The 135,540-nt window shown below is 40.7% G+C and overlaps 1 protein-coding gene across 9 annotated transcripts; it reads right to left on the bottom strand.

Annotated features, from left to right (window-relative positions):
- Window positions 1–30,410: 30,410 nt before the first annotated feature.
- carmil3 (capping protein regulator and myosin 1 linker 3) lies at window positions 30,411–135,318 on the bottom strand. 9 transcript variants are annotated; one of them, XM_012923043.3, is made up of 40 exons: window positions 134,322–135,318; window positions 130,956–131,050; window positions 117,996–118,046; window positions 114,374–114,433; window positions 114,171–114,292; window positions 110,930–111,024; window positions 110,433–110,503; window positions 110,190–110,263; window positions 99,500–99,575; window positions 96,116–96,204; window positions 91,607–91,701; window positions 86,610–86,696; window positions 84,179–84,288; window positions 82,594–82,671; window positions 76,218–76,294; window positions 71,592–71,696; window positions 67,343–67,412; window positions 67,154–67,235; window positions 65,017–65,113; window positions 64,866–64,920; window positions 62,493–62,665; window positions 61,418–61,486; window positions 60,937–61,030; window positions 55,504–55,602; window positions 55,294–55,413; window positions 49,243–49,356; window positions 48,455–48,630; window positions 48,275–48,368; window positions 45,998–46,123; window positions 43,037–43,103; window positions 40,894–41,081; window positions 40,092–40,171; window positions 37,534–37,653; window positions 36,469–36,637; window positions 34,912–35,284; window positions 33,535–33,641; window positions 33,228–33,435; window positions 32,835–32,906; window positions 32,355–32,510; window positions 30,411–31,162 (listed from the first exon to the last, which is right to left on the bottom strand). In XM_012923043.3, exons 1-40 carry the CDS (start codon window positions 134,377–134,379, stop codon window positions 31,122–31,124), a joined length of 4,293 nt encoding a protein of 1,430 aa, XP_012778497.1. In that variant the 5' UTR covers window positions 134,380–135,318; the 3' UTR covers window positions 30,411–31,121. The 9 variants fall into 9 exon arrangements, with proteins under 9 accessions (XP_012778497.1, XP_012778498.1, XP_012778499.1 ...); XM_012923044.3 differs by having other exon boundaries at window positions 36,469–36,634; XM_012923045.3 differs by having other exon boundaries at window positions 32,391–32,510; window positions 134,322–135,317.
- Between the last annotated feature and the right edge of the window lie 222 nt (window positions 135,319–135,540).

The following is a 135,540-nucleotide window of genomic DNA, read 5'->3' as shown; positions in this document are numbered from 1 at the left end:
CTCTTTTTGGCCTAAAACAGCTTGATATCATTCACGGGAGATATGTTTGATATGTGTTTCACAGATTATAGGTCAACACGTAATTTAAAACCGTTTAAATACAGACAATCTTTTTTTCTATTCTTTTTCTTTTTCACACAACAAGTGCCAAAAAATGATTTCCAGTATTTGCCGAAAACTAGTTGTGGTAATTAAGCTGTATAAATGACTTGTTGGCCTATGATCTGGCAAAAATATTCCAAACATATCTCTCATTAATGATATCAAGTAATTTTATACCCAAAGGAATATTATCACAAGGTAGAAATTCCAATCAGCTTTAAAAAAAGTAATTTTCAAGCGAAACCTGGGCATGAAAAGTTATAACAAATATAACATAAGATTTCTATAAAAAATATTTTAAGGAACTACAATGAGTATAATGTGGTTACAATAATGTAAGGTCACAAAGAGACTTCTAAAACAGGTCATTTCTTTGTTTATATATAAGCTCTTTGTAAATCCTGTTCACTGCAATCTATTTGAAAATACAAGTGAAGATACTAGACATTAAAAACACATAGGAACTTCTGAAATCACTTTTGTGGAACAACACCGGCAGCATCACAGAGAAATAAATAGCAGTAGATGGCCTTCATACATAAAAAAAACAGAGCTCATTTCAGGAGGGGATTTCAATTCCAGCATAAGTAGAGTGTAACAAGCCCAATTCCACAAAAGCTGGGCTGCTGTCTGCTTTGAGGTCTGTTTTGATTTTATGGAGCTACTTGAGGTGAAAAACATGAACACTACTTTTGCATTACCTAGCAACACTTTTGCATCCTTCGACAATATGTTTTATAAACCAGTTCCTTCGGAACAGATGGTGTGCGAGGCCATTCCAGTTGTGGTGCCACTTAAGGAAAAGACTGTGGATATGGAAAGGAGAAATGGCACATTTAGTGCTCATAACTCACTTTAAATGGCTGATGTCTGACAGTATCTAACTGGTCGCTGTGACGACAGCTGTAGCTGCTCTTCCCACTTTTACTGGTGAAACACTGACTGGATGTATGAACATTGTTTGTCTTTTACTGGCTGCTGTGACCGATCTATAGTGCTGTGGCTATATATGTCCAGTTGTATTAAGCTTAAATTTTTAGCCTTGGGTGTGTCTACTACAAAGTACCTTCAATACAAGCTCAACCAGCTCACTGGTCACAGACACACACGCACACACACATATGCACTAGCGGTTCATGTCCAGTACATTGGGTTACACTCAAAAACAAACACACGTCGGCCATAATCGTAGCCAAGAGTCTGCAGTCAAGGTCTCAGAGACAGCAGCGATCGGTGAGAGATCTCCCTACATTCTTAATACAGCAGTACAGACTTTTGTGGTCAGTCATGCAGCTTTGGTTGCATTGATTCACACTGCAAACAAGACCAGTAGAAGACTAATTCAATACATGATGTTTCTGTTACACAACTCAGTCCTCTCCCATGCCAGGTGAAGACATTATTGTGAGGTAAAACAACCATTTTTGAGACGTATGGCAAACTTATGAAAGATGACACAAAAGCAGCCCTTAAAACTATTTCCTGTCACATTATTCTGTTGCTGAAATAAACAATAAAATGAAGGTTTCTGGGAAAACTTCACCTGCTTCCAAGGCACACGGATAAGCACAAGGGTCTAAAGAGGTCGCAGCTCCTGCAACACTTTTAGCAGAAAGAACAGATATTGTCACTTGACCAACGGGCTTTGGCATGAGGCCTTCATTAACAAGAATTATATCACGGACAGCACTTTAAAGAACTTACTTGTTTGAGTAGAGAGAGAAATAAATCCCAATTGGAAAATGTTTAAATGTATAGAGTGTACCTATCCACCAATCCAGTTAATAAATATTAAGCCAGCCCTGAAATTGAGGTAGTCTGGATGAAAACATACAGTCTCAGTCTCATGATCACAGGTGTCTAAAATCACACACTTTATAAACATTTGTGAAGGAATGAGTTTCTTTAAAGAGCTCACTGAGTTTGAGTGTGGTACTGTAACAGGATGTCTTCATTGCAAAGTTCTTCCCTCTTACATAAAGTGGAAATGTTTAGGAAGCGCAGCGACTCAGCAAAGATGTTGCAGACCACATTAAGATACACAGCAGGGTCTCCGTAAGTCTGTAACTTTTTAATACACTACGTGCTGAGGCATAAAGTGCATAAAACCAAATGCTCGGCTGCTGCTCTAAACCTCCTCTGCCTTTAACATCAGCACAAAAGCGATGTGCCAGCAGCTTCACAGCATGGGTTCCCACGGCTGAGCAGCTCCTGTGAGTGTAATGTGTAGGTGGCACAGTACTTTTGTCCATATAGTGCATATGATTCTAAAAACTACATACATACGTCAGCATTATTGATTCTTAAAGATGTGAATATTATCCATTCCACGTGAGCCCCACACTATCATGAATGCTGTATTTACACTACACCTTGATTTAAAAGAAAAAAGCAGATGGTCGCGGTCTTCCTGTGTTCTTTACCCACAGGATGTAGTGTGAATGATTTCGCCTCAGTCCATCTTAAATGAGTTTGGGCTCTGAGTGAATTGCAGGCATGCGATTTTTTTCTTTCCATGGTAGAGTTTTGAACTGTGTGTGTGAATGCAGCAATGAAGTGTGTTTCAGATTGTGCTTTTCAGAAGAAGCCAGAGTCAAAGAAACCATGTCCACTACTGAAGTGTGTCCGTTTTCAATGTGCCCAAAGGCCCTAATAATATGACCACAGCTCCTGCAGGTGTAATGTGTAGATTGCCCAGTACTGTTGTCCCTATAATGTGCATGCTTCTTAGCTCTGTCCCTTGCATACAGAAATATTATTTATCATAGATGATGAAATTACTAAATTCTTTGCAGTTTTTTTTATTAGAAAAATAACACATATCTGAGATTGTTGAACAAATGTACACTCATAATGTTGCAAACCCCTGTCTTACTGAATGACTCTCTTGGATGGTCTTTTTTTATTCCCAGTTATGTTACTGATTAATATAAACAGTTAGCTGAATACATAAATAGTAAAATAGTTGTGATACATTACACCAAGTTCTTATTTTTTTCTTCTTTTTTAGAGTAAGTTTTGTGGTCATTAAATTCAAAATCAAAGTGTATTTTTTAAAGTGTAATAAAATTCTCAGTTTCAACATTTCCTATGTTGTCTGAAGGTCTCTGTTCAATGCTTGGAGTGCTCTTTTGATTTCTGGTATAATTTCACATAAGCTGCAGGTTTGAGTGTTTGTAGAAGTACTCACAGCCAGAGGTAGAAGCATCCACAAAAATCAGTTACCGTCTACAATTTTAGACAATTATTTAAGCTATGGTGCTTTTATGTTGTAAAAGCGAAGCTCTCAATTTACTGGTTGATCTACGCCCCTACCCTCACCTATGGTCAAGAGCTGTGGGTAGTGACCGAAAGAACAAGATCGCGGATACAAGTGGCAGAAATGGGCTTCCTCCGAAGGGTGGCTGGCCTCTTTCTTAGAGATAGGGTGAGAAGTTCAACCATTCGGGAGGGGCTCAGAATAGAGCCGCTGCTCCTCCACATTGAAAGGAACCAGCTGAGGTGGTCAGATGCCCCCTGGGCGCCTCCTGGGTGAGGTTTTCCGGGCATGTCCCACCCAGGACACACTGGAGAGATTATATCTCTCAGCTGGCCTGGGAACACCTTGGTGTTCCCCCGGATAAGCTGGAGGAGGTGGCTGGGGAGAGGGAGGTCTGGGCTTCTCTGCTTGGGCTGCTTCCCCCGCGACTCGGCAGAAGAAAAGGCATGGATGGATGCTGATACATGAATTATTATTTTTATTTTTTTTAGCTGAAATCCTGTAATTGCTTAAATATTTGGGAATATTTGTTAAATACTTGTTAAATTTAACTGCAATACACTGAATCATTCACCTGTAAGCTGAAAGTGCAGAACAGTTGAAAGCTGAAGTTCACACGAAAGTAGTTAAATATCTTTATAATGTACATTAGAAAAATTTTAGTATTGACCAAAGAAAATTTAGAGTCAGCAAAAATCTGAATGAATATTGAAATCTAACATTCTTTAACTTCACTTGACTTTAATTAAATTACTTTAATTCCATTTTAAGAGTGGAATTACATATTTTAAAGGTCTAAACTCAAAACTCTAAAAAGAAAATCTGAATCTTTGCAAAACATCTGCTGTGTGTGAGTGTGAGCAGTCCTCCCACAATGGGAAGTGTGTTAATTATGAATATTTTTGTCGGTTCTGGTGGTAAGTTGAATTTTACAAAAATCTATTGAATCATATTTACTTTGGTGGACAGAAAAAAAACTTTTCATAATGTGGAACTTTAGTATTAAATTTTCAACAGTGACTTTTCTGCTCTTATTTGTATTCAGCAACCAAAAATATTGTGGCAACACTGAGAAGACAAATTATTAACGGTGTGTTGTCAGATAGAGGTGAAGGTGTGGCTGTCTTATAGCTTTCTGTAGCAGAACTTGAAAAAGCTGACTCAATTCTTATGACCAGTTCTCGTCTGAGGTTCAGACCAGAATAACATAACTATAATACTGAACCTAAAGTATGATCCTCGACCCACCGGGGAACCGCTCCCAGCTGAAGTCACAGAGTAGCAAACAACCAGTCCAGAGACAGACTCTAATATAGCATCACTTCATCGCTCACTCCTGTGAACCACAATGAGTGTGAAGAACCTGCTGAAAATTTGTCCATGTCTAATGTTCTTCCAAGTGAAGAACCTCTTTCTGAAAGTCTGCGAATGTCAAATGTTTTTTCCAGTGAGGAATTCCTGTTTGAAAGTCTGTCAGTGCTTGATGTTCCAGCAGTTGAAGAACCTCCTTAAAATCTGTCAATCCTGGATGTTCCTAACCCCTAAATCCAAAATCTTAACTCCTATCAAAATATTTTTTAAACCATGTGGGTCTGAAAGATTGTTCTACATAACAGTGTGTTTTTAATGTTCCTGGTGTAAAAATGTGGTCACAGGAGTTAAAAAACGTTCAGTCTTTCCTGCTGTTGAGGACATCTCATCCCAACACGTAACATGCAGACGCTATGTATGCAGACGCTATGTGGGGCCAGGTTTCACAATGAACACACCCGAAACTCTGGCTGATTGGGACCCACACCCAGTTTCACACCTTGGCTCAGGCGATTAGAGGATCATCAGGGGGTCCTTTTGTCCCTCTGTGGGGGGTTACTCCCACTAGGTTTATATCTGGGACTCTCCACCATTTGACCTTAGAACTGAAGAAGCTTCTCGGATGAGAGGTGAAACGTCTTCAAGCAACTTAAAGAAGTCCAGACGCTTTTCTTTGCAAACTCCTTTGACCAGACGCTATGTAACAAATCGTTGGTATGTTACGAGATCTGAGTGATGAGAGCAGGTTGGAATGAATCTATACATGTAAGGTTATGGTTAAGGTTAGGGGTAATGTTTGTCATGGTCCCGGGACTTGTACCCGATGTTTTGTGTTTTCCTGTAATCATTAGATATTATTATGTTTTAAGTCCGCTGTTTATTTGAAGGGTCCCCAGGTTATTCTGTTTAGATGTCGTTATTAGATTTCCCCTCGTGTCTTTACCCCTGTGTCTCCCTCAGTGTATCAGTTCTTATGCCTTGTTTCCCCTCCTTGTGTTTTATGCCTTCCCAGCCCATTATGTCTGTACTCTCCCGTGTTCTCCCCGGTCTGCGTCTCGGTGTACTTCCTGTTTTACTTCGATAGTCTCCCGTCAGTGTACGTCACGTTGTGTTTGCTCCTGCCCTGTCTCGATGTGATTATCAGTGTCAGCTGTGTTCCCCGTGTTCTCCCACGTCCCTCGTTATCCTTCTGTGTATTTATGTCCGCGTCTCCCTCAGTAACGTGTCGCGTCCTCTCTCTTGGCTGTGTTTCCTCGTGTGCCCCAATTCCTGCCTGCACACAGCACATGACAATGTTAGGGTTAAGGCTGCAATAGAAAGCCACGAAGTAAATAAAAAGTGCTTCAATTAACAATACGGAGCGTGTCATAGGGACGCAGAAAGGTACCTTTCGCTTTACTGTGACAAGGCTGGGGCTGTGGCAAATCGTCTGTATGTTACGCATTGGGAATGAGAACGCTCTGTGTTGAGACTCCTCACTGAAAATACAATGAATCTCTATGTGTCGGTTACAAGGTACTCCATTCACTTGCATCCACACAGTTCAAAAAGTTTACATCTCTTAGCTTTGAGAGACACATAGTTGGAAAGTGGACCACGGTGGCAACGTTTTGAGGGTAAAATGATGGCTGTAGAGCGAAAACTGTGGACACAGCAGCAATTGAGAGATACATTTTAAAAATGAATCTTTTGGTTTCTGCCACTGTGGCAGTTGGTCTTCTCAGTGAAACCGCCAACACTCTGTCCCATAGACACCCATTATAAACTCTGAAACACATGAAAAAAGCATTAAACCTAAACTGGAACTGAAGAAAAACTATAAAAGACAGTGGAAAGATAAATAGTTCAATGTCTTGGCTTTGTTTTAAAGTTTGAATGATGTGTGTAGGTCAACGTATGTGGAAGTAGATAGAGTTGAAAGAGGAGTAGGTTGAATCCTCTTTGCACATTCTCTCCACTGAAATACATTATAAGTTTTTTTTGAATAAAGTTGTTTATTTAAAAAAACATAAACGTTAGAAATGAAATAAAATAGAAGCACACACATCTAAAAGAAGAGGAATCTAATGGTCTAGAATGGTTTGGAGGTGTTGGAGGAGATAACCTGTGAAAGACATACAGAATAAAAATAGCATCTCAATACTGCGAGTGCTTAATCAGCATTCACACTAAAAATCAGCTTCCCATAATGGTGCGTTTCTCCTCGCCACAGTCTGTCCCTGAGTTCAGACTATTTTACAATTCAGTGCACTTTGCTGCTAACAGTGACTGGAATGAGCTGCAAGGCAAGCTTTAAGTTTGGGGAAACAGGTCTCTCACTGTGGAGTTATATAAGAATTTTATTTCACAGACTAAAACAGTTAGTCTGGTTTTTTTGGTTTGTCTGTTTTTAAATAAAGCAACAATGACTACAGCACTAACAGTGATGCTTGTTACTGTTGCTTTTTTTTGTTGGAGATCTTGTGGCAGAGGTTGGTAAATTGTATGCTGTTAGTATCCATGTCAGAATTTTCCCTCCACTACTATTAAACATGAGACATTTTAATGCCTTCTGTTGATCCATGCAAACCCAGTTTTTCCTGGTTTTTCATTTTCATTTTTATACCACTCTTTTAAACCTGTCATCAATTGGTATCTTCGTTCTTGCAGTCCGCACTGAAAATCCTTTTATGGCTCAGACTTCTACTATTGCAGATACAGAGATTTTTATTCCATTTTGGTTCCTTCTGAAAGTGCACCTGACTCATATCTACCGTCTTTAATATAAAAGGAATCAAGCCTCGCAAATGTACTCTGCTTCTTCCTCCGTGCAGACAGAGAAAGATTAGAGATCAAACTTACAAGCCAGGTAAAGCCAGTGAAAGGCAACTTGGCGGTAATGTTAAGATGTCATTTTCTCTTGATCTTTTTCCCCCTCAAAGCTTTCAAAGAGTTACAATGTCATAACTTAATGCCATAAATCTTGTCCATGGGCAGTGCCCATGCTCATTAATTAATAAGTTGAGCAATTCAGATTTATTGAAACACGTTCAAGCAATGGAAATAAAAAAAAACAGACTTTGTTATTTCTAATGAGCTTGAAAGTCAGTATTTGGTATGACAACATTTATTCTTCAACACAACCTGAACTCTCTCAGGCCGATTTCTTGTAATTTCTATAACTAGTCTTCAGAAATAGTTCTCTGGGCTTCTTGAAGGACATTCAAAGCTCTTCTTTGGATGTTGGCTCCTTTTGTTCTCTGTCACCGTGATCCAACACTGCTTCAGTAATGTTGACATGTGGGATCTGAGTAGGCCAATCCATGACTGATAGTGTTTCATTGTGTATTTTTCTATCCATGTATGTTTTTACTGCATTGGCAGTGTGTTTGGGATCATTGTCATGCAAATAAAACACTTTCCAGATGGCACTGCATGGAAAGTGCATGACTGAAATGCAGCTTTAAACCATCACAGAGCTTCCACTGTTTTACAGTGTTGTACATCTTTTGTGACCTCCTCCATCCATATTGACTTAAACCAACAATTTCACAATTAGATTCATCACTCCATGAGACCTGCTGCCACTGATTTGTAGACTAGTTTTTGTGTAATTTGGCAGCCCATGATTTTTCCTGTTTCTTTGAGACATTCAGATACTATTCACCTGCTGTAGTGTTTTAGGCCTGCCACTTCTTCTTTTGTCTTCCACCTGTCCAGTTTCCTTAACTTTTTTAAGGACACACTGCACACGTCGGTTATCGGAGCATCCTTTTCAGTTTTGGCTTGGTACTTTTGTCATAATCCTACTGATAAAAAGAGGCAAAGGCACTGATCAATATGTCTAAACTGTGTGATCTAATTATTATCATTTAAACACCTCAAACTCAGCTCTTGCTTCAGCAAGATGCAATCTTCTAAACCTTGTAGGATTTAGAGCTATGCTAATTAATATGCAAATTAATTACTACATCACATTGACCAAAGGACAGAGCAAAACTCTGTTAAACATGTGTTAAGCTAGTTGTCAAACAAACACAAATGCAGTGGCTAGTAGACTTGTAGTCAAGATCGCCTAAACCAAGACCAACACAAGACCAAGACCAGAGGGTATCGAGACCAAGACAAGACCAAGACCACTTAAAAGTGGTCTCGAGACTGGTCTGGCTAGCTTCTGAGCCCAGCAGCATTAAACAACTAAAATGTCAAAGTTAACTGTATTTTCAAGTTCTTGCATCATATTACATCATCCATCCATTCGCTTCCGCTTATCCTTTTCAGGGTCGCGGGGGGCGCTGGAGCCTATCCCAGCTGTCATAGGGCGAGAGGCGGGGTACACCCTGGACAGGTCGCCAGTCTGTCGCAGGGCCAACACACAGGGACAGACAACCATTTGCACTCACATTCACTCGCACATTCACACCTAATGGCAATTTGGATTTTCCAATTAACCTATCCCCACAAGCTGCATGTCTTTGGACGGTGGGAGGAAGCTGGAGTACCCGGAGGGAACCCACGCAAACACGGGTAGAACATGCAAACTCCACACAGAAAGACCCCGGCCTGATGGTGGAATTGAACTCAGGACCTTCTTGCTGTGCGGCAACAGTGCTAACCACCGTGCCACCGTGACTATTACATCAGTCACGCTTAATTATTCAAGGCATTACCAAATGATTTGCTTTTATCAAGTGGTCGGACACGGCTTGGCTCAGTGAGGGTGGCCGATTATCTTGACTGGTTATGCTGTGAGGAACTAAAGCAAAACTAAAAGCAGTGAAAATTAGACTTACATTCACCAGACACACAGAATAAAAGGTTAAGTTGCTCTGTACCCTCTGGAAATGTGCATCTGTAACTTCCAACTAACATAACTTTTAAAGTGCTAATCAACAGCGTGAGGTAAATAAGACTGATCATCTTGTTCCACTGCAATGTTCTACAGGGAAACCTTGGTCCTGGGTTCATGTGGTCGTTATTCTGGCACTTTCTACCCACGTAAACATCGCAAAAAAGGCTCAGTAAGCTCAAAACACAATAAAGAACACGTAGGTGTGATGCTGAGCCAGCCTCTAAACTCCCCATGCCCCAAATCTATTTGAGCATCTGTCATGCCCAATGCCTGCTGTATGGAGGTCCCACCCCACTCCTCACATGACCTGAATGATCAGCACTTGAGAGCCACAAGCCAGACATGCATAAACAATTTTAGGCAGGTGGTTTTAATGTTTTGGCTGATTAGTTTATGAGTTTTAAAGACAAAAACTGCATGCTTATTGCACTGCTCCAAACATAAATTTGTCAAGCAAAACTGAAGCTCCATCATTCATGTCTCAGCTTTAGAGAAAGTCCTACGTGAGTCATTTCAAAAACCAAGGATTTAAAATAGACAGACTTCAAGGTAACATTATGATGCAATGCACAGGTAAGCACATACAAATCATCAAATTATCTCACTTTGAATATAATTTAAAGTGAGAATGATTTTTGTGTGTAATGAAAGATTAAACATATTCCATGTACTTACAAATATAACTCTGAAAAAACAGAAAGTAATGATTTGCAAATGTCATCAAACCATATTTTATACATAATAGAACATGGAAAACACATGAACTGTTTTTAAGTGAGAAAATATTCATTTTGAATTTGATAGCAGCAAAAGAATTGGGAAAGGCCCGTGTTTATCACTGTGTGACATCCCCTCTTCTTTAAACAGCAATCAGTAAACATCTGGGAGCTGAGGAGAGCAGCTGCTGGACTCAAGAACATTTTTCCCATTCTTGTCTGACACGCGATTCTAGCTTGTCAATAGTTCTGGGTCATATTTGTTTTCATATTTTTGATTTTATGATGGGCCAAATGTTTTCAGTTTCTGAAAAAGTCTGGACTGCAGGCAGACCAGTTTAGCACAGAGACTCTCCTACTACAAATACCTGCAGTATGCAGTTTGGCATTGTCTTGCTGAAATGTGAAAGGTCTTCCCTGAAATTTTTTTTAAAAAAATGTCTGAATGGGAACATTTGTGGCTCTAAAATCTGTATATCATCATTCCAGATGTGCAAGCCACTGATGTACCTACATACCATCAGAGATACAGGCTTTTGAAATGAGTGCTATGGTCCTTCACCTCTTTAGCAGGGTCCATGTTTTCCCAAAATAATTTCAGGTCGTCTGACCCCAGAGCAGTTTTTAACTTGGCCTCAGTCCATTTTAAATGAGCTTTGACCGAGAGAAGGCAACAGCATTTCTGGATCACGTTCACATATGGTTTCTCTTTTGCATGACAAAGCTTTGACCTGCATTATGAATGCATGGTGAAATATGTTGACAGAGATTGGTGTCTGAAAGTGTTCCTGAGCCTGTGCAATGATTTCCTTAAGAGAATCATTCCTGTATTTAATGCAGTACCACCCGAGGGCCTAAAGAACAGGGACATCCACTATTCATTTTCAGTCTAGTGCCCAGATTCTCAAAACCTTTTGATGATATTTTGTACTGTAGATGATGAGATATTCAGTCATTAGAAGAAACACTATTCCAAAATTCTACCACAAATACATACAATACTTGCAGACTGGTGAACCTCTGCATTTTCATGATGATCTTTTTATACCCGGTCATGTTACCAGTTAATCTAGTTAGTCCCAAAATGTTGCTGCAGCTTTTTCTTTTTAGTGCGACTTACTTTTCCAGCCTTTTGTTCTCCCTGTTCCAGATTCACAATGAGCTAATATTTTTCATGAAACAGTGGAATGTCTTTTTGTGATGTTTTCTATGTTCTTTTGTGAATAAAATGTGGGTTTATTAGATTGTTTTTCTCGTGTTTTTATGAAATATTCTTATTTTACAGTGTCACAACGTTTTCGGAAAAGATCATTCAGACAGTTGTGTGTGTGTGTGTGTACAGGGTATCATTTTAGTCTCATTAAACACATCCTCTCTGTGGGATTTAAACAGTGCTCAGTGAGAGTGAATGACCTAACATAATTTTAAGGCTATTAAGTGGTAAGTGTCCAGTCCTGAACACAATCATACTTCGCCTAAATGTCCAAGCAGAAGTGAGATAAAAGGGCCTTCCTTTGTATCAACTGTCTCCTGAATCCCTTGGATATTAATATTTTGTCAGCTTCACTTTGCAGCCCATTCTGCTCAGTGTCTGAACTTGCAGCATTTTCAGTAATACAGCAGGTCCCTAGACATGCTGGGGCTTCAGTCAATACAGAGAATGGAAATGGGAAGGATTCTCTCAATGGGCCTGCTGAGCGTGACTTATATTTTAAGCTTTCTCTAATCTAGAGACTTAATTAAGTCTCATCAGGACATCAGAGCTTGTGAGTGCCTTGCACCGCATGAGAGGATCACAGCACATACAGATGACAGAGATAAGTGCTCTCATTAGCCACCAAGATAGCATTGACAAAAAAACCCCGCCTGCTCCCTGCTAATGGAAACACTGCAGTCTGTCATTTGAATATCCAGCTGTGCACTCTGAGTCAGGAGGTCAAGAGGTAACTAAGGCAGGATTTGTGGCTGTCAATGAGAAGGCCCCCACAAGGTTAGGGATCACTGTATTCATTTCATTCATTTATTCGTCATGGTCCTGTGCATCTAGCCACAGATCTAGATAACAAAACGGGTGGAACTGTATTACTTTTACCCATCCAAGGAAATGAATGACTATCACTTTGGATTTTATTTAAGAATTCATTATGCTCATGTGAACATTTAGCTGCTGAGGAACCACATGTTTAACTAGTTAGCGAGAAGAGTAGAAGACCTAAAACAGAGAGAACATTTTACACAAGTCGCCAGTGGCACTGGATTTATATTTAAAAAATTAAATACATGAAAGGCTGGGACCAGGAGCTGAATTTTTTATATTGATTAATGATACAGAAACAGAACAAGTGGACAATAATGCAAAGATTTAAAACTGTCCTCTCACATACAAACAGATGGCAAACAAACCTAAAAGATTCAGGATTCATTTTAGGAGAGAAAAACAAACAAACATATTCTTCCAATAAGTTTCATGTTTGCCTGATCATTTCAGATCATTTGCTGAAGTGGTTAATAATATTTCAATGGGAATATTACACCTTTAAAAGATTGTGGGACAGGAGTGACCCTGGTTAGAAACACCACACAAGGATTGCGGCTTTGTGGTTGCTGGATGTACAAATAGGCGACTAATTCCTCGTGTCCCCAAATGCCCCAAAAGATTAACAATAACAGATTAACAATATATGCTTGCAGTAAATAAGTGCTTTCATGCTGATACTTTCAGTAAATGTATGTGTTTGCTAAATATAAAGCTTCAGTTAGCCATCTGCTAGCTTAGCATAGCATATGTAAATATATGAAACAGGGAAGCTGCTAGCTTGTCTCTATCCATCACCAGAAATACAGAACTTAAAAAACCAGACCTCAGGTTGTTATGTCCAATATAGATAATACATTTAATGCTAAATTAAAAGAGGTGTGAGTTTAAACGTGTATTAGACAGAGCAAAGTTGACCCTTTGCAGCACCTACTCTGTATGCTAACCTTCCTGGTGCTTTACATCAAGCAGACACATTTGAGAGAATCTTCTTATCTAACTCTCAGCAAGAAAGCAAGTAGGCATGTACCCAAAGTGAACCCCTGCATCAAGCAAATATTAGTGATAAAAATTTAAGCAATCTTCACTTCAGCTGAAAAACAAACCCATTATGCAATATTTCAGGGCAAGTGATTGCAACTCAACTGCTTACTAGAAATCTTGAAATGAATAGGCTAACAACAAAAAAATCCAATTACCCGCCCTCTGCCAATTTGTCAAACAAAGCCCCCATACCCGCGCAAATACATGACATGCCCTTTACATTGTGATATTAAATCAGCGTGGATGTAGATAGGCTCCACTTGTTAAGAAGTCATTTTCCCATGCAGTCATCTTCTGATGTGAATTATTGTGTCAAATCCCGATTTAATAAGCACTTCTACGCATTACAGTTCAGAACAAAACAAGTCATCTTTTTAGTAATACTTCCCATAAGTCAAGGAGGCTTCTTTTCATAAGGTTATCAAATGACATTGAATTTAGACAATGTTGCTACTAAGCTGTACAGGGCGCTTTTCGGGGAAGCAGGCATAGCTGACTGTGTCTCCTGTGCTTTTACTCAGTCACAATGTGAAGTAAAGGGGCTGTGAGGTTACATTGCTGGATGTAATCTACTAGATGGAATGTAATGACATCCTATGGCAGGTTTCTGAAACATAGCAAACCTCTTTTCATACTATACACCTGCTATATGACATAATGATCAGATTTTTTTCCTTTAAGTTCAGAGATGTTTGTTTAAAAGTTCCACTGGTAGTTTGATTTCCATTTGCTTGGTTGGTTTAATGTCAGTCAGCAGACGTCCTTCAAAAAAAGCTGTTAAGGTCACAGGTTCAGGTCCCGTGTGGGAGCTCTAAAGAGGTTGTTTTAAGGTCAGTGACCTGGATTTGGAAACTGTGATGTGAGCTCTGGTATATGAAGAGAAACCTATTTTTAAATCATTTCAGATTTCCAGCTTTGTGTTTATGGAAAATTGCCACTGTTAAGACAGGAAGTTGCCGAGTGACACTGGTATTGTGCTGAGAAATATAAACCTTGTGTTTTTATGGCACCTAATGCATTCTGTTTATGAGACACTGTCATCTATTTGAGAGCTTCACACACACTGTTGCCAAGAGCCTTTTTAGAGGTGTTACAAAAGCAAGCAGAATGAGACTGACCACAAAAGGATCTAAACAAACGCATGTTCTGTACAAAGTGCATGAATCATGAATTTTGATTTACAGCGGTTGATATAACATCTAATATGACTATTGCCCCACGAGGGTATGTGAGTGAGCACAGCTGTGTAAACTTTATTAAGTCACCCCGTGTGTCTGGGTTTGATGAGTGAGAGAGTGTGCAGAATGCTGAGCTATTGGCAAACGTGGGGGAGGAGGAGCAGGAGCGATACGCCAGCGTTGTGCAGGTGGTTTTCCTCGTTGAACATGAAGAAAAGATGGCAAAAGGGCACGGAGCTGACGTACGGCAGGACGGAACAGCAGGAAGTACAGTGGCGGGTTCCAGCAAGGCACCAAGCACACCAAAAAAATGGCCGTCAGTGACGCCACTTCCCACAGCAGGGACACGCTCTGCGCTTCCTGCGTTGGCCCAGGTGTGGCGGCTGACAGATGAAGCAAAGTTGAAGATAGTTTAGCCCCAAGTCGGCTAATGGGAAAAGCAGCTAAATAACATGAGGGGACAACACATTGACAAACTCAATATGGCAACCAGCTAACTGCAAAAACCAGAGTGGAACCAATGAGCAGCGCAGTAGCTTTCTTGTTGCGTCTGTCGGCGGCCAGCGAGCCCCTGCAGCTATGGAGGTGAGAGATGATAAGGCCGCAGTTAACGGTGATGCAGAAGAGAGGGGCCACATAGTAAACCAGAAAGGCAGGAACCAGGAAGTAGAGCCACTTGTTTTGGCCAACGGACCACGTGCAACCACCACTGAAGTCAATGTAGGTGACCTTCGGTAATGCCATGGTCAACGAGACCAGCCAAATGGCTACCACAGCGCATGACCTGTGGAACAAGGAAACAAGGGATAAGTATATTTGTTTGCTACTGTATATACAGCACACCTGCCTAACTTCCAGTGGAGGACGTACACGGCTAAGTTCCCATATGTAATTAGAAGAAAAAGATGTCTTCAGAGAAAAAGTAGCATTCATTTGAAGTTATTTATCTGGTCGCTCTCCTTGAAGCTCTGTTTTGGTCTCCTCCAACTCGAGAGGGGATACATGTGATATCCTTTAGCAGTCAGTTGCTCCATTGTACTGAAATACATTTAAATACCTTTAATAAAGATTTATGCAGCTTTTTAAAGGTAATATTTTACAGGTGTGAACAACATGTTAAAGGAATCATTGTAAACATTATACAGTCAAACAACTGTACAAACACTGCCTCAAATGATTTTTACAAACCCACCTCCGCTTCACACTCACACTTTTGTCAGACTAGCAGGCGGTCTCATCCATGGTGCAACGATACGATACCTCAGCACAGACAATGCTGCCAGGCTGAAGATCTCCACTCTCACTGTGACTGAAGTTGTGAATCCCAGGAGGACACAGGTCCCACCGCCAAGCTGCCAGTTATAGAAACTGGCAGTCAGGAGCGCACAGGGCAGGGTGAGCAGAGCGCCAAGATCTGCCAGGCTGAGATTGAGGAGCATGATGGAGCTTGGCTTGGAACGACTGCGGGGGTTCCTCAACAGCACCAGCCAGAGCAGAAGATGACCAACACCCATCAGAAGAGAGACAAGGCTGACCATTGGCAGCACCACACCGAAGGAGATGGTGGTGTTGGTGGAAACCACATTAAAGAGGAGGTTTACGATAGCAGGCATGGCTCTGACAAATCTGACAGCAAAAAGATGCTGCTGTGAAATAAAGACAGATGGAGGATAGTCAGGCATAGGAAATAAAGGAAAATAAAGGGGAGCATGACGGCCAGGCTGGGGTGGTTGGACAAAAAGCTATTGTACGTGAGGTCGAAAAGGCTCAGCAAATGTCTACAATTACAAATATGAAGAAAAAGATGAAAAAATGCCAACAACTGTGAGAGCACAGCATTCCAAATCAGGAATTTAGAGAGACACATGATGACTTTGAGACCTAATTGTAGTTATTAATAGCCACCAATGTATTATTCATATTCCTAATAGGACTTGCTTCTTCCAAATCACTTGCAATTCGGAGCTCACCGGGCCCTTCCTCAGACTGACAAGCCTGATGATTCAGACTAGATGATCTGTCTCTCAAGTGATTTAAGTAACAAACAATCAGAGTGACATCAGCAAGTCCACTGCATCGTGACACAAACGAGACAACTCACCTCGGCGGGCACTAGCAGACAGACGAAGGAGGATTGTTCCCAGAGGGATAGACAACACACACAAACTAGTCGTTAAGAAGGAAAAACAACGTGCAGACTTTGGTGAAGAGAAAGATTTAACCAGAGTGGAGCCCCGAATGTAAACAAACCACTTATCCCCACAAGTAAACAAGACACTCACTTGATGTTTAAAGAGAGGACTTGGCTGCATGCGCACTGATGTTAGGGGATGTTTTCTGAATACTTGATTCTACATAAGTGTTTAAGCAGAAACTTCAGCATTGCCCAGATACTTTACCAAATGCATCAACAGGAATGCACCACTAAATGTCATTAGCATTACTAATGGCTTCATGGATTGATTCAGCTGCTCTCCAGTGTATCCCACTGGAACATCTTGAAGAAAACCACACTTTAAAGAGGGATCCAAATAAAGGCTCCTCAAAATATGCCAGGAGTTGTCTGGATGTGAGTCAATTAACTTAAATTACATAATTTAAATTGAGTCACTCATATCAATTGTTGAGTTACTTTGACCCAATTTTTTAAGCTTCATTAAAGTTAAAGTGAGTAAAATTCCACTGCTAGATATCAGTAGATTGCAATTTGCATGTAACTAAGCTTTAACTAGGTTAAAATCCTATCTACAACGGCTGCTGTTCATCTCATTGTCAATAGCCAGGTGTCCACATCTATGTACTTTGGAGGAAGCTGTAAAACTTTATGAAAGGAGGCTGATATGACTCGATAAGTCAGTGAAACTCACTTCTGTCTGATGACAGCAATAGTGAGGTGAGTTGTTGAGGATATCCTGGACTAATCTGTTGAGAAGTGCTCCTGTTTTGCTGCTGTTAGCCGGTGATAGTGGTTGATAGCTGCTGTTAGCCGATGTTAGCTGCTGTTAGCCGATGTTAGCTGCTGTTAGCCAAGGTTAGCTGCTGTTAGCCAGAATTAAATAGACCTATTTTGAAGTCGATCTAACACTGTTGGACTGTGACACTTAGCGTGTGGGAGTGTGATTTTTAGGACACGCAAGCCTAACCTTGGCCGGCATAATGTTAGCTTATAAGCAGCTGTTGTTGTTGTTTAGCTGGCTCGTCAGCTGTCCAGAGACAGGAGGATCGCATGTCTAATCTGCTGACACCTAGTAATTTTGACAATATAGGGAATAAATAAGCATATTTATGCAGATTATGTGCATAAATATCTTTAGTTCAGGAAATGAGGATTGAGGTGAGGAGGAAGAGCATGATGCTCTTTTTCCAAGATGCCAGTTGCCTTGTCTTTTTTCACATCTTTGCTTTTTTGGTGAAGAGGACCTCTTCTCAGATGATAAAACATGTGTATGATCCTTCACATCTTGAGTCTGAAAGTGCAGACACAATTTGAAATCAGCCCCTACAATACAACTTCTCTTTGGCTTTTGGCGTACAACGTCTCTAGCCACATAAAACACTATTAGGCAACTTACATCTCAACCACTGTAGTCAAGATGGCGGGTCAACACAACAGCTTCCACAAATGCCCACTCCTATGTATTTATAATGGATTAAGTTTATGAGAATGCATCACTTTGCTGGAAGATGTAATTACACACTAATCAATGTCTGTCTATTTTATTAAATAACCTTAAAAAGTGACGGGCTGTACTTCTGATTATTATATATGACCGTAGCTAGTTAATATTGTGTGGCAAAGGCTACAAATCAATAAAAGAACAGGTTCCCTTTGTGAAATGTCTGAATTTCCCTTTTTGTGAAGACATTGCTTCACTATAGCTTTTGGTATAGTGAAGTTAGGCCGGTGTGTATAGTTGTTGGTAGTTTTAATACCAATCTGTCTTTTTTCCCCCTTTTCTTAAACTTCAATTTCAAATTAAAAACAATAAATGTAATTCACTCAATCTTTTCCCATCATGTGTTTAGATTTCTCTACTGGATGATTTGCATGAAGAGAAATGGACAAGTGACCTCACTCACTGGTTCGTGGTCTTCGAGTCCTCAGGCTTGTACGTCACTATCTTGGTATATTTTAAAGCAGACAGCAGGGGTGAGGGATTGATGGAACAGTATCAGTAAGTTCATCAGGAAAGTGTTCACAAAGGTCCTACAAGTTAGCGGTCGGATAATTTTCCAATACATTTTTTGTTCCCTCTTAGTGATTAAAATAATGCATGTTTAAGGCACTTTGTGTTAATGGATCTTCTTTATAGGCTATTTGTTTACAATGCCTTTCAGTCTTTATGGCATTATTAGCCCATTAACTGAACCACTCCTTAGGACCAAATGGGTAGATGTAAAACTGATCTTCATATTTCATTCTCTAGAAGAAAGCAGAAACTTAAATCTTATACTGAAAAGGTTTCACAGTAAACGCTTACCTGTGTTTTACCAGGTAAGTGCTACAAATAGAGCAGTGGCAGAATGGGGCTGCATAGCATCAAAACTAATTTACAACCTAGTGTAAAGAAAGTAAACCGTTAACAGTGAGGTGTGGACAGTTACCCACAATTCTACAAATTTCCCCTCTTGTGTTTGCTAGGCAATTTGAATTCAGTGTGAGGGGGAAATATTGATCTCTGCAAAACACCGATAAAAGCTCCTGAGATGATAAAATAGAAATAAACAGTGTGGTTTGGTTCTTAGCTTTCAATAAATATTGCAGTTTTTGTTCAGTAGTTTTACTGTGTGTGAAGAGAAGGTAACTTCACAATAGAGAATATTGACTTACTAGTAGATGAATGGTGTGCTCCTGCCCTCCCTTCAGGATGGGGAACTTACTTTCAAAAAGAAAAAATTAGGATGTTATTAGGGGACACTTGTAGATTATCTGCTAGTGCAAAGTATGTTTATTAAGAAGTGCTTTATTATCAATGTGAAACTAGTACCCAAGCTTATAAGGAAGTGGATACCCACAAATTCTTTATGATAGCGACAACACAGAGATATGGCTGAAAATCTGAAAATCGCTTTCCACATTAAATGTAATAAATATGCAAATTTCAACATAAAGTGTTACCAAATATTCAACAAACTTTAAATATTAGAATTTCAAGCCTCACACTTACCCATATCTAATCAAATGCTGCCCACATAGGTTTAGTTTTTTTCTCGTCACACATTTCGAGAACAATAACACGGTAAAAAAAAAAGCAGGCATGACTCAAAGTACAGTTGTAGTTTATTTGTTTTTTATGATGACTATGTGTCATTTTGTCAACATCTCCAGAGATATGCTCTTTAACCATTAACTGTGACATTATCAATGGAATTTGAAAATGCCAGTGTGCGGTGGTGGGATGCATCATTACTCCCACTTTTGTCAAAATCAACGGCGTCCACAACATCGTGTGTGAAGGACAGATGGATGATCAACTGTACGAACATTTGTTCATTCTTTACCCCATCTGTCCTTTTTATGCAGTATCTGATGAAAAGCTTAACAAACCTGTCCAAATTCCATCTTTGGGGGTGGCTGACGCTGCGCGCTTTACACATAAACCAGGGGTCAGTGAGGCAGCATAGCTAGTGAAACTGTTTTGTTGCATACAGGCCTTAAATAAAAGTGATGGTTGGGGGCAACAAATTAGCAACCTGCTTCCAGTCATACTAAAATTTACTCCACACATTCTAGTATTGTTTATCTTTTTTTCTAACTCTCCAGTTTTATTAGTTCAACAGCAACCGGATGAGGAATGACGAGCCGAAATAGAGTAAAGGGGATAAGAAGGAAAGATGTAACATGACAGATGAGGAGAAGAACAGAAACGTGATGGGAAGTGAAGAGACATGAAATGCACAGCACAGGGCTAAACTAATTGCGTTTAATTTTAGACACACTGACCTCAAGTTGAGCTGATTTACTGATGTAGAAGTTGTGACTGGCTCCCGGCTATTTTCGGTTCAACCACTTTAACTCTTCAGTGGCAGGATAAATTTAATTACAACTGTAGCATGAAAATCAATCATTTCAGGCTCACGTAAGGCTGGATTTTATAGGAAAGCAAAACTTGCTGCAAATGTACATTTGAGCTGATTGCCTTTTGATCACTTGAACTATATGTGGAATGATCTGGCTTCCTTTTCATTCCATAAAACCACCTGAAATGAGCTGGGTTGAAAGTTGTAGGCAGCCTTCCAGCCTTTCTTTGAAGATGTCCAAGTCCAACACTGCCTCTTCCTCACTCAGCATCTCTGAGGCTGTTTTAGCTCTGGGTGAGGCAGCTGGTACACGTGAAGAAATTCACTCAGTAGAAGGTTTTAAATGACATGGACAGAGGATTCGCAAATAATTAGCTATAGCTATTCAGTTTCAGTAGCGACTAAACTACAAAGCTATTACCTTCTATCAATACCTTCTTCAAAATAACAGTAACATTAGACAGGAAGCTAAAAGCAGTGTTAAAGCATAATTGTATTCTGTTTCCAAAAGAAAGCCTCTGGCCATGAGCTGTCATAGGGCCAGAGGCAGGGTATACCCCGGAGAAGTCATCGGTCTGTTGCAGGACTCACATTCACATACAGTCAGTTTACAGTCGCCAATGAACCTAACCATGCTCGTCTTTGGAAGTCTTCACTAGCACCATATTTGATCCATTACTGATCTAGAACTGTTCTATTGCGCTTACACATCAAATACTTTGATGTATGGTTAGAGCAGCATTTGTGGAGGGTAGAGAACAGGGACATCCAGACTTACATGCATTCTTCACGAGTCACAAGAGGATGAACTGAAATGGAAATACTTCAGAGTGACACAACAAAGTCGAATCCCAAGTGGAGGAAAAATAGAAGCCAAGAATTTAGTGCAAACAGACCCAGGTGTGGATTGAAGTTGGAGTTTAAAAGGAAATCCAGAGGAATGAAATGCGGGGCAGAGCCAAAGGGAAATACAAAAAGGATGGTACATGTGTGCGACTCGCTTACTGTGAACAGGGACCTGCTCCCGGGAAAAAGCCCTTCCCTTACCATCAGCTGATGCAGTATGAAGAGGAGAACGAGCAGGCACGCACCTGTGTTACTCCTCTATCCACTCGTCTTTCTAACTTCCCACGTTGCCCATTGGCTATGCACACACAGACACACGCATACACAAATACAAACACACAACTTGAGCTTAAAGGAGACTCTTGTCATTTTTTCAGGTAAAAGTGTACAAGCTGGAAAAAAGGAAACTTTCAAACAAGCAGAATCAATTCTGTTCAATGTTTAAGACAGTTTTAATGGCAGTTAGAAAAGTCTTCTGGTGCTTCTTCCTGCAGCGAGGTTGTAAATACTACTGTGCTCTCCACAGTTTAGGGACTGTCTGTGTTGCACAAGCCTGACATCAACACCATCTGGCACATTTGGGAGTGACTGGAAAGCCAATCATGTCCAGCATCAGCGCTGAGCTCTACTGATGCTCCACTAGCTGAAAAATCAGTGTCGGAAGGTTGCAGCAAAACACCACTATGTCATTTTAATGGTGCCCAATGACGTTTTCTTTGTAATTGGATTGTCACTCATTCAATTAAATGTGATAGTAAACATAGCTTTTACGAGCAGATTGCTTTATATCACAGTGCATTATCCACAGGCCTAATATATTATGGAAGCTAGCTTCTTTTCTTCCACATCGTAAGGCACTGCTATAGACTTTACACTGGAATTAAATCACACAAACAGTTAATTTCTATGTTGAGCAACCAACTGATCAGTTTTATATCATTTGTTATGATGAATGAATGAAATTTTCCGCTGCAAATAATGTTTTTCTCACTGTTCCAGGTAAGAAGTGATCAACTTCTACGGGTATCCTTGCCTGGGTTCACCCATAGGACAAGAATGAACATTTTGCATCATGTTTTTCAAAAAAGCATAATAAATTGAAACAAGAAAAATGGGAGATTTTGTGGTAATATCTCAAAAAAAAAACAACATGTCTGAGACTAATCTGGATGTCCTTCCTAAATCCAGTGACTCATTTCATAAATGCTGTGCAGGGAGTTTCAGCCTCGGTGGAAGTTTATACTATGTTGATATTGAAGTGGTCTGAGAGGATACCAGGTCTCGGCACCACCCCCTTGGTCTATTTTCAGACTTTAAAATAAATAAATAAATCAGCCTGTGACTTTAGCTGATTCTGGGGCCATTCAGACCTGATCATCTGTCAGGTAATATGAAAACTAATGAAACTGGTCTTTAACAGAACTGGGCTTTCACCTGTGAGAACATGGTTTGACACCTGTTTTAATTCAAATTTAAAGTCACAAATAAATTGACTTTATAGCTTGTATGAAGTGCCTGCATATTCCAATGCTTGACTGGTGGAGGGGTTAGAGCAATTCAAAGATACAGATTAACAAAACAAGGAGACTGACATCTGCAAACTAAAGCAGCACACATAAAAATCCCATATGGTTTGTTATTTGAATGTGGCTGTGCAGTCCATCTTCACTCTGCGGCCTTCAGTGTCAGAATTCTCTTCCTCCCTTGGCTTGGTGACCTCAGCCGGCCACGCTGCCTCTAGCTACATGTATTTGTTGTCTACAAAATATCTCACTCCCACTAAAGGTAACACCGCCTCATCTTCTTCAGCTCTGACCTCACTATCACTTTGCTCTCTCACACGCAGACACACACACAGTGAAACAGAAGAGGGTACAAACACCCCCGCAAGTGCAAGCACACTGAAGCACGCACACACAGCTTTAATCTCCGCTAATTGCTGGCGGTGGGTATTATTATGCTTTAAGGGAAAACAAACAGGTATAGAGCGAGGGAGCAGGTGGGAGGAAGAGAGCACTGAGAGCAAGGCAGACGCAGGCATTAAGAAGAAGGGAGGGAGTATGAATGACTGCCTCCACCAAGAAAGTGTTGAAAGTGTCAAGCACGCCTCCTCAGATCGTAAAGATGGAGGCAACGTGAATAGAAGCCTTTTATGAACCTGAGAGGAAAAACACAGCGACAGCTGCGTCGGTGGGAGATGTTTGAGTCATTTCGAGTTCAGGATGGAGCCAGAGGAATCTGTTAAGTGTGTGGCGCTCAGTTGCGTCATGTTTATTCTTTGTAAGGAAGAATAAAGGTTTTAACCTGAGGAACAGAAGCAGCAGGGTTTGCAGCTGATTTTCAGTATAGTCAGATTGAAACCTCAACTCGTTTTACCTCATTTTACACTTTGTTTGCTTTTATCATAAATGTTCTTATTATACTGTTTCTTATAAAGTTTTGGAAATATGAAAAAAAACAACAGAACGAAGGTTAGTACAAACAAGCTACAGACTATTTCTGAATGAACGAGTGAGTGAGTGTTGATGTCTTCAGCAATGAAATGCAAAAACATAACAGTGAATCAGTTTATAGTTATAGTTTAACACAGAATACTAAGTTAAATTGAGTGCTGATCATTAACTATTAAAGTATTTTTAAAGTATCAAATCTTAAGAAAACCTTAAGGAATCTGATGTAAATTTGGCTGTAGCGGTGATATCACAGGCATCGCTTCCTTTTAGTACAAAAGGTATGTTGCCATGTTGCCTGTATCTAAACTGCTGAAACGATACAGGAAAATTATAGCAGACAGAATAGATTTACTATTTAAATTACTTGTAGTTAGGATCAAAATGATGTTTAGTCATGTTTTTTTTTTTTTACAGCTACAATTTAGGTCTCAACCAGCTCTCTGTCTAAAGAGTTCCTTGTCCCAAAGACTATTTCCTAGTTTGGAATAACTGGAAACCAGTTTAAGTTGAATACTGGTGTAAAGATAGAGTGTATAAAATCTCACCACTAGATGGCAGTAGATGGCGGAAAGCAGTCAGCTGAATGTGTTTTTCTTACATTTCAAGTGCACAATCATAGCTAGGGTGGCAACTGTGGGACAAACAACCCTGTCTTGCATTCATCCGTGGTAAGTTTAGACTGTCAGTATGCTGCTTTCCTCAGTTGTCAATATGCCGGATGTCCACTGCACAAAGTTTCACAGGAAGCTGTAAAACTACCCTGATATACCCTTGGTAAGTCGGGGAAGCTGTCTTCTGTCTGATGAGAGTGATGCTGACACTTGTTGAGGACATCCTGAACTGTTTTCTCAATAAGTGCGGCTTTTTTTTTGCTACTGATAGCTACTGTTGGTGAAATCGTTAGCTGCTGTTAGCTGGTGTTTCATTAGTGTGTATAATGAAAAATGTATATTAGATAAAAATTTTAATTGAAAAATAGAAAAGCGATAATGTTTAGCAACAGAACAGTTAACAGTCCTGCTCGTGATCAGATAAATTCTTTTAACTTAAGCAGCATTTTTGGTCACATTACAAGGCCAGCATATTCATGGCAGGTCTTGTAATGTGCCTGTGGTGATTATTGTACTTATGGAAAGGACCTGAGCAGATCTTCCATCACTGCTTTGGACAAAGTCTGATTTTGATTGTTTTGCCAGAATCTTGTCTGCCAAGTCTTGAATCAGTCATTGTAGGCTTTGTGACAGACTCCATAGTAATGTACAGAAATACGGGACCAGATAAAGTTTGGGCACACTTACTTTTTTAACCTTCTGAAAACGTGCTGCTTTCAGCTGCTCCCTTATTCACAAGGGGTTGCAATAGTGGGAAGTTCCAAGTGTTTGATTTGGCAGATTTTCCACATGAGATGACATCCTGACACGACTCCAAAGAAATTTGTACATCTCTTAGGACTGAACCAGGAATTTTTTGCTTTCTGGAAACTGTCTATTGCCACTAAACTGTAGTGTCACTACGACACTACATAGTGTATAATTTATAGTGTTTATAGTTTATAGTTTCAGTTCTTATGTTTTACATACTTTTGACATTTTAGGAATTGTGAAAAGTGTGCCACTGCAAACTTTTGGCAGATATTTAAATAAATAAACTTTATAAATTAGCACAGTTCTAGTTTCAGACAAAATGATCTCATTGAGACTTTAAAAATGATTAAAGTCAATGAGCCAGTGTAGTTATGATATATTTGAAATATGGTCAAAAGCTCCAGAAGTTATATCAGCCATAGCCAATTAGTTTAGCCTTGAAGGATACTGAAGCGAGACCCAGACCACAGTGTTCACTTCTCAATAGTTTTATTTTAGGCACACAGATCAACAGAGAGAGAGTTTGGAGCTGGGAGATACTCAGGTGTGTGTCTGGCAGGCTCATGATTCCAGGTGAGTAATCCTTCTGGGAAAGAAGCTTCAGCTGATCAAGGACAAGGTGGTTTTCTAAGAGGCGTAGCGAAGGCAACATTAGCAAGAAAATCTCCCTGGGAGCTTCAAAGTGCATCAGAGAGTCTGATTCCCATTTACCGTGATGTGTCAGGTTATTATATAACAACAACCTGACGAGGAGTGCAGACTTGAGCTTGTCCTTGTATAGAGAGAGGTAACACAAACAGGTATGTCAGCCAAAGAACAGTAAAAAGGCTGATTCTGCTGGCAGGGGGAGCTCAAGGAGGGGCAACCAAAACTATACTTTAGAGAAAAAGGAGTGGATTGGAAAGGGAGAGAGCGGGAGAGAGAAAACCCTGACCAGCCCTGGACTGTGATAGTGTCATCTGAGATGTCAGCTGTTGTTTTGTCCGCTGCACTGCACTGCACCTGGCAAACATTGAAAAATATTTAATTCTCGAGTCCCATCTTTCTCTTCTCCAGTTCAAGCAGCAGCCTGCTCTACTCACTTTCAGATTTCAGCATCCACTGCTGCAAGAAAAAGTGCAAAATTCAACTCTTAGTTGAGCTGGTATGCATCATCATTGGTGTTCCTGTCACCTGAATTTCAGGTTTTTCCATATCCCAACACCCAAGTGACCCAACTCAGGATAATCAGACTTCAACTTTCATCTGAGCAGCACCCCCGTGAGTCAGGCATTTTGACCCAGAGCAATCTCATTGAGCTGTTCGCTCATATTAGAGTTTTCCTCTATATCCCACTTTAGTTCACAGCCTCAAAGATATAGTATCCCTGGCACTTTCTTTGATTAGCATCCTCCACACAAGCTCTGCCCACGCCTCTGTGAGCTTTAACATGATCACCTGCTTAGTGGAATCAAAACAAATGATCGTGACAGGCCAGCAAATTGTTGATGTCACATGGTCAGGAAATCTCAATTATCTCGAAAGGTCTATTTTTAACTGCCAGTGTGCATATGTGGATGTGCTGGATGGCTTTGGTTGTCAGCTTGATCGGGTTTTATTCCAACAAGAAAATGGATTCTGGCTTACAGCAACATTTCAAGCAACAACCTTACGACTTGTTCATGTCAACACTGGTATTACATTTGACTTCAGGAAGCTGTTGAATTAATTTTTCGGGGATAATCTCCAAAGGTGCAGATGACAGAAAGGAGTTACTGTCTTCCCTCAGATGGAGACGTTTGTTGGGGCTGGTAAGACATCGTGGATATCTTAAACTCAGAGGAAGTTCTGGCTGGCAGGTGTTACATCAGATCTTGTGCTGCAGTTTTCACCATCTTTATCCATATTCCTAGTTGTGGCATTGGCTGCACACTGTCCTTCTCCTTTGTTCTTCCTGGATTAGGGTACTCCCCTTGATCCCAAGCCTTGTCATCTCTTGTCTTTAGGGACTGCCAGATCATCCTGTTGCACCTAGAGGCCAGAGATCCCTTGCTGTCGCCAATGCTTATTCTGCCATATTTCTAAGCCTGCTGAGGAAACTTTTGGGTCTTTTAACCTTTGGCTGAACTCCTCTAGTTAGCATTTTTATTAAAATGCTACTTCTTCCACACAGTGTTGTGCTGCTGAGGCAGGGGGCTCAGTGATGGTTGGTGAGACTGCATATGCATGCAATGACCACAGACCCCGTGGCATGATGGCATGTTAATCTTCAAAGAAAGGCTCAATTTTGCAGACTTGGTGAGTTGTAAGTGAGTTCAAGTTATCCTCACCGAGCATCACACTAACAGTCTCGGTTGTTTTATTCGAATGTCCACAACTAACTCAGGGAACTAAATATGGATGGTGCTGGGGTCTATAAAGAACAGGATGCTTAATTTGTTTACATTTTCTGTCATTAGCAATACAAATTTAAAGCACCGCCTGGCTGCAAGGAGATAAACAAGGGCTTAGAGTTTGTGAGGAGAAAATCAGCATAATGCTCTATATTTACGTAGAAAGTATCCCACTCCAAAGGCAACATATGGGCCTTGACACTAAGCTGAAATACTTATTTTTTTGCCACGTTTTATATTACTTTACACATAAGCCCACCAAGCCCAAAGTCTCTTCTTACACACCTGTTTTTGTTTTGCTCTGTCGGTAGCACACTGGCTCATATGCGTACACTCATTGCGGGGCTTCCACTGTTGATGCGGTGAATCAAATGGCCCGCTGCTGACCCATCTGCTGGTGCCTAACACTTGAGACACGCACTTCTCCACAGTCACCGAAGACACAGAAACGGTAAAGGTTAAAAACACGCAGATAAAAGAGCACAACCCTCACACCAGCTGATATTCAAATGATGATGATGAATGACCTGGAGTGCCCTAAGAAAATCACACCGTTTTGTTAATGTAACACTGGGTTTGTGAACACAATATACAGTGATAAAACATTCAGCTAGGCATATGGTGCGTGGGACTGTGTCTGGAAGGGAAGCCGGCGAGAGAATTAGCTGAGCTTATCTGGTGACCCCGTGAATGTGAACACCCCTGGCTGTGATCTGTCCTGGCAGTGTGGGAGATCAGGTGACTGCATGGAGGGAATTAAAAGCTTCTCACTGTCACAAGATAAACAGGCGTCTCGTCATTGTCTGGAATAAACGCTGACGAACCGTCTAAGCCTCGGCTCACAGAGAGAGAGAGAGAGTCTGAGGTCTAATCTGCGATTTACATGCCAGAGATGGGAGCATTTAATAGAGCATGTTAATAGTGTCAATTAAATGCTGATCTTGCTCTGTGGCAAGTCTCCTCCAGAGCTCCAAACGATCTCATCAGCAACCATCAGCGTCATAACTATATGATCGTGCATATTCTGCATTCATTACAGTAACTGGATGCTGCTAGGATCCATGATTATGGTAATGACAGTGCATCACGAGTTGGCAGCGACTTGTCACTGGCACTCAGAAGCCGCAGATGTGCTCAGTCTCTGCTGCCATCTGGTGCTGAGAAGCAGTAATGCTAAAAGGGCATCTGGAGTCAGCTTTGTACTGTGAGCATAGATGATAAATATCATAAAGCATCCTTCATGCCACTCCTGATTCTGAGCCTATTATTAGACAAAGCACTGAAAATGCATAGAGATATAAAATTTTGCGTCATAATTTTCACATATTTTACAAAAGCAGAGTTTGGCACCACTAATGTGGCTCTCTACAAAACTGGAGCACTCACAAGCGACAACGATAGTTAAAACCAGAGTGTGAAAGTGTCTCAGTTTAAAGCACTCGGTTTTAATAGTAAAGATATCAGATTTCCAATGGTCAGATAGTTTGGTAGATATGCACTTTTTCTTCATTGCAGAGAGTTAGAAGAGAGGACTGATGCCACTTTTGTATCCATCAAAAAAAAGTTGACAGCAGATGAATGGTGTCATGTTCTTAAGAAATAGAAAAACATTCAGCAAAGACCTCAAGCAGGACCTGATCTGCTGTTCGCTGAAGTCTCATCAGAAATGCTCGTAGTGGAAGAGTGGCTGTGAAGGAGCTGTTCTTAAAATTTAAAATTACACAAGAACTGGACAGAAAATCGGTGACAACAGGTCTTGCAGAGTGATGAATACAAAATTCGAAATCTGTATAAAGACACAGTGGAGGTTCTGTTAGGTTCAGTGCTGCATTTCATCTGTGTTGAGAATTTGATGAAATTGTAAACAACAAAAGAACCATTAGATTTTGATTCACCATGAAATAACATCTGACTGGCAACATCTTTGTTTTTCAGTACGACAATGATCCTAAACGTATTACCACTGCAGTAAAAATGTACCTGATTGAATCATGGATTGGCCTCCCCAGAGCCCGCACCTCAACATTAGTGAAGCAATGAGGGATCATCTTGACTACATCTGCTGTTTTCTAAACCTCAGCAAAGATAACTGGGAGAAAAAGAGTTATGGCAAATCATACAAGAACTGTGGATAATTTGTGGCAACAGTTCTTATGGAGAGATGAATCTGAAGAATGTCAGAAGAGAGCTCCAACAGTGAGCTGCCATTTGTAAAACAGGGTGTAGGCTCAGTCATGGTTTAGGGCTGCATTTCAGCCAGTGGTGTTGCAGATCTTGTCAAAATTGATGGAATTATAAATGTAGAAATGTATCATCAGATTATGGTCCACCACACAATACCATCTGCCAATCCAATAAAAGCATACCTGGATAGAAAAACACTATCTGTCATGGATTGGCCTCCTCAGAGCCCGGACATCAACATTACTGAAGCAGTGTGGTGTTGTATTAACAGAGAACAGAAGATAAGGTAGGAGCATCTAAAGATGAGCTTTGAATGTCCTTCAAGAAGCTGGAGAACTATTCCTGAAGACTACTTAAAGAAATTACAAGAAATCTGCCTGAGAGAGTTCAGGCTGTGTTAAAGAATAAAGTCGGTAACAAATAGTAACTTTCAAGCTCATTAGAAATGACAGCCTCTGTTTTTTCCTGATGCATTTCTGTGGATGTTTGCTTTGATAAATCACCCATTTCCCATTTTCCCAGCAAAATATAAAGAAATGACGGGTGGCTCAACACAAGCACAGCACTGTGTTACTTCAGCAACAACACAGCCTAAATGGTGACAACAGCTAAACTGTTCCCGTTTTAGGATGCCACTCTGACACATATTTACATTTAGCGTAATGTATTGTGAAAGTAACTTTCAGCAGTCCACTTCCTTCTGGAAAGTCACTTTTATTTATTCGGATTCATAGAAGCATTTTTAGAAAAAATACTCATTTTCAGGCCCGCAAAATCTGATTAAAATGATCTACTGTCTAGTTTAAATACTCTTGGAGAGACAGGAGTGCATGGTAACACGTTTCTCAGTCATCACCGGCAGCATACATCAAAAGCATACTTACAAACACGGTTATCAAATGATATGTTATCACAAATAAAATCATGATTGTTAACTGGCAGAGTTACCACAATGGTTAGTGCAGTTATATATTCAGTATATACATCCAATTAGAATAAATACACTACAAAACTCACTTTCAGAAGTCACAGATTGTCAGTTAAATACAGATAGGGCATGAAAAGACACACTTTCAATATTAAATGATTTTTGCACAAATGCATAAAACAGCTGTTTGTGAGCATACTGGAGACACACTGATCCACTGTGTTTGTATGAAAAGTAGAGCTTTGTTTATGCCTGAGAGTAAAATAGCGAGTGCAAGCAGTCAAAACCGGCATACAGTACATGCATTTTCAGCAACAAATGTTTGCAGGGATTAAAAATAAAAATATATTTTTAAAAAAAAGACATCCTGTTGAATCTTTGTCAGCCGAGTCCACAGTTTTAAAAGCTTGTCTCTCTCCAGTCCTCCGCGTCCAAGTCCTTTCTTCCCAGCAAACGTCTCCTGGTCCACAGGTAATGTCATAATGCATCTCTGTTACCAAGCTGGGGGCTTTCATAACCTACAGAAGCAAATGTACTGTGAGTGGTGGGAATAAAAAAAATGCTAGACAGCTACATTACACTTAATTCCACAGTTAGACTGGAACAGCACTCTGAATGAATGCTAATGTTGCTGCTTAGCTCAATCCGGAAATATGTAGGGCGATAAAATGTCAGTGTTGTGTTCACAGCAATGACTCTTCAACAGTCAGTGGTTCACAGCTTGTTTCTGCTGCCCCCAAGTGGCCAAAAAATAAAATAAAACTGAAAGCTGCACTTCTATGGAAACAGATGGCCGTCTTCTGCATTAGTTTTAGAAGGTGATATTTCAAACGTAACTTTTTAAGCTTGCATGAGTGGGTGGAGACAAAAAAAAGCTTTGAGCTTAAAAAAACCTGGAGCTAGGCTCAGATATTATCTGCCGCATGCAAAAAGAACCTCTCGGTGTGGACAAGAAACACAAACGTGACAATGCGGCGCTTAAACTTCCAATACACCTAAACTCATCCCGACAGGTCACAGAGGATCCCGCACGCTCTTTATGACCGGCTTTTATGCTTGTGACACGTGGAGCCTTTTATCATTCTCACAGTGATGATAATTGAGTCCCCTGCAGCAACTTGCTGATATATAGTTCTGTATTACTGGGATAATTGGCAGTAGTTTTTGGAATGTCATTAGAGCTGAATTCCACTGCCCCGGGGTTTTCACATTCGGCGTCAATCTGCTCAAAGCAGGAAGAGATGATGAATCAGCTAAACCGTACTGCCAATTAGCACAATAATGGAACATGATATCAAGGAAAGAATCTGCTCCAATTAAAGGAGGGGAGATAAAAGGTCCTCGTTTGAAAAAGGGAGAAGGTCTCATCTAACAGCACACTAATCCCAAGCAGTGTCAGATCCGGCTGCCAGCTGCAATGAGACATATCTGGAAAACAGCCAAATTCCATCTTTAAATTATGTTTTATGATCTCTTTCTTTGGCAATCCAATTGAGGCAAAGGAGGCTTGCATTCAATATGTAGGGTATGACTCATCTCTGTTAAGCGTGTACACGTTTAGGCTTCCGCAAATGCTAAAAACAAATTACTGAAGATTTTGGAATATGAATGAAAGATTTTATTGTTATAAAAACAAGATGGGGAGCAAAAGAAAAAAAATACATTGTGCAAAAATCCCAACACGCATGCACTTCATGCTGCTTGTCATACCGCACATATCTGCAGGAAAGAGAGACGGATACATACACCCGGTCCCAGCAGGGTAGTCCAGAGACCTGTTTCTGCACTGAGGGAAATAGGGTTTTTTCACAAGGAATCTGCGATCTGAAGACCTCTCCAGATCGTAGGGCACATCCCGTTCCATGCCTGGGAATAAATGGCATGAGACAGACACACACACACACATAGTGGGGTACAGGAACTCAGAATAAAGGATGCAGGATAAAGCAACAAGTTGATGCGCAGCCAGCACGCTCAACAGGGTTGGAAGCACATCAAATAGGAGAGTCACGCTGAGTTTGTTTGATAAAAAATAACAAAGGCGTTGCGCCATTGTTATGAATTATGAACAACAACAAAAAAAAAACCCAAGACGTGCATTTGTATCTTTACGTACTAGTGCGCAGTACTACAAAATGCATGCACAACAGCGGGGCTGCAGAAACAAACACAGCACCAGACACACAGTACCTATGTCAAACGAGCTGGACTTCCTGGTCTGATGTGATGCTGCTGGAAATCCATTATGGCCTCCCTCCTCATCTGTGTTTGTTGGTTATTGTTAATTGGGAAGATCACAGCAATTATTTGCATCTTATTATGCCAATCTGCCCTTTCTATCCACATCATTAAGAACACACTGCCTGCTAGAGATCTGGCCTTTTACTTTTGGGGGTGTTTACGGTTCCTGTGACTGAAAAGCAAAAGAAGACGGCCATGCATGGAACGTAAAGATCTAGAACGTTCGTGATGGTGATGTTAAAGTTCCAGGTTTATTACTTTATTTTTAAAAAAGAAGAAAAAACAAAGAGGAGACATTTTGGACTGCTATGACTGTGCATAGATATAAAATGACATGGTTACCGTGACTGATTACAGCAGGATCTGCTGCTTCCATCCCAGGCTTGACAGACGCCGGTGGGCTCATCCTCTCGGTGCTTCCCTCACCTTCAGCGATGGGTTGACCAGGAGGTAAACACCTCTGATCATTGATTTGTTCTTCTGCTGGGGTGACGGGGGAGGTCTTGGCCTTATCTGGAGAGGTCTTGTCTCTAGAAACATCCAAGCTGGGCTGATGGAGGAGCACAAAATTTGACTATGCAACAGAAAAATATGACAACAAGATGTGCTTTCTCTTATAGTACGTACAGCGCATACAGCATATAGTTACCTTATTGGGAATGAGAGGACGCTCTCCCTCTGGCCCTCGCCCTCTCTGTTTCTCCTCGCGCTTTCTTTCACTCTGGTCTCCCTCTGCCTCCAGCCTTCCTGCTTCTTCTGGGAAAACAAAAAGCAGCCGACACAAACAAAGCTCAATTTATTTCGGGATTTCTATAGTAGCCTTGCACGATTCACAAGTCAAAGTTATTCTTAGCTGTCTTCAGTTCATCCACTTCCTCTTTTCACTCTGACTTTAGGCCAGTTTCCTTCTGATTGGCTGCCCCTCACTAATGTGGGTGGTGCTGCTGCTAGTTCTCCTGAAACAACTACATCCATTCTTTGATGTCACACAGAGCAAAAAGTAACCTACAAAGAAAAAAAAGACAGCCCGTCTTTCTGAAGCCTGAAGAGGTTTTTGGCTCACGGTTTTTATTTATTCATAGACTAAACTCATTTTCTGAAACTTGTCTAATATGAGCATACCCCACTATAACAGTACATATACACTATACATGACGTAAGATAAGAAAAGCAGAATAAGACCTGAAGCTGGAATATTGGCAAGCAGCACACATTTCACACGAACCTGGGAATGGGAGCCTTTGGCTGAAGGGGCTGAAAGCACAAACTGTGCAAATTAAAACCAACCAACCTGGATTGCTTTTCCATTTCTGTGTTAAGAGCTTGCTCCAGCTTTTAAGAGACAACTATTTATATGTGCTGCTGTCCACAGCTTGCATTAAGGATTTCAATCGGACGATAAAGATGCACATCCCTGCACCCTTTCTCCGTTTTAACGCCAAACTGCTGGCTTTAACATTGATTTTATGCCATGACCACTTCTGTTACAGTGATCTCTTAATTCCCTTTGAGTCAGACTGCAGTCTACAATACTCGGAGGTTTTACTCATTAAGAAGTCTAGACTTGAGACTTAACAATGGCTCTTTCGCCACAAAAGGCCTCTATAGCTATAGCCAATCATGTCATCGTCTGCTCTCGTACTGCATCTCTCATTAAACACACTTTGACATACTCGTCTACACGGTTTTTGCAGCTTTTGTGAGTTTTCTGCTTTTTTTCTTCTTTAAAAACATGGCATCTTCTGATTGTTTTCCCTTTGAACTTTTATCCAACAAGACAGTGATCTAAAAATATATCACGGTCAACCACATGCCACGTGTACAGTGTACAGTGAGTCTATTTTTAGAATTATCATTATTATCAGTCATTCTAATAAGAGTCACACCTGAGTCTTCATCATTTATTATTTTATCATCATATTCATACCATGTGATTATTATCATGTTGGATACTTATTCATCCAATAGGGACATTTTACAATATTATACTTTAACAGAACTTCAGTTGTTGTTTAAATTGCAATACCTAAACTCTCCTGCAGGTGTCTCTGCCTCATGACAGCCAAACTGGGCTTAGCACTCTGTGGAGGCGGCTCTGGCCTTGGCCCACCGGGGGCCACGATTCCACCTCCGCTGCTCTGCACATCATCTTCTATCTCAGTCCGCGAGTCTGTCAGGGGCACAATCCTCTCCTGCCTGGCTGTCTCCATCTGTCTGTCCGTCTGTTGTTTGGAGGACACCACGTGGCCGTTAGTTCGAGTATCTGTCGGGGCATCTGAGATGGTGACTGATCTGTCAGCATCCTGGTCTATCCCTTTGATGTCACAGTTGCTGCTGCCATCGGAGTCTTCGATTTCTGCCCCGATGCAGCTGTACACCATGCTGACCAGGTCTGTGGACTGGATGAGGACAGAAGTCATGGACACAGTTAGAACGAGTCAAATCGCTGATGATTTAATGAATAGCATAACTCATAATCTGGTGCTAACAATAGAGAAAGCGAAGGCCTTAATTAAAATGTATTCTGTTGAATTCAATTATAACAAAATTAAATTATCGTTCATTTTTTTGCAGTGGATGTCCTCAAATCCCCTTAATGATCACTAAGGATCCACGGGCTCTACTTAAGAGAGAACTGGAGTAATCCAAGCCGTCCCTCAGCACAGAGTTTAAATAGCCCTCCACACCTTAGGCAAGCTACTACAATAAGACACATAAAAAGGCTGGGAACAGCAGGTGGCTCGGACAGCACACGGCCATGCACTGTTACATGTCATGTAGAACTATAGAAAGAAGTAGCAGCTGCTCACTCATGAATTAAACTGGAAGCAGACTTGAAAAAAAAAATGGAAATAGAAATGCATTAGCATTTAATTTAAACTTTAAAATATTCTTTAACTATTAAACACTTTTATCAAGTCACTGTGTTTGGCAAAGCCCTGAGGAATGCAATTTCAAAAAAATTAAATGAACACTTTGAAAACACATCAGATTGCAATGGTGAGAAAAGGATATAGATGTAGCTGCAACATTGTTGTGCACCAGGAGGAACCCAGGACCCACTGCACCAGCGTAGGGTCCTCAGGCCACCCTAATAAAGTCTGTATCTGATTGTTTGGTTAGAGACATTCACACCAGTGTCCTACTTGTAGCTCTGACAGTGCTCATCCTTTTCTTCCTTGCACAAAGCAGCAGATACCTGTCCTGCTGATGGGTTAGGGACCTTCTACAGCCTTGTTCAGCTCTGCTAGAGCAACTGCCTGCCTCCTGAGATGGAGGAGACACAGCAAACTTTGTGGAAATAGCTGGACTGATGTGCCATCTTGGAAGAGTTGGACTACCTGTGCAACATCTGTAGGGTCCAGGTATCACCTCATGTTACCAGTTGTGACACTGACCCTAGCCTAGCTAAATGCAAGACTAGTGAAAAACAGCCAGAAAAGATGAGGAGGGAAAAATGTCAGTGTCCTCCACCTGTAAAAACATTCCTTGACTTGGGGGATGTGTCATTGTTGCCCCTGTTAGTTAGAGACATAAGTGAATCTACAAAAGCTCAAACAGCCAACTTTTCACAGCACGGTACCTGTCTTTGGATGAGGCAGGGGGGGCTGGCAGTTCTCATCCCATGCACCGGCATGCCCTGAGTTGGGTGAGGTAAAGGCATGCTCCCATTTGCTCCTGGGACAACGCTCTCCGGCCTCACGGCATCTTTAGGATGCTGAATCATGGAGTAGACATTCTCTGAGGCGCTGCTGGACAGAAAAAGGCAGACTTTTCAGCACTGGTCCCTCTAATTGACTTCAATCATAAACCATACACTACATTTTGGATACAATATTATTATGCTTATGAATTTACAGTAACACCATCAGTTTGAAACACTGCAGTTTTTCTGAAGCGCAACAGCTTACTTCCTACACAATGTGCTGCTGTTAAAAAAACAAAAGAAATGAACGTAGAGAGCAAGCCAAGTGAACGCAGCAACAAACAATCTCTTTGATTGCTTAGCAACATTCTGCAGGTGAAAGCTTACAAAACGCAGCATACTGTATTTAAGAAACTATTTCCATCTATGACTTCCCCTCAGATGAGTCATCTTTGCTTTTATGCTTCTCTTTCAGACTCCTGTAGACTCGGCCTACAGCATATGTGTGAAATTCCTGCACCGCAGCAAGGCTGTTAACCAGCAGAGGCAAAGGCATCACCGTTTTTTTTAAAGCACACCTCTGAGCTGAAAAACAAACTGCGGCTCTCGCTGAGAAACCCTTTCGTCCGTTTCGTGCAGCTGTGTAGTTTAAGTGAACAAAGTGCGCCTATTAAGTGCTATTCTCCCCACTCAGCTGTTAATCTGTGCAAATGATTTTTATTTTTTTTTAAAAAGTTTGCAAACTTTTTCCACCAACACTTTCTAACTCCAGCGCCATTATGTAACAGCAGCTCAAATGCATCCAGCGCCATAAATTCAAAGCAAAGGAAAACAGCTGGGGATGGGGAAATATTTTCTCCTATTCAAATATTCATGAAGTTTTGAAGTGGCGTTAATGCCCAGCGCTGGATTAATTTAACCACCATCTCATTCTCTGGGCGTGTGCTCTTAAATGTTACTTTCCTCCACTTCTTCCACTCGGCTCCTGTGCTGCATACTCACTCCGAGTCCTGATTAGAGATGGTGGAGTTGCGGTTCTTGCGGAATCCTGAGAAAATGGACAACACACTTCGTCTTTTCTTCCTCCTCAGAGACTGGGCCTGATGCAGGGACGACAACTGACTGAAAGTGAAAAGTAGAGAAAAAAACAGAATGAGTAAACTAAAGCATTGGGTAAGAGGGTAGGCACACACAGTGAGATTAAAGCTAGATTGCATCATTTGGACTGTTTTGTTTTGTTAATGCAATCAGCCAGCAGCCAGTATTTATCAGTATTCTGTGAAAGTCATAAGTGGCAGGCTAAACCCAGAATTAACATCCGACTACATTATTTGAATGAACCGTTTGACAAGAACAGGAAACATAATTAGTATGCCGAGTCCTGAACACATGGTTTAATACTCTGGACAGAAGCAGTGTTTCTGCTGCCTAAGCACAGTGCTGCTGAGCATGAAGCTTACACTGGCATGTAACTTTAAAACACTTGCAGGGTTAACCATCATTTACATAGTGCTGTCCAGCTTTGAGATGCAAAATCATGCCGATTTTACCAAACAGTTAATGTTACTATGCTATGACATCTAAAGGAATAATGCTTAAAATGAGCTTCACTTTGCATAAATATAAAACATCTTACACTACACCAAAACCTTAACCCAAACTTTGGAAATAATTTAAAACACATATAATTACTAATTAAAAAAAGCAGTTTTGTGTTAAATATGTTTAAAAATAGCTTGTGTAGCTTTTCAGCACTGGCCTAATACTAGAATACTTTGGTTATTTGGGATAGTAGCACGAATAAAGTTATGTAATAATTCACACTTTATTTTACACATACAGTATATTCATAAAGTTAAAAAAATGGTTTTAATTTCTTATACAACATTAACTAGATTATGGAAAATTGATTGTGACTTGTAAACAAAACTGTGAAATATAATAAAATAATAAATTGGCCTTATTTATTGATAGGGCTAACATGTCAGCAACTCAGCATCTATTTATCTTCAAATTTGGGACAATTCTGGCATCCATCTGCAGCTGTGTTGTGCTTGCCTGATCAATTTAAATTCAATACTTACACCACTTTAAACTTTGTTTTTGGTGTCCAGAGATTACTCAGATTTAAAGAAAATAGTTCAGCTGCTAAATAGTCCACTGGTATGCAAGTGGCTATATAGACTATTTATTTCAAGGTAGTTAGTAGTGTAGGAACATGTAGTTTTTAGTTACAAATTCCTAAGTACCCCAAAAAAACAGCTGAAATCCTGTAAAATTAAAAAAATAAAATTAAATATGTTCATTCTGTGCAGAGGTTAGGGGGACTGCAGAGTCAATCAGCTATCCTTAAGTTCATTCATTATTTATTATTTTCACTTAGTTCCATCTTCTTTGCCAACATTTCCTTCTGGGTTTGAGTCTTTGAGGATGCAGCTTCAGTCACTTATCCACATGGCACCACCAATATACCAACACTGCCCAGAAAAAATGGGAACATGGGAATTTTTCCAGTGAATAGCATACTGTAATTGACTTAAATGTGCATAACTGATTTTATTCCCACTTTTGTGGGGAGTAACATTGGAATTTTAATCACCTCATCTACTGACATGGTGAAAGACTTAACAAACAGTTACTCACTGACACATTGAGCACATACTGAATATCATTAGGATTGTTCTGCAGTGACAGTTGGTAACTCTGGTAATTACTCTCCTTTAAGCACTGCACTCGGTCTCTATCAACAAAATATGTGGTTTCTTAGCTGCTAAATGCTCCACTATGTCCAGCAGCAAGTCTCCAGCTTTGTGTTTTTACTCCTTAAAACGTATCACGGGTTCACAACTGCAGAGTTCTTGCAAAGATTTAAACAGCAAATTAAAATGCACCATTTGCATTCTTTAGACACAGCTACTGTTCTCTTCTTAACATTCAGAAATTGCCCTTCCTTCTTCTCCGTCATACTGTGTACAATGCTACAATCGTAGATGCCGATATTAAACAAAGTTGTAAATGCTGAAATATGAGTGAACATATATCTAAATGCTCACTTTCAGAATTTTTTTTTAACTTTTAGTGCTGTATGATATCAGTGACTTGACCGGCTCTCACACCGTCTGTTAAATCTTTTGTCAGTGAGGTAAAAAAAGTCACCAGAAAGCTGACTTAAAGGGAGGAGGAAGGAAGATACAACAGTTTGTTTCAAACAAAGGATGACTCGAGGACTGCACCAAGACCTAAGGTGATGCAAATGTGTCCAAAAGCATGCGTTTCAACAAAAAGTACAAGGTAAAATTAAACGTGTGGTTAAGAAATGCAGGGAAAAGAAACTACAATGGAAAATGGTACATTGTACTTTATTTGCATGTTGTTTTTTGTGTGTTTGTTTTTCATTTTACTGTTTAAATGACAAACAATAGAAAACAGGTTTTACTGATACACCAGATGTAAGACACAGTTCCCTCAATGTCTCGTCTTGTGTGTCGTCCTCGGGGCTCAGTGTAGTAAAGAATTTATCACATACTTAATGACTGCACAGAGACGATTCTGGCGTCTACCTGTCAGGTAAAACTCGTTTGCTGTAGAAATCAGGCAGTCCGTCCTCCAGCATGTTGACTCCTCCATTCTCAGAGCAATGCTGCACACACACACACACACACACACACACACACACACACACACACACAGTATGACAATGATCAGTCTTGCCATGCCGACAAAGGGGATGAAAGGCTGACAAAAGTTATTATCATTTCTAATGGCTGGCTGATAAACCTGAATCTGCTGCCAACAGAAATCTGTTTGTAAAACAGCTCTTCATCATGCTGCCCTAACTCAGTTTGTACTGATTTAGGGGGGAAAAGCTTTACAAAGTCTCGAAACAAACAAGCTGCTAAGTTAGCGGCTGCCCTGTGGCCCAGGGGAGATGGCTGCGCATGATTACCATTTGAATCACAGAGACACGTGCGACAGCTTCCTATTTTAAAGAGAGCTTATTTTTGGAAGGTGCCGCTGGCAATGAAAACAAGATGAATAACAAAAGTTCACATGCAGCAGCCAAGAGATTTAAAAAAGAAAAAAACACCTCAGAAAAGCCATGTTTGGTTTACTTTCTCTCGTTTGCCTCCCTCTGTGCACTTTTGTGGAAACACATGGACTGAAGTTCATGCTGTAGTATCAGATCAAAATAGGCCAGTTAAACACATACAGTGGTGCTACAGGCGCAATAAAAACTCACTTAAAAGTGAAACTGGTCAGTATACATCCTGTGGAAGCAGCTGCTAGTCTGGAGGGGACACTGATCCCTGCCCACTGAAGCTCATAACATGGTCAAATGTCACTGCAAAGTCACAAACTCACGGATTCAGGAGGTAGGTGTCCTGCTCTGTGTCGCCGTGGCGGGCGTGGCCTGGCGTGGGTCACGTGGCGTAAGGGGGATCCATTGGTGGGGAGAGTGGACAGACACTCCCATGATGCCGAGTGGGTAAGAGGGGCAGAGTGAGGTGGAGCTGAAGGTGTCGGAGAGGAACTGGGCTCCTCGCCTAAACCTATGACAGGAAGGGAAATGGATTGTGACAGAACTTCATTTATGCAATACCACTGATAAAATCCTCTTTGATTGGAATTAAATGTATGATTAGACTAAATTTGCAATCAGCTTGTGAATTTCACATTTTTATTGCTTTTGAAATGAGAAAAAATGCTTCCTGTTAGAAGACAAATCCCACTAGTGGGGAAAAGGCTCACCCATGGTTGGGTTGGTGTCAGAAAACAATGTTATTTTATAATAATGCTTCATTCTATCTACAGAAATATTACTATACTGATTACAGCCCAAATGAAACAACATTATCTCTTATGTCATTCTGCCATGTTGGACATTCATTACTGTAGACGAAAAACTACTTAATTGACTAAAAAAATGAAAGATCAAGTGACTCTTGCCCTGGTATTGGCTATCTATATAAAACAGTAATGTGCAAAAGTCTCAAGCCATACTTCATGACTCCATATTTTACTGTGAAATGGAAGTTTGTCCACCTTTATTCTTCAACACAGCCTGAACTCTGTCTCTAAACCTCTTTACATGGTCTTCAGGAACAGTTCTCCAGGCTTCTTCAAGGACAGTCAAAGTCTTTCGTTCTGTTCTCTATCAAGATGATCCCACACTGCTTTAACTCATTCACTGCCAGCCATTTTCAAATCAGGTAACTCCCCACTGCCAGGGTTTTTGAGCATTTTTACTCATTTTTGAAGAGCCACAGAAAACTGTGTGTTATGATCATATAAACGCTGAACCTACCAAAATGAAGAACAGACTCTCTTCTTTCATCCAAAAAAAAAAAGCTTGTTTCTACCATTTTCCATTCTTTAGTAATCAGCTGTAGAAGAGAGGTGGGTTCCACCAAAAATGCCTGTTTTGACCAAAAAAAGGGAGAAAACGAGCTTTTTGTGAAAAATATATTTCAAGCAGAAAAGTGCCTGTGACACCTCTAACATATAAAATAGTTTTTCACTTCTATAAAACAGAAATAACACTGAGAAAGGTTATGTTTTATCAAAACAATTTATTTACAAATATATGAAAAAATAAAATTCACTGACAAGCTGCCCGAGGTTGTATTCTGGCCCCTCCCATTGAAAAACGTAATTGACGTCTATAGACGTCAATGGCAGTGAATGAGTTAATAATGCTTAGGTCTGAGCTCTGGAGGCCAATCCATGACTAATAATGTTCCATTGTGTGTTTTTCTATCCAGGTATTCTTTTACTGCATTGGAGGATGGATGCATGTCAAGTCCTGTATCAGGTCTCCCAACGTCTCTATTTCTTAAAGACATGATTATTAGATACCTTTCATCTGCTGTAAATTGTTTTTTAGGCCTATCACTTTTGTGTTTTTGTCTTTTCCTTGTCAAGGTTCCTCAGGACACACAGTACACCACGCTGAGATTTGACAACTTGTGGTCTAATAGCTCTTTGAGAATCAACTTGTTGGTGCAAACATATTATTTTTTGCATGTCAATCAATATTTTTTTGTAGATCTAACAAAAAAAGGGGAAACAATTAGGCAGTTCTTTGGGGGACTGTAACACAGTGCCATAGACGCAATTAAAACTGGGTTCTTTGCTAAGTCGTCTGTCATGTGTAGACACAACACTGGTTCATCCCTCGAATGAGGTGTCTTCTTTTGCTTGCATGATTGATAGGTCAGTGATAAGTGGCTTCACAATAAATAAATAAATGAAATTAAATCAATTCTCTGAAAATGCTTAGATACAAGGACTGGACTGAAAATGAGTGAATAAAACATGTCCAAAGAAAAACTCTGAAAGGCCTTCTGAAAGCAGAAGGAGAACTAGTACACAAAAGCTTTTACAACAAATTCTGAAACAAAATATAAAGGAATGAGTGGTGACTTCAGACTTTTGCACAGTATTGTATTTCACGATACTTTAGCACGTGACAGCAATAATTTGCGACTACAGACTGAACACTCACTCAGTCTGGTGGAGACGGGTCGAATTCTTCTAGTTCTGGAGCTCCGCTTCTTAATGGCCATGGTGTCCTTTTGTAAGAGATCATTGTACATACACAAATGCCTTCACTACATTTATAACACAATTACAACGCACAAAAAAGTTAAATGGACAAAGTATCCCATCCTCGCTAAAATAAATGAATGAAATAAAGTAGATCAATGACATACACGTACAGTATTTCACAGAAAATCCAACTGGAGTAAAGCAAAGGCAATGAAAAGATGCAGAAACTGTTTACAAAATCTAAGTGTGAAGCTCAGAACAACAGCATGTTGGAGGGTACAGGAAGTGTGGGATTTGTCTTGATTTTGAGAAGAGTCACAATAAAAATACTCGTGTTGAAGGGGAGAAAAGATCTGAAGTTGAAAAAATTTAATTCTTGTTCAACACGATTTGTTTGTAACCAGCTCTGAGCGTCAGTATGGTGGAACGGATCAGAGTTTCAACAGCAAAACTGCACCAGTAAACAGAAGTGAATCAAGCATTGGGACACTGATGTTTTACCTGCTTTCCAATATTTACTAGAGAAAACTTACATTTTTAAGGCTAATATCTCCATGTGCCGTGTGTATCTGGTCAAATCATGTTATCCCATATGAAAGGCTTCCTTCTTCTTAGTTGGGATTTTTTAAATTTCTCATTCTGTGCCCAAAATGTTATAATATATTTTTAAAATAGCACTTTTTAATGTTTGAACCACCTTTAGTGCTATATATATATATATATATATATATATATATATATATATATATATATATATATATATATATCTCAAACAACTTTAGATTCAGTAGAAGTTCTTCAATATCCCTGCAATCTGAGCACGCAGAAGGGCCTGGATCACAGAGGGATTCTGGAACAAAGGATGCTCACTTAAAAAGCCAGGTGATGAGGACACTGTACTGAACACAGGTTTCACAGCAATCTTAGTGAGAAGTTTAGTTTCAAATTAGACAGTGACAAACCGAACAGGCAACAAAGCAACAAACTGCAAGGAGAGCATCCATTTGAAAATTTAATGTGGATACAGTGGGTGAAATAATTATTCGATCCCCTGCTGAACACAAAGAAATTAAAAGTCTCAAATTTTTATGGTAGTTTCATGGAGAGAAACAGAATACCAAAAATCCAGACAAAAACAATTTACACTGCATAAAAGTAATGATTTGCATGTCACTGAGTGAACTTTTATTCCCAAGATCCCACCCAGAATTCTGGCTCCCATAGACTGGCTGCGTGCCCATGCAAAACACAGATTACAATTGATTAAATCAATTACAGCCACTCCTGATCTCGACTTGTTATGTGTATAAAGCACACCTGTCCACAGGAACAGTTTCTTCCATTCCAACCCTTCCATCACCAAGACCAAAGAGCTGTCAATGGACATTAAGGACAAGCTTGTAGACCTGCACAAGTCTGCAGTGAGCAACAAGACCATCAACAAGAAGTTTGATTAGAAGGTGACGACTGTTGGTGTGAATATTTGGAAATGTAAGAAATATAAAATGAACCTCATTCTGGAGCTCAACGTAAGATCTTGTCGAATGTATCGGCCCAAAACTACACAGGAGGAGCTTTTTAATGATATGAAGGCAGTTGGGACCACAGTCACCAGGAACACCAGTGGTAACACACTACGCTGTAATGAGTTGAAATCTTGCAGTGCCCACAAGGCCCCCCTGCTCAAGTAGGCGCATGCACAGGCCCATCTTATGTCTCCAACATTTAGATGTTCACTGGCAGAGAAGACTTGGGGGAAAGTGCTGCAGTCAGATGAAACCAAACTCTTTGAAATCAACTCAACCCGCATAGTCAGAGAAATGCAGGGTATGATCTAAAGAACACCGTCACCACAGTCAAGCACGGTGGCGGAAACATGGTTTGGGGCTGTTTATTCGCTAATGGTATAGGACTTTTCACAGCAGTGACGAACAAATGGACAGGACCATGTGCTGTAAAGTATTGGACAAGAACCTCCCTTCCTCAGACAGAACACCGAAGATGGGTTAGTGACGCATCTTCCAGCATGACAATGAACCAAAGCATACCACCAAGCCAACAAAAGAGTGGTTAAAGAAGAAGATCATTAAGGTCATGGAGTGGCCTGGCCATTCTCAGATCGCATCCCTTTAGAAAAACTGTTGAGGGAGCTGAAGTGTCGAGTTGCCAGGCAGCAGCCAAGAAACCTACAGGATTTAGAGTTTCTGTTAAGAGTAGTGGGATAAAATCCCTCTGAGATATGTGCAAGCCTGGTGACCAACTACAAGAAGCACCTTAACGCTATGTTTGACAACAAGGGTTTCTACCCAAGTACTAAGCCATGTTTTGCGTTCAAATCATTATTTTTCTCAATGACATTAAAAATTTATTTAGAACTTTTTTGTGTTTTAATGAAACTACAAACTACCATTGAGCAAATGTACAAATTCAGCAGAGGATCTAATAAATATTTCTCCCACTTTTTTTCCGGGAGTCATGAAATTATGAGGGTGAATTAAAAAAAAAAAATCACACCTTACATTTATGCAGACTCCCCCAATTTGAGGGAGTCAGAGATGGATGAGAACCTTTCACCAGATTTGGTTGATTTTTATGTGGTATGAACCCAATTTTTGGGGTTGTGGAAAACAGTAGCACATCTGGAAGAATGAATGCTTTATTAATCTTTTAAAATACAGGTCAAAGGTGGACATCTTTCCATTGTTTGCTTTGGCTCTTCTAAACCATCAAATCAAATGTAACTTTTCTTCCTCTGTCTTTTGTCTCTGAAAACTGGTTTTGTTCTTAACACTTATTTTAGGTGCAGTCAGTTAAGTATTATATCCATGCCTTGAAATTAGACATGCTTCTTTTTAAATGAAGAAGCTCATTCTTGTTAAGTGTGCACATGAGGTCAGCGTGTGTCTCTCACACTTACTATTCCCAGGTTGACACCAAAGTCCTCATCGGGGAATTCCAGAGACTCGACTATTCTGGACTGTCTGACAGTGCGTCTGCCCGTCCCGACATCGTCCCAACGCTTTGCCTGGGACACCTGCCGCAGCTGATGCAACACACACATCAAAGGCACGTATCATTGCATAGACACAAACGCTCACACTCGCGCAGTGATGACATCTGGAAATATATCCTTAAATGCTATCTGGGAGGAGAGGCATGTCTGCCCTTGTACCTGAGAAGCTCACAAACAAAGTACTTTACCACCGTTCGTAAAGCCCATGAAGAATATGAATTAAATACAATATCTTGATTATCAAAGCAGAGTAAGGCAAGATAGAGGACAAACCGGCATTGCACCAAAAGAGAGAAAGGAGAATGAGATGTAACAGCAGACGTGGTGAACTGAATGCCAAGCAGAGCAGGGGAGGCCGTGTTATTACTAAGAGTCGATTTTTTTCCCTGCTTTTCCGCTGGTTTCATTTTAAACAATTTAATTTTATGGAGAGGAGAGCCCGGAGGATCTCATCATGTCCTTAACCAGCTTAAATAAAGTTGTTATCTGGCCTCTGAGCTCAATATTCTCTTTAAAGAACAAAGCTCTATACCTATATATCTTCATTGTATATGTTAATGACATGCGAACCAGGGTGTCTTCTTCAGATAACTGCACGCATTAGTATGCTACTGTTCACCTGGAATAACGAAGAAGAATTTATCCAAACTATGCTTGTACAGTTCAGAGTTTTTATTAACATGTCTGAACTAAATGTTTTCAGTTTCAATTTTAACTTCGCTGATATTTCAATATGATCTTGAGAAATTTCCTATCCTGTGCTTGTACACTGGTACGGCTGGAGGTAGGATTATTATTTTATCAACCATGTGTGCGATGTGCAATAAATATACCAGAGTTATAGCAGCACTGAAAGACAACATCCATAACAATATTAATGTTTGAAAGCATCATATGGAATATAATGAATGAATGTCCACAGCGTAGGAGGACTTTCTTAATTCGGTTAGACATCATTATGTATATATGCACATAATGGGTACTTTTCCAGGATGTATTTATTTGTTATTATAAATTTATTTTAAATGGGCTGCTATGGGAACACACGATAGAGAACATTTCACTGTTGTTCACTGGAGGTGCACAGGAGCTTTATAATTGCTTTGCATTGATAAACATATTGCAAAGTGGTGACACAAGTATTGTAGACCCTCTGCTCAATTACTCATAATCTACTGGATGATACTACAAAAGTGCTCTTATGCATAACTTGGTTATAACAAGGGGTTATTCGAGGTACGGTTGCCATCACATCAGCTCAAAGCACTCTGGCCATTTTCCTCTGAACTCTTATCAAACAGGCATTTTTGCCTAGAGAGCTGCTGCTCACTGGGTATTTTCTCTTTTTTGGACTATTCTCCATAAACCCTAGAGATGGTGATGAGGGGGAAAATCCCAGTAGATCCACAGTTTCTAAAACACCAACAAATGGGACAAGTTCAAAGTCCCTCTCTGATTCTGAAGCTTGGTTTGAACTTTAGTGGGTTATCACGACCATATCTAAGTACATAAACGCACTGAACTGCTGCTGACTGGTTGATTAGACATTTGCATTAAGGTGAAGTTAAACAGGTGTAGCTAATAAAGTGTAGAGTGTACACAAGTCATAAAAAATCATTTTGGGGTAACAAATTAGATTCATTTTATCTTTAATTTTTTGATTAAAGAGAAAAAACAAATGGATATTTGGGGATATAATATAAGTGGATGTTATTGCTTAAGGCTTGATGGAGACAAAAAGGCTTAATAGTCCAGCACATGACGTGTCCTGACTGTTATTTTACTTGAATAGAGCCAAGTTGGCAGTTTCGCCCTGTTTTCAATTTTTATGCTAATTCTACAAGATAACCATCTCCTTCCTTCAGTGACATATTTAATAGACTGCATTCCCAACACAGCAAACAATTTTCTTTATGAATATAACTTCAAATAACACAAACCTAAAGTGAAATCTGTAATGTTTTATGCATGTGTGGTAAAAAAAAAAAAAAAAGAAACTGAGGTGAGCTTTTCCTGTTATTTGCACAGTTCAGACAAACGCGGATCATTTTGGTTGGTTTTTTTTCATATAGTCATATTATAAATTTAACTATATCTTAGAACAAAACAGATTCCAGCTTTACATTCAAATAACATTTTTTTCTAGAATCTACAAGAAAGCATGCAGTAAAGTGATATTACCAGTACCAGGGTTTTATGGGTGGTGTAGAGCTCTTGTAGAATCTGATCAACTATGGAGTTGGTCAGATAGGAGACCACAGACAGCTTCACTTCTCTGGGATAGAGAAAGTAATAACAGTTCAATCAGTATCTCGAAGTTCTTTGCCTCTCTAGGACTTTTTAAACCACTCTCTTTCTTACTCCAGAGCTCTGTTGATGTCCTCTGCCGCCCTCTCCATCAGGGCGTTGCGGATGGCGGAGCGAGGGATAGAAACTTGTTCAGAGATGGACGACAAAGGTGGACTCAGTCTCTCAGCTGCTGAGCAGGACATGGGGCACAACTCACGGCAAAGGGACACCATGGAGTCCACAACCACCTAGAGTAGAAGTGTCCCAAGACATGTATCATATGTCGCCTACAGCTGATGGATTAGCTATAAAAACATATTTATATGCCCAAAACTTGTATTAATAATTCATATAATCCATTTGTCTCTTCAAGATGTTATGTTTATCAGACATTTGGGCAAAAACACACCTCAACTATCTAAACCTGCATTTTTGGCTCTTTTGTTGTTTTTTTAAATTGATCTTAACAAATGCAAATTACAAATGCAGCGTCTAGCATAATAACAAAATTAGGCAGCATAAACAGGGATGTAAATTATGCTCAAGTAAGTTGAAATTCAATACAAAGCATGCCATATTCCTCCTCGGGGTGCGTGCTGCTTTTTATCATTTGCCTATGCTGTGCTACTGAATCCCAATGAGACCAAAATGGAACAAAAAAAATGTCCGAGTGTTCCCTCCCTGAGAATTTCTTTTGAAGTCAGCATACCTGCACTGCACACACATTCACACGGCATTAATGGGCAATTTAAATGCAACTAGTACAGCGCTCCACTACTGTTTAAAATACCAATGCATCAGCGAAGGAATGTTTCAGCGATTACAACCAAGGCCACGGTTCAAACCCACCCCCAGCCTACCTGCAGTTCTTTGTCTGCAGCCTTGGCCAGCTCTCCTGCCAGAGTGTCCAGGCGCTGTTTAACAGGTCCATCCACTGACAACACGTGGGCCAGCTCACACAGAGATGGATAAAGCTGATGAACACACAACACACACACGTTCAGTGAAAGTAGCAATAATACAATGAAAAAACATCCACCTACATTAAAAACTGGTTAAAGGAAAAGCAAATACTAAAGAAAAATAACACATGGAATGAAAAGATTTGCTTTGTCACATTGGCTTTTTAATGTTAATGAACATGGTGCAAAACAAAGCATTTGTATTGGGAGTTGGCTTAATCCAGAATGAGTTTTGGTTTACTTGCACATTATTTTGATATAAAAGTCAATTCTGCAGCTCAAATAACGGAAGAAACAGTGGCCTCAATTTTTCTACTGATGATTACAACAAAGAAAAATCTGCAATCTTTACTTCAGTTGGTGAAATATTTGTGAACTGTCTTGCCGTGAGCTTTTCACAAACTGTTTTATTTGCCTTAGTTTTGAGATGGTTCAGTCACGTCAGATGAAAAAAGCATCCTCTTGCAACAAGGGTAAAAAAATCTCTGGTTGCCCAATGACTGAACAGAATTTTCTTGCTACTGAATGCACGTAGTTGTGGTGACCGACTTGTTGCTCAGAGACTGAGCGTGCACCTCGTTCTGTGAGTTACCATCGTTTAATGTCAGTTTCTGTGGACGGTAACAGATTTGCCACAAATGGCAACAGATTTAATTCCCAACTTAACCCTTTGATCACAAATTGATAGCAGACTGACTTTATCTTATTGCTGTTCCAGTCTCAACGCAATGAAGTTGTTTTGAAGATGGCAACTGACTATTTCAAAGGCAGTGAGATGGTACGTTCACTGCACACAGTGGCAATAATTTTGTTTGTGCCGCAGTCTCCATCCACTGTTTTCCTTTTTTCTGTGAGTGAAGCATTATCAGGCAACCCTTCACTTCAACTCCTCACTACAGCATCCAGAGAACAGTCTGTTTATTCAGCCTCATCTGTGGTGCTGGTGCCCACCTCTCAATTTTAAATTGCATGTAGACATTGAGGGTCTTGGGAGGGGCCGAGCTGTCACCAGCTGTTATCTTTCAGAGGGTTGTTGGTGCCATGCCCCTCCCCTATTTAAGTGCACTTTAGATCAGCACGCATCAACCCTGCAAGCGGAGTGAGGTATGGGGTCTTTTCACATCCCCATTCTCTGTTTGCTATCAATGGGCCAGGAGGAGGAGCTGGCCGCCTGGTCAGGCTCTGGACTGGTGGGCTTCCCTGCTGCTGCAGGTCAATGCGGTCTGCTTGTCTCCACCGCAGAGTAAAGGGAACCACCTCCTGGGTCTGGGTGTGTTGGTGCCTGGACCTGGGAGTATAGAGGGTGTATGGGGAGTGTGAGAGTGCGTACAGCGTTCATTTCTGTGTCTCCATGTTGGGCGAGTGCGGAGTATTTGTATATGTGTGCATGAGGGTGGGAATGGATGCTTGTGTCTGTGTGTGTCTGTTTGTCTTATGTCTGTGTGTCAGGTCAGGTCTCAGACTCCACCTCTCCCAGAGCATCTCAGGCCAACCCAGTATTTTCCCCCATCACATTCCCTGCTGGTGGCTGGTGTCCCCACCCGCCGATGTGTTGGTGGTTCTCTGTGACTGGGGCTGGGTGCTCGGGTGTGTACTGGCTCACTCAGGGCAGCTGCCGGGGGGCCTGGCTTCTCAGGCCACTGCTGGGGGCGGGGGACTCTCTGGTTTTTGGGCCCTTGGGCTTGGTCTGCTCTGGCACAGCTGGCTGCTGGTGGAGCCTTGTCGCTGCAGCCCCCTGTGGTTTCTACACTATGGCTGCTGAGTGACCGCCATCTGAGGCCCTCCTCACCTCTTTTCTAGATGGGTGCCATCATTGTCCCTGCGGTGGTCCTCCTGGGGCTCTCGTGCTCTGGGGGGGAGCCTCTAGATGTCTGGGGCCCAGGTCTCCTCCACGCCTGCTTCATGTCTTTGGGCGCAGGGCTGTGGCTTCCACACCCACTATTAATTCTGTTCAATTCAATTTTATTTATACAGCGCCAAATCACAACATCAGTCGCCTGAAGGTGCTTTATATTGTAAGGCAGATCCTATAATGACTGCTTTGAGTGCTCAGATAGAGTAGAAAAGCTCTATATAAGAATCAGTTCATTTACCATAATAATTATTATAATATAATAATAATTCTTAGATACTTAAATGGATAAACCTTATGAACGCAAGCGTCTTCTCACACACAAGTGTCCAAACAGGTACTCACAAATGCACGCTGTTTTCGTTTTCCTGTTTTTTTTTCAGCAGATGATCAAGCAGATTCTCAGGGTTTCTTCTCTCTCTCCATCTCTCTCTGTCCCTCTTCTTCTTCTTTTCTCTCCCTCACCTTCTGCTAACTTTCTCCACAACTTCTCTTTCTTTCTTTTTTCTATCCCCTGGTCTACACCGTTCTGATTGTAATGACTTAAGATCAAAAAAATCCTAAAGTATAACTATGAAGTAAACCAGTATAACAAAAGCCATAAAGGTCCACTTTGGAAAATCAATATGTTGGGCATGTTGTTTAGCCTTCAGACAAAAACTCTGATTCCTACACTGCCGGACAGGACAGACAAAAAAACCCCAAAAGAACTCACTGTGTCTCTTTGCCTCTCTGTAACAAAATCAGGAAATAAACAATAACCAAAACAAAATAATTAAAAATATTGGTTTAAAAAAAACAACAACATGAATGATGCATCATCTTTCTAGATGCACGATTTGTGACTCGACAACCATCTTTATCAGCCGTTTGATTAGTCTGAAGCATAAATGACTTTTTAGTTCACGTCACTAGGACATAAAAGCTGCACTTATAAACTTGTCAGTCACATCTGACAGAAAAATAAAACGGGTCTGCTTGCTTTAACCCTCCTGTTATGCTGCAGGTCAGATTGACCCAGAACAGAAGAGATGTCACATGTCATCTGCATCACTACAGAAAACAAAAAAAAAATCTAAATTATAAAAGAAAATTGTAAAATAATCAATGCCAGTGTTTCTGACACTTTTGGATGAGTAAATTTGCCCCGGGCCAAATTAACCCAGGAGCATAATTGGTGTTCCTGGAAACCAACATAGCAGGAAGGTTAAGACATAATAAGGTTTTAGAGAAGGATCTCAATATACCTTTCTTTGAGTGCCATCTCTTTCTTCTTATGCCTGCATTCATGCAACCTCTGAGCAGCTCTGGGTGTAGAATTTTAAGTGCATCCCTAACAAACACTATGAAATACAGCTCCATATAAATTGTAAAACTGTTGACAAGTGTTGTGTATAAATAAGCATGAAGAATGTACATTATGCTCGACAGTGTCCAGAACCATTTATTAAATGTTTGCGTACTGCTTTAGAGTAAAAAGCAGGGAGAACGTGCTTATTTACATCTTCTTCCTTCCTGTTAAATTGTATTTGGAATGCAACAATCCATTTATCACTTACAATCCTGTTCACGCCTTTTCTTTAGAAGAAAATAGAAAGCACTGCTCCCCCCGCGTGTCTCCAGTGTATGTGTTGGTGTAGGTGTTGAAGAGTGCAGGTCTACAACTGGTGATCGGTGAAGGATATTTGTGTATTTGAAGAAGTGAGCAGCACGAAACAAACTGTGCTGCAAAGCTGTGTTTTTCATCTTGTTCTTGCTCTGTTTGCAGGGCACATACATTAAGCTCAATGCAGAACATGCTATGTTTATTTGCTGCTGCAGCAGGATATGTGTATTGAAAATCAGGTTATTAATACTTGATTGGCGTTCAGCACAAACAGACTTCTCATTTGGATTCTAGCATTCAGTTTGGTCAAGTTACACTGCAGTGCTTGCAGTTGTGGCTGTTGAGAGCTCATGTGGCTAAAGCATTGTACGGATTTATGGATGCTGGATTATAATCTCCCACACTACAGAAGCCGTTATCGATTCAAAATGGCTGCACCAGCCTAGCGTCGGTCTGGGTCAAAAAAAAACAACCCTCATAATCTTTATTCTCTATGTGTTTGTTTGGCCAGGCTGTATTTTGCTGTGCAGGCTTGGGTTATAAAATACTGAGTGAACCCTAAAAAAAGGTTTTAAATAGCTGCATTTACAGCTGCATTAATGCACGTTTATATGGTCACAGAACATCTTACAGTTGGGTCTGACGTCGTGCTCCGGGTAATACTGTGTAATAAACATTTGCATAATTCCAGTTTTACTGGTTTTTGCAGCCCTTTCGTTTTACTTTTATTGGTGTTTTCCTGTTCCGACCATGAGCTTCAGCTCTTGTATTTTAATGCACGAATGACTATAAGGAGGCTGCTAAATATGTCTTTGCATCAGTGCACTGTGATGCAGTTAGGCTCTGTAAAGTTTCTCCAGGGAAAAGGGAATGCCTTCTTAGAAGTGGATAATCCTAAACTGCAAACTAATTGGTCACTACAGCAGTTAGGTAAATGTAGTGAAGGACAAAGTACAATATTTCCCACTGCAATAAACTGAACTGGCACACATTCATTAACTAGATGCTTGGCTTTGAACAGTTCTTACCATTGTGGGATTTTTATGATGTAAGGGGGTAATATCCCTAATATGGTCACAGCTCACCATGAAATTTCCAGCTACCGCTTGTCCTGCCTCCATTTTTCACCTGGTGTTCAAATCTTGTGTTTGAGAGGGGCAGCCAGTTAAAAGTAAGCTGTTGCAGTGGGAGACGGCTGAGCAAAAGTGTGGATGACCTGGGAGGTCCACCAATACCCAGAACTCTGAATCATACAATGCTGCAGCACTATGTGAAAGTTTTTAATCAACTCTCATTTTTAACATTTTGTTACTTATGGAAATACATCATATAAGGTAAAAACAGACTTTGTACAATTCTAACGAGCTTTAAAGTCGATAATGAAGTGGCGACCTTTAATCTTCAACAAACCCTGAACTCTCCAAGGCAGCTGTTTTTGTAATTTCTAGTCCTCAGAAATAGTTCTCCAGGCTTATTGAAGGACATTCAAAGCTCTTCTTTGGATGTTAGCTGCCTTCTGTTCTGTTCTCTGTCAATACAATACCACACTTCAGTAGTGTTGAGGTCTGGGCTCTGGGGAACAATCCAGTGTTTTTCCATCTAGGTATGCTTTTACTGGATTGGCAGATGGTATTGTGTGGTGGACCATAACCTGACAATACATTTCTACATTTATAATTCCATCAATTTTGACAAGATCTGCAACACCACTGGCTGAAATGCAGCCCTAAACCATGACTGAGCCTCCACCCTGTTTTACAAATGGCTGTAGACACTCACTGTTGGAGCTCTCTTCTGACATTCTTTGGATTCATCTCTCCATAAGAACTGTTGACAGAAATTATCAGTCCAGTTCTTGTATAATTTGCCTTAAGTCAGCCTTTTTCTCCCAGTTATCCTTCCTGAGATTTCGACTACAGCAGAAGGATCAGCTGAAGGACCAGATGCATCGCTTACGTTTTGTCAGATCTTTGCTGGATTTTATCCCTGTTACTTTAAGACGTGACTTTCAGATGGCATTCATCTGTTGTAGATCATTCTTTACGTCTTTTACTTTTTCTAAGAACATGCACACCATGCTGGGATATGCTACGTTTTGGACGAATACGGTACTTCTTTAGGGAATCACCTTGTTGGTGCAAAAAATATTAAATGTGTCATATTTGGCATTTTTCACAGACTTTACTAAAGAAATGGGAATAAATGATGTGTTCTTGTGAAAGGCTTTTAGCAACAAAATGTCTGAAGATATAGTTTAAAACATGTTTTTTGCTAAGTTGTGTGTTAAGTATAGACAGAACGATGGCTCATCCCTTGAGATAGATGTCTTTTTTATGCTTGAGTGATTTACAGGTGAGTGTTAAGTGGCTTCACCAACTATAAAGAAATGAATGCTGGTTCAAGACTCTAAAGTACATGTGGAAGAGTCAAAGATTAAAATACGTAGCCACACACACACGCACACACACACACACACTTATAACCCACTCACAGCTCTCGAGTTCCTTGCTTCTTTGAGGATCTGTCTAGCCGTCTGGACCTCCTCTCCTTCCTCGCAGCCTTTCAGGACACAAACCTGCTGCTGCACCCGTACACACAGACGCTCCATCACCTGCACACATACACATGTGCAAAAGTGGAGGCATACAATTAGACCCAAAACAGAAGTGACTTATTCCTCAGCATGAGCACAGCCACACACCTGTTCAGCAGTGCTGGTGACGAGGCCTTGGTGCAGCCTGAGAGCCTGTTTCTGAGAGAAACGCTGAGTCTGGTTGTTCCTTAGCAGGGCACGCTGGATCTGTCACACACACACACGCACACGCACACACACACACACACACACACACACACACAGAAAACAAACAGGGAGGAAGAGGAGTGGTGATGACAGGTGTTTACAAAGTGCGGTGTGCGGGAGACAGGAGACGAACCCATTTGCATGGTAATAAGGAGACTAGAGAGAGAGGTTTGATCCCTAGAAAAAAAAAATACGGGACGCCTTTAATCTGTTTTCTTGACTCAGCAGGTGGATGCGTTGACTGCATCATCATCTTAGCATATGTAAAGAAAGATTGAATAAAGAATTGCACAGGGACTCTGAAGGCTCACACGCATTGTCCAAGCTAATAAAGCCTCAAATTAAATTAAAAGCTCTCCTTAGGGAACCGTGTTTGATTAGAACCAGAAAGTCTGCAGGCAACTTAACAGTCAGAAATCCTACAGATATATACACATAGTAATGTGTTAGTAGGGTTGCCAACCGTCCCTTAAAATACGGAATCGTCCCGTATTTAGAAACAAAAGTACACGTCCCGTATTGAGCTAATAAGGGACGCACTTTGTCCCGTAATACAGTGAGAATCAAAAGTAGTCTATAACTTTTAATGGAATTAATGCTTTGTTTGAAAACATAATTCCCAGCCCCTCTCCTGCTTTGTGACCAATGAGCTGACAGCACACTTATGACAATTCGAGTATGACAATTCAGATTACCTTTCATCTCATTGGTCGAGGAAAGGTCGCTTGCGGAGAAAATACCGGAAGACAACAGATGACCACAACAACAAGCATGGCCAACAGGGAAACAAACGCCGTCACTGCGGTGCACGTCTCGGATGACAGTACACCTAAAGCTGGGCAGACACTGCGATTTTTTTCAGTCACGTTATTCAGCTCCTGCTCAAACTGCACGATTGACTCGCAGGGGTTAGAAGTTGGTAGGTCACGATGCAGGTCTCACACTATACGGCCCGATGCTCTGATGCGACCTGAGAGCTCACCCTGTGCGTCCATAAAATTAAAGTTATAACAGAAAATCTGTCGCTCGCTCTCTCTGTCTTTCACTCACACAGACACACCACCACCATCAACTTTGCTAAATTGCTAATGAAAAACATTGATCAGGCAGCTGTGATTGAGCAGCAGTGTAAATCCAACTATTTTCACGGTTGTTGTGGTCGTGATAATTTTGTGAGGCCACATCGAAAAGGCTCGGATGAGCTTTCCAAAGTTCTACAAGTTGTGCCTCCATCGCTTGTGTCCAGATCACACGCTGCACTGCCGTGCTGCTCCATCTTTTTCGCTGACATTTGTGTTTGCGCAGTGTGACAAACTGCGGTGAGGTTTGAAATCCTCGCGACCAAGCGATTGATGATCGGGAGCTCGTCGTGAGGCTTACACTGTGCGATTTTTGGCCCATTTTGAGCCGATTTTTGAGTCGTGCGACCGTTTTGGCGATCGGCCCGATTTTGGCCTTCATCGTGCGTCGTGCATCGTGTAGTATACGTGGGGTAACGAGACGCGATTAACACCTCACGACGAGCTCCCGATCATCAATCGCTTGGTCGCGAGGATTTCAAACCTGTCGTGAGGGTGTCACCGCAGTTTGTCACACTGCGCAAACACAAATGTCAGCGAAAAAGACGGCGCAGCACGGCAGTGCAGCGTGTGATCTGGACACAAGCGATGGAGGCACAACTTGTAGAACTTTGGAAAGCTCATCCGAGCCTTTTCGATGTGGCCTCACAAAATTATCACGACCACAACAACCGTGAAAATAGTTGGATTTACACTGCTGCTCAATCACAGCTGCCTGATCAATGTTTTTCATTAGCAATTTAGCAAAGTTGATGGTGGTGGTGTGTCTGTGTGAGTGAAAGACAGAGAGAGCGAGCGACAGAATTTCTGTTATAACCTTCATTTTTATGGACGCACAGTGTGAGCAATCAGGTCGCATCAGAGCATCGGGCCGTATAATAATAATAATAATAATAATGGATTGGATTTATATAGCGCTTTTCAAGGCACCCAAAGCGCTTTACAATGCCACTATTCATTCACTCTCACATTCACACACTGGTGGAGGCAAGCTATAGTGTGAGACCCTGCATCGTGACCTACGAACTTCTAACCCCTGCGAGTCAATCGTGCAGTTTGAGCAGGAGCTGAATAACGCGACTGAAAAAAATCGCACAGTGTAAGCCCAGCATAAGCCCAGCATTAGAGCAGCAATGTTTGTTCGCTCAGAGAAAGGGTAAGAATGGGAAAAGGAAAACACCTGGCTGGAAAAAGTTAATATGTGCAGTGAATATCAGCGCTATGTGGCCAGAAGTGTGATAATATAACTTATTTTGTGTAATAAACAACTGCAAGGATAGATGATTACAACAAATAGATGACTAATACATAAAAGTAATACATAGATGAATAATGATGATGAATTAAGGTGCGTAATCATGGCAACAAGCGGGTTTACAAACAGGAGCAGCTGATTAGCATTAGAAAAGCTGAAATAATACCTCAACTGAAGCCAATTGTACTAAATGCACTAAATGTGCACTGTTACAAGAATGTTTTTCTTTCTATTATTTTCTATTATTTTAAGTTAAGCGGGACAGAGTTCTTTTAAAGAAAGATTTACTTATATTCTCAAAAGTTAAGCATGACAGGCTTCTGTTTAAGAAAGAGACCTGTTTTACTGTGTTAATGTTGTCATTTTGAGCTAAAAATAAATGGCTAAATGATCATTTGTTTCACATGTGTTCATATCACAAAGAATAGAATATGCATCTACTTAAATCAACTTCAAGTCAAATGGTTAAAAAAAATAATTTCACACACAAAAAAAGAGCTAGAAAATTCACAACACTGGGAAGGGTGAAGACAACTGGGTTGCCCGGCCCTGGCCACGAGGTGTCCCTTATTTATTTTTCAGGGAGTTGGCAACCCTATGTGTTAGCTTTGTCGAGCCGTATCAGAAATGTACCTTCAGTCACAAGCCTCTGGGGAAGACGGATTTGCTATTGACTGAAAACTGAGCTGTCACGGAAATAGTGTTTGACATGCAATGTACACGGATTTGTTTTGCTACCTGCAGCTTACAAGCTAGCTGATGAGTAGCATTTTATTTAGCAGTGATACTAAGTAACCATTTCAGCAGCTACAATGATTAATGTTTAATTACAGCCAACTCTCCTGCTTAGCACCATTAGCAGCCACACTTTATGAGGATTTGTTTAATGGATTTTATTAGGATGAGCATCCACACAAAAAGACACAGCTGCTAAGAAAGGCCACATTTGCTGTATGTACACTGCCTGTCATTTTTTTTTGTGTTGCTGTCAGTTAGTTTCATTCTTTGATTGGCAACTTGAAAAAGTTCTCCGATTACAAATACAAGAAACTGAGTCTACAATCAAAATAAGAATCTTGACACGTATGCCTCGACGTGCCGGATTGACAGACAGCAGTCAATGCAAACTGACAACTGGTGCTCGGCTGATCAAAAAGTGAAAACTCTGAATGGGTGTTGATTTTCTTCGTAACATGGAACACAGGTGGACTTTAAATATGTCTTTGTTCCCTGGCAAGAAAAACCTCAACTACAATTCAAGTGGCCTTTACTTGAAGCAACCACATCATAATTGCAAAGACAACCATGCAACTCACTGCCCAGAAACTGTACGTCTGCGAAAAGAGATCTGTCACTTTTTGGCTTTTTTTTTCTCTTTTTCAAAGTAACAGGAAGTGCCAAGAGACTTAGAGAAATGCTGCAGAGCAGATACTCAGAATCAGAGAGAGGAAGAAAATAAATCATCAGAAGAGTTTTAAAAAATCTTGACATTTCGGCATATGGCATGAGTGACAGAGCAAGTTCAAACTCAAAGAACACTTCTGAATGTTGCTGGCAATGACCAGCGTAGAGCAGTATAATAAATTGCATAAATTAACAATTAACTGAATAATGTTGTTGGAATTTTTTAATGTGACCATTACACCCTGCAGCAAAGATGCCCGCCTGGGCTTTTTCTTGCGTTGTTTCTGCCTAAAGACCTCCTGGAGGAACCTCCAGGGCTGAAAAATGAAGCAAACACAAGTTCCAAAGACTGCACTTCCTCAAGCAGGCACTTGGCGTTGCCTCCAAATGAATGGATGTGACTACTGCTTTCTTTATATTTTAGTTAAACCACAGACTGTATATGTTTTTATCATGATAATACTAATTTTCATCTAAACAGACAAGGTGTTGCATTCCAAGACAAGTCTGATTTTAATTTGAGAGCATGAGAGCAAACCCTCATAGCACCCTATTACCCAAACAGAACACCCCACTCACTGACTGCAGGCTTACTTTTAGGTCCCAGGGTTTCTAAAAGTAGAAGCGGTAGACAGAGCTTTCAGCTATCAAGCTCCTCTCCTTTGGAGCTAGAACTCCCAGTTTGCATTCGGGAAAGATACACCTTCCCTACTTTTGAGCTTTTTTGACATAGCTTATAGCCAAAGTTAAATCAGGTGACCATGAACCTTTTTTTTCTTAATTATGCCGCTACCAGGCAGACTGCTGGAGGACTTCCCATGACAAACCAAGCATTGGTCACTCCCTTTTTTTTCTTTCCCTGTGTGTTTCTGTGCCACTATTGCCATTTTTGTACAGCGCTGTGTGACCGATTGTCTGTGAAAAGCGCTTAATAAATAAACCTTACTTACTTATTATGTTAAAAACTGTCTCCACTATCAATTAGGTTGCATTTTGTCCCCCCCAAAGGAAAACAAGTGGCAGCAGATGCCTGCCTCTCCCTGAGTCTGGCCTATTGGAAGTCTGTTCTTATCAAAAGGGAGTTCTTTCTCCCTCAAGTCGCCAAGTGCATGCTGTAAGGAATTGCCAGATCTTTTGTGATCTCACGCTATATTACCTCACAATATAAAGCACTGTAATATCACCTTTTTGGGGAACTATATAAATAAAAGTGAATTGAATTAAGTCTTTAAATCCTTTAAACTGAACCTGTAATACATGGATGCAATATGAATATGACACAGACAGAACTACGTTAGCAGTTACAGACATCTGGAATCTCTATCACAGATTGCAAACCTAACTCTCAGAAGGACTCTGGCAGTATTAGAAAAGTCATTCTCATGTCACAACATATCATACAGACATCAACATAATCATCTCTGGGAACATTCACATTTAATCATCACTTCTAACGCACGAGTAAATGAAAGCCATTCATCAGACCCACGCCTAAGTGTGACTCTTATTACCAGGCTCTTATTAACCATCTGTGTCTTGCAACATGGTGCAGCAAATTTAGCAAACCACAGGCTAAAGAAAAGAAGTCCTCCTCACCTTGGTCAGGGCTTGGTCGGTCTTCTCTGGGGCGCTGCGGTGCGCTTGAGTGACATCGCTGAGGGGCAGGGGCATGTATTGCAAGGTAAAGTTGCTGTTTGTTGCAGAGCGAAGGAAGACAAAGAGGGGCAGATAGAAAGACAACATTACCCTGGCAATAATAAACTGGAGAAACTGATGTTAACAAGAACAAACAGGAAATGCCCGGGGCACTTATAACAGCTGTCTGCAATTCCCTAATACGCAAATACACCCACACACCCTTGTACACACAGACAGAGATGCGCGGGTACAAACTTCACGCCCACACTTATTTGACTGGCACACACGTCAGGAGAATGATGAAACATTCTGTAATCGCTAACATCACGCAGAGATGGTTATCTGCCTTTCATATGGGTGTGTGAGTGATGCGTTTCATGTGTGTGTGCGTCCGCCCTCTTCAAAAGGATGTTGGTGTGCTGCGTTGCGTTCGTCTTACTGCTCCAACGCTCTCGCCACATCTTGGAAGCCTGTCGCCGTGGTGTTGTTGCGATCCCACGTCACACTCCTGAGAGGGATTAAAGCAGCGGGAAATGGGGTAAGACCAGCACCGAGAGGAGGGAAAAGGAGAAGAGGATCGGTTGCTTTCTAAAGTGCCTAATCCACATTAAAATCTCACACAGATACATCAAAGTGACAGTACTTCTTTGACCACGCAGGACAGACATAAATATTAAGATATTCGTCAGAGCTTTCTTTTAGCTAGGTGTATGGTATCCCAACATTAGAGATGCATGAACAACTGCCGTGCCGCTAATGAGCTTCTGTTATTTCGCAGAGCAGAATTTCCACCTACACCCGACACCGACGAGCTCCTGTTTTTAATACATCACTCATTTTCAGCTCATCTTTCCTTTCATCCATCCTCCTCCTCAATCCCCCCCACCCCCCCCGACTTGGTTTGCCCTAGAAATTCAATCAGCAAAAACCCAGATCTATCTCTTTAGGTGGTCTCCCTCTCCGATCTCTTCGTAACTTTCACATCCAACCTTTCCCAACACACACACAGTACTACTCCACCCCCACCCCACAACCCCAGTATTCAAGGAGGTTTCTGGCCTCCTTTGCCCTTTCTCAATATTTTATTGACTCCTGTTACAACTCTAAAGTCAAACATACCTCCGAACATGAAGTGTTATTCGCTGTGTTGTTAAGGGTGGTGCTGTAAAAGCTATGTCTGAAAGGCCCCCTCCCACTAATTCATCTCTCCAGTTTGTAACATCCCTCAGGCTACTCAGTATTAGGTCCGGTCCTAATACCCCCCACCCTTCTTATCTCCTACATGCCACTCCACCCCCTCCCATCTTTGAAGCGCCACCTTCAACTCACTGTTCATAGAAACTTCACTGTATCCCCTTCCTAAACCTAACATATTAATTTTCTTTCTTTAATCTGCTGTCTATAGCATCTTCTCCAGACATGCCCCTCCTACGTATGAGGGTTTCTGATCTGCACTGAAATCCCCTCTTTTCTTCATCTTAATCGTCTATTACTGCTGTAACGCACACACCCACCTAAGTGTTGTGTTAATCTGCAGAGCTTTGCTGAGCATCTTGGCCCCAGAGTCCTCCAGGAGGTTGCCGCTCAGGTCCACCTTCCGTAAACAAGCGTTGGAGCCCAGGGCGTTGACGAGCACTGTGCCCCGCTGCCGAAGCCTCGAGTCAGCCAGCGAGAGGGACTGCAGGGCCTGGAGGATGCCAGGGGAGCAGGGAGTAACCAATACGGAAGCATATTTGAAAATCAGATTTTTTTTTTTTTTATAGAGGGCAATTATATGTGAGAAGCACCACCTATGTTTAAATGATAAAAGAAACATCCACCTAAAGCAAGAAGTTATTACTTCCAATTTCGTCCATACTCTAAAAGAAATCTGTGTATTTATCAGGTTCATTAATTATTACAATTTCTGTTGAAATTTAATTAGGAAAAAAATCAATAATGAAAGAACATGGTTGAAAATCAGATCAGATTTCATTTCAAACCCTCATTCATTATTAATTGTTGTTTTGCTGTTTTACTCGTTAGGACTTTGAAATGCACGCTGAACTAATTTGATTGTTAACACTCCTTTAAATGATGTTGCTGATGTACAAATTGGACATATTTTCTGTTAAAAAAAGGTTTGAAAAGGGCTCTACTGAAGGTTTTTGCCTGTCTCTGCTTAAACGACTCTGTGAACACATTTTTGAATATTCCTTATGCACACAAAGATTTCCAGCCATGCACAGTCTCCTGTGGTTAACTCTCCTGGACCTGGCTAGGATTGTAAGAGCCATCTACAATATTTTGAAGAATACTCATTCGTTTTCTAGGAAAGATTTAGATGTGAAGGTCGATGCTTTTCTCATGTCTCTATGGTAAACATAAACCTGGAACAAGCAGTTTTTTGGGGGGGTTAAAAAAGAATTCAATACAGGAGAAAATGGATTACATTTTTACAGCTTAAAACAAACAAGAATGAGGTTCCAGTTAGTTTTATACGTTTTTGTAGAACTTGTAATATTGCCTCTGCACACCAGCACAGTGGATTTTAGATCGAACAATCAAGATGAATATTTCCTTGCTTTGAGTTTGGTTTGCTTTTGCAGTGTGCTTTTGTGCCAGTATCGTACTTTTGCAGTACGAATTACTGTCCAAGTTTTGCAGCATTTGAGTTTTTTGAACAGAGAGTTTAGCCCTGTACATTTGAGAATTCACCTGTGACCCAGTTCCACTTTATGCCCATACCATAACACTGCCTCCACCATGTTTGACAGACAATATCGTATGCTACAAATCAAGTTTTTTTTGGTCCTTCTTCATATTTTTCTCTTGCAATCTTTTAAGTTCAGGTTGATCTTAATTTCATCTATGCAAATACTTTTTTCCAGTAGTGTGCAGGCGCTCTTAGATGGTTTCTGGCAGAGTCTAGTGGGGTCTTCGTGCTCTTGAGCGTAACCAGTGGTTTGCACTTTTTGTAAACCCTCTGCATCTCCATTCTTGATGGCAGACCTTGACAGTGACACTCCTACCTCTGTGGGACTGTTCCTGACTTGATGTTGGGCAATTGTCCAGTTAGGTTTGAGCAAAAATGGAGGACTGTGTATAAAAATTGCTGCAGTTCCAAAACAGTTTATGCTACACTTTTGTTAAACCCCTTGAATTAAAGCTGAAAATCTGCACTTCAATCACATGTTGACCGATTCCTTTAAAATCCACACTCCTGGTGTACAGACTATGAAACAAACTGTTTCCTTATCCCTACTGATAGCAGTCTTATGCATTCAGAATCATCTTCATTTCATTTAGTCTGTTGAGAGTTTTCTTTTTTCTCACGTTTGAGGCTAGAAGCCTTTTATGACTCATACTAGAGCGTTAACATGGTACTAACACTAATGCCAACAGTCTGCAGGGGACACTCACAGATTGTTTTGATGCTTGTGTTTTCAACACTTAATGTGTGAGCTGACTATGGCTGACCTCTGATAAAGTGCCTGTGTAATTCCTTTAAATGTGCACATTTACAACCGCCTGTGCCAGTGTTGGTGCGCTTTCATACAAGCATCAGTCCATGTTCGCTTCTGGAGCATCGTTGTGAACTATCACCATCAACAGTGGTAAATAATTGAGTAAGCTACTTGTCATGCTGAATTTGCGCAGCAGAGAGAGCCTCGGGAGCCCCGCGTACAAACTGAGACCAAATGAATCATTCGTCTGGCTCGTAGACAGCGTGGCTCGTGTACATGTTTATACCTTGCGCGTGTGGCAGGTGGGAGATGGAGCTTAAGACTGCACGAATGAGGATACAAGAATTAAACTGTGACAAGCGAGGTCCGCGTGGGCGTGCATCTGAGCATGACACCACAGAGAATTTGTGCACGCACAATATGTTACATAATCAAACTCACACACTCTTCTTCTTGCACCAAATGAACTAGTTTCTGCAGAATTTCATCCAGCACCCTGAGGAGGCAGAAACAAGAGGGAAAGCATTCATCATCTGCATCATCTCCACAAACCATCTGCACACAGCTGCTTCCCCCCCCGCGCAGTCCATACCTGCCCTTGATGTTGAAGTTCTTCCCCAGCATCAGGTGTTTGAGGGAGGGATGCCGGGAGAACGCTGGGATGACAGCCAGCAAGTCAGCATCCAAACCTACACACACACACACACACACACACACACAAACAGAAGTCAACACACATCATTGGAGTACGAGCGCAACGCCAGCAGTGGTACGCTCAGTGGAGCTTATGTGAAAACTCATTCAAAGTAGACCTTTAATTACATCCTAGTACGTGCCAATAAAAAAGTAGAAACATGCCTGAAACTTCAAGTTATTCTGGACCATAAATAGGCAATCCATTAACTGGTATAAAGGACCGAACAAGTCGTATTTTATTACATAAAATTGAGTATTACTGGGCCGTTATACCAGTGACTCATGATTTGCTGAGCCAGGTGCTAACATTTCTGGCCCTCAAAGCTCCATTTTTCCCTCTCTCTCTCTCATAGTCCATTTTGGAACAAAATCTCACTGCCCACTGAAATTCCAAAATACTCCCAATTAAACAACCTCCTTCTCACACCCACTCACCTTTTCAAAAGCTCAAGGATAGAGGATGCTGCTAAATGGAAGCGGTTACCATGGCAAGATATTTCAGAGTAAAATGCCTCATTCAGGGATCAAAAATATCTGCGGGTTAAATAAACTCCAGCGCTCACAGTGAAGTGCATTCATTTTACGAAAGCTTGCTGTGACACATTCAAGGAGGGTGGGTGACGGAAGCTGCTTGCAGCTAATGTTTCAGGTATTATTAGCGTCTCTGTTATAATACTATAACTAGATTACTGGCTGTTTGGGAAACGAGCTGGTCAGCGGTCAGCAGGGTAGGTGGTAAAAACAGTCCAATATATATTTTTAGTTCTAGTTTTTACCCATTACAACATCACAGGATTCATTGGTTAAGTGTCAGATTTTTTACTGAAACTTCAAGGTGAAGAACAGTCCTGTAAAATTTGAAAATATATCAAACTAAATATGGACATGCATCATGAACAGAACTACACTTTGCAGTAGTTCTAGTCAACACAATCAATAGCAGATTTTTAGGCATCAAGTAGTTTATGGTATTTATTTAAAGACAATTTAATTGGACTGCATAAATAATGGTCTTTAAAAGAGATTTCGATAACTCCCACAAACAGGACTAAGATTAGGCAAGAATCAAAACATGCCTTTGTTGGTATGTTAACACAGTGATTCAAATTCACACATACATTTGCATCATCAGTGGTATGATGCAGCAGGTCTTTATTCACTATGCTCAGCTGGTAATCAGGTCTTGAATGTAAAGACAAAAATCTGGTGTCGCCATGAATGATTACATCATTGTTGAACTATGAAGAAATACATTAGTTCAGCCACTAAACTCACACAGATAAGGGGACTGGAATCAGCTTCTTTATTCATGCTTCAAAATATCATTCTCATTTTATCAGTCATGCTAGTAGACTAGTAAATTCTAATCGCATTCATGTGGGTGTGCACTGCCGTGTCTCTTTTATACATTTAACCTTTTCATATTTTCCCATAGTTTCATTTTTCTTTGTAAAAACAGCTACTTTGTTGCCAGAACACTTTTCCATCACTAGGATGGGTCAGAAGATGCCAACGCCAGCCTGTGAACATGCAGGGGTTTAGTTAGCGAGCCGATAACCAGCTCCGTGTGACCACTGATCGCCACAGGGAGGGTAAGTGAGTCCAGATAACAGTAAGACACCCTGGGTATGATGAACTCTCTTCATAGTGCAGGCCTCTGGTTGTTGTGTTTGTGGCATTTCAAGTACAAGTGCTGCCAACAGTGAAGCTGCAGATTCACCTCAAACTATCCGATGTCAACACTCACAGCTGAAGGGTGCTTCTCCCAGCTCTACTTACATTTTCATTTACTGGTTGTTATAAAATGCAGACAGATAGATCAGGAAATAACCAATATCAACCAACAGTACTGGCCCACCGATAAATCAGCCAGGCTCTAGGGACTGAGACTGGTTCACTAGTTTAGTTTAAAAGAAAGCCATTCAATTTAAAAGCTGATGGAGTCAAAACAATAATGGCGTAGTCTATACGATTTACAGCTACCCAACACACATACAACAACCCCTGTAAGTGCATCCCTTGTGGGTTCTTACCATTATCAGAGATATCTAAAGTCCCCACGCATGAAACTCGAGGAAACAGCTCCTGAATCACCCCGGCACCTGCTGACCTCAACTGTGGAAGGCAGACAGAGAGGAGCAGAGCATGATGGGATAGCCACAGGAGGTGATATATGAAGATGATGAGTGAATACACCCTGAGTACAGGCCGACAGAGCGTACCTCACAGCTGCTGATGTCCAGGTGTAAATCAGTGATATGAGGGTTATTGGACAAACCGAGGAACAGCGCCCTGAAGGAAAACAGAGGTAGGATGGGATGGGAAAGAGAGCGAGAGAGAGGAAATACAGATTAATCGTGAAGCAGATATAGAAAAAGGGGTACGAAAATGATAGTTAGATAAGAGGAAATGTTGAGAAACAGAGGTCAATTGAGGCACAAGGATGAGCAAAAACCACATTGGAAAAGAAAAATAAATAAAAATCAGTTCCACTTAAATCCAATCGCCTTTCTCCCTCTAACAACCCCCCCTCCTGCCCCACATTCTCCTCTGCACACCTAAAAGTTTAAGAACCATCTTAAAGGATTTAGAGAAAAGTAGCTTAAATATAAGATTCATAGCTCACTAAGTTGGCAACAGAAATTACCTCAAAAACCTTCAAGTTTTATTCAGAAGTGGCCGATTGTAGCGACTGTACATTTACACAAGCCCAGCTGGATGCGGGGGAAAAATACATTTGCACATCAAGGCTCCGCTGGAGGTTGTTCTTGTGCAATGAATACACATTTAAGAGTTATGCACCATGAGGAGGTAATGAGGAAAAGTGCTAAGTGGGGAGTCTGCTCCAACCATTTTGGCAGGGATCCATCACGCAGCGCGCAATCATCCCAATTGCTGGCATTTTGCTTTGTTTTCTCTGCTATTGATTGTGTTCAGCAGGCTATACGCCTAGCAGAGAAACTGTAATATTGCAAAACTCCATTTATCCCCGTTGGGAAACTCCTTTTTTTTTGTTGCTTGGCTGCTTTGTGAGCTGGTTTAGCTACAGATCTCCTGAAGCTGGTGGGCATAGAGTCCTCCACAAAGACACGTCAGCACAGTGGAAGCTGGCCAACACGGGGGCTTCAGTCTGTGTCAACTGATTGAAGGCCAGTCAACTAACGGAACAGTGAACTGGCTCCACTGTCAAGGAAAAGCATTTGAAGCCTAATGTGCACCTTGATGATTAACTCTCACTGGTGGTTTGGATGCAAACCACACTCCATATGGCATAAGCTATTTTTGTACTGAAACAATGATGACCGAAAAATGGCAACCTTGTTTGCTGGGCGGTTTTTGCTTTAAATTAGGACAGGTTAGGGTACTATCCTCCTCCTATCAAGGCCTCTGCATGCATTAAAGTTAGAGTACAGGAATAGGAATGCAGAAATAATGCATTGGGTGGGGGGGGGGTGGCTCTCCCATTTCTACGAGTCTCCTTTTGGATGGAAAACCGAAAAGCCTTCAGCGGTCTTCCTCCTTGAGTTCGGTTTATACAGTGTTTTGAAACTAAAGCAGCTTACAGCATCATGAGTGGATACATTTTTAGCTGGAGTGGCCCCAGTGGGAATTCATTCTTCAGCACTCGCAGTCAAAACTGCCAGTGACACCCTGAACAAGGTTAGGAGTTAAAAATAACAAGATGCGCGAGTTTGTCTTATAACCCACATATATCATCAACCTCCACTGAAGCTAAACAGAATATGAGTTCTGGCTGTACCCGCAAAGTTTCCATTCATCACTATTCTCCCGCAAAAGTAAAAAATGTACCTGATCGCACAGCTGCTCGGCAGGTAGTCTGAGGGGGAAATGCTGCGTCCAATATCATAACGAAAGAAACGTGTCTCCCTCAAGTCCGCGTTTGCTCACTTAAGGCGTTTCATCCCGTAATTGGATTATTTTGCAGATTTCATTACTCCTACTGTGCATGAAATTTGTAGTAGAAATGCTGGGAGACATCATCCAAAAAATTATTAAAGTGAAGTTTTTTAAAGCAACAGATTCGCTTAATTCATAATTCCAAGCCTACTGTAATATTTCTATTTTCAAAAAGGACTTTAAACTTATCTTGTAGGAGTAAGTGGCTTCTCCAAATTTCAGTCATAAAGTATGTAGGAGGCACAGGAACACACTTTCTCCAGCGTCTCCTTAGCAGGTAATTTATAGCTTTTTTTCCTCTAATAATACTAGCATAATATTTCAGTAGCTGCTTGATGTCTATATTAGCGCATCCTGTTGGCATCTTGGCATTTATTACAGGATATTTTGCCAAGTCAGTATATGCATCACGTCTAGAGATTTCCCAAATGAAGTGGAAGAGAATCAGATGCCAGTTGGCTGTCACAAATGATGATATACAGGTCAAAGCTAAACATATAGTCAGCAGAATATTTATACTGTAGCCACATCAAGAAGACCCAGTGTATCAATACATAATTAGAATACAAAACTAACAGTAGTTAGGTCGGGACCACAAGAGTCTAAAGATGATTGATATTTCTATCTGCAGTAATTTATATTTGACAGTGTGGGGTCTTTTGTGGGATAGCAGCAGCAAACCTAGCACATTACAGAGCAGACACCAATGACAGCAAGTATGAGACTGATCAAGTTAGACACAGCATGAAAGGCAAAGCAGGAATGGTGGGTTGCCAAGCTGCTTGCACCTCCACAGCAACTGTGGGCAGGCTAGAGCATTTTGAGTAGCACAACCTATATGAGCTCTAACAGGATGGCAGCAGAGTTCGACTGACAGTCTTATGAGCTAAAGCAAAGCCCAACCCAATTTTGTTTAGAACTCCATTTAGGGTGTGCGCTAATTTCATAACAATACTCCTTTGTATGACTCCCTGAATGAAACTGTAATTAAACCTGAAGACTGATGACAAAAAAGTCAATTTCTTGTGACTGGTTTTGTCATAATGTCACATCATAAAGACAGATTCTAATTTGGCTTATCAGACATATGCACCCCTAATTATCATGGGTTGGTCCTGATGACAGCATACAATTACCAGTTTACTGCCAGACACTGAGCTTGAGCATATTCTTTGACCCTCTTTATATGTAGACTTAACATGCCAGTTAGTAATATATAGTGCTTTGGTACCTTTATGGCAACTGTGCCCAGCGCTGACTTTGATCTATGTGTCATAAGAGAAAAGAGACCTCTCTCTTCACAGGTCACTTCTTCTGTCAGAACTATGAGCATCTTCACAGAGCAGCTTTTGAAAGGTTGTTTTGATGCATTTTTCTGACTGACTTGTTTATTTGGCATTTTTCTCCTTTATCTATATCTGGATACAGGTTTGTGACTCTTGGGGATTATATCTTGTTTTTTCCACCATCAAATAAACTTTAGTCTTTTGTGTCATATGGAAATACAATGTAATGAGCCAAGGTCCAGTAACACATAACAATACATACAAAAGATCCTGAAGTACTGTGCAAAAGCAACAGGGTTTTTTTCCTCCCGCCGGACGTTGCTTGATTTTAAGTCATTTTCAATCCTCGCCATTCACAGAGGAATGGGTTTTATTTTTGGGGTTTTTTTTTTATTTCTTAAGCAACTTAACGCTGACGTATGAATCATGATCAGAAACTGTGTCAGTGGAAGGGTGGCTGTCAAGAAGCCAAGGAAAGGAAATGAGGAGAAAAGGCTGAGGTATCCCAAATTGCACAAGACCTGGACTGAAAATCACTGGCAACCAGTCTTATAAAGTCATTAACGCAAATATGGTTCAAATCCTTGTCAATATATGGAGGGGTTCAGGTGAAGGTTACAACAGTGGATGTCTACAGCCGTCTGTAAAACACAGTGGAGGCTCTGTCACAGTTTTGCACTGCATTTTGGCCAGTGGTGTCAGCGACCTTGTTAAAATTTACTGAATAACAAACACAAAAAAGTACCATCAGATTTTGATACACCATGCAGCAACATCTGGAACATGTCTGACTGGCGACAGCTTCAGTTTTCAGCATGACAATGATCCTAAACAGCCAACGCAGTAAAAACATACATGGATAGAAAAACACCATCAGTCTTGGATTGGCCTCCAAAGAGTCTGGACCTCAACATTATTGAAGCAGTGTGGGATCATCTTGACAGAGATGAGAACAAAAGGCAGCCAACATCCAAAGAAGAGTATTGAATGTCCTTCAAGAAGCCTGGAGACTGTTTAAAGCAACTGAGTTAAGGAATAAAGGTGGTTATACCAAATATTGACTTTCAGGCTTGTTAGAATTGTACAAACTGTTTTTGCCTTATATACTTATGTCCATGTACGCCTCCACATGTTTAAATTAAATTGTTGTACTTCTTTCCCATTTTCCTCATATACATAAATGATGGGTGGCTCAAGACTTTTGCACAGCACTTCCAATTTCCAGTTTGATTTTCCCTGAAAATCCATGCGTTTCACAGCGACTCACCTCATCGAATCAGGGGGGACCTTCATAGAGGCCAGGCTGACATGTGTGAGGCTGAATGCTGAGCTGAAGAACTGACGGAAAGTTGGCAGAGAATCTCTGGCTTTTCTGGAAAAAGGACAGTACAGAAAAAACAGGAAGATTTTAAAACAGAGGGGGAGAGGAGCACCGAGGAGAGCATTTAAGTTAAATCTTAATCAGGCAGACCGAAAAATAGGATGACACTGATCTATAACAAGAGCGAGGATGACAGGAGGACTTGATACGCTCATAAAGAGTGACAGAGAATTTGCAGTAGACAAGCAGAGCAATGACAGGGGGGGAACAAGGGAGGGAAGAGAGCCAGAAGAAGGCTGAAGCAAAAAAGATGCTCGCTGCGACATTTGGGTCAGTATTATATCAACCCGACAGCATGAAAAGGTGAAGTCGGCATTAATTACTGCCATCACTTAAAAGGTAACATGGACCTATTATCTAACCATCTGCCTGACATATACAGCACATTAGCCCGTCATCATAGGAAGCATAGAGAATAAGTCTCCATGTATGAACAACATTCCTCTGAGTCAGAGCAGGCACTGTACTCGGCATTCATGGAATGAATATAGTGTACTGTTTCCGATCTGTTTAGCACTTGTCAAAGCTGTCAATCTGCCGTTCCAGCCCCCGCGCTGTACACATAATTCACCACAGGGGAGGATGAGGAAGGGAGGCTAGAGGAGGAACGATAAAGTCATGAGTGGCGAGGAGGAGGAGGAGGAGAGAGTGAGGGGAAGGATGAATTCATCTTGCAGAAAGATGAAGTTTGTTTTTCTTGGAAAGATTACCTGCTATTGCTTTTCAGGCGGCTGATATGTTGTTTACTTGTGCAGCACAAAACTCTTTTTTTTAGCTTCTACCTGATAAATGAGTATTGCTGTCACTGATGAGGCACTTTGAAAGCAAACTCATGAGAAGTAAAATTTACCTCATAGTTCACTAGTCAAAAAAACCCCCCTATATATAGAGAGATAGACAATCTTTTATACTTGACATGAAAAGCACAGCTGCGGCTGATTTCATTAACAATTCTATGAAAGCAGCCACCAGGGATTTGAACTATATTCAGTCCCTCCCACCTGAAACCCAGTGTATTTTATGAAGCACATAGGCACAGGCATGCATGTTGCATTTTGAAATGCTGAGGGTGAAGAACATTTTTTTTAACCAAAATCAATGTCATACCCACTCCCAGTACCACAGTTTAAAACCAAAGTTTTATCTCAGCATGATTTTTTTTTCTTTGACCAGCTTTGAACATCGATATGTCCTTGTCCACTAGAATAGGCCCTGAGCAACAGATCCACAGTTAGAAGTGCTCAGCCGTCTCTACAGACTGTGTAGAAATGCCATGGAGACTATCCAACACATAGTAGCAGGATGTAAGATTCAAGCTGGAAACGCATACATTTGGAAGCACAACCTAGTGACTGTGATAGGCTACAGGAACATCTGCGCCGCATATGGACTAGAAGTCCCCAAGTCCCGATGTGAAATCCCACCAAAGGTGGTTGAGAACAACAGGGCTGAGGTCCTGTGGGAGTTCCAGTTCCATACAGACAAGCAGCCAACCAACCAGACATAGAGGTGGTTGACACGAAAGATTAGAAAAAAGTTGTGACAGATGTGGCAATCCCAGCAGATAGCAACATCAGGAAGAAGAAGCATGAGAAAATAGAGTACTAGGAGTACAAGGAGCTAAAGAAACAACTGGAGCAGATTTGAAAAGTAAAATCCAAACAGGTCCCACTGGTAACAAGAGCAGTATGAACTATAACATCAGAGATCTCCATCCAGAAGAGCATAGTCCTAATTAGCAGAACCCCCAAACTCCAAGGACTCTGTTAGAGCACCCCAGCTTGAGAAGAACAGACAAACTACCACCCAGGGGTGATGGTGGAGTTATATATACCATATGTTCAGAGTCCCTGATCTATCCTGACTGCACAATTGATGATTCACCAAATTATTGTTGGTTTAATATGACAGCAAACTACAATAAACGGCTTATTCCTTACTTTAACAGTTTAATCATACATATCATAATCATTTAAGGTTCGTCTTTTCCAATGATGCTTTAGCACCTTATTGTAATGGCTTCCTTAAGCTCGATCAACACTTTGACTCAGTTATCTGAATTAAGCCATTTCAGAAACACAGTCACACTTTCAAACAAGTCCTTCAAACTTCATCAACACTTTGTCAACCTTACTTTCCAACATCCAGAAACACACAAATTACTTTTAGTGTTTCCTCTTCCACTGACACTTCAGCTTGAAAATATGTCAGGCCTAGGCAGCTGCTACGTCAGTCTCAGAGAGCAGGGCGTTAAAAGATTCATGTTAAAAAAAATTGTCTGGATAGCTGGGGAAGGAAGCGTTTTGTGGAAGTCCCCTCAAAGCATCTCCAACAGCAAGTGCAAACTTAGCCACGGTTATGAAAACTGCACAAACACGCCAGAACTAAAGAGAGACATCACCTGTCTTTAGAAATACACCCTGTAATGCTGCACCAGCACCCCAAAATAGCCTAAAAGGGAAAGCTGATCTGCACTCTCCTCTCCTCTGATTGCTGAGACAATTTTGTCATGTGTTTGGCACAGCTGCTTCACAGATATGAGCGCAGTAATTTGACTGGCTGGGAATATAATGAATAATCACTACACCCTTCCAATTTCTGTTCCACTTCAACAAATTCCTGTGTGCATATTGCAGCGTGAGCCCGAGCCCTTATTGTCCTTGTGCACACGACCCAGTGCTTCACACTGACTGTTATGACTGTCTATTAGAATATAATTTAGCAACTTGCCACGCTGGCCTTGAGAAATTTGACCGGGACACATTTAACTTTTAACGGGCTCTCATTTTAAAAGTGGCGTACGCACACGGGCGGAAGTAAACGTGCCGAACTGTGGCGTCTGAATTCCCATTAGGCAAATGCATGGTTGACAGAGTACAGTAACCTGTTTTAGAACATTCGCCCCATGCAGACAAAACCATGTTAGCTTGGCTATAAGATTAAACTGCATGGCGAGAGAGGAAATGAGAAAGGGAAAATGTGAGATAAAGAGGGGGAAAAAGTGGGAGAAAATGAAGTTGTGAGGGATTAAAAAAAAGAGGAAAAGGTCACAAGGAAAAAGAAAAAAGAAAAAAGAAGATAAAGACATTGAGGAAGACAGTAGTGAGAGAAACCCCGGCAGCTGCACTACAATCACAAGTCGCTCCTTTTCAGATAACCTCCCAGTGTGTGTAACAGCAGCTCTCCTTTGACCCATTTGTAACGATTAGCATATAGCCCGTCAAAGCTGCACGGATACAGAATGGCTTCTGTCACATAAGCAGATACGGTGTCACTGTCTCTCTCATGAAACACTCTCCAGAGAGCTCTATCAGCAACTTGTAACCGTGCCTGCACGTCTGTGTGGCAGCATCTTCCTAGACTCCTCATTGTTAGTCAAAAGTGACCACATTTGTATGTGTGCAAAGGGTAAAGGAGTGGTCTGAGGCATCCCGCTCCATATTCATGAGCAGCAGTCAGGTGGTCGGTTCTTATCAAGTCGGTTCAGTTTCGTGCCTTCGTGTCGTTACGGCAACACAGCAGCCATCCGACCGGCAGCACCGAGCCAGCGTGCATTTAATACCACAAGAGCAGCAGGAGGACTGCAACTAGGAACTACAAACACAGGAAGAATGTGATGAGAAAGAGCAAAGGTAAAGATGATAAAATGTGTAGAAGGAGGTAGAGCGATAAGGATACAGGGAAGGAAGAGTGGGGCGTATAAGTTGAGAATGATGAGGAAGGAAAGGAGAGAGGTATAAATGAGGGAAGAAGAGTTATGAAAAAGGGAACGATAAAAAGCAGAAAGAAAAGACTGATGGAGAATAGATGCCATAAGTAAAAGGAAGGGGAGAAATAGAGGTGCTGCTAGACAGGTGCAAAAAAAAAAGATGGATAGAGAGATAGAGTAGATAAAAGTAGACACGGATAGGGGAAAAGAAGGAGGCATGGTAGCCTGGGGATTGGAACAATAATTCCCGTCTAAAATTAGTCTCATTTTTCACCAACTTCTTTCTCTGTAATTCTGTAATGTAATATGCTGAGCAGGGAAGCTCCCAGGCTCCTGTGGGACATGACATGATGAGAGCCGGAACGGCTTCTGCCTGCTAGTGAAGATAACAAACACACACAGGGTTCAACCGCACACAACACGCACGCCAACAACAACAACAACAACCCAAGCACTGTTGGGCATGCATACAAGTGCTTGACAGACAGAAAACCTGTTAGCAAACAGAGACATGTGTACATTAAAGGAAGCTGGAAACATTTGGCACACACAGATGCAGCGAGGCAGAATAAATGAGGGATGCGATGTGAGCTTGTATGCTAATTCTATCAGCGAGGTCCAGGGCTAAACGCTAATCTACGGGAAATAAATGATGATGCTCGCTCTCCTCTGTGCCTCCTGACTGGAAAATTTCCAGAGCTGTTTGGCTGAGTCATATTAAGCAAACTGATATATATATTTATATATTTATATTCAAATAAAAATAGCCTAAACTGGGATTTACACTTGAGGTGAATGCCCACCTGTGAGAGAAGGAGTTCTTGGAGAGATTCAGGTAGGAGAGGTCAGCGCAGCAGCCTCGCAGCAAGGCCCCAAACAACTGGCAGAGAAACAGAGAGATAAATGGGAGGTGTCATGTTCACTATGGTGAACACGATTGTGTTGTATAACAGTTATTTTGGCTCTTGAGTATTGAAAAAACAGTTATAGCACAAATTAAAGCTGACACAAAAGCAATGTGAAGACTCTTGAGTAAATATATAGTTTGAAGTATAAAGACAGCCTTGCTTGAAATTGAAAAATAGAATTTAGCAGAAGCTCTGCATGTTGTAAAAAAGGACAAGTACAACGAGATACGACAGGCGGTCAAATCAGGACAAAAAGCAGTCTCGTTTCGGGATTTATTTGATCCTTTCTGTGCCATATGGCTTGACTTTCCACAGAATAATGCAGTGTTTGTCATTAACTTTCTACAACTGCAAACAGGCGCATTTAGCATCTGCTGCATGTGATTTTCCAAGAAATATGACATCGTCAGAAATCAGTGCTGGGAATTCTCCTCTACAGGGTGAAAACTAAACAAAGTGAAACTCTGAGGCTGAGAGGAGTACATGATAAAAGATGCTCACAGTCCTGCGTCATTCATTCATTCCACTTAGCATTGGACAATACTTACTCTAAATCCCTGCATCTGAGTATAAAAGGTAGTTACTTGAGCTTTTGTACTTGTCTTTTCAATACATTTGAAATACATTACATAAATATTCTACATAAAACATGGTGAGCTTATAAAAAATGGTTCAATTGTTAACAGTTCCACTGCATAGTCATTTTCCCCATATCAACATCTGGTTTCACTTAAAGTCAATTCTATATTTTTACTCCAGTGCACAAAACCTTTTACTAAACTTCTCATTCTGACTGTCAACAAGCACACTAATGTTTGGGCCTTGTGACCTTAAATAGAACAACCATATATTTTTCATGACAAATTCTGCATGATTCACAGTTTATCTAGTGCAACCCCTCACTGCATTTAGAGTCTAAAAACAAGGTGTTTTGTGATTCAATCTCTGTTTGCATCCACAGGACAAAAACAAAGAAAAGCATATAAACTGTAATCCTGTGACAGGCTTTTGTTTTCTTTCCTACTTTGGTAAATCTATTTTGTATTTTGCTCAAAACACTGAGCATTCACTAAGAGTAGTTTATTGGTATATAAACATCAGTCCAAATACCATTCACTGTGACGATGCCCATCTCCCTGAACCAGTGGACTAATTACTAAACTAGGGCTGCTCGATTATGGCAAAAATGATAATCACGATTATTTTCACTGAAATTGAGATCACGATTATTTGACGATATTTATTTAACCCTTTAAGGCCTACTATAGAACCAAGTCCACCAGAGCTTATATTATTTTTTTTACATGCTGTAGTGCCATTTGTGGGAGCATTTCAAGTTGCTATACATCAATACAACTGTTATAGCCCATATTTTAATAATATGTATGCATTAAGTACATAGTAATTACATAAATTGCAAAAAAGTGCAATAAACTACAAAAAAAATTGAAAATCGCTTTTGTTTTGTTTACATATATTTCTACTTGGAGAAATTTAAGAGGTTTATCCCTCAAAACTTTAAATACAATAAAGTTGCAAAAAATAGTTTCCCACCACAGGAAATTTATTTTGAGTGTCTTCATAGTTTTATTTTGGAGATACAGCAATTTTTATATACTGCAGGAAAAACAAACAATCCTATGATGCAAATTTGCAAAGAAAACAGCATGTGCATCATTTCACTGTGGGAAGTGTTACGAACAGCTGATAGGAACGGCAAAGCGTGTTTCTGAAATATTATGTTTTTGTTCCTGCAAGCGCTTTTTATGCAATTTTTGCAAAGCTATATGTGGAACGAAACCGTGACCGAGGACAAGCTGATGGCATAAGATGTAAGTACAACTCCTCCGGTTTCATATGCAAAACAAATTATTGCGCTAGCTTACACGGTTCAGGTTCTACAGGGATTTAAAAATAGTTACGCAAAACGGAGCGTGCTGCTCTGACCGGCTTTAAAGGGTTAACAATGACTTTAAAAAAATAATATAAAATAGTGTGCAACACCACTGAAGTTTTTTTTTTTTACCTCTCTTTTCAACAGACAGCAGTCACTCTCCAAATAACTTCTGCTTAGCTTTCGGAGCTTCCCTCGGGTCCTCTTAATCAGCGGTCTCCAACCTTTTTTGCGCCACGGACCGGTTTATGCCCGACAATATTTTCACGGACCGGCCTTTAAGGTGTCGCGGATAAATGAGGGAGGGGCTAATAATCGGCTCAGTCATTTTTAATGATCGTTGAAAGCCCAGATCATAATCGTGATTAAAATTCGATTAATTGAGCAGCCCTATACTAAACTATATTTAAAGTTTTATAAAGGGTAAATTGCTACTTCCACACAGATGCAACACTATTAGCAATCTAATCATGTCAAATAATAGTCACCAAGGCCACTATCTGAAAGAATAAGTAAGATTTAGTTTTTTAAGAATTCCACTTGTGAAGGAGAGTTGTACTCTGTTAAATTTGGTATTTGTTGAATTCATCTCTTTGGAGTTTAAATGCTAAGTAACATTGTTCCTGTACTCAGAATTGAAACTATCCTTGTATAAACTAGGCCTATAGAAATAACGAGGTTTCTCAGTACGGCATTCAGCCAGGAAAAGAACTTTAGCTGAACTTTAGTTAAAACACTGAATTAATTTTATTGTCTGTGAAAGACTGACAGAGAAAATTTTCTCTCTACCTTAAAGAAATGTTTGAATGAAGGTTTGAATCATTAATATTTGTTTCAGAATATTTGGAAGCTGCTGCACGTCACCACTTACTCAAATCTACACCCTAAATGAGCGACAATAATGTAGACTGAAAAATAAAAGTGATATTTTTATACAAAACGGAGTCTTGTTTGGCTACTTTTCCCGTGTATATTTAAGGGTTAACGGCCCCGAGTTCCAGCAGTCAAATGAAAAACAGCCAGTAGTGTTTCTGCCAATCTTTGAAAGAGTGTACGGAAAGTGCTCATCTGTCAGAGAAGTCTACTAATTCCCGATAGCAGGACCAAATGGGCAATAAGAAGTGTAATTGTATTGTACTGAATCAAAGTCAAGCTGAGCCCATACCAGGAAAAACGAATTACTATTCTTCAATTTGTTGCACTGGATATCTATCAAATGTTTAATGCCTCAAAAAAAAAAGAAGCTGTACAGGATTCGTGCAGGAAACCAAGTATGCTGTGTCGCACGCAGTTCTCTGCCTATATGATCCATGCTGCATTATGCTGCACAGCGCCATGTATCATTCATCAGAGGCCATTATCAATCAAGCCATGCCTTGTGATGATATGGCTGACTTTCAAAATAAAGAGCTTTAGAGAGTACTAAAGTGAATGTGCAGGGACCTGTGATCCGCCCAATGTTAAAATAAAGATGATAAATATGTGTTTGTTAGGCAGGAGGACGCAAATTTGATTGGCATTAAACCAAACCCAGATTCCCTGGAATACTTTAAGCAGCATCCCATCACTTGTGAGAGGTTAAACTATCGGACAAATCCATTTTTTCGCTGGCAGTGTGATCCATCACGCAAATTGATTAATCGACCGTTGTCTGTGTGTCAAGCGTAGATTAAAAACAGAAACGTATTAATAATTCAATCCAACAAGCTAACACTAAAAAAGACTAATTTTCCCCGAGATAGCTCCTCTCTAAAGGATAAATGACAATTAGCACAAAAAAAAGGACATTAAAGCAGGTCTCACAGAGAACTCTTTCTGTCACCCTCTGAAGGTGAGCAAGTTCAACTTGGAAATAAAGCAGAAGAGAAGCAATGACTTCCATCCATGCACATAATTCAATATAAAATTCATTGCCCACATTAACAGGACGGGTGGGCTAGTCCTCTGCGAAACAGATTCCTGGCTGACAAGCTCGCTGCTTTTAGGTGTTAAAATTGCTCAAGTGAAGAGCGGCGAGGGAGGAAAGTAAACGTATCACAGCGGCAAGAAAAGTCCAGAAACTGTTTGCCTTTTTCTTTTTTTCCCCATTTCCCCCCAAAAAACATAATAATAAGTACAAATCAAGAGGAAATTATATTTTTGAGAAACCCAAGGTTAGCCAGTGTCTGTGCTCTGATTTAGTTCCACACTAAAACTTGTTTAAACAATTGTAAAGAACTAACATAATTATTCTGTATTGTGATAAATATTTAGTGTCAAAAAGCTTTAGATAAAGAGAATTTATCTATAGCTAGAATCTACATCTGTGATATTTCTTTCTCTTTCTTCTTTCAAAGGTTAAATATGTACTTCCTTTAAGTTGAGTTTTTTATTTTGTCATTTTTAAATCAGAGGTAGATGTTCTCTAAACTGTAGCTTTAGTTTTTCATTTGATTTCTTCTTCTTTCTTTTTTTAATTTAATTTATTGTGATACAAATGAACTGGAGAAAGAAAAAGTACAATTTTTTTGCATTTCTTCAAGAAGCAGAAGTATTGCACAGAATGACCCATTATATTAATATATCTACACATTACATCATTTTTATAAAGTACAGTTTGGTCTGCCATTACTAGCAGACTTTCAAAGTATTTACATCCTGTTGTTTTCAGCACTAACTCTATACTTTCACCTTCCCACGAAAGCTTAAGAATGTATTTTTTTAATGTAAAACTGCAGCACCTGTCATGTGGTGTTCGTAAACAGTAACCATTGGTTATTCTTTTATTTGTCATTCTACTCAAAAAAATGTGTCTGTTTCTTTAAACAACACAAAGTAAGAAAGGTTCCTACACTAAGCTTGACTTACAGTACTACATAAAGTCTAAGGTGCAGCTGTACATTGTAACCTACACCTTAGAATTCATGCTACTGCACCAGCTGTGATGGATCTGCTTGGTAGCAAAACCATGTAAATGCAGTATATTATATATTATAATAGTTTAGGATATATTAGCACGAGATTAATGCCTCAGTGAAACAAAATGTCAAATGCCGTAACTGTAACTAGCTGGCATGCAATGCTAATGCAAAAGCCAGTGCTTCGCTAACATAGACCTGTTTACTTTCACTGAAGCCTTCAAAACGGCAGGAGTCTACACACAGCGTGCAAAACAGCATGTTGTTCAATATTTATCTACTCCAAGTCCAAAACAATCCGCTGGGTTTCACTCGTGATGGTTAGCAGTGCAGAAACACATTTAAATGCAGCTTTAAATGCAACTCCACCTGCCGTGGTAAAGCTCTACGGGATTCAGCCCAGATCAAATCAAGTTATGAAAATATTTCAAAACATTTAAATCAAAAAAAAATTTAAATATATTTTTTTCACTGAACAGCAGGTTGATCATAATTTTTATATGAAAAACAATCTCCAAACTATGCTAAACTAAACTGAGTTTAAGATGAAGTAGTTTGGTAATAAGGATAAAATTCTGTTGCCTGTTATGGTGGATACAAGTATAAAGTGGCTGAAAGTTCTGGTGTACTGTATTTGTAGTAGTCAGTACAGAAAATGGAGCATTTACTGTAGATCTTGTCCTTCTGAACCGCTGAACAATGGCAGTGCTTAGATCTTAGATCTGTAGCCGACTCTGACCTTTAACCTCACTGCCGTGGTGGAAACGATAAAAAAAGAATATTTATGTCTGTTCTACCCAACCTTGCCTGTCCCTATGGCGTTCTGTGGCATCAGCAGCAACACAGCACTGACAAAGCAGCAATGACTGAGAATGAACAATAAAATGTGACCTTTTCACAAACCCCTACATCTTCTAAGGAGACACAGACGTTAAAAACGTGAGTACAGTTGTAACTTTCAGCATTTTTAACCACACAGTATCGCATATTTGCAGCAAACCAACTGCCATCGCAGCAGTAATCTGCAGGGACAGACATGTTCAAGTGTGGCCAATGAACTCTCTCCCTGAGAGAAAGCTCCGTCATCCTTTCCACTGTTAGCATATCTGCTACCACAGCAAGATGCCATTTGTCACACTGGCTCACAGACATGCTAAATTTAGACATACTCACAACAACAAAGATGCGAACAAAAGCTTGCAACAAATGCTTCGTGTGCTTTCCGTAAAAGACATAATTTGTATAAATCACAAAGGTTATACGTCTTCATTATTGGCCCTTCTAAGAGCTCCCACTTTCACCTAAAGCATTATGCAGAGAGAATCTCTATGAGATATGGAATAAAGTGAGGTTTTGTGTGGTAGGCGTTTCATATTCAGACCGCTAGGCCTTTCGGTTTCTTGGCTTGAATCCCATTCTAGTGATGAGATCAGATAGTGATGGGTGGATATTGACTGTAACAAAGACAGCGAGTACAAACCGAGTCCACAGTGCAGTCTGTCCCAGACAGGTCCAAGTGGACCAGGCAGTTAGGCTGGGCCAGGAAGAGGTACAGGTTCTGCATGGGAAGAAGGAGAGAGACTTTAAGATAGTGTTAATATTTCTGAGTTAAGGATGTACACAAGTAAACATCTGCACAGTCAAGGGCAGTGGTCATTGGATTAATTGATACACTCTCACATGGGAATTAGTTAACATCATTAGAACCCAGTCAATGTAGGATTTTTAAGACCAAGACCAATGCTGATGTTTAGTGATTTAAGTCTGATATTCTGATATCCTTTTCTTTTTAGATTTTCATTTATCAACTGTTATAAATGCCAGTACAAACAGCTGCTGATATATTGATAAATCAGTCCTGTTCTGAACAGTATCCTGCATTTTGACACCGATCTCTCATCCCAATCGATCGCGGCAGATAGCCGACCCTCCCTGAGCCTGGCTCTGTCTGAGGTTTCTTCCTGTTAAAAGGGAGTTTTTCCTTTCCGCTGTCGCCAAAGTGCTTGCCTCATAGGGGGATATACGATTGTTGTTTTTTTCTCTGTATGTATTATTGTAGGAGCTACCTTACAATATAAAGCGCCTTGTGATTTGGCACTGTATAAATAAAGCTGAATTGAACTGATTGGATATAGAGAAAATGACTGATTTTCACTAGATCACAATGTCAAAATTAATCAGTAAAGTGATCTAAACTTGAGTATAAACCTATATTACATATTATATTATAGACATAAAATGTCTTAATTATATATAAGCATGTTTCACTTGTTTATGTGTATTAGTATAAATACTACTATTAATATTTGTAAAATCTGAGATTTGCATCTGCAATACCTGGAAAAACCCTCTAAGCAACTCAGCTAAACTGTGACCTAAACACACAAGTCAGGGTATGGATTTAAAAAAAGAAAAGACTGACTAAGCAGCTAAGGCAACAACGAAGGAGTGCTGAGCTTCAGAGGCTCAGCCTGAAAGCCTGAAGAGATTGTGGAGGCAGTAGCAACTTGCTAGGCGCTTCATCTTCCACAGTTTTATGGGGAAGTGGAAAAGAAAATGATCATTCTTTAAAAAGCGCAGGCATCTCAGCTACAGTTTGCCAGGAGGCACATGGGAGACTCTGAAGTAGGCTGGAAGAAGCCCCTGTGGTCTGATAAGAGACCATAAGGCCTTCAGAATCTGCAGCTGGGCTGAAAAATGTTTTTTCACTGCGCAAACTGACTGAACCTGGTCAACTCCGTCAAAGAAAGTCAGAATCAATATTTATGTACACATGTTTTTTTTTTTTACATTTCCATCCTAAGGTGGCATAACAGCAGCACTAAAAAAATGATGATTTTCCAGTTTATCAGAATTAAGATATTGTAAACAGTGTAAGTAACAGAGGCCTGAGAATTTTCCATGCAATGATACATTGACTCTTTCCTGATGGGCAAGTGTAAAAAATCTTTATTATAATATTACAAGATTCCTCCCCCCCCCTCCTCCACTCAAGATTTATTACAGTAAGCGTGCATTAATATACTTGAATGGGAACACACAATGCAACAATTTTTGTGCCTTACTGTAGCGTCCTCTCCAGATAAGACCCCAGGGTTCTTGCTAAGGTCCAGATGCAGCAGAGAATTGGAATAGTCGTCAGCTGAGCACAGTGCCTGGGACAATGAAACCACACCTGGGGGGGGGGGGGGGTGTTGATAAAGGATTAAAAGAGAAGGGATACAGTAGTTTAATTTAGTCACTTATAATCTTTTTTTTTCAGGGGGCCAATTTAATGCTCTGGACATGACATATCATCAACTGAGGAATAAAAAAGCTGAAGAGGTGAAGAAAAACAAAACAATCTGTGGCAAAAAAATAAAAACTAATTGAGCAGAGACTTGTCAGTGCATGGCAGGCTTGTACGAAAAGAGCTTTCAGAGGAAGCCAGCCACCTTTTACCCACTATCCCAGTTTCCAAGTGCGCCCTGAAAGCCAAACAAAAGTATGTATAAATCAGATCACTACACAATTACAGCCACAGGCCTGATGGAAGCCCTCATTAAAATCCTCATTCTGCAGCACACAGCACCCCATGTCAGGTTACAGCTTAAATACAGACACAGCAACAGCACTGGTGAAACATCTATGAGAGCCAAACAAATGCAAAGCCTACAACTACCATTTCTCTGTGCTGTATTGAATCTAAAATATATCACTGATAACAACCAACAGGAAGTGTTTTTAGCACTAGAGAGGAGGGTGGAACAAGACAGCCATTGCATGTGCCTATCTGAAGCTGGCAAGGCAGTAAGCTGTTCATCCCTAATTTGTAGCGATTAGGAGGGAAATGAGGGGAAGAGGGGGCAGAGTGTCTAATCCACCCCACACTCTGCCTCAATCCATCTATCAGCTGCTTGATTCTGCTGCAAGCACAGACTTTTAGAGGCCAACTAGTCTGTGTGACATTGTCAAGTGTCTATAGAAGTAATGGTGTGAGAGTTCCTGGGATGCATCAGCTTATTTGCATGTCTGATTAACATCTGAGAGGTGACGTAAGCATGTGTTTATAGCATAAGTGTGCATACGGGCTTTGCTTGGCATAGGTGTTTTAGAGACAGAAGGAAGGAGGGGGAGCGAGAGAGATCTATAAATATTCAACAAAAAGTGCTCAGCCCCTGCAAAGTCAAACCCACCTACCAACACCCAACATTCAAGGTCAGCATGATCGTTTCATTCTCCCAAATCACTGTTTCAACCCAGTGGCTTTTAAAACGGCACCTAGTGTGGTCTTCCCATTCATAACATACAAAAGCAGTCAAGGTCACTGTCTGTAGCATGAAGTTTGCATTTAGCTATACCGTTAAATTAGGGATCTCCTTGCCTATTCTGCATTGAAAATGAGCAGAGCAGTAAATGCACAAGCAGAAGATTTGAGAGGGGGGAGAACTTGCAAGCTAAAGAACAGAAAATATATTTATATGAGTATACATGTATTGTCAAGCAAGTACAGTGACTACAATAAACATATTAATCATTTAGCACATTTAAAAATAAGACTTACAGGCAAAACCAAGATAACAAGTCTCATTAATCGATCTCAAATGACTGTTACATCCCAACTATGCTAGTTAGCTAGTTAGCTTTAGCCAGAGTTTGATTTCCTTGCTTTCCTGGCATTTCACTACTTGATAACAAATTGAATCTTGGATCAACAAGATAGATCTTTTTCATTGAAATGGGTCGGGTTAGTTTAATCCCTCAGGAAAGCTGTAGCTGTATCTCACCAGCTAGCTTTAACCCTGACGTCACATTAGCTTGTAAAGATTAGCCTGTTTGGCCATTAGCTTTTTTTGTAGTACTTTTGGTTTTTATTAATTTAATTCATTTTTTAAAATTTTATTGTTGTTACAACATTGTGTGTTTTTCAAGTAGTATAATAATACTGCTCTCTGTAATGACAGAAACGCCCATTATATCAGCTAAATCAGATAATCATTACCCATAATGCCATTTAAGATCAGGAATTACTTGTAATTTGCAATAATCATCAAAGAATAAGCTAAAAGCATATGGAATTACATCTGTATTAACATTATCCTTTTGAATCTGCTTTAATACTGTTTAATATATTGTTTGGGATAAAAGCATTAAAACTGGGACACTCTGCTAATACACAGGATTTCATGGAGAATACTTTTTTTATATAAATAATCGACCACTTTCAGTTTTGACCTGATTATTATTTGTTGGATTGATTCACGTGGGACATTTACTGGTCTGCATTTCTGTTTGAGCAATTGTCCGTTCAAATGCAACTGCATTTAGAGCAGCAGGCCACCATTGTGAACCTGGCTTACAGCTAGCTTTTACAGACAATTTCCAAGCTGTCTTTGAGCAAGACACAGTGTTTTGTACTGCTTTGTGTAATGTAATATGAACTCACAATGATAAAAATCTGTGTTTGTCACACAGTCAGCCACTAGGGGCTGCTGTGTCTAATCGCTGCACACTTACCCTTTGAGGAAAGTGAAGTCTTGGAGAGGTTGAGGAGACGCAGGCCCTTGTTAAGGCGACACACCTGTTGAATAAGGTTGGAAACTCCTGGTAGGAGGAGGGGTGGGGGAAGACAGAGAGGAAAGTCAAGTCATCACTTAAACATAAGAGAACATATATTGATCTATCTACACAATGTCACCAGGAGACCGAGGCCCTGTACAGGCTCTTGGTAAATGCATTGAGGAAATCAATGACTGGTTGTGCCACAATTTTCTCCAGCTAAACAAAAACAAAACTGAGGTAATAGTCTTTGGCGCCAAAGAAAAACGATTACAGGTCACCAGAGAACTTCAATCTATACATCTAAAAACCACAAACCAGGCGAGAAATTTGGGTGTAGTGATGGATGCAGACCTAAACTTAGAAAAACACATTAAGACAATAACAAAGTCAGCTTACTATCACCTCAAGAATATATCAAGGATAAAAGATCTGATGTCTCAACAGGACCTGGAAAAACTAGTCCATGCATTCATCTTTAGTAGGCTTGATTACTGTAACAGCATCTTTACAGGTCTACCTAAAAAAATCAGTCAGACAACTACAGCTCATTCAGAACTCTGCTGCTCGAGTCCTCACTAAGACCAAAAAAGTGGACCACATCAGTCCAGCTCTGAGGTTCTTACACTGGCTGCCTGTCCGTCAGAGGATAGACTTTAAAGTTCTGATGCTGGCCTATAAAGCTCTGAATGGTTTAGGACCAAAATACATCAATGACCTCCTGACCCAGTATGAACCATCCAGATCCCTCAGGTCATCTGGATCCGGTCTTTTATCAGTTCCCAGAGTCAGAACCAGACACGGAGAAGCTGCATTCAGCTTTTATGCTCCTTATATCTGGAACAAACTCCCAGAAAGCCTCAGATCAGCTGAAACACTCAGTTTATTTAAATCCAGGTTGAAGACTCACCTGTTCTCAGCTGCATTTGAATAAAGCACCAAATCCACACTTTAAGCTTAAATTTCAAAACTTACATTTAACTACTGATTTTATCTACTGTTCTGATTTTATCTGTTTTGATTTTATATACTGTTTTGTTTGTTTGTTTGTTTGTTTGTTTGTTAATTAGTTAGTTAGGTTATTTGCTTGTTTTAATCAATTTTAAATCATGCTTTTTATTTGTTCTTGTTTCTAATGTCTCTGTAAAGCACTTTGAATCACCTTGTTGTTGAATTGTGCTATACAAATAAACTTGCCTTGCCTTGCCTTGCCTTACACCAAAGACATTAAATGAGCAGTTCAGTGACAAATCACAAAAATGCCAACAGACTTGCTCATTAACAGTGAATTATGAAATGGTTAAGCAACTTGTAGATACTATGTTGGGCTCTGGAAAATGGTGATGGAGAACTGATACATATTTTTTGCAGGTTAAATGAGAAAATACAAAGCAATTGATCTGAAATGTTAGCCTATATTAAATAACATTTTGGTCATTCCATGTCAGTTCACCAAATGTCTCACATGTGACCGGTTTAGATTGGATATGATAGTGGAGCAGTGAAGGGCTGCAAGTGGGATTCAAACTGGGCTGCTGCACACTGGCCATGTGGCATGTGATCACCTGCACACTGACCACCTGGAAAAAAATATTTCAATGAATGAAGGTAGGGGTGTTTTCACATATCTTTTAGTATAACTTGTTTAGAGGCCGTGTTAGAAGGAAATTACATAGAAAACTACTTGAGATGGGTTATTGTTATGGTAAATATCTGGTACTATGACTCTGTAATTATGGACTCTGAGAAGAATGAATCCTTGAAGTCACTCAAATATCTGAATGTCCAGTCTCTGACAGCAGATTTGCAGGCCTAAATCTACAATTTGCAAAATATGCATTATTTAATTTAGACCCTTTAACTTAAAACCAGCAAAATTGAGAAATATTACAAGTTATTAACAATGCTGGCTGCTTTAGATGAATATTAGTATTTCAAATATTCATATTGGGAAAATGAGAGAACACCATCACAAATTTTGGGTATATTAACAGGAAATTGCTCTTAAAATGAGAGAAAGAAAGGTACGTACCTGGAGATTAACACTAAAGTTGAGGTTTTTTTTTTTTTTGCATATTTAAGCTTCAAAATCGGCTAAACCATTCATCATCATATTTTCCATTTGCATGAGAAGATGTAAATAAAATATCAGTCGCATGTCTGCAAAACTCCTGCTTCTACTGCAAATCGCAAATGTTTCCAACAATGTTTGAACCCAGAGAAAGTGACACATCAAGATGGTCATGTGGACCGGGAACATTCTTACTCATTTCAGCACCACTGCATTCTGCTCAGGTCAGACTTTCAATAATGCTCACACAGTCCTATTTTACAAAAAGTACATCACATTGGTAAAGATTTCACTGTCGCTGGCATCGATTTCAAAAGGAGCACATTCTTCACATTCCTCTCCACAGTTTCAATCTCAGTGTTGGTATTTCATGCTTTCTTTGAATCATTTTTTCAGTAGGGGCATAAATCTTAAAAGGCTTGCTTACAGTACATCCCTGCATCTATATGCCCTCACAGAGCTTATATATAGTTTGGCCATGTAACATTAGACTCCCTTATGTATGTACTCTCCAAACCATGTCCTTGTAATTCTAAAAATAAATAATAAATAAAAACCCAACTGACATAATTTACAGCCTTAATTTTTAAACATATTGCAGTGACTAATCCACATGAGCACCTTGTACAAAAGAGTTTCAGCTCAGCAGTTTCATTAAATATACTGTAGCCATGGAGATAATATGAAAGGCTTTGCTTTTATTAAAAATGGAATTCATTGAAATGCCAAAAGTTGTCTCCTAGTTCGTGTCTCCCTCGCATCCTTTTTTTTTTTGGTTTATTTGTATTTAGAGTAGTTTTACTTTAGGCAACCGCACACACAGACTGAAGGTCATCCTTTGCTGTAAAGATGTGCATTATTGTGATAAGGTTGCAGTCATTTTACAGCTCCAATCACAATAAAGTAAGTATGTGGCCCGCCCCCCCGACACTTGTCACTTGTGAGGTGAGTAGAAGTGACAAGTGTCAGACGTGAGGACAGAAATGAGCTAATAAGTGGCGTTTGCATGCATATAAGGTCTGACTCTGCACACACACTTCAGGCTGCCTGAATTGTATGGCGTTATTTTTGTGCCACTATTCTGTGCGCACATAAAAAAAAATTGCAGGTGCAAGTGTTGCATTTTGAGGAGAAATTTATTTTGAGCAAAGAAAAGCCAAATTTCTTTGCTCAAATGAACAAAATTCATTGCTGCGTGCAAATGAATTTTGCGTTCAAAAAAAATGTATTTCAGTGTTTGCTATTATCCACACACACACACACACACACACACAATAGCAGCCCCTCTCGCTCAGTTTTTGCACTTGCACTCGCTCGCAATGTGTTGCTTGCGCTTTCAACATTTCTGCCCGTGCGCGCTCAACTCTTTCTGTACACCGTTATATTTGTGCCACAAAACCAGCCAATCACAGACTTGGATGCAAAAAAATCTGATTGGCTGTTTTGGTCTCCAATCAGCTCGAAATGACGAAATGCAATATCCCAGAATCCATTTCGTCCAAAACTCAAACGAGGCAGTGGCGGAGGAACACAGAGTGGCGGAGTTTAAAATATTACTCTTTCTGGGTCACAAGATAAACTTTTAAGATATTTTCATGTGAAAATGGTGCTGTGTAACCTTCAAATATCTGCTTGATTCATCAAGACATCACATATTTGCATAAGTGTTCTAACGTTTTCGGAGATGCCTGTTACCCACCAGCTGACCGCATTTGCCCGGTGGGCCGATGGTGATTTTTCCTTTTTATGTTTGTTTGTTTGTCTTTGTTTGTCTTTGTAACAGTATAAACAATGAAAGGTGGTGGATTAGCCAGTTGGTCATGATCAACTCTGGGCTGGACCAATTACAATACATCCGTATTGAGGGGAAAAGGAATCCCGGACTTCAGGTACAATGAAAAAGACACAAGCTGCCCCTTCTTCTCTCAACCTCTCCCCTCCCTCTCCTGTTGCTACTTCAATCATGAAACTGATCAATGATCAGCTGATCGTCTCTCTTGTTTGTTTATCGCCCACTTTGCGCCAGAAAGAGGAAATCAGCAGGTGTCGCGCTAAACAACAGCAGCACGTTCAAGCTTGATAAGCTGTTGTTAGAATTTATTCAATATTACTTGGAGACCAAAACAGCCAATCAGATTTTTTTTGCATCCAAGTCTGTGATTGGATGGTTTTGTGGCACAAATATAACGGTGTACAGAAAGAGTTGAGCGCGCACGGGCAGAAATGTTGAGAGCGCGAGCAACACAATGCGAGCGAGCGCAAGTGCAAAAACTGAGCGAGAGGGGCTGCTATTGTGTGTGTGTGTGTGTGGATAATAGCAAACACTGAAATACATTTTTTGCACGCAGCAATAAATTTTGTTCACTCAAATTTGGCTTTTTTTTGCTCAAAATAAATTTCTCCTCAAAATGCAACACTTGCACCTGCAATTTTTTTATGTGCGCTCAGAATAGTGGCACCAAAATAACACCATAGAATTGTGCGTGTTTATTTTTCACTTGCAGAGACAGATCACAAAGTGGCAAAGTGTGTGTGTCTGTGTGTGTGTGTGTGTGTGTGTGCAGAAAGGTCTAAGAGGTTCGGATTGTGTGGTGAGCGGTGAGACCAGAAAAATAAAGGATTTCTCCACAGTGAAAGACCAATCAAAACCTACAGCTTGAAATATATGAAAGAAAAAAAATGAGAAAAAACAGACATAAAAGAAAATAAAAGGTTCTGTGAGGACAGGGATTGATTCTGAATTCTTTGAAAGCAAACAAAAGCTGTGAAGTAATAACATGGGGCAGAAACCCCCCCCCCCCCACCCCCCAAAAAACAATCAAAGTTGCCCTGAGAGAGACAGCGGGAGGAGGGAAGAAGAGTTCATAAGAGTCCAGGTTGGTACCTTGGTTGTCTAGTGTGTTATGAGCCAGGTTGAGAGAGTGAATCACAGAGGCTGGGTTCTCTGATAACGCAGATGCCATCTTCTGTGGAAAATCCCTGTGGACAACATTAAAAAGAAAAGTTTTATTTCTGCAAAATTGAAAATTCAATACCGATCTCAGATACTGACGAAACAAATCTCCTGTCTTACCTCAAAGCACTTTACAATAATTCCAGTGTTTTGCTTAAACATACCAATTAATTGATAAAGGTACTTTAGATTTTTTTAAATTAAGCTAGCATTGCTTTTGCACATGCTTCAAAAAATGTAATGTAATTAAATCAGGTAAACTTTCTAATATTTCAAATTCATCGCATTTCAGGCCATTTTTGTTTTCATTTTGACAATTGGGTCTCATAGTTAATCAAATTCAGAAGTCCAGCATCTCAAATTATTAGAATATGTCATTTCAAGCTTAAATAAAAAATGGTTCAAAACATATAAACATGCATCTTTTGGTTTAGCTCAGCACACTTAGCTGCAATCATGGGGAAGACTGCTGACTTGATAGTTTTCCAGATCATCAACATCCTTCAGGAGAGTAGGCCATGAAAGCTCAATGCTGAAAAGGCTGTCTGTGTGCAGAGGTCTGTGTCGAACAGTATGCATGGAAAGTTGACTGGGAGGGAAAAGTGTGGCAGGAAAAAGTGCACAAACAGTCTTGAGAGAACTGTCAAGAAAAGGCGAGAACACAGGAGAGCCGTGCTGCAAGTGAACTGCGGCTGCTGTCAGAGCATCAAAAGTCACCGCCCACAGACGTCTTTAAGAAAGGAGCTACAAATCTGTCGTAGTCCTCATATCGTTTCACTCCTGAACCAGAGGCAATGTCAGAAGCATCTTACCTGGGATAAGGAGAAAAACTCGGCTCGTGCTCAGTGGTCCAAAGTCTTCTCTTCAGATGAAAAAAAGGTTTCATTTCTATTGAAAATTAATTTTCTAGAGTTTTGAGAAAGAGGAAGAGTGGAGAGCCACAAGTTTGTAAAGTCTGACAATATGGAGTGCCACGTCATCTGCTGGAGTTGCTGAAGATTGGTTCACTGGTCTACCAAAAGCCTTCAGGACACTTTATGCTTCCATCCAGCATCTCCATCAGCTTTATGGAGATGCTGATTTCCTTTTCCAGCAGGACTGGACAGTACCTGCCTGACCACAGTGCCATAACTACTACCAAATGATTTGCTGACTGTGATACTGCTGTGCTCGATTGGCCAGACAACCCTCCTGACCTAAATCCCACAGGGAATCTATTGGGGTATTATTAAGAAGAAGATGAGAAGCACCGGCTATCAAAGCAAGCTGGTCTTCAATAACGCCTCAGCAGTGGCACAAGCTGATGGCCTCCATGTCGCACAGAACTGATACAGTAATTGCTGGTAAAAGAGCCCCAATCACACATCAAGCTGGACATTTCTATATTTAAATCATCTTTTATAACAAATATTGTTATAATATGTGATACTGGATTTCTGATTTTCATAAATATTGAGCTCAAAATTAAAACAAAAATGCTTGTACACTGAACAAAAATATAAACGCAACACTTTTGTTTTTGCTCCCATTCCCCATGGGATGGACGTAGAGACCTAAAATTCATTCCAGATACACAATATAACCATCCCTCCCAAACAGTGATCACAAATCAGTCCAAATGTGTGGTAGTGGGCACATCTGCTATATTGAGATAATCCATCCCACCTCACAGGTGTGCCACATCAGGATGCTGATCTGACATCATGAGTAGTGCACAGGTGTACCTCAGACTGCCCACAACAAAAGGCCACCCTGGAATGTGCAGTTTTGTCTCACAGCAAAATGCCACAGATGCCACAAGCAATGAGGGAGCGTGCAATTGGCATGCTGACAGCAGGAATGTCAACCAGATCTGTCGCCCGTGCATTGAATGTTCATTTCTCAACCATAAGCCGTCTCCACAGGCGTTTCAGAGAATATGGCAGCACATCCAACCGGCCTCACAACCGCAGACCTCGTGTAACCACACCAGCCCAGGACCTCCACATCCAGCAGGTTCACCTCCAAGATCGTCTGAGACCAGCCACCCAGACAGCTGCTGGAACAATTGGTTTGCACAACCAAACAATTTCTGCACAAACTGTCAGAAACCGTCTCAGGGACGCTCAACTGCATGCCCGTCGTCCTCATCGGGGTCTTGACCTGACTCCAGCTCGTCGCCGTAACAGACTTGTGTGGGCAAATGCTCACATTCGATGGCGTCTGGCACGTTGGAGAGGTGTGCGCTTCACGGATGAATCATGGTTCACATTGTTCAGGGCAGATGGCAGCTGAGAATGTCCCAGTTCTTGCATGGCCAGCATACTCACCGGACATGTCACCCATTGAGCATGTTCGGGATGTGCTTGACCGGCGTATACGACAGCGTGTACCAGTTCCCACGAATATCCAACAACCTCGCACAGCCATTGAAGTGGAGTGGACCAACATTCCACAGGCCACAATTGACAATCTGATAGACTCCATGCGACGATGTGTTGCACTGCATGAGGCAAATGGTGGTCACACCAGATACTGACCGGTTCTGGGTCCCCAGACCCCCAATAGCGCAAAAAACTGCACATTCCAGGGTGGCCTTTTGTTGTGGGCAGTCTGAGGTACACCTGTGCACTACTCATGATGTCAGATCAGCATCCTGATGTGGCACACCTGTGAGGTGGGATGGATTATCTCAATATAGCAGATGTGCCCACTACCACACATTTGGACTGATTTGTGACCACTGTTTGGGAGGGATGGTTATATTGTGTATCTGGAATGAATTTTAGGTCTCTACGTCCATCCCATGGGGAATGGGAGCAAAAACAAAAGTGTTGCGTTTATATTTTTGTTCAGTGTAATAGTCAGTTTACATCTAAAGATTATGGAATTTATATAAGTTGATCTTTTAAAAAAACAGAAAATTTCAAGAAAATTTCAAGACTTTCTATTTTTGAGATGCACTAGTACAACTTATTCTGTCTTTTAGCCAATTGGTAGCTTATTCTCAGCTGACCAAGGCTAGTTTGAACAAAACTCTGATGAACAGATTACAGCCAAGCAAAGTTAGCTAGTAAACTTGCTCCATCTAACTTGTAAAGAGTCAAACATTTCCCTCTGGAGAGAAACAAGGACTGTAAATAATTGACTTACTTTTGTCTGTCGGCTACAAACACCACTCAGAATGAAAGCTAATGTTTATCAATGTCCACTGCTTCCCAACACTTCTGCACATATTGCTCATCCACAGAACAATATGTACACAATGGCAGAACAAATTAATTATACAGTAGCAGATTTATAAACCCCACAGGAACATCCTAATATATATATATATACACATATTCATTAGTGGAAGTTTAACCACTTGGAACAAGATGTCTCCTACAGCCCTGAAAGCAAGGCAAGTTTCCAAGTTAGTTTGACTTCTGGAGTTTGACTGGGTCCCAAATTAGCTGTATTGTTATAAATCCCGCTCGCAGGTACATCTCTTAATTTCTGATTGTAGACACAACAATTTCACCAGAAGATTTACCAGTTACCAAAACATATATCTCACAGGTAGAGTTCCCAAAGATCTAAAAGGTAAAATAGACAAAAAACATTTACATTCAATGTTGTTCCCAAAGTTTTATTTGGGCAGAATTGCTATTTATTTCAAGGCAAATCTCCAAGCATTCATGTAGTCAGGATTACTCGATCTCCTTTAATGTTTGAAGTAAACAATCAAGTGAAAAGTGACATTTTATATTTGTGCCGGAAATCTGTGTTGAAATTCCACATCAGAAACTATATTTGTCAGTATAGGCGCCTTAAATCATATACTATTTGAGTATCTTAACATATTGTATTATATTGAAGTCTATTATTCTCTTGTTGAAGGTAAGAGCTTTTGGCATAGTGCTTGTAGAGCACCTCCAACAAAAATGACCCTTTCTATTGGAAGTGATTTAACACAGGGGAAGTATAAAAACTCCATCAATATGCTGCAGTAAATCATCGTGCCCTCGGGCAGCCAATTCATCTCAATTAATACTAAATAAGAAAACTGCTCTGCTAAATGATACAAGCCATACATAGAAGGTGGAATGTCTTGCCAGATGAAGCCCAAAATTTCACATCTATTTCAATGGAGAAACAATACACCTGCTACAAGCAGATAGGTGGGGAGGCTTTATTTGAGCTTTATTGGATGAAAGAGTGGAGGTTAAGAGAGGCGAGAGACAGCAGGGGAGGGGAGGAGAAGTGGAGAGGTGAGGTGAGCTTAGGTGGAGAGGTGAGACAAGACTTGTGTAAGTGAAAAGAGAGGAGACAAAGGAGGAGAAAGAGTGAGAAAAGATTGGAGAGTGCAAAAGGATAAAAGAGAAGAGGTGAAGGGGCAAGGAGAAGAAAAGGAGAGGAAATTAGATTAAGAGAGGCGAGGGTAGGGCTGATGATGATGTCAGGAAATAGGAAACCTACGATTTGAGTCCCGCATTCTCCAGAGTGAGCTCCTCCAGACTGTTGGACTTGCTGATTGTGTGTAGAACCTGGTCCACCACCTCTGACCCCTGCAGAAAAAACACACAGCACATGTGGAACGTGGTGGTGTCGAGCCGCAGTGGAGGCCAGAAAAAGTGAACTACAAGCAGGGCTGTAACAAAATAATCTACAACTTATTTATTTATTTTTTGCATCTATTTTATTGTTGTGCCTATAAAAGATTAAGTACATAAATAGAAAAAAAAGCCCATGATAGTTTCCTAAAACCCTTGATGCTCTATTCTACAAATTACTTTTTGTCTAATGATCCAAAACCAGGATCTACTCATTTATTTTTTCAAAAAAACAAAAAAAACAAGCTGTAAATCCACCCAGTGCACAATGGAAATAAGGTGCTGTATCTGCCCTGTATCTGCTTTTAAAGAGGAAGCCTATAGACTGATGTTAGAAAAAAATCTTTAAATGAACTTCAAATCATATCTTATCTTTGGTTTTACACACAATGCCTTCAAATAGGCACAAAATCAATCAGTGTCTTAATTATAATGAGTATAATTACCATTTCATTTTTGTTGAGACTAAAAATAAGAGTTAACTCTATGATAAAGTTTCAATAAATTACCATATTCTTTGGACCATAAGACACATCGCATTATAAGGCGCATTAAGCGAAACAAAACAGTCAGATAAGTCAAACTTTACTCAGCTCATTCTTCTTACTTCCTCCACTTCCCTACCATTGATTCATTAATGTTTAATTCTCTCACAGCCACTCTATTCCCATGTTGTTGCAGTATATTAATGACTAACCTCGTATTGTGGATGGATTATCTCAGTTGTTCTCCTAACTGACGTTTGGTCGGTTTACTATGGGGCGCCGTTTGTAAAGTGAAACATGCTGAAATTAACGGCAACATTTTTCCACATTTAGCTCAAAACAAGTCATTTTTTACAACATTTAGTAAAATATTTGTAACTTTTCATATTTAAAACAGAATTTTGAATGTTAAATCTAAATGTTAAATATTCAATCTAAAGGTTAAATGGCCTGTATTTATATAGCGCTTTACTAGTCCCTAAGGACCCCAAAGCGCTTTACATATCCAGTCATCCACCCATTCACACACACATTCACACACTGGTGATGGCAAGCTACATTGTAGCCACAGCCACCCTGGGGCGCACTGACAGAGGCGAGGCTGCCGGACACTGGCGCCACCGGGCCCTCTGACCACCACCAGTAGGCAACGGGTGAAGTGTCTTGCCCAAGGACACAACGACCGAGACTGTCCAAGCCGGGGCTCGAACCGGCAACCTTCCGATTACAAGGCGAACTCCCAACTCTTGAGCCACGATCACCCTTAAATGTTAAATCTAAATGTTAAATCTAAATATTATATTTAAATCTAAATGTTAAATGTTAAATCTAAATATTATATTTAAATCTAAATCTAAATGTTAAATCTAAATGCTAAATGTTAAATGTTAAATCTAAATGTTTAGGCTAACATGCAAATTTATTGCACGGATCAGCGGAAATACCAAAATAAAAGCTTTCCGAAAACCTTCGGTGCAAAAGTGTGCCGGTAGTGGTCAGACACGTTCTCACTCCCAAAGCATAATAATTTTCGCTAGGTGACAAATTGTCAACATTTTATGCTTTCGGTTACCCAACACGTTCCTAAATTACGGCAACAGAAAAAGGAGAGCACATGAGAACCGTTTGGACTCAATCTACACGTTCGTTCATTTTCTAAAAATCGCTTTGGAAAACACTATTTTACGTCATTTAACTGCTAGTAAAGGTTAGGAATAAGGTTATAGTTAGATAAGGTTAGGTTTAGGGCTGGAACACATGGCTGGAACGTCTATTATGGCGGGACCGTCATTCCACTGGAATTCAGCCATAACCCGACCATGAGAAAGCACGTCCGGCGATTTAGCTGAAAACATCGGAAGATCCATTTTGTCGGCCATCCAAAGGTTTAGCAGTAGTGCACTCTTAGCAGCTGCAGTCTCCACTTCACAATCGCTGCAGCACATGTCCAGCAAAATCGCTGGACATGCTCGTAGGCAAGAAGTGAAGCAGCACATGGCGGGGAGAAGCGAGGAAGAGAACAGACACGATTTTGCACCGGAGGTTTTCGAGAAGCTTTTATTTTGGTATTTCCGTTGATCCGTACAATACATTTGCATATTAGCCTAAACATTTAGGTTTAACATTTAGCATTTAGATTTAACATTTAACATTTAGATTTAACATTTAACATTTAGATTTAACATTTAACATTTAGATTTAACTTTTAACATTTAGATTTAACATTTAACATTTAGATTTAAATATAATATTTAGATTTAACATTTAACATTTAGATTTAACATTTAACATTTAGATTTAACATTTAACATTTAGATTTAACATTTAGATTTAATATTTAACATTTGATGAAAAGTTACAAATATTTTACTAAATGTTATAAAAAATTACTCGAAAAAACATGTTTTTGTAAGGTTTTGAGCTAAATGTGGAAAAATGTTGCCGTTAATTTCAGCATGTTTAACTTTACAAACGGCGCCCCATAGTTTACAGCATCCTGCCATGCGATTGTATTTGTCCCTAACCATCGGGAACCTTCACGTTAACTTTTATCGAGTGGAAAAAATTAGCATTCATCCTCCAGCATCACTGTGTTTATGTTATGCTAACATAGCTGTGTCGCTAGCGATCACGTAGCACAATGTTATATACCAGCTAGTCCAACTTCAGTAACCCTACAAATGTCACTACTGTTTAGTTTCCTGTCTTCATTTATGTTGGAAGTGATAGCAGAGCTGTACGTTTTAATCTTTTCAGAAATCTCTCAGTCAGAACATGGTATATCATGTTTAGGTGCAAACTAGCGAGCTAACTTCCTGCTAACTTCTAACTCTGTTAAATTTAATAGATTCTGTTTTCATGATGCCAGGATGTTAAACTTAATTGTTACACCTGGTAAAGCAGCAACGCTGATCATTTTATTAAAGATGAAAGACAGTTTTTAACTCTCAGTGACGCCACAGTGTTCGTTTGACTTTGGGACCTGAAGCAGATGGAGTTTAGGACTTAGATCACTCCAGGAAGCTCCTGACTAAGGTAGCCGTAATGCTCCGACAATTTAGTGTTAGCATGGTAACTATTAAGTGTTTTGAGAAACACAAAGAAATGATAATTTTCTAAAAACGCCAAAGAGACAAGCTGATTTAATAAAATAATAAATCAATAGACAACACAAGAGAGCAAACGTTTACATTTACAAACATTGTTTGTCTACATCTGGAGAGACAATTCTTAAGTGAGGGAGATTTAAAAAAAAAGATATTTACTATGCGCATGTCTTTGCAGTACAGCTTGGTGAACCAGGTGTTGTAGGCAATGGATGCCACAATCACTGCCAAGTCCCTGGAAAGAAGATGACAGATAAAATTCAAAACTTTAAATTAGCAAACTCCATCTGCTCAAAACCATTTGATCCCATTGATCTATAAATTTGCATTATCTCAGGCCAAACTTATTCTATGCTCTGCATTTAGTAAAAAGCAGTTTATCATTGTGACAGGGAGAACAGCACGGGCAGGGCTGCTTTCTAAAAGATGACTGATACTGGAGTCCTGCTGAGGAGAAGAAGCAGAGTGAAATGGAAAAAAAGGAAAGGAGAGAGAGATGTAAAGATCGATGGCCGGGTCAGTGGATTATTCAATAAAGCCACACTCTGATCCCAACTACAGACCTCAAACACTGCTACATCCACTACTGTACACCCAGACATAGAGCCCACAGATGATCCTGTGTATGCGTTTGGGAGGGAGAAAGTGAGAGAACAGAGAGAGCGAGAGAGGGTGTTATTTAGAATCCTCCAAGGTCCAACTATGGCCGTACTGCTGCTACACCTGCTATACATCATCTGACAAACAAGCAGCAACACAGAGAGAAGGGATGCACAGAGAAAGCGAATACACACAGGGAAAGACGAAGAAAGGATGATACGGAGGAAAACACAGAGTGAAAGGGGGGAAAGGAGGAGGAAAGAGTGTAATCGGACCAAGGATGTTTCTGTTGCAGTAACCAGGACATTACAGTTTATCTCAGAGGAATAAAATGGCTACAGGCTGTGTTCTTTTTTCATTAGCATGACAGCCGTCAGGCCAGTCCATTCTGACAAACACGGCCAAGTCTGTGCAAGCGAGCAGATGATGCACACGTCAAGATTCATCAGCACTGTCTGATTCATGTTTTGACAGCAGGACATGTAATTGACCTCTATGATCCAGCTCAGTCGTGCAGCGTGTTGGTGTTTATGTGTCAATTTGTACTGGTACGTGCGGACGCGGTGGCACAGTGGGTCAATCTGCTGCAGTTTATGTCCTTAATTGGATCGTTTTAGGTTTAGGACAGGGATATGAAACTTTATCCCTTTCAAACTTCAGTCATCTGCAGCAAGAAGGAATTAGAGGCAAGAGAGCAGAGTGGCCAGTCAACAGTCATTTCTTACAGTGCTCTGGGGAAAATGCACATCGATATCAACATGGATACTTGACCGATTTTCCTGCATACGGGTCAGGAATAGACACCCCCCGAAGCTTTTTCCTTTAACAATAACATTTCAGAGACTACTTTTCTAACCAGTGAAGAGGAAATAAAGTGTGAAAAACAGGATTACCAAGATACAGTTGGAGCAATCACAGAGAAAGGTGTCAAAGGAACCCCTCTACTTTAGCTGTCTTACGCCTGCCAGGACTATTCTTCCTCACTAACCAAAAAGGAAAATAAAGTATAAATGCACATAAATACTGTATTTTGAGCATTTCGTGATCTGTTATCAAGGACTCCATTTGAAATAAAAACACACCACAGGTTAGACAGCAATTTTTACAAACAGTTTTAAAAAATTGGGATTACCAAAAATTATGGGTTTACCAAATATTAAATTTTATTATTGGACTAATAATTTAAGAATAACTCAATTCTGATTGCAATCTGACTCATTTTGGCTGTCATCAGTTTGGCTTACAATGGAAGCTGCTTCTCGTGAGTTGGTATCTCTGTCAGCCTCAGCTCACTCCATGAAAAGTTCCTCTTCTGAGTATAATAAAGACATTATTGTCTTTAGTATAATAAGGCTGGGAATCTGGAGGCAATCCAAGCACAATTTTCATAGCCAAACATATTCAATATCTGCTCCTGTAACTGTAAATCATGTCTTTCGTCCATATTTAACAGATGAATCATTTCAAACTTGGCCCAACCTCATGTAAATATCTCTATATTAATAAAACGTTTGCCCCTTTCTATCAGTTGTCTGATAAAGTTGGATAACCTAAACATAATTTCTTTAGATATTTACAAATCTGTAGATTTATGAGCAAAACATTCCCTTAGTGTCCAGGTTTTCGATACTTGAACTAGAAAGGAATGATTTCATATACTGTATTTATTCTCAGAATCCCTCCTTTCATCTGGTTTCCCTGAAATCTTTCAAAACATGCCCTTCATAATGCACATAAATCATCTTTTTGGATTAACTCCATTTAAAAGCATGCACCGCTTACATTTATTACGAAGTTTAACATTTCTCAATTTTATAAAGACAAACCTAACTTGTGACAGGTGTTGTCAAGTCCCAGGAAAATCACGTTCATGTTTTGATCTTGCACGGTTTTGCAGCACTTCTGTGAAGAAATTTTGGATCCTGATCAAATATCACTGGAAAACCAGTGGAACCTAATGCTCTGATGGATTGTGTTTTTTATACTGCCTTTGCTACTTTACTGCCTAAATGTAAAACACGACTTAAGCGAAAATCTCCCATAGCTCCCCTACATATTCAATGGATAAGAGAAGCTGTTAGTATGTGTTGCTGCTCTACTTTGAAACAGCTAAGGGCCTTCAGACAGAAATTTAACATGATGTGGGACCTTTTTCACAAATACGTTAAACAGTTGGACTTTTCAAATATCAGATTCTATATGAAGCTTTTTTAAGGCATCGCAGGTTAAGAGTTATTGTTGTTCACGATTTATTTATTTATGTTATTTATTTATTTATCATTTTTGATATGGATATGTAAATTGGAAAATACAGCAACTTGAAATTTGTTTTATGCAACTTGTACAATATCAATAAGGCTGAGCTGGTCTCTTTAAAGGAATATGCCTGCTCTTCCCACTGCTTAGCTTTGATCACAATTACTGTCACTTTTGTTGTTGTTTTTTATTGTCCTGTTGCCAAATTCGATACATTAAAACAAAATTAAAGAGTGTTCAAGTTCGATCAGATGATTGTTTTTACAGATAGTCCTGCCCTATCGACTGCACACTTCTATCTGCGAAATCAGTTTTGGCTAAAGGCAAGAGAGGATTTTAAGGACTGGATAATATATAATAATTAGGTTTACATATATACACACACTCACTGATAAACATGTATTTGTCCACAGGAAAGGCTGAACTCCACTGAAGATAATAGTGGTGCTTGACAGGAGGATCCTTTCCATAGCAAAGAAAAATCCATTCAGAATATAATAACCTTCGGAACAGAAAGGCCAGATAAGAGTTTGACAAAAAACATCTAAAAAAGCCAGACCAGCTCTGAAACTGGCTCCTTTGCACAGATGAAAAGATTGCCTGTGGCAAAATGACTGAAGGAAAGAGAAAAGCATGGAGAGGGCTTGGAAAAGCTCATGAACGGAGGCATAGTACAACCCCTAGAAAACACAATGAAGAAAGTGTGATACGTGGGCACGTGTGGTCTATCATGGCTCTGGGTCACTAGTGTTAACTGATGATGTTAACAGATGAGTAAACTGTGAGGAGGAGAGTTAAAACTTCTGCTTGGATTCAGCCAAGTGCAGCAAAGTTATCTGGACAGCGATTCACGGTATAGACAGACAAACACTGCAAGAACTACCCAGAAGGGTTTTTAAAGGTCATGATGGGCAATTATGCAAAGGGCAGTCAATCAACTCATCTTAACCCAATCAAGCATCGATTACAATGAAGGAAAAACAAAAACACAAGGAAGCAAGGACAAACAACAACTGAAGACAGCTTAAGTAAAGGCCTGATCAAGCATCGCAAATCCATAGTTTGGTGATGTCAACGGGTCCCAGACTTTAAGCAGCTATTACCTGCAAGGAATTGTCAATAAAGCATTAAAATAACAGTTTAATTTATGATTATGGTAATTTGTCCAATTACATTTAAGTGCCTGAAATGAAAAATGTCTATAACTCTTCAATGCTGCATGCAGTATTTCTGTTAAAAGACAGAGAACATGTGCACTTTAAGCAAATATTCATATTCAATAACTCATAACTATAGCTTCATGTTCTGGTAAATGGCTAAAATAACTACAAAAAACAAAGTGCCCAGAAATGTGTGGAATTAACTGTATACAGTTCTTCCACAAGCATAGTTGGAAAATATTAGGTTCTTGTTACTGGGTGTACTTTAGAGAATATAATTGGAGCACATAGATGTCAAACATACAGACTGTGGGCCAGAACTAGCAGGCCAAAGGGTCCAATTTGACTCAGTGGGTTGCAGAGGAGGAAGCCATAATTTCTGGACCATTAAGCATTGTGTTGCAGGCTGTTAAGAACGGATCATGTCATAGAATTGCTTGTCCAAAACTATTAATTTTATCTAGGCAGAGGTCTGATTTTTTGTCAGTTTTACAGCCTTCTTTTGTACCCGCAACCTGCATACCACACAAAGTAGGTAATTAAGCTAAGAAGCTGTGTATGCACATTTCCTTGATTTACAACAGTCACATTTCTTTATAATGAAAATAGATTGGCAGAAAGTGGAAAAAAATTAGACACAGTTGAAAATTGCCCTTATTTTTCTTAAGACATGTCAGGCTGTGTCATGGTCCTGGGTTTTAGAGCCAGTGTTTTTTAATTTTGCACTTTCTAGTTCTGTTGGTTGTTCGTTTTATCTTGGTTCTTGGTTTACTTTTCATGTATTATTCAGAGATTTTGTGTTATTCCTTTTGCTGGTTGGGGTTTGTTATTTACACTATATTATTATGTATCATTATTTATTATTTAAACTATAAATGTATTATTTATAGCCACAGAGTGCTATTAGTTTTGCTGTCTAGTTTCTGTTCAGGGTTATAGTTTGTTAATATTGCATTTCTTCCTTCAGTTTATCCTGCCTCCCCCATACTCTCCGGGTCTTCTTACGTCTCCTTCACTGTGTTAATGTTCCTATTTTCAGTTACTTCCTGTTTTATTTTGATAGTGTCTTGTTTCATGTGTGCTGTATTTAGTTTTGCTTCCCTTGTCTTGTTTTCCCCGATTAGTTCCAGCTGTGTACCCCAGTGTTTCCCATTACCCTAGTTATGTAGAGTGTATTTATAGCCTTTGTCTACCCTAAGGGCTTTGTTGCATCTTACTGTTTACACACCTCTGTTTTCCCTCATGGATCTCCAGTTTGGATTTATGGTTTTCACCTGCCTTTGAACTGTCTGCCTGGCCTTAATAAATGTTTGTTTTCTGTTCTTTAATTATGTGCCTTGAGTCTGCATTGGGTAAATCATTCTAAACATGATCACCCCTCATTTCCTGTTTTGTTTTGTTTTTTGTGAAATTTCATGAAATTGGTCTTAAGAAATAGTTTTCCTGGTTTAATTAAAAGTTTGTCTTAAGACGTAAGATTTTCACTTATACCTGACACTTGAATCTGACCATTTTCAGAAGACTATTTTTTGTTTGTTAAGCTGCTTAACACTGACCAATGAATCTGACTGCAACAGCTTCATTTATCATTGGTCTCTCCAGAGCCCAAATCTCAACATTACTGAAGCAGTGAAGCATCTTGACAGAGAACAGAAACAAAGGCAAACAACCTCCAAAGAAGCCCGGAGAACTATTCCTGAAGACTCCTTACTAATTACATGAAAGCTACCTAAGAGAGTTCATGCCGTTCAGGTTTCAATAAACTCCTGCACTATTTCCCATTCTTAGCAAAATATAAAGAAAAAGAGGATAGCTTAAGACTTTTGCAAAGTACTGTATGCTTAATTGTTTTCTTGCAAGAAGACAGCTTGGAGGACAGGACCAACTTCACACCCGATCAGATCTGCACACTGTTAGACCTCTGCCTCACCACTACATATTTCAAGTACAACGAAGGCTTTTACAGACAAAAACATGGCTGTGCCATGGGCTCCCCCGTGTCACCTATTGTAGCCAACCTTTACATGGAGGAAGTGGAAAGGAAGGCTCTTGGCTCTTTCAAAGGAAGAGTACCCAGCCACTGGTACAGATATGTGGACGACACCTGGGTCAAAATCAAGACACAAGAAGTGGAATCCTTCACTGCGCACATTAACGCTGTGGATAAAAACATCAAGTTCACCAGGGAAGACACAAAGGACAACTGTTTGCCTTTCCTGGACTGCGCCGTGCACATTGAAGAGAACGGCAAACTCAACATCGAAGTTTACCGGAAGCCCACACACACGGACCAGTACCTCCTCTTTGACTCCCATCACCCTTTGGAACACAAACTTGGAGTAATTAGGACCCTACACCACCGGGCAGAACATGTTCCCTCTAAGCCTGAAGGAAAAAAGAAGGAACACACACATGTAAAGGAAGCACTCAAAACGTGCGGCTATCCTAAATGGGCGTTCTTAAAGTCAGCAAAGAGGCACAGAAAAGAAGACCAGACACCAGCGAGGGAGGATAAGAAGGACAGACGCAACAACATTGTCATCCCCTATGTAGCCGGTGTATCAGAGAAACTCAGGAGAGTTTTCTCCAAGCATGACATTTCAGACCCAGCAACACGCTCAGACAGAAACTGGTTCACCCGAAAGACAAAACGCCAAAACACAAACTTAACAATGTGGTGTATGCTGTACAGTGCAGCGAGGAATGCTCAGACCTCTACATTGGAGAGACCAAACAGCCACTTCACAAGCGCATGGCACAACATAGAAGAGCCACCTCCACAGGACAAGACTCAGCAGTCCATCTGCATCTTAAGGATAAAGGACACTCTTTCGAGGATGCCAATGTTCACATTTTGGACAGAGAGGACAGATGGTTTGAAAGAGGAGTGAAAGAAGCCATCTATGTCCACTGTGAGCGGCCATCTTTGAACAGAGGCGGGGGTTTACGACACCAACTCTCTGCCATCTATAATCCAGTTTTGAGATCCCTTCCCAGACGCCTTAACGCCCACTCACATCCTGGGCCATCTGACCTCAGGAATTCGCATGATAAGGTGGGGCCAGGTTTCACAATGAACACACCTGAAACTCTGGCTGATTGGGACCCACGCCCAGTTTCCCACCTTGGCTCAGGCGATTAGAGGATCATCAGGGGGTCCTTTTGTCCCTCTGTGGGGGGTTACTCCCACTAGGTTTATATCTGGGACTCTCCACCATTTGACCTTAGAACTGAAGAAGCTTCTCGGATGAGAGGTGAAACGTCTTCAAGCAACTTAAAGAAGTCCAGACGCTTTTCTTTCCAAGCTCCTTTGATCACTATCATGAAGGAAGACTAATAAAGTACCAAGATTGAAAACTCTTGATCGACCGATCAGATTTATCGTACATTGGTGGTAATTTACCGATCTATCAGTATAAGCATTTTCAACGTCAAATACATGAAAATTTCAAAAGTAATGTAAACAATAGATACAAGAAATGCCCTTCAACCATTTTATTGAAGTTGATGTCGCATAGTTTGCCCATCAGAGGGCACTCCGCATCTTCCTTGTTGGCAACATACATGTTTGGGAAACCATAAACACAACAACCAAGCAGCTAACAGAACATAAATAATTATGAAAATCTATTATTTGAATGTGGATTTTTAAAATAACCAAATCTTGGCTGGGCATCAAACTGACGATCAAAATTCCTTAGACTCTCCACTACTTGCCAAACAATATATTAATGAAAATACTCTATAAGGTCATTTATCAGCATTACAGGTGCTAAGTAACCTTTCAACAGAGTCTAAGTGGTTAATCTAGGCTAACAGTCTGATAGCGTTAGCATCATCTTGACTGACATCTTGACAGTAACTATTTGAACCATAATAAAATTCAAAGTCTTCTAAGTGCTGCAAAAATAAAGCAAATCCTATCACCCGCTCCAGCAGGAAGAAAGCTCCATTCAAAGCATATGAAAGTGCTGCATTGCAATGAATCAAAGTTACAGTTTAACTCCGTTCTAAACACAACTCAGATCCAGTAATAGTGACAGGTGGGGCAGATGGCCCGGCTTGTTATGGAGTCCAACTTTAGTAACAGGAAAAATTAAACCAGTCAGAAAGTTGGAAAGCAGCTGGACACTCTACATAGACAAGCGCTTATTAGCATGTGTGTATGCACGCAGAGGGTGGACTGTCAATCCAAGAGGTGCCTCTACATGTTCTTGAGTCAGCAAGGCGTAACAGTTTTTTCTCTCTCTGTCTCTCTCATTCGCCAAACAAGCAACTGTATGAAACCACAGAATCTCTACCCAAATTCACACACACCCCACCTATTTGTGACTTTGCAGTAGACACACAGAACCCAGAGTGACAGCGACTCAGCCGAGGAGAACGAATGGGGAGCCAATACAGGAAGCAAAGATGACGAGGACGAGACGGGCCCTGAAAAAAGGTGTCCGTTTTCAGTCAACACGAGTGAGCACAGTCTGTGTTTGGACAGACAGCAGTCAGCAGAAAAAGCATCGCCCTGTCGCTCGCGGTAACGGTAGATGAGATCAATCGGGGGAGATGGAGGGAATAGAAATGTGAAAGGACAAGGAAAGGAGGGAAAGAGTAATGCACCACAAATAGCCTCTGGCACATGATCACGGAACAACCCATTCTTACATCGTTTGTGTGGCCATTTTACAGACTTTCTTGATTATTTCCTGCATTTATTTATTTATTTTTTTTGTGATATTCTTCGCTTCCTTTATCAGCCGTGATTTGATACGGGCTGGGCTCATGGGAACAATATGCTGAAGGAAGATCTTGAAAAACAGTACGGGCAGGCAGCTCCCACTTTATCACAATGAATATGAAGAAATTGTACAAAAAAACAAACAAACAAACAACAACAAAAACAACAGAAAGGCAGCGATTTGGGCTCTCAATGCGAAAGACATTAATATATTCATGAGCCTCTGCTGCAATCATGTTTCTATGAATGGATTTTTGATTTACCACCATAGCAAGGTTTCACTCCTATGATGAGATCTACGTTTTTAAATGTGAATATGTTTTCTAAGTCAGAAGTGCTGTTGCTACACAAGAAAGTAGAAACCATACATACACTTCTGGGCTTTTTAAGGACAAAACAAATAAATAAATGAATCTTGAAACAAAAATAAGCTCGTCTGAATTCTGCTTTTGCATGTCAGCTGTCAAATCCTTTTATGATCGTATCAGTTCGGCAAGTTCTGCGCTCCGACACTATACGTCTGAAAAAGTAGACGCACACACAGACAAAAAAAAGGTACCAGCAGGGAAGTAGAGGAGAGCACACATGGCATCTTAAAGTTGTGGATTCTGCCTCTGAAGGTGTTTCATTCCACATCATCTAAGATCTTAGCAAACTTCTAACAAAACCCAACAGAAGCACAGGAGGGAAAGGGAGCCAGAGAGTCAACAGAAGAGTAGTGCACTCAAAATTTTAACCACAGAGGGTCTTGTTAGACAAATAGCCGCTCTCGTGTAAGGAAAGATGAACAGTGACAGCTGAAGAGACACACAGGAAAAGAAGAAGAAGAAAAAAAAAAAACAGTCCACCGTGATGCAAAATAAAATGCAGACCTCTTCCAAAACTACAAGGCACTCATAAAGCCCAAGAACACAGATGTGTTTTTATTGTTTTTGGTCTTTACTCCAGAGCACTGGGATATAAAATCACCATTAGTTTTAAGTGCTGAGTTTTGACTTTCAATTCCCCGTCGACCGCTTTATTACATTTGTTTACAACACACCTAAACCCAGTGAGATGGTAATTCTGGACCCATAATCAATTTATGCAGTTTTCTTATCTTCTACAGTTCAGAGCCATAAATCAGTTCACGCATGTTGGTAATAATGTCTTCTTTTTTCCCTCTTCTCTATGTTGACAGAATGAAAAGGTCAAACTGGGCCTCGAGAGCAGGGAAGAATTTGGTTGAGCTGATGCAAACTTTTCATTCTCTACACGAGGAGATGATTTTGTAAGCTGTCATCCAGAGACCAATTAGAGAACTGTAACCCTGAACTCCAGCAGGAGCAAATGGATAATTCTGTAAAACCTCCCACTTCAACTCTGATTAGGTGAAGAGAAAAGAGAGCAGGAAAAAAAAGGTCTATATCTTATTTCATTTCAAAAGATCCGTGCCCATAAAGCAATGTGGTTTCCGTAGACCTGTGAATTGGATGGCTAGCGGGTAAAATTGCAGGCCATAAATAGCTCAAAATCTGCTGCCCTTCACTTGAAAACTGATTTTGCTGACTTTCACCCTAGAAAGCCTTCCTCTGTTGAACTGGCAAAAGTTTCTCTGTACTTGCCTCTAATTTGATCACGTGAAGTACATGTATGTGGGAACCATCTGGGAACTAAGTGATCCCTGTGAGAATCTTTTCAAATGAAATGATTTTGCACACTCATACGCAAAACTTGATGTAGAACTACACCTATACTGAGCCGTTCAGTGGAACGGCCTTGACTTGTGCAGAAATGTAGCTTGACGGGTATTCCATATCAGACTGGAAAGGAAGAAAAAACCCACTAAATCAGTAGGAAAAGAAAGGTGGCTGCAGACCGATTCTGGCAAAGCAGCACGAGTGAGCGTGCCAAACGCCTGGCTGATGTCTGTGGGTTACATACATCTGCCAAAGACTAACTCCAGCAGAACTAATGAATATCAAATACAATGAGTTTGTGTTAATGTGTCCATTTGCTCTCTGCAACTAACTTTGTTAGTTAATTGAGCTGTTCAAATCAGTGCGAGCTCCCACACTGTACTAAGACTAGGCATGGCCACAATGTCAGTAAACTACCTCACCTGCTGTCGAGGTGGCTGAAATCCAGTAAGTTGAACTCCCTGTTGTCCTGAGAGTGATAGATTGTGTCAACATCCTGGAACAGAGAGGAGGAGGGAAACAAACAATAACAGACAGAGTTTGAGATAGATATGAGACAGTATCATGAAAAATATATTTTCCACTCTACAAAGAATAGCAATCTACAAAAGGTAATATAGACAACAAACACAAGTGGATTTGTTCTGCGAGTATGCTTTCCTCACCCACTGCACTTCTTCTTTGCAGCCAATACCGTTGTAATCGCAGAGAGCTGCATAAGTCTCAGAAAAACCTCCTGAAAATACGAAGGAGAAGACAACAAGTCAATTCAAACTAGACCATGACAGATCGGAAATGGCAAGGACAGAATAAAGTAGCGGAGAAGACATGGAGAAACGACGAGGGGAGAGGGTGCAGGCCAGAGATGAAAGAGGGAGTCAAAAAGAGTGAGACAGAGATAGTCAGCTGAGAGGGAGAGATTAGCTGTAAATATTGAGGTGAGATGAAAGTACAGAACCATGAAGGAGCTCTTCTTGTAGATTAATAGGATTACTAGCAGAAAGCAAGTGCATCCAGTAACTTTGGTCTTCTGACCCACTTATGGACAAGTCTCCAAAATGGTTTGCTGTGAGCTACTGAGTCAGCGTGTGAATGGACTCTGAAGTGCTGCATGTATGAATGTGCGTGTGAGATGTGGTTAGAAAGGTAGCAGGGCTCTCACCACAAGTTTTCTGGGGATCTAATGATGACTCAGAGTTCGGTGAAAACTTGTGACTCCCATCGGGCATTTCTCCCTCTGCTCGACAAATAGGAGGGCTGAAACAAAGAGAGGAAGGAGATTCAGAGCTAGCTCATGCTGGCAATGATGACGCCAAAGTGCATCTTAGAGCTTCCCAGGCCATCATGTGCAGATTTGAATGAAACACAAGGTACATGTGAAGTTGAATGGAATTATAGTCATTTAATATGTACATTTTTGATTGCAGTTGACTAAACTGTTATCCAGCATTTAAAATTCTATCCTCTTTGTGGGGGAAGATGTGAAAAAACAATTTCAATTTCAACTGACAATAAGAAAAGAAGCTTAATGTGTGAAATGCTTATTAAATAATTAATAATTGTAATTGTATGTACTGCATTCAATCAACAACTGTACATTTGTACTAAAACAAAATTGTAATTGATCTGACTGAAAAGCTCATTTGATGTGAATCATAATTTAAGCAGGATACTTACATTCATGGCAATCCTCTAAACCATAGGTGTCAAACTCTGGCCCGCGGGCCAAATTTGGCCCGCAGCCTACTTACATTTGGCCCGCGAAGCCATACCAAATTACTATTAGAGCTGGCCTACTGGTATTATACAGCTAATATATATATTGTTTAGTATTAAGCTTTGCTTGTTCCATATTCAGTTTTTCAGCAAAACGTGTTTGAGTCCATAAGAAAAGATTCATTCTTATATCTGGAGGAATAAATATATTTCAATAAATATTAACGTTAGCCCGCGACTTTGTTCCAGTTTTGAATTTTGGCCCACTGTGTATTTGAGTTTGACACCCCTGCTCTAAACCATAGTCTAGTCTGGCCTTTATTCATATAATGCAGTAGAGATAAGCCAGGAAATGTGTGGAAAGAGCAGGGACAGGACAGCCAACAAACTCAGCTCTTAAAGGCAATAAGTCCATGTGTTAGGCATCCTGTGGTGTAATACTACGACTAAACAACCTCTGACTAAATAAAGACGCCTGCTGCAGAACGCACATAAAGTGAAAATAGCCGAACCTTTCATTTTAGCTAGGATTTCTTTTTATTAGATTGAGCTGGTTCAGGTTTCTCCCTGTCAGATTAACCAGCAACAATGGCACCCAGATAAAAATGAGATTTGCCTCATTATAGGGCAGAACAGTGGTGGAATTGTTGGGTTTAAATCCATCAGCAGGCTGGGTACTGTTTGTTTGCATGCATCTCTCCCAGTCCTCCGGCTTCCCCTCACAGTCCAGAGACATGCACATTTAGCTAATTGGTGATGCTAAGTGGCCATAAATGTGATTGTGAGCGTGAATGATCATTTGTCTTCCTGTAATAGACTGGTAACATGTCAACTGGTATAAGCCCCACCCTCCCACAGAGTTAGAGCAGGGTGTCAAACATAAGGCCCAGGGGCCAGTATCTGCCCAGCTAAGACTCCAATCTCCTGACACCTTTGGAAATTTAAAGGCAGGCATAGGTTTTAGACTTTCAACTGTATTTTCACAAGTTTTAGAACTTCCCTGCTATTCATACTACACAACAGTAATTAAGGTAAACCTTTTAGTTAAACACCTATAGCATTAAAAGTATAGTTAGTTAAGTAGTTATTTTTAATCTGATGTGAAATGAGAGTTTCTTTGATCAAAGTGGGCTCTATGTGGCCCATTGAGATGGTTCACTATAAATCCACGAACCCTGCTGCAACAATACCTAATAAGTATATTTGTCATCTATATTTTATGGAGAGAGGCACACGGCTGGATTATTAATGAGTATTTTTTGTAATGAGAAGGCCTCTGGTATCAGTTAGAGGTTTAGGGAAAAGTACATTCTAAATATTATACTTCTTTCCTTTGGTGCTGTTGCTAAAGAGTCCTTAAGCAAGACATTGAACTCCCAGTGGCTTAAGCGGAGTACTGTAGTGCCCAAGAGACTATACAAAGACACAAGGATGCACCAAGGTTCGAATGAATGAGTATAACCCGTATTCCCAGCAGGCTCACACCCTGGTAGGTATCATAATGATACATCCTTACACAACGTCCAGTGAAATTAGGACATTAAAAGGAAATTTGACTTAAACATTGAGATCTCAAATGAACTCCTGCAAAACATAGCTCATCCACCTTTTCTACCTTTCTGCCTTACTTGCATCAGAAAGAAACAACAAGTAAGCAGAGCGTGTAGGGATGGATCAGAAAGCAAATACTGTGTTCACACATAGTACTGCGGCTGTACCTGCTTTGGCTTTTTGATAGGATTACACCGTTACACTGTGGAATTCAACACACACCATCCTTAATCGCATTTGTCAACAAAATCACACACACAACACCCAACAACATCCGTGACCTTAATCCCTGCCTTATCTCTGCAATCATCATCATCCGCCCGCATACGTGCACGCTCTCTAGATACTATCTGCATCGTGTACCAATCAGTTACCGGGCCGCACAATTAAATCCACAACACAAGGTTCCTCCCTGTGTTCTCTCCCCTTTCTTTATTTCTCTTTAAATGTCCTCACTGGAAGCAATCATCTGCCGCGGCCCTAATGGAAAAGAGCTATTCTGAACGATGATAAAGTGCAGAGATAGCCTTGTGCAGGTCAATAGTGGAGCACAGTCAATCCCAGTGCTCTCAGAAATTGTAGATGAGAACTAAGAGAGAGGGAAACAAACTCTGTGCCTTCCTTTCCTCCTCATACATTCTAATGACTGCGGGACAAAACTTTCTGGGCTTTTCATTGTGTGCATCCTTTGCGCTTTACCGCTTTAGATTAAAGCGTAGAGGACGTTCAGTGCCCGCTGTAGGATTTTCATCGGCATAAGAATGTGTTTCTTTTGACTTCAGGGTTGAGGCGACAGCATCTACTGACTGAAAGTACTACGTAAACAGCAAGAAAACGAAACCGTGCCTCGCAGTAGCAGCCTACTCAGTGTCAGCTGGCAAATTAAGCCCAGTGATTGCTAGGTGTAAGAGTCTACAATGGCACAGAAATGGGTTGGAGGGAAACTACTGCACGATAAGAATGATTTTTGGCTGTTAAAGAGGAAAGCAATCCTAAAGTGAAGCTGCCAACTTGCCAACACACTGTCAAAGTCTGTTAACGTGGGACAACTTGCCTTTGCTGCTCAGCAACATAAAGCACAAAAACAGAAAGCTTCGGCACTTTGCTCGAGGATGGCGACGCTTGACATTGCTTACGCATAAATTGAGTTGTTGAAGACTCTGGAGAGGGCGTAGTTGATGTGGCTGACCATGTGATCCAGCTGTTCCTGGGTCTGCAGCCTCAGCGAGTAGGTGGTCTTGTCTGTATCGATGATTACCTGTATCGACAATGACAGTTTTAATCCCATGAGAGTCAACGCTGCTACGACGGTACAGTTGGCAGGAAGCGCCGCTCTCACCTGGTGTTCTGGGTAGGTGTTCATTGCTCTGATTTCCAAAAAATTGAAGGTGACCTCGACCTGAGAGAAGCAGAGATGCATCACAAGCTCAAACAAAATCCTTATGTTACCTAATCTCAGCTTGTTTTGTTCACAAAATATTGCACAGAATAAAGAAGATTCTGAGTTCTGATGATGCCAATTTGCTCAAAAGGAAAACTCAAATGAAGCTGGAAGCACACACACACACACACACACACACACACACACACACACACACACACACCAAGGCTTCTTAAACTTCAGAGAAAACACAGGCTGACCAGTAAAATTACATCTGAAACTGTTCGCTCTCACTCACCACCTATAAGTAGTGGTTAGATGTGCAAATTTGCAGAAAGGGATTATTGACAACCTAGTGGATGCCTTCCAATCTAGCTTGAACTGTTATCTTGATCGACTTTGGCGGCAATTCAATAGATCTACTCTAAAATTCAGACTAAATACCTTCTTTTGGAATTTTCTGTTATGTTTGTCCTGCACAAAAGTGTTTCCGCTGCAAGTCAGCTGGTCAGCAGCCTAATCTCTGCCCCAGATTCTTACTACAGCTGTGCATGTGAGAGACAATCATCGCCCTGATGATTTGCTGACTTGCTTACAACCCTTCTGATCAATTCACTGCTCATCATTTCTAGTGAGCACAGTGCTGTGATGATGGAAAATTATTATGGCCAAACAAATACAATTTGAAATGGGATCACTACTAGTACTGGCTAATAAAAAAACATTTTAAGAAATGTATTTGCAGTCATGCTAGATGAGATACTACTCCTATGTCTGTAGTGATATCACAGACTGTATATTAAAGATGGAAGCCGTTTTGGGGTAAAAAAGTGAAGCCATAAGTCCACTGAATTATTTTACTTAATAATGACCACCAGGAGGCAAAACATTAGTATCAGAATCAGAATCAGAATACTTTATTGATCCCTGGGGGAAATTATTTTTTGTTACAGTGCTCCATTTTAAACCAACATTAAGACAAGACAGACAATACACTAACTAAGAATAGTACAATATATACATATATATACATACATACATACATAAGTCACTTATAAATAAATATTTGGAAAAGAAACATGTGTAGTTGTTGATATGATAGTATAGAAACAACCCTACAACCCTATTTCTCTTTAAGTTTATGACATCAGTAAAGACTATCCAGATGAGTTTCAAGTCTTATTGAACACAACCTCATTTATTTTAAATTAAATTTTGGTCCCATTCAGAGTAATAAAGATAATAAATTGGGTTATCTTTTAGGGTTTCCTATAAGTCACTGATGAATGGCTGTGTAATGTAGCTCGATTTCTTATTCATCCACTTTCAAACCCACAAAGATGGCTGATCAAAATCTATTTATGGGCTTAATTAGAACTAATTGGTGGCACCATCTTGACTGCATCCACCTTAAGTGTATTAGCAAAAAGAAAAAAATATGCATTAGGTTAGCTTTGCACAAATAGTGGAAGCAAGGACAAATGGCTAACCTGGCTCTATTAAAAGGCATTACAGTCCTCCTACTTTAACCAATCAAGGTGTTCAAAACATAAACTGTAGATAAAAGATGATTAGCACCACCAGGACATCACCCACTGGTTATTAATGTGCCAACTTGACGCGTTAAGTTGAGTGTACCCTGAAGCACACTCCATTTTATTCTCCGCTTTACTCCAGTGGGGACTATTGACACTTAAAAGTAGAGATGGCACGATACCACTTTTTTATGTCCGATACCGATACCGATATCATAAATTTGGATATCTGCCGATACCGATATGAATCCGATATAGTTTCTTTTAATCAACAAAACTGTTTTTTAAAATATCTTGCTGCATTTTGCAAGTCTGCAAGTTCATACTCAAGTTTAAAACAACAACTACACTAAAGCTATTCTGTTATACCTGTATACAAAAAAAATATTTCATAGTTCAGCAATACTGATCAATCTAATAAACTTAGACCTACACCATCCTCCCTATTCTGGTATTTTAAAGAGTACTTAGCATAAATATTAAGCAACCTAACTAATAGGGTTCCAACTCCCAGCAACAACAAAAATAAATAAATAAAAAATAGGGAACCACCCCTCACGCTCCACCTCATGATGCTTAATCAACGTAATCAACCTTAATTTGATGCAGTGTGAAAAAAAATGCACAGAAATCAATTATTTTTCAAGAAATATTAAATAGATTCAACATCTTTCTTCAACAAAATTGCAGACTGCACAGATGGTACCTTCCCAAAGGAAAAAGAACTATAGCTTACTAGGGTATATATATTAGACTTAATAGTCACTATATACAGTAATTGACTTCTATTCATTTTACATCAAATTAAAACTTTGGGTGTCAGATAATTATTTATTAAAAGCTAGACATTTTAAATGAGAATAAGAAAGAAAAGTATGTCTTTGTGCCCCCTTTTCCAGTTAATGCCCTATCGGCCCCCCTGGCTAAACTTTGCTAGATCCGCCCCTGCACAGTTACCAGCCATCAGCTACGTAGAAAAAGATCCTGGTATAGAAAGTAATATTAAATAAATTCTAACAACAGCTTATCAAGCTTAAACATGCTGCTGTTGTTCAGCCGCTGGTTTCCTCTTTCTGGCACAAAGGGGACCAAAAACAAACAAGAGAGACGGACTCGCGACAGAAAAGCCGATCAGCTGATCATTTAAGCAGTTTCACGATTGAAGTAGCAGTCGGAGAGCGAGAGGCAGTCGCTTGTTAAGCTTAACGCAGGAATGCTTTACAAACATTCAGAGATGGACTTACACACTTGCTTTACTTCTCTCGGGGATAACTTTGTCGGAGATGAAATGCCGGGTTGCTAGCAAAGCTCCAAATGCTATCCAGACCACCGACAGGTCCCGCATGCCACAGCCGCTCTATCACGTGATGCATACTGCTCCGACGTGCTAACGTTCTGAGGTGAGTTACGGAGTGTTGCAAGTTTTGTGAGGTGCTTTCGTGATATTTAATGGATCGGATTACATTTTTTATTTTTCTCCGATATCCGATCCAGTAATTTAGGTCAGTATCGGACCGATACTGATACGTAATATCGGATCGGTCCATCTCTACTTAAAAGATCAAGAAATCATAAGGAAAGTGTTTACTGAGATCATTAAGAAAGTGAGAAGTGGGGCTGTTTTCCCCACAGACTTTGACCCAATGAGGCACCTCAGGGAGACAGGTTTAAGGCACTACTGGCTTCACTTTTGTGACCCAGAAGTTTGTTGTATCTTTTATATACAGTGTATTGTTGAAACAGCCAGTAGCAAAGGTGACCAGCTGCATCTTAGCTACTGGCTGCAAGCTAAAAACTATATTTACATCCTCAAACTGCTGCTTTAGTTTTATCCCACCTGCCCCTCGTCGTCTACATTGTAATTGTCATCATTACTACTATCATCCTATAACATCATCACTGCAGTCATCATCGTTATCTCTTTTCTCCTGCTCTGAAAAGCCTTTGATTTTTTTTTTCTTTGTCACATTTTCTGCAAATTACCATGAGATCAAGGCTGGCAAGTGAAAGCCATAAAATTCCACTGAGAGCGGGGGAACATTTACCTTGGTGGGCACTTTGACAGCAAAGAGATACAGTCTCCATGTTGCCAGGACCTGAGGGGAGAACACATTTATATTTCTGTCAGACAGCAGGAAATGCAAAATGCAAATCGCAGCAAAAAATAGCACAGCACAAACATCCCATAAAGAGAGCAAATCATCTCCGCAGTTCATCCAAATGGCTCGTAAGTCATGCTAAGCACCCTAGACATTAGTGAGCTAATGACGACAGCACGTGAGCGTGCGTGTGCGTATGTGTGTCAAAGACATATGATGGCGGGACTGCAAGTCATTTCACAGTCCAATTTATCATGCCAAGTTGTGGTGATGGAACTAAGTAGTACTTATTCAACAGACGCCTCATCGCCCCGGCAAGAATACTGGTGAAATAACAGGGAGAAGACAAAAAAAAGACAGAGGAAGAGTAAGCAAAAAGAGTTGTGCTTTTGTCAGAAAAAAGCCATTACCATTTAAAAGTGTCTGGGGTAAATTAAGAGAAAGAAAATGTGAATAAATTCACATCTGCCTATGCAATTAATCTCATTCATAATTCAGAAATTCCATAATTAGCATACTCAATACATGCATGCATGCACTGCGCGTCTCTAGCCCTTCCAAGCCGCGTCTCTAACTCTCGACCACTGTCTCCATGCTCTTTTTCAGCCAGCTTTCAAATTGTCTTGTCCATAATTCCTTCCCTTGCATCCTTTCATTCCTCTGATTTCTCTCTTCATCTCCATGGAAATGTGTTCATTTTCTTGCTTAATCCCTAACCCCCCCTCCCATCTCCCAATGTGGCACTGTGTCCTGCCTGGTTTGCTCCCACCTAACACCTCACTCCAACCCCTCTTGCCCTCACCCCTCTCCCCCCCCCTTCTCCCAAGTCCCCTGTCTCCTTTCCTGTTTCAGTTTTTCTATTCTTTTTTCTGCTCTGTCACTTTCAATTCCTCAAGGCCTCTCTGCGCTGAATGGCTAATGGCGCCCTGCTGAGTGGCAGTGAGAGGAAGAAAGAAAATGAAACATACAAAGAGATACAGGGAGAGAGGGGAGAGATAGAGGAGGCGATAGAAGGGCAGAGACACCACTTTTCCCTCCAAATAATTAAGTCTTCTCCTCCACCATACTTCACCAACTCCCAGCAAAGCTCATCTCACAGATCAACCCTGTGTCTTAAATATATAGGCATCCATAACAGGCTCCAACAGAGAAGAGAGGCTGCACTAAGCTTGATGAGAGGCCTTTGTAGAAGGAGTCCAATCACAGCTCCTCCACAAATTTCCCATATAAATCCAGAGGGAAAGCACACAGAAGGAGGGGGAAAAAAGGACAAAAGTTGAGACGCAAATACTGTATATATAATGAAGACGTGGACGACAGATGCACCACTATAAAATCCTGCTACCTGACAGAAGGTCTCATCATGTAAACAAAGGCATCAATAATGCAGGCTCACTGATGGGCGCCGATTTGATCCTCCGATGCTGAAGCAAGTCTCTTGCATAGGATTTCTCCTCTCTTGTTATATCATTTACAGGCTATCGAGGCATCATTAAAGACAAATCAATACTCTGGTTATTTTTTGCTTACTTGGCTGGGACGTGTGCAGCAGTGAAGGGAAAATGCACCCAATAATCCTCTACAAAAAAAAAAAAAAAAAAAAATCCCTGTTGTTTTGAGGTTTTATGAGCCGTCTAATTATGTGTTGTGTAACTTGGACGAGCTGTTGTCTGCGCGCCGCATCGACTGCGTTTAAAGAGAGTCAAAAAGCACGCTGTATTGTTTATAAAGTCGGCGAGGTTCAAGTCTTTTTGCCGTTTGCGAAAAGCAACGGAGACAACAGCCTGTCAGTCTCAATAAGCCTTTCAGTTAGCTTCCTGCATCATTTAACAGCCCACACTATATTGTAGCTAGATAGCAACTGAGTGGTAGACGGTAGTAAGCAATAGTCAGAGTTCCAGAGTAATACTTCAAAGTGCTTCACTTTAATATTTTAGACAGCTTAATCAGAATGGCCCAACGTTCAGAGCTGAGCAGCAGCCAGTCCTGTCAGTCTCCCCACCACCCCGAAAGCTGTCACCCATATCAATCTGAATGATAATTTATATCTTCTGCCGTAATTGTCACACACGGCTTAGCGGGAGGCTGACATTTTCACAGGTGTACATATTAGTAATTTGTGTGGTGTAGCAGTACCGTAGCAACAGCTGTCGATTAATAAAAGTCAATCAGTGGGAGAAAAAAGGGAGAAAAGGCAAATATTTTGATTGTCAAGTAGAAACTGAAAATTCAAATTTTTCCCCTTTTTTAATATATTATGTAGTAAGGTGGATAACTCTGGGTTTGTGCTTGGTGGTAAGGATAAAAAGGAAGATAATCACCTTGGGCTTTCATTGTATTGCGAGGGATCTAATGAAAGGAGAAGATAATGTGGCAGAATGATTAACAATGAAAATAACTGGTGGAAGATAGAAGCAAATAAGAGACCATCTTATAGAGTTACGGTGCTGTTTAAATCAATCACTGTTAAGTAGAGATGCACAGATATCCATACCAATGTTGTTTCTCCTTTCTTGTTTGTCTTGTTTGCTTCCTTGGTATACAAGGGACATTTATAATACAAAAAATAATGTTTAAAGCCTTCTAAAGTCATTAAATTTGCTCAAATTTGTTAAAACAGTCCGACACAGCACACATATCGACCTCTGCCACTCGTGAATGTCATCTTATCCGGAAATAACAGGCAACGAGGAAATTATCAGCTGATTGCACCAAAGCCAGGAGGTTATACTTCAACAGCTTCTGATGACACTGTATTCTACAGCAAGTCAGATTATTCAATATTTGTGTATTATCTTTTTCAGTGTTTCACTTCGCAGACAGCCCCTGAGCACTTGTCTTACAACTCAAAGCAAGTAAAGAACAATGTTATTGATTCAGGAAGTTTGAATGAGTGAATGTGTTTCTAGCTAAGTAGCAGGTGCGGTGCACTTTGTGCTTTGGGTAGAAAAGCTGCTCTGCTGTGCTTGATCTCTGTATGTGAATTTAAATGAATCAAAAATGGGAATTAATTGTATCTCATCATTATGCAGTTGCATTTGAGCACCCAAAATAAAAACATGGCTTTAAAATACATGTTTTTTTTATATATATATATATATATATATATATATATATATATATATATATATATATCCATCAACTGCAACCATCGTACATGAGCGTCTGTCAGTCATGGATGGAGAAAATTACTGTTGGTCCTGTCCGTCCTCTTCCTCGACAATCACATAAATAAATGGGTTGTCCTAAGTAACCAAAAAGAAAAAGAAAGTCAATAGTTTCTGAAGCAGTTTCTGAAGAATAAAGATAATAAGTATCAGCTGGCACAAGCAGTGACGCTAATGTCAAGTATGATGAGCCAGAAGCAGAATCCTGCCCACCTTGCCCTGACCCCCTCCCACAATAGAAGGTGACATTCTGGCAAACCTTCTATTCCGCAGATCAATCACAAATCCTAAAAGCTGCAGAAAGATTCGTTTTCCACCCAGGAAATCCTCTGAAATGAGATGGTCAACTTTTTTCTTTTTTTTTGATCTGGTCAGCCAGGCAGACAGCAGGCGACAATCTCTAAAAGTGATGTGGAAGTAACGCGAGAGAAGGACTAGAAGGCGAAGATGATGGGGGGTGAGGGGTTGGGGGAGTCCAGAAGTGCCCTTGCGGTGATGGCACGGTGTCAAAGCTCTAGTTCAAAGATCTAGCCAGCAGGCTGGCCCCCGAAGCTCACTGCGGAGGACCGCGTGTACAGTACACGCACAGAGCAACAAACGCATCTCTACACTGCTTTGTGTGTTCGCGTGCACACGAGGCAGAGAGGGCAGAGGGCGGGGGCTTATATTAATCATAAGCTGTCAAGCTCTGGGTCTTGCACTTCAAACGAGATGGCGCAAATCAAAGTGTGTCTCTGGGTCTTGTACGTGTAAATGTGTATGCGTGTGTGTTGCGGCATTGCCTCTGAAGGGAACAAGAAGAGGATCAGTGCCAGATTCGGCCGCCTGCGGTATTTCTGGCTCGGCCACAAGGGCATTAAAAAAAACAAACCAAAAGACTTGCACACAAACACACACCGTGGTGAAAATCAGAAACATTCTATCGCCAATATTTGCATACGTTCAGCGTGCTCCTACAGCACACACTGCTTTTTGACTCTCACGCACGTATAATGATGCACAATAGCTTGCTAAGCTGGCTTTGGACTACACTCGTCCCCTCTCTCTCTCTCCCATCCTGTCACACAGAGTCAGCCACCATCACTCAAGTGAACCCAGCATCATAAGAACACAACCCTGCCATCAGTCAATCTGTCAGCTTATGTGTGTGTGCGTATGTGTGTGTGTGAGAGAGAGAGAGGAGGGTCTGAAAGCACAGATGCCCCAGGTCCTGCTTCGTAAGTGGACTTTAGAGTGGTAGGGAGGGAGAGATGCAAAGCTCCGAAACACATCTTGTTCCAAATTCTCTGATAAAAATGGAGTCCTAAATCAAAGAGATAGCACTCTGAAAATGAGATAGAAAAACTGGGGGAAAAGAGGCAGATAATGGGATGAAGTACTGTAATGTAGATGGGTGACGGAGATGAGAGGATGAGAGGAGAAATAGAGGCTGGAGAGTGGCAGGGATTGGACGAGTGGGTCAAAAGCAATAAAGGGAGGGGAAAATAGTGAAAGCTTAAAGCAAGCAAATGCAGGGATGCCGGATGGGACGAGAAATGAGCGCAGGTAAGGAAGGCCAAATGGATGAGGAAAGAAGAGAGGAAAGGAGAGGAGCAGCGGGTACAGTAAGGACTGAGACAATGAGAACGAGGGAGCGAAAGAGAGAAAGCGACTCAATAGAACGGAGAGATAAAAATAGAGGCAGAGTTCCCTTACAGCCCTGATAACTCACGCGCGCGCAAACACTCATTCACACTTTCTCTCGTTCTCGTGGGAGGAGAGAAGGTCAGCAGTCACACTTCGTAGCGTCTCCGCCACAGGGTACCAACATGTGTTTATGATAATTGAAAGAAGACTCAGTCCTAATTACAGCTGAGCGCTCGCCACGCACCGTCAGACGGCGAATCTAGAAACTCCACGCTGACAATCTCACAGGGGGAAAAGCCATGAAAGGAAAATGACGGGTGATGCAGTGGTAATGTTTACCACTACACAAGCACATCGTGTGTTGGCGAGAGTGAAACAACGCTGCGAGCGCCGGCCGTCTCTTTTCCTCCTTTGTACTCGGCTTTCTTTCACAGTCCAACACACAGTTAGATTTTCTGTGCAACAAAGAGTCGTCTTCCAGGCCCAGTTTCACCACGTCAAGTTACATAATTCGCTGAGCATCTCTCGCTTTTGACTTTATTCACCACCGCACGCAATTTTTGCAGCATCAAAAGCAAGTGCTGCAGAATTGGCTCAGTTTTACCATCACTGGCCACAAACACACCGTCCTGTGGGCTCCATTTCTCTAAAACACAAACCACACACAATGGGGGAAATTAAAAAATAAAAAGAGACCTTGTTCTGCTTTCAGCGTACAGCGGGTTTGAAGTTGTAAATACCAAAAACGAGATTCTTTAATTTTTTTGCTTGGATTGCTGCACTTTCACTCTCTGCGCCTACATGTCAAAGATGCCACAGTCACATTCTCGGAAGGCCTTCAAAGATATTCTAGAGCAGGGGCGGGGAACTCCAGGCCTCAAGGGCCGGTGTCCTGCAGGTTTTAGATGTTTGATCCAACACAGCTTATTTAAATGGCTAAATGACCTCCTCAACATGTCTTGAAGTTCTCCAGAGGCCTGGTAATGAACTAATCATTTGATTCAGGTGTGTTGAGCCAGGGTGATAACCAAAACCTGCAGGACACCGATCCCTGAGGCCTGGAGTTTCCCATCCCTGTTCTAGAAAATGGTACTCAAACAAGATAGTGAAAATGGTTTTAGTACACAAGTAATAAAAAGGCAACATGTCAAAGCAGGGGTGGGCGGTATAAATGGTATATGGTATAAACGATATGAATTTGGCCAACGGTAGAGATTTTGACTATACCGCTCTTCCGCAATAGCGCATGTTGCTGCGCAAAATCATCGCAGCGGCTGCAAGCTAGCATGGAGCTTACACGTGGAGAGGAGGAGGAGGAGGTGCTCATAAAGAACACTGGTGCGACGTTAGTCATATGCACCTGATTTGGGTTTAAGCATTCAGATGTTAAGCAGAAAATATCATCTGCAAATTATGCCGGGCGACAGTAATAGCGAAGAGACGAAGCACGTTTTGAATATGAGGAACGCGCCCTCCACAAACGCCCAGTCAGTCAAGTGGAAAGAAAAAAGGCGGCCCTACACACTAGCAGACTCATCTTTTCCAAAGGCACATTTTGCACTTTATCTTCAACAACTTTTTACTTGTATTTTTTTCATTCAAAAATGTTTACAGACTTATCTTCATTTTTATTTGCTATTTAAGAATTTTGTGTTACATTGTTTGGAAAAAGATCTGTTACATCTTAAAAATTATTTGAAAAGTTTTGCACAATAAATGTTATTAAAATGGCATTCTATACTGTTCAGTCATTTTGACATCTATATATATATATATGTACAGAAGAAAAGAATATATCACAATATATATCGTTACCGCACATGCTTCAAATTATACCGCAATATGGATTTTAGGGCATATTGCCCAGCCCTACGTCAAAGCACTTCCTCTTACATATCCATATAACCTGTCTCAAGATTACAGAAGCATATATAACCAGGTCATGGGTACACATCCCCAGCCCAGGAGCACCCATTTAATCTCAACACAGTATAGCAAAACACTCACTGCAAGCACAAAAGTTCAGCTACTTAAAGAAAAAAACAACAACAACAGATTTTGTCCCCAACCCTGAGAAGAGACCTCACAGAGGTGTGCTGACCTTTCATAGTGGAATCACTATGAAAGCCTTAAAAGGATACTCCTGTAATATGTTGCAGCCTCATAACGTGGCAGGACTCACAAAAGGCACACTGAACAAAAGCTGTCAGAATAAATGCATATTAGGCTAATGGATTAAACTAAGAAAAAAAAAGCACCTCCATTTACTATAATGCTACTAACAGTCTGTCTCCATATGATAATCTATCTCTGGATATCCCCATATTTTTCATGCTTCCTGTCAATGTAAGGCAGGCTTGCAAAATATGAAGTCTTTGTTTAATGTAAGAAGACCCAATGACATTACCTTGAATGGCATTAAAGGAGCCACAGAAGACGCAAGAAGAATTCTAAACATGCAGACTTGGTTTTGCAACTCCTCATTTACCTTATGGGTCTGGACAAGTCAGTAAAACCCAAGTCAATGATGGAGCCTTCACCGGTCTAGGCACTGAGGAACAGAAGCAATTGTGCAACTGCAAAGTAATAAAATTTAATAATTTAACAGGCACACAGCAAAACTATCAAAAACGCTTATTCATGAAGATGTTAAAAACCCATAGGAGTATGCGAAAAATAAAAACTTAAAGGAGGAAAAAAATAAATACAACAACAGACTGGGAGGCTTGCTTTCCATTTTAATCAACTGCTAATGACATGCAGCAGTATCGTCCCGTAAAGCCAACAGAGATTAAAAAATGGCCGCCAGTAGTTCTTTTAAAATTTAACTGCTGTATCATGGCATCCTGTCTTTGCTTTGTCCCTAACAAAGTACTGTTAAAAAGGAAATATCAGAAGGCTGGATATGCTCTGTCACGCTAGCTTCACTTACAAGAAACACGCTAATGATCCAGTTATGTTACGACCATCTGAGGAATGTCGCCAAGATATGCTCAGTAATGATTTTTGATGGCACAAACTATCACTCATCCTTTTATTTCCCTCGCTGCTGGATTATTGTGATGGTCTCTAAACCAGTATAAATCAAAAATCAATTATTAGACTCCAAACCAAGAACAATAAACACAATGCCAATTTCAATCACGCTTCATTGGCTGTCTTATTGTTATAGGATTATCTTAAAGGTTTTACTTTAAAGATTTTCATGGACTGATCATAGGATATAAAGTCAAACACTTTCAGAAGAGCGACTACTTGGCTGCTGTTCCATACAGTAGACGCAGTATTTGGCTCCAGTTTGTGGTAAAGTTTACTTATTCAAGGAGTATACACACACACACTCACACACGTACACACACACAAACACAAACAACTACTCTGATTTAGCAGGATCTACAAATTACTGGAGATGTCTGTTATTATTAATAGGTCTGTAATTCTTTAAAATAAATATAATGGTAAATGGTAAATGGCCTGTATTTATATAGCGCTTTTACTAGTCCCTAAGGACCCCAAAGCGCTTTACATATCCAGTCATCCACCCTGTTAGATTTGTATTGTTGATTGTCATTTATGCTTAGAAATATTTACTTATATATGCTTAGAGTTTGTAATTAGTTGTAGATTGGTAGAGGTTTTGATCCTTGATAGTCTGCAAACTTTGTGTGTATTAGACAGCACTTTGGGAGCATGAGAGGTCATACCGTGTCTTATTATTTTATGGTAGGATTAACGTAGTTGCGTCTGTTCTAGTCTAAGTGCTCTTTGTTTAGATGAACTGCAGGACTTCCTCACCGTGTTATCTAGGATGAACCATCTAGGGTGAGGGGGAGGCTACCCTCTTCCTGACCAAGGATGTTTGACCCTTTGATCAGCAGTCCACACACACACACACACACACAGGCAAGGTACTCTTTGTGTATGTAGACGTCATATGTTAATGAACTTATGCATATTCATGTAACCTCAATAAAAGGACAGTGATACGGGAGAACGGACGAGAGCTACTGGGGTCAAGCGAAGGAACGGCGTTTGTCTGGTTCTCTCCCGTGCACGAGTACCATGAAGAAGTTTGCCTACTTGTGTCTTGCTTGCAGTGTAATTATATTGTCTTAACGTTCCAGCGAATAGGTTCAAGCTACAAACCTATCACACCCATTCACACACACATTCACACACTGGTGATGGCAAGCTACATTGTAGCCACAGCCACCCTGGGGCGCACTGACAGAGGCGAGGCTGCCGGACACTGGCGCCACCGGGCCCTCTGACCACCACCAGTAGGCAACGGGTGAAGTGTCTTGCCCAAGGACACAACGACCGAGACTGTCCGAGCCGGGGATCGAACCGGCAACCTTCCGATTACAAGGCGAACTCCTAACTCTTGAGCCACGATCGCCCAATATAATCAGTATTTACTACTGTAAATAATTATGTATGTATTTTTTTTCAATGTATTAGTATTGTTGTGCACTAGTTTGGCAAATATTTTCTGTTGTACATTTATCAAAATTATATCTTTTGACATTTTAATTAATTTTTTTTGAAAAATGACTAATCAGTTACAAGTTGCTAATTTGTAATTAGTAACTAATCAGGAAAATCCATGCTGGCACGGTTTTGGTAATCATGATTAGTTATTTCTCAGTTTTTGCATGTTGTTGGTAGTCCAGGAAAAGAAGAAGAATGGGCTCTACTCTCAGAGGTGACGGAGGCAGAAATCTAGAACAAATAGAAAACACAGAATTTACCAAATCTGTCAAAGCCCCCAAAGCACCCGAGTATGTGCACATGTTTCATACACTGCATTAAGATAAAACTGACACAAATGCACCACCACAGCCCACGAGCTACGTTTAAATTCTTCCTCTGTTTTTAATGGCATATCCACCTACACACCCAACCACAAAACACCTTATTGATTACAGGAAAATTACATGAACCATTTGTCTGACCAACAGCAACTGTTTGTAGTTCTATATAGTTCTACGAATAGGGTTTGTATATTGTAAGAATTACTGCAAGAATTTTTTAAAGAACTGTGTCTTTCACTTTTTTCATCTCTGTCAATTTAGTTTAGTTTTGTACCGCTTGAAGAAAGGGCTGCCCAAAACAACACATCATTATCACTATAAGAACATGAATGAAGTGCAATAAATAAAAAAAACTAATTTTAGCTACGCACAGCTTGGGTTCGATCTAACAAACAAACAAACAAGTAAGACTGCCCTCTCTATGAAAAGACGTGATTTGCCAAACCTTACCCATCACATCATCAAAAGCACTGAAAACAAAGCCAAGAAGATTTGCACAAGCCTTCACAGACTGCCTGAGCTACAATATGCTGAAAGGTTAAAATGGAATTTTCACCCAATGATGCCAAAAAAAAATATTGTGCACCACAGCTACATCCATATTGCTGAAGGTACACTTTTACTGCAAACTAGCATTTCTACTGCTTGTTAGAGAAATTAAATAAATAAAACAAAAAAGTAGAATTAGAAATATAAATATAAATACTCACTTGGTACTAGAAGTCTCCAAGAGCAAGAAATGGCACGTGTGGCTAGGTTTTTGGGCTTTTTTGTAATTGCTTTGTTCAGTGTGGGTCCATTAAAGGGCAAATGATTTTCAGTTCTGAATGATTTATGTTCAATAAAGCTACTTTGAAAGTGATTGCTAACCATAAATCATTACATATTCTACTAATTTCATCACAAGCAGCCCTGCTGCGCACATCCTCCACACCGGCAAACCCACAGAGCACACGGGCACAATCGAATCATTAAACGCAGTAGCTTAAACTTGACCTCAAACCTCAGTTCTACAAGAGCCCCATGAATGGGACCTCCACGCAACCGTGCAGCTTAAGTGGGAATAAGCACCCAAGTGTGTTCAGGGCTGTCAAACAGTGGCACTTTCAGCCAGTAATAGGCCCGTTATTAGGTGGGAGTGAAGAAACCGCAGAGTCAACAGAGGATAAAACAGAGCGACCGATCAGGGTAAATAAGTGGCGGAAGAACCAAATCGGCAACTGGGGCATCATAACACATCAGAGATTCCTTCCCCCCCTCTCTCCTTCCTTCATTCCCTTTGCTCCATTGGCATGCTCTCCCCTCCTCTTCCAGCAACACCCGCCCACTCCTCCCTTCCCTCCTTCCATATCGCTCTCTCCCCCACTCAGCCTTTGAAGATGCTTTGTTTTCAGAGTTGCCTCTAATCTTCAAATAGGGTGATCTAATAATGGCTGTAAGAGTGTGTGTGTGTATGCGAGCAAGTTTGGATGCACTGAGCAGTGCGAGTGTGCATTAATACCTCCTGCACATGTATGCAAAATGCACACACATGGGTAAATGTGCATGTGCGTGTCTGAGCATAGCCAATGATGGAATCGTGCATGTTGATGCTCCCCAACGCAGTGCCCTCGGTGCTGTTTAGATGTCACGCTGGGCCTGTGTCTGTCTGAGATGGGTGGTGGGGGAGACAACCCTGTGTGTGCCTGTGTGTAAGTGTGTGTCACAGCATGATGGCTGGTACAGTCAACACACACAGACAGTTGGATACCAGCAGTCTCTGGAGGCAAAGAAGGGCACGAAAAAAAAAAGACAGAGAGAGCAAATGTAGAACAAAGACTTGAATGTAAAAGTAAATACAGAGTTGATGTTTTAAACTCTCTTCCTGTGAACCGAACAAACCAGGGGAATCGAGATGGAAGCTGTGGTTTTCTTTTCTTCTCCAGGACAAAATTCAAGCTCTGCATCTGACAGCAATCCTAGAATGCGCCACTTTCTGACCTCCATGTATGATACTTTCAAGCATGAATATTATGTGCATAATACCCAGAGAGACTGAAAAAAGTCAATTTACAAACTCTCTTGTCTATTCGCCCTTCTTACATCCAAACAAATGTATCCATTAGAGTGAAAAGATTGCCTTTTAGGAAGGGGGGAGACCTTGACAACGAGCTAGAACGAATACATATATAGCTGCATCCAACATCCTTTGGAGCAGTTGCAGAGGCAGCAGCAGCAGCCAAAGCCCATTTGGATAGTAAGAGAAAAAAAAACTCTCGTAAGGCAAAGACCTAATTGAATTGCTTCTGATGGAAAGAGAAGCTCAATACCCTTTTACAGGTTTGAGTAAAGATGGAGGGACGAGTGGAAGGGCATAAAAGTGGAGAGATGGAGAGAAAGCGAGAGGCGATCAGTGTGGCGGTGGGGGGGGGGGGGGGGGGGGTGATGACAGGGAGGAGAATAATCAAGATGGACAGACAAGGAGGGAGGGAAGGAGGAGGGAGGGAGGAGGGATGGGAAACAAAGAGAGGATGACAAAAATAGAGGGGGGTGTGGTAATGATGGAGATAGGTGGAGGCAAGGCAGAGACAGGGGGAAAAGAAATAATAGGAGGGACGGAAAACTGAGAGAAGTCCTGGTTAATAGTTTGGATTCTCACATCAGCTCATCCCTTTCTTGTTGCCTTTAAAGGAGGAAACAAGCTCGCTCTTGGCAACACAGTATGAGTAACTGATCGGGCACCAATGTGCCTGACTAACTGACAGTCTCTCAATAACAGCACTGGCCTTGGTTCCTTGAACACATCACAGACAACCTACACTCCCTCTGGCATGCAGTCCCACACAAACACACGAGGCTCCTTCAATAACAAACAAAACAAAAACAAAGCAATAAACCAGGACCCTGTATGTACACAACATCAGGCTTCCACACATGCACACACCACACTCTCGCCTGCGGCATTAAGGCCATCCTGCCACATCTAATAAACTCTGAGGATGGATTCAGTGGGACACGGCATGGTGTCCACTTTGCTCTGCTTAGACAGCATCTGTCTTAAGCCTAATTTTCAACGCGTCTGTTGTGTGGCTCAGGAAGTACAATCTGCGACTTCTTACGGCCCTTTCAATTTGTTGCAATTAAGCTCTATTGATTTCCATTTTGACTTTAACGAGCCAGCGTCACTCTGTCGCACATTTAAAGCCTCGCACGGAAAGATTCTTTCATTTTATTAGCAGCTCTCTCGGGTCACCGGTGTGAACACAAGAATGAAGTGGGGGGAGGTGCTGGGGTGGAGTGCGGGTATCGGCGTCTCTCACCAGAATCCTGTCCTCTGACTTGCCGCTCCTCATGTCCTGCTTGACGGCTCGCACAAACTTAATGGCTTGTTTGTCCAGCACCTTTCTGATGCTCTCTGGAAAGAAGGCAGAGAGGGAAAGACAAGGATAAAAAAAAGGAGCACTGATTACATAATGTAAACACATTACAGAAAAAAGGTTACAGTCCTGAGATGCTCTGAGAAATGCTTTGAAAGGCTTTCAAGAGGGTAAATTGGTAAATTAGAACATAAAGCATGATGAAAAATGGAAAGAAAAAAACGGAATAAGAATGAGATGCACCAGTTTTCTTTCCAAATACTGATTCTGAGTATCCATTCAATATAAGGGCTCTTGTTCTTCACTGTCTGAAATGCACTGATCGGGCCACTCCTGCATATCAAAGTAACATGAGGGTGACAAAAGTCAGTAGAGGGCTTCAGCTGTTAAAATGCTGTCTAAAGGTTTAGAGTGAATACTAACTTCTAGTAACTGATAAATAAAACAATACTGTGCACAAGAGGCTGCTGTCATACCCAGCCCAGAAGGGAAGTGGAATCACTAAACTGCAGTGACTCAAAGGCAACTTTTAATGTGAATTGTGATAATACAGCACCTCCTTAATACAGCGCATCAGACTGAGGAACATCTTTGGAAGAAAATAAATATAGACTAAAGTATATAATCAACCAGCAGTTATTTAAGTTGCTTTAGTCTGCGAGCCACTTTGCAACCCGCCACAAGCCCAACTCCTTTTTTTGTGCTGTATGTGTCTTGATCAGCGTCAATCAATTACTCAATCTCTTCTATGCAGAGGTGTTGCCGCTGTTGTTCCCGCCTCCTACTTTTCTTAGGCACATGGAAAAGCAGCGAGGTCCCAAACTACAGTCATGCCACACTATACATATATAAATTACTGCAGATGGCAATAATCTTCTTTTGACTACAGAGGTCTTGGCTGGAATGTGATTAAATCATGCTCCATGCTCCATGCTAAACCCGCTTAATAAAGTTCAGTATCAGTGCTGATGCCAATTCAGCACATTAAAGCTTGATCCCTAATTAACCCTTCGATGTCCAAGCACCCCAGCTATCAGGTGGGGGGGGGTTAAAACCTTTTTCATGTGTTGGTTAAAGTATTTAGGTTTCTCTTCTTTGCCAAGTCTTGAAATAAAAAGTTTCAGAATCTAAAAACCAGCTGAAATATGTGGTCATCATCAGCAGATAATGCCTCATTTGCCTCGTGTTAAGATTGAAGTCTTGTTTTTATGCAAATAAGTAAAAGAGGCTGATGAAGATCACGTGAGAGCTAAAACACTTCAAGTGATTTTGTCCAACAACTAAAAGTAAAGTGCATAGTAGTTGTGCATTTATGAAGAGGGTAAACTGGATATTTTTCAGCAACTGATGAGACAAACAAGCAGTCTTTACATGACACCTTGTTTGGGTTTTTCTTGTCATCATTTTGATGTATGGTGATGAACATGACAGACTTTGGATTTAGGACACCAACAGGTGACATATTTTTGGAAATAGTCCCAGTGCTTCTTCTGTCTCAGAGCTTTTTAAAAGCTCTAAAGATGTAGTTATCAATCAAAAAATATGTTCACATCCCAGCTAAATCCCCACGACCATCACGTCTTGTGTCTGAGGTGGATTATTCCTTAAAAGACAGCCGCACAGGGGCGAACAGTCACAGAGAAAAGAAGACAGCTTCAAAGACGCCAACATGAGGACAGGCAGACACATATGCAACTCCTAGCTGAAGAGGACTCATAACTGGACTATTTTTAGCCTCAGAGAAGAAAAAAGCAGCCCGGCTCTTCTCAACGGAACCAAACACACAATTCAGAGCTGCGGTCTTTAGGGACTTCTACCCCACCATGCCAGGCAGGCGACCCTGTGAAGCTCACTGAACCGCACCAGAGGCCTCTGCCAATTACATCCCCCCCCCCCAAACAACAACCAACATCAAAATAACATCAGCCTATAGCCTCAGTGTGGAACCACGCACATATGCCTACAAGCTGTGATATGTTCACAGCACACATCTCAAATGGGGCCATCCGTGCTAAATATGCACTCATGGAGCCCAGCAGATGGAGATACAGCGAGTCATGCTGTGTCACGACGCTCCACTCACAGTCTCCCAACTTTCCCACTGTATCAACCACACACACACACACACGCACACACAATTCTCACAGTCCCCATCCAGCAACAACCATGAAGTTGGCTCTCACGCTTGACTGAGCAGCGGCAGATGCCAGCAGGATGAGACAGGGATGGGATTGAGAGGGGGGGCACACTCAGGTAGATCGAAAGAAGGATCAGCTGAAGACAACCAGAGAGTTATTGACATTAAGCTGGGTAAGACCCAATCGCTTAAACCTTTTAACGCACTATCCAGAACCCCACAAGGCCTGCCGGTGTGACCTCAGCATCTGTTCCCTAAAAAAGGGGCAAGGTGCGGTGGAGATGAAAAACCAGCATGGGTCAGTCCCCCTTTCCACCGTCAGTTCCCTCTAATACACCCTGCCTTTTCTGGCAGTTTGATGGATGTGCTCACTCACCTTCCCCAAGCCTCAGGAACCCCATCTCCCCCACCCCTCCCCATCTGGTCCTCCACTAGCAGGTGTGTTAATGGCCTAATACCGCCTGCCTCTTACAACCAGGCCACACAGAAGGTGCTTGACCAGGTTGAGCTGGTAAACAGCGGGACTTAACTCCATCAGGATAATTAGCGGTGAGAGACACCCTTCATCAACACTCTACCATCCAAACATGGTGTGTTCGTGTGTCCTGTGCTGTCCGATCTCTTCAGCGGGAGACACAGGCTCAGGCTTCCAGCTGTACCCATGCTGCACGAAAAGCGCTTGCAGTCACACAATAACTCCCACGCACACACGTGCAGCGAGAAAAGAAAGCCATTAAAAAAAAAAAACTCCTAATGAATGCACAACAAAGCCATGACGCGCTCACACGCACCGCAGCACTTGAAAATAACTCTGACAGCACTACTGGACCCGTGCGCACGATAAATTTCACCGCGGATCTTTATAACAAATCAATCCCAAAGTGAAGACTCCTGCACTGAGATCGCTAGGATTACAGTCCTCACAAGCCCGAACAGCCATTAACTGTGGTTTTGCCTTGGGGAGGCATATCCTGCGTTTCCCTGCGGTGATAACTCCTTTCAAATCAAACGCAGTGGAAAGAGGTTGTTTAAAGAGCAGCTGAGTAAAAGAAAACTACCCGTACGCGTCCCGAGAGCTGCTCTCATCCATCCTCTCGCGTTCTCGGGAGTGCTCGAAGCGGTGTTAAAAACACACTTTTCCCCGAAAAAGTCATCCCGGGTCGGGAGCTCACCTGTGATTTCCCTGTTGACGTTGGCAAAGCCCGCCGCTGTAGTCTCCTTTGAGGCCATGGTGCGCTCCTCCCGCCTGTCCGGCCCCCTTCTCCTTCCTCTCCTCTCTCAGATGTCTCTTTAAGCAATCGCTGTCCACTTCTTCCCCCCTTCTTCTTCTTTTTCTTCTTTCAGCGCCTGCAGGTGCTCCAGGCGCAGCAACAGTCCGCACAGTGTGGTGAGAAGCGATGCCGCGGTGCGCAGTGGCAAACCCGAGGAGCGCCTCCGACTTCAGCACTCAGACAAGAGAGAGAGAGAGAGAGAGAGGGAAAGGGGGGAGAGAGAGAGGTTTGAGATACTCTTCATCATCTTTAGGTCACCATCATTTGTTTGAAATAGCAGATGTACCATAAAAAATAGACAAAGGAAAGAGTCCTATTGTTAAATTGCAGAGATTCTAGGCTTCCAGGCGTCCTAATAATTTACATGTTTTAAACTGTAATAACTACACTTTTCATATATTTTTAATTGATTGATTCTTACATTCAAAGGTAATCACTTGCTGATAAATCATGATTTTGGCTAAAAACAATAACAATAGAACACTTTCTAGTCAAATCTTCAAATGTCTTTGCTGGGAAACAAAGTGAGACGGTTTTACCTTGTTTTAAGCGACAGAATCTTTGATGTGCTGTTTAGACAAAATTACTATAACAGGAATTTAGATTTGATCATTTGATTGGAAAGAAATACCATATAGAAAACTAAGTGTGGAAACAATCAGGGTGGATTTTCAGGCTTAAATACAACCCTGAGCTCGCATGAAAAGTGGCACTGTACAGGAGTTCCTATATGTTTTGGCAAAACAAGTATGCACTGCTATGTACTCTATACATAAGGAGGAGTCCTAATAGTGAAAGAAAAAACCTGTTTTAGCATCAAATCATGCATAAAATATCTAAAGCTAAAGTGTTCATTGTGCAGAATCATATGTATTATAATAATGGGTCAGGTATGGATTCGTGAATTGTATAAACCTATACAAAACTATACATCCCTTTTAAGAAATAAAGCATTAAGATGAAAGTCAGATAAGAAAAACCTTTGTTTCTCTCAGAAGCAATAGCACTGTAAATTATAAACTAAACGAGTTTGAAATGAGATAAGAAATGAAAAAGTAAGAAACACATTCCGTAATCAAACTTGTTTAAATGTGATCACTGAATGGAAGTCACAACATCT

The sequence above is a fragment of the Maylandia zebra genome, linkage group LG18 (genome assembly GCF_041146795.1).
Source record: "Maylandia zebra isolate NMK-2024a linkage group LG18, Mzebra_GT3a, whole genome shotgun sequence".
NCBI lineage: Eukaryota > Metazoa > Chordata > Actinopteri > Cichliformes > Cichlidae > Maylandia > Maylandia zebra.
This window is presented reverse-complemented; position numbering and strand designations above follow the sequence as displayed.

Bases quoted from the DNA above. Each gene is read 5' to 3' on its own strand.
- carmil3 (XM_012923043.3), bottom strand. From the start codon at position 134,379: ATGGCCTCAAAGGAGACTACAGCGGCGGGCTTTGCCAACGTCAACAGG. The intron at 62,666-64,865 runs GTGAGTTTGATT...GGCATCCTCCAG, and splicing joins TGGTGCAAGAAGAAGAGTGT to GCCCTGCAGTCCCTCTCGCT. The intron at 40,172-40,893 runs GTGAGTTTGTGA...GTGTGTGTGCAG, and splicing joins GACACCTACCTCCTGAATCC to CATTGCTCTGAGAATGGAGG.